At 43.2% G+C, this 144,179-nt stretch overlaps 1 protein-coding gene across 1 annotated transcript; it reads right to left on the bottom strand.

Annotated features, from left to right (window-relative positions):
* Nucleotides 1-53,259: 53,259 nt before the first annotated feature.
* On the bottom strand, nt 53,260-118,497 carry slc2a1b (solute carrier family 2 member 1b). The gene is made up of 10 exons (XM_084317161.1): nt 118,185-118,497; nt 81,257-81,352; nt 78,457-78,617; nt 71,189-71,429; nt 69,467-69,629; nt 68,522-68,709; nt 67,773-67,877; nt 67,172-67,273; nt 57,417-57,629; nt 53,260-56,613 (listed from the first exon to the last, which is right to left on the bottom strand). Exons 1-10 carry the CDS (start codon nt 118,200-118,202, stop codon nt 56,416-56,418), a joined length of 1,485 nt encoding a protein of 494 aa, XP_084173287.1. The 5' UTR covers nt 118,203-118,497; the 3' UTR covers nt 53,260-56,415.
* Nucleotides 118,498-144,179: the final 25,682 nt, after the last annotated feature.

The raw sequence follows: 144,179 nt of genomic DNA, 5'->3' as shown, positions 1-144,179 counted from the left end.
CTCAACAAATAACCTCAGTCTGTTCTCGTTGCAATGCGTTTTTTATTCTTTCTTATAGGAAGGGGGAAGAACGTTAGGTTATGGCTATAACCAAGTGCTGTTAGTTAGGGGCGACGCTTGGCATCACCTTACTGCACTATCTCGCATATGTGCACGCGCACTGAATAAAGACCACAATGTACCTTTAATCCCAATATTCGTCTGACCACACCCCTCATCAGCTTACCTTCATAAGCAGGTGTGTGGTCACCTGCTCTCCTCCTTCCCAAGCTTTCACCACAAGGTGAGGTCAAGGGCTGCAGCGGCCGTCTGATGCCAAGCGTCGCCCCTAACTAACAGAACTTGGTTATAGCCATAACCTAACGTTCTGTTTCGTTAAGGGGCTCAGCTTGGCATCACCTTACTGCACAAGGGGAGGCCAAGCGGAGCCGCTGGCTGACAAATACACCCCGCTGACAGCCCCCCAAAACCATCAGAACAGGGAGGGCCGAGCCCCCCCGACCCCCCCTAATGGAGGGTATCCCCCCTATTAGGGGCTTCACGGGAAGGCGACGGACCCGACCGTGCGAAGAGGCACTCAAGCAACTCAACGCACAGGGTGAGCAGACCGTGGCTTGACCCCACGACTACACACACGCACAACCCGCATGCCACCCGGGAACGAACGGAGGAACAACCTCGTTACTGCCCCCAGAATCACGGGGTCAAGGGCAAACCCAACCCCGTGGCAAGGCCGTAGCAGCGGAGCACGAAGGAAGACCCAGACCCACCAAAAGGACTGGACTCCCTAGAATGGGGGCCCGGAGAAGTCCATGATGCCAGCATCAAGACCCCACCAGGTGGCACGTAGTGCCCCGCCCCCCACATCGCCAGCGTATTCGGACAAAGGCCCCTCAGTTACTGCACCTGGTATTCCCAGGCGGAATCCCATCCAAGTACTAACCAGGCCAGAACCTGCTTAGCTTCCGAGATCGGACGAGATCGGGCGTGTTCAGGTCGGTATGGCCGTAAGCCGAGCGGGCCCTGTCCCCCCAATAGTACACCGCCTGGCACACTGACCCTGCAGAACAGGCAGTCAGCATGGCCGTAAGCACACAAAAAGGTTAACCAACGGAAGCAGGCAGCGCACCGGGGAAAGACCAGGCAACAGGCTGTTAACCCTAGCCTGGAGACTGCGGACGAGACAGGCGCCAGAGGGGACAACTGAACACAGCCGCACCGGCGGAAGGAGCGTAAGCTGGCGGTGTTGCATGACCAAGCCTCCATTTAAAAACCCCCACCCAGAGGGGTCGAGGCAGAGAAGGCTGACACGATTGGCAGACGTCATGAACGTGCAGGGGCACCCTCAACCGGTGAACCCGGGAGTTGACACTGCTCCAACACACCAGGGAATCAACCACCTCGGTGTTACCCAATGCGGTGGTTGTTCCTATAACCCCTCAAGAAAAAACTCCAAAACACACCTGCGGGTATACACCGGCTATACCGCAGTACAAGTGTTTCAGTTTTCAAAAAAGGGTTAACCCAGGCCTACGGGTCGCAAACATCACTTCGGACCGGGCCTGGCGGTACGGGAAGCACAGGGTCACCAGAGGAGGTCAAAAAACCACCCCCACAGGCCCCTCTTCACCATGCGTGAGAGAGGAGCGAAAAACAATGGAGAACCAGCCCCTAAGCACACCGTACTTGGTATTCCCAGGCGGTCTCCCAACCAAGTACTAACCAGGACCAACCTGTGTAGCGGCCGAGATCCGACGAGATCGAGCGTGTACAGAATGGCATGGCTGTAAGCCATTACGACAGTGCTGAGTAAAAACGTACCCAACCAGGGTCTCCATAGCGCTTAACCCTGTGACACCCAGACCGACCTGGCATTTTCCCCCCTGAAAAAAGCCCAAGTCCCTCAGGGTACCAGAACAGCAGATCTGCATCCCCGGCGGACAACGGGTTCAACTGATCTGGACCAGCGTGACCAGAACCAGTCCCGTGCCCTAACCACGCCGACATGCCTACTCCTGGAGAAGGGCAGATATGCGTGTTGATCTTAACATGAAAAGAAGGCGCCACCCAGACGTTCGGGCGAACCGCGCCTGGTGGCCCACCCCAAGGGCGTGAGACCCCTCTACATATGTTCAGATCCATTCCGTCATCATCCCCCAGACATGAACGAGAATCCGTCGAAAAACCAACCCAGGTCATGGGATTTGGTCGTCGGAAGAGGAAAAAACCCCCATCTCAGTTGCTTTATAAAAACGCTGTTTCAACCATAAGCAACCAAGGCGTGCCAGTCAATCGCCTGTTTACAGCGAGCTAGCACTATACGTGCGTCGGGACACACCCCCATCAATGAACAGGCTATTTAGACCTGTCATTGAATCCCCAAGGCGCCCAGGGGAACGACAAGAGGGGTGTGACACTCCCTAACTCCAACACTTCTGGAATAGAAAAGAAGGAAGCATCAACAGTATGTAGTCTACACAGCCGGGGTAAAAAATGTTCACATTTTTACATCCCACCACCCTCCCATAGGAAGGAGACGGGGATCCCCAGAGAGACTTCCCACGCGAGCTGTACAGATTGAAAAGAATATATTGCACCTTGAGCCATGTAAAAAATTGGTTTTAGGGCTCTCCGGGGAAGAGGCACTGAAGCCATACACACTCAATAATAGAATTGAATCGAATACATATACAATAGAATAGGACCCTTCTAGAGGGTCCACTCACTTTGACAATCTGAGGAGGAAGGCTCTGTACTCTGATGGAGGCTCCCTCACATGGAAGAAGGAGTCCGAACTCACAGAAGGCCCGAATAGGCGCTTGGTGAGGAGGAGCCCTGACCACCCCCCCGAAACAGATCCATCACATGGACCTGAACAGCACACGGAAGTCCTACCAACAGAGACGCGCACGGTGACGTACTCTATGGCGGGGGAATTCCTGCGGTACACACGCCCAATATACCAGGCCGTGGGACCAGGAAACTCCCTCCCCCACCCCCCCCCCACCCCCCCCCCGTAACGTGCCGAACCGCCACGTGACGGGAACCTTGAAGGACAGGGGGTGTACCCCTGACCGACAGAAACAAGGGGGAGAGGAAAGGTTACCAGTTCACCCCTTTACGACCCCACACCCATGATACGATGTAATGACAAAAAGAGAATATGAGGAAACAGAGGAACGCCGTTTTTCACAATGAGAGAATACATCATTCTCGATTAGTATCGGCCACAGGCCTTGCTAAGCACACATGACAGCGACCAAACCATTTTTTCTTTTAGGAAAATAAAGTTTCTCCAGCAGATTTAGCACAACCTCAGCAATCAAGCTAAGAGTTACATCGCATCCCTACCACACAAAAGACACAATTAGTGCACAAACATGTCTGATAGGAGGATGAAAAAGTCCCCAGGGAACCGGGGGGAAAACACAATCCTCTTATTTTACCCTCAATACGGCCAGTTAAAACAGGAAAACCTGTTAATATGTGAACACACTGTTCATTGTCATCACAGGCTGAGAAAAGAACATTCTTTTACTCACTTGTCACCAAGCATAGCTTCATAGGTTAGTTACCTTAGTTGTGAGTACACGGTACATATAAACACCATGATGTTTCTCACACAACAACCAGATCATTACATCCCGATTTGCACGGAGAAGCTAACTGCCAGTGACAAAAACAGCTCACACATAACCCGCGCCGTATCCCAAATGCATTGCAGCAACACACGTTTTGGGAAAAACATCGTTATTCACAATACATTTAGAAAAGTAAAACCAGAAAACGTGTTATAAGGTCTGGTCAAACCTGTTCCTACCCGGAACGTAGATCAGCGAAGTGCAGTCACAGACACCGTAGGAACACAGCCGCTCCTGTGTTGTTCGAACTGGGCAGCGTCGCCGCTCCAACCCGCACTACAGTCCTTTGTTGATGCAACCTTGCCGTCCTGGCTCAGGGCAGGGTCGACGAACATCCCCTGTCAAGGATGACGTCGTAGTCAAGAGTGTAAAACATGTTAAAATCAAAGCACGTTCAACAGAATAGCATCAAGCTAACGGCCGCTCCAACCGTTCGGGCGCTAATGCTCATGCACATATCCCCTCGTGAAGGAATACTCTCATTTGGATATGAAAGATGGGGCCTTAACACGGTGACAGAGAGAATCCACTCGTCCAAAACACACAGGGATCACCAGTGTTAATGGTCGCGGCCCACTAGTTAAACTATAATGGTCTTCAGACCAAGGCCTTCTGTCGCCTAGGTGGCTGAACAAAGGACCCTAGCCTGGGGCCGGTTTCCATAAACATTGTCAAGTAGCCCCCATAGCACTAACAGACAAGTGGAGCCTGCCAGCAAAACACTACTCACCCAACCTGGAACGCACCGCTTCTCACAACAGCGGCATGTCCGACAGTTCAACTGTGGCCTGACAGGTTTCACCCCAACAAACACAGCAAGGAACTGCAGTTGAGAAGCATGCAGCGGCGTGCTCCCAATACGAAAACCGGTGGAGGATTTTTAGAATGATCAACATCTTCCAGACACTCCAGTACGAAGACAATATCGCCGTATTTTCTCGAAAATAGTGAGAGAGAAAATAAAGATATGATGTCAACGTATCCTTGTTTCCCAAAGCTGTTCCTAATCCAATTTCTTCCATCATGGTGTCAAGTGTGGGGATCTACCGAGGCACTTATTCCTTGTGGTGAAAGCGAGAAGGAGAAGAGCAGGTGACCACACACCTGCTTATGAAGGTAAGCTGATGAGGGGTGTGGTCAGACGAATATTGGGATTAAAGGTACATTGTGGTCTTTATTCAGTGCGCGTGCACATATGCGAGATAGTGCAGTAAGGTGATGCCAAGCTGAGCCCCTTAACGAAACAGAACACTATATCGTGGGTGTTCATATGACTTGTATTCTGCTTACAGCTTTGGGGTTCCACTTATTACGTTTAACAATGGCAAAGCCTTTTAAATAATCAAAACGTTCCCGTATTTCTGCAATATATGAGCAAAATAATAACGAGTTGAGTTACGCGGAGCACAGTCAGTGCTTATTTCCGCGTTGTAAAAATATTCTACCACCGGCGCCAGCTACGCATGGTTCGACCTGTGCTTAAATATACGCACAAAGTCAAGCACAAGTTCAAATTGATAAATCCCACACTTTGCTTAGAAATGATCGTACGCACGGGTTACGCACATATCTGTGCGTACGCCACGTTGATAAATGAGGGCCTTGCAATAAAAAAAGGTTTTTACTTTTACTTTTTAGTACTTAAGTACTAAAGTGTGTTTTTAGCCAGACTTTTACTTGAGTAAGACTTTGAGACGGTACCCATACTTTCACTTAAGTATAATTTCTGGGTACTTTTTACAACCCTGGATGGGCTATATTTTATGTATATGCCAGGAAAGTAGCTCAGTATCACATCTTTGAGTCACATTACAATAAACCATGTTTTTTTTTTTTTTTTTTTGTACAGTTTAAAATTAGAATGAATCATAAGTAACATGATAAAAGGATGGATGAGGCCTCCAAGAGGTAGTTTGTGCATTTATTCAGGATTTTAAGGGTTTAGGGTTAGGGTTACCCAGATAGAAAAAGATGTTAATTCAATGTTGAGTTATGGTCAAAATGCTTGATTTTTGGTTAAGGTCAACGATTGATGGTGGATCAACCATTAACCGATGAACCAATTGACCAATGTTGAAAACATGTCATTGAATCAATATTGTTTTGTGGTTGAATTTTAATGATTGAAATGCCAAGATCTAATAAATGTTGAATCAACGTATGCTGTTCAACGTATGCTGTTTGTCGTCATTAACCCATTCTTCGCCAGGCATTGTACCCTTCTTATACCATCCTCTGCCAGCTCTATTTGTCTATGGAGATGTTCACCTACTTTGCAGGGCTATAACTTTTTAAATTGTATTGCTAAATTGACATTACTATGGCCCATTCAACATCGATTAGCTATCGTTCAGGATGTAGGAAAGTTTTACTTTTTCATTCACACATTCATACAAAAATACCGTCCAGAGTATAAATATGTTTTTATCGTTTTCTGCAGTATTTCATAGAACGTGAGTTATAGCCATAAATGCATATATTACATCATCAAATGCAATTTGATACCGATTGACGCCATATAAAAAATTTCAACTGTACAAGGTCTCAGACGTTATGACTCATCATGCACGGTTGACCGGAGGGGGGGGGGGGGTCGTTTATAATGCAATGACCGACGTTAAATGAATCATGTAGTATGGGTGATATATTGATCATAGCAGTTTGTATGGATAATAATAATAAAAAATGCTGAAACTCACCGCAGCTTCCTCGTAGCGATGGGGGATGATACTGGAGCAAAAATATCGCTATTATGGGATGTTGATCTATGCGCTCCATTTCCAGGTTGTATAATACTATATACGTCCAAATAATGTTGTTTATCGAGTTATGGCAACGGATCGATTATCCAGTGTGTCCAGATGGAGTCCCGCGAGCGACAGCGAGTGGCGGACGGAATAGGGGTGACACCAAGCACTTCCGGCCCCACTTCCGGTTTGGCAACTCGCCGATCGGCCACCAGGTGGTGGTATTGAAGCGCTGGAGAGTTGAGTGGAGATCTACAGCACCAGTCATGACTCCGTGGGTGAAATGTGAATACCATGACGAAAATTTGAAATATTGATCTCGATGACGGCATAATCCGTCATTGGCAGATTAAGCATGGCGAGGAATGACGTCTTAATCCGCCAATGGCGGAGAATGGGTTAAGTTTGTCATGGAGTGGACCGGTCCGAATGCCCCCCCCAATTTAAACAGATTATGGTACGTCGCAACCACATATCCTTCCACTATCAGATACAGCGATCTCTCGATCGTCAACTGCCAACAGAACAGCTGCCAACTATATCTGGATCCCCCGGATTTGATTCTACTGAGTGCTTTACAGTAAGTTTTGGCCATATTACTTTTATCTTAACTGTGTTCAGTGAAAAATAACGTTATTGTGTGCTTATGCTATGGTGCAGTTTGGTAGGTAAATGTGCTATATACGTCAACTAAGATAAATATTAATAGATTCGTTAGCGTGTACTTAACACTTTAACTGCCGAAAACGCCGGAACTCGTCATTCCCCGCCATGCTCAAGTTGCCGAGGACGCCGTAACTCGTCTTTGATATCAATATTTCAAAAATCTGTGATCGAAATCATATTTCCGTTCCGGAGCCTTGACACACAGTGCTGATCTCCTCTCAACCCTCTAGCGGTTCAAGAGCGCCATCTGGTGGCCGTTCGGCAGATCGAAACCGGATATCAACCTTTAACCCGGCAGGACTCACTCCATATGGGGTCCGGGCACTCGCTAATGTTAGAGAGACTCTGTCTTCACACAGTGAACATCGATCGGTGGAAATAACTCGAAAAAAACAACATGATTTGGACGTATATACTATTATACAACCTGGAAATAGATCGGGCATTTCAACATCCCATAATCGAAAACTCTACTCCACGCTGATCGCCCAACGGCCCGAGGAGACTGGGGTGAGTTTTAGCGTGTAGTATTACCGAGTTCGATATAAACTGCTATGATGAACATATAACCCACATTAGATGAATGGTATAACGTTGCCCACGGAATTATAAACGCCCCCTCGCCCATCCGGTCAACATCAGATGACGTGTAGTAAATTCTAGAAGTACGTCCAGTTGAAATTTTTGATCTCGCACAGATTCCTACCAAACTGTATTTGATCATCAATATAATGCATTTGGGGCTATAAATCACGTTCTGGAGAAAGCTGCAGAAAGAGATGAAAACATACTTATACTTTAGACCATATTTTAGTATGAATATGTGAATGAAAAAGTTTAACGTTGCTACACCATGAACAATACATATAGGACATTGAATGGGCCCTAATAATGGCAATCTAGCAATATAATTTAAAAAGTTATAGCCCTGCAAAGAAGGGGAACTTCTCCATGTTAAATAGAGCTGGCAAGGGATGGTATATCATGAATTTAACCTTGGGCAATGAAAGTGTTAATATAACTCTGGAGAGTGTGCAAGTGGAATCGTACGGTTGTTTAAGACTCCATTATGATTTATTATTTCGATGTAATTTTTCTAGCGCCAAACGAACAGACCAATTGCGTGCTCCAATTGCGTGCTTTGGTACTGAATGACGTTGTGCGAGTCAGCCAGTTGTGGGATATTTGTGGATATCCTGAAGAAGAATGTTCTCAGTCAACCGAGGTTTGGATAATAACAAGGTTTATTAACCAAACAGATAGAATTATAGAGAGAATGGCTGAGGGACTCGCCCCAGGTGATCAGCTGAAATGACCCAGGTAAAGAGACCCTGGATTGATCTCGGGAGGAGACTTATATAGTTAACAAGGGGGGGATGTGGTCCCATTTGATAGGTCAAATGGGGGGGGGGGATACAGGTTTGGGGAGAGGGGCACACGATTGGGGAGAAAGGGGGGGGGGCACAGGATTGGGGAGAAAGGGGAGGGGAATGTCTTATTCCACAGAGAGGGGGGGGCACAGGTAAGGGAACACAGGGGAGGGGAATATCTTTACATGGGGACATTATATTATACCACAATACTCACTTTTCTCTATTATAATGTGGGTGAGATTAATGTATAATATACCAGGATTGTTTGGAACAGGTAAAAGTGAATAGGTATGGTAAAAGAATGGGACCGATGTGATCCATCGGTTATCAGATAATGAATAAAAATAGAAAACAATTAAAATAATGAAAATGTTGGCCAATGTGATCTGTTGGTTGGCATAACAGTTTAAAATAGTATTATTTATATACATGATTCATGACATGATCGACTGGACTGCGTTCTGTGTTATTTTGATATCAGAGATGTGGGAATAGATATCACCCTTTTCTTTTATTAATCTCAAAATACCTATATCAATGATTGGTCCTCAACTCTGATATCAAACAACAAATAACATAATCATTAGAGGCCACAGCTGTGCACATATCTTGGCACACCTTCAGTCGCTCACGTCGTGACTCAGGGGAGCCAACGTCATGGTTGTACATACAGGCATAGTAACAAACCAATTAAATACATGTGAACACTGTCTCTGTGTGGTCAGAGTGCACAGGGTGAAAAAAACAAAAATCGTGTGCATAATTATTAGGAATAGGATTTACACATAAGGCTAATGTGTACAAAAACATTTTAACAACTGTTAACCTAGTGGTTAATAAAACTAACATGATTGATTATGGGAAACTGTTCAAAAATATATATATGCACAATTTATAATGATTCTTGATGAAATTACTTAGGATCCAGTTGTATTTAACCTGAGTTTGAGTGTCACTTTCATCTGTGATTACCTCAGTTTTGTTGGTCTTTACTTAGAATCAGGCAATTTTGTAACTTAAGTAATTCAAATGTGATGTAATGTGATCATGTGACCACTTCTTCCTTCAGCAATACATTTTAGCTCATTATTACTAACCATTGTTAATGCTTTCTCATTGATTTCTTTTCATCACATCCCTAGTTCATCATTTTGCAGATACATACAATTGTGTGGAAAGTTTCCTGCTTGTGAAGGTATTAATCTGAATGATGTTGCGTCGTTGTTGACAAACGTTGTTGTCTGTCGTGTGGCAGGGCCAAACAGTACACATAAAAATTAAATAAATACATAACAATGTGGACAATGTGTGTTCAGACGTCTCTTGGTCCACAGGTCTCTGATGATGTGTCTCTTTTTTACGATGCAGTCGGGAACAGGGTCACCGGTAGCAGTGTGGCGGTCAACTATAGTGGCCTTGCAGACTCTTTTCCTGGAGCCTGCGCTGCTCTCCATCACCACCACACATCCGCCACTGTGCTCACGCTTGGCCCCCATCAGGCCCAGAGACATGGTGGTCAGGGCGTTTTTGAATGTGTTGTGCTGGTTTCGCTGTCCTCTCCTCGTCATTGCGGTACCACTTGATGGAGGGCGGGGGCCCGCCGGTGTAGTGGCTAGTCAGTAGGACGCTCTCTCTCACAGGGATGGTGGAGATACATGGCGTTGGCCTTGGTTTGTCGTAGGCTGTCGGGGTGGCGCAGCATGTCGTCCTTTCTGTCTCTGCTCCCCCTCCTTTGGGGTCGTCTGTGTTGTGTGTGCTGGTGGTTCTCCCACGGTTGTTGTCGTCGTCCTGGTTGCGTCCGCAGCTCCTTGACGGTGTCCTTCGTGGTCCTCTGCTGTTGTTCGTGGTTAAGGTCACGCGTCGTCTCACTCGTCCTGTCCTCTCACCAATATGATCTGAGGATGATAAAATTGCCTTAGAAAACCTCCTCACATAAATGATTCAACGCCTTTCTGCTAAAGAGGAAAATCATTTTGGGATTAATTCAATTCATTGTAAATAAAATCACTTAATTGAAAATAGGAAATGCAAAATTGCATTAGCAGTGATTCCTTATGTCAAGAAGGTCACATTCACTACAATCTTATCAGATCTTGTATCTAACTATATCTTACAGCATTAGGCTTTAAATAAAATTGTAAATGAATGGCCAAAGTCTTGAATCAGATAAAATAGCTCTTTGTCTTCATAGTCTGTTATGTTAAATTGAAGTTGATCTTACCTGTGCGATGGGTGTGCCTCAGGATACTTACCTCGTCACGCCTTCTCTGGCGATCTTCACATCTCAGTGTGGCTCATCATAGCATAGGAAAAAAAAACATAAAACCTAGACAGCCAGTTAATTTTGCATGAAAAACAATCATTCGTTTTGTCATCTAACCCTAACTAACCTTACTGTCATGCACTCGTCCTAATAAAACTACCCTACACTGTGGCACTCAACACTTTGATGAATTGTTGCTCAGCTGATAGAGTTGTGCTCTTCCTGATGTCCTGTCGCACAGAATCTGTGAGTCGCTTTGGATAAAAGTGTCAGCTAAATGATCAATGTACGTGTATACCTTGTACATTTAGATAATTGTGCTCCAATTTTGGTGGTTGATATTTGCAGTCATGGAAAGACTTGAAATTGCAAGGAGTTAGTGGTTGTAAGCAGAGGATAGAAGGAGGAGATTGCAAGTGAAGTTGTTTTCATCATTAATCTTTCATCTCGGGCACTTCTACTTTGTCTGGTTTTATTCAGAATTCATATCTCTAATTCGTGTGCCTCTTGAAAAGAGATGATGAAAACAACTGGTTAGTTATTGTTAGTATGGGAATTAGGTAGACTTTCATGACTGCAACATCATCACCTGTGTCTGATTCATGTTAATTAAGTGGTTCCATCCATTGTTATCCATTGTCAGGTGAGTCCACCAAGCCTGTTGTCAGAGTGCAGGCATTTGCATTGCTTTGTCTCCCTCACGCCATACCCTGTGGGTTTCGAGTGCCCACTCTGAATAGCGTCTGTTATCGTCTTCGTTCCTGTAAAAGAAATTTACATGTGGGTGTTTGGATGCAGATTTGTTTTAAATGGTCAATCGATTGTCTCTCAACTCCACACCATCTTCGGTTGAGTCTCATGGTAACAAAGAGAAAATCTGCATCTAAAGCGATACTTCCTACTATACTAAGTATAGTGGAGATACTAAGTTGAGTCCCTATAGGTGTGGTCAGAGTCCTCTCTAGGCATTTGCATTGTCTTTCAACTCCACATCGTCCTCAGCTGGTTTGAGTGAGTGTTTAAACACTGCTTTGTAATTCAATTTAGAGTTAACTCAGTCTGCCTCTCCTGTAAACACAAAAAACATGTTAATTTTCCCACTCCTCTAAGACCATTTTTGAGTGTGTTCTCTTTGATTTTGAGTTCAAACACACATCATCTAGTCTTCATCTTATACTGGGAGTAAGTGTGTTACTCATAAATTGTGTTGTGTTCAGTTTATGATGTATGATTTTCTATGGTACCCCGTATCAAAAAACTATAGAGACGTGGGGGTTAAAACATATTGTTTTTTAAAATAGAGATGATTTGTTGAATAAACATAGCATGTTTGCCTTATCACTAGCCTTGTGCACATTCTAAGATATAGAAACCTATTTATGATATTTTATACAGAAACCTATACAGATATGTTACAAATCTGAAACAGGCATTGAGGTTAGCTTTATGTGACTTATAACGTGTATAGTAATGAAAAACAATCACTCAAGCGATATGGGATAGCTGTAATTCACAGTAACTGATATTAGATGTGTCATGCATCATCAAGGTTTGTTTCATACTCACCGGACAGCTGCTGTGTTGACGTCGTCCCCATAGCTGTGCTCAGCCATTGAACAACCATATTATACTACCCTATTGCAGCGCCTATCCACACATACAAATAAAACATATACTACACGTGGACCACATATACCCTCGGCCTCGGGCATATTAAATCTTACGTTCGCCCAATGATAATTTCATATCGCACTTTTGTATGACGTCATCAGTCCAAGCGACGCTCACGCGTTCCCATTTATCTCGGAAATAACGCTCTGCAATCCATGCAGTATTTTTCCCACAAGCTCTCAATAGCCTGGAATTCACCTAAACCAGCGTTTTGTTACCGAATGAACGCGCCTGTGCATATGTGAAACGTAAACAAACAGAAACGATAAAACTATATTTCCCAAATGGTCGTTCCCGTGGGCTGGTTTTGTTGGTTCTGGAAATCACTATCTTAGTTTGTCGCGTGAGTTGCACCCCAATGTTATTCTCTATATAACGGTAACTCGTCTCCCAATGCTCGGCGCAATATCAGTCGGCATACTGTGCACATACAAACGAGACTTTAAACAGACAAACAAACAATAATACATATAAGTTAACGTGTTTGTATACCTGATTGTATTGGATGGCTGTTCGTTTAGTCGACCAGCACTCTGCTGCGACAAGGCATTTATACCCTTGATATACCTATACATCGTTATTAAGGCATAACGACCGAACCTGACTTCGAAATTTACCAGCGATATATTAGATTTGAATATACCGTTTAATCACACTCTCGGTCTCTTCAACCCGCGACTAATGTCCCGTTTAATGTAGTATGGCGTACTACACCGGGACATCACGTAATCAGCTTCCCGCTATCTGTATGATTAATTGGTTAATTTAATCTGAATACATCGTTTTCAGGAATGGAAGAGGTTGTGAGCTTAGTTTGAGGTTGAAACTATGAATATATGACGTTACTCTGGTAAATCTAATTATGATTCCATCAGCTTCTCGGTCCTAACTTCCCGCCTCTTTGCAGAGGAATCACAGAACAGTTTCTAAGAGAGTAGCGTTTTCCAATGATATCACATCTAATAAGCTCACGTATCTTCTTTTGTTGCCTATATTTTAGTCTGCATCAGCTAGACTTGGGTTAGCAATCCAACAACCTTTTATTGTGTGCCTTAGCTTTTGGTCGGCTCCAACTCGACCAGGAATAGCACTTCAACCTTTGTGCCTAAACTTTCGGGAATAGCACATATAACCCATCCTCTCAGAACCGCCTGATAAGGACCCAGGTGCACGCGTTGCCCTGGTAACGATTCTCAATACAGATCAGATATATTAATGCACATTATTCTTACTCAGCCATGATCTCAATATTTGACAACATTCTGTAATATTCACCTGGCACAGAGAAAAGCGGGAAGGTTTTAATTCCTTGCCATACATTTTTGGTCGACCAGTCTATTATACTCACTTTTCTCTGTATAGCTGAAACAATACAGCACGCCGGGAGGACGCAAAAAGGTCCGTCACAAGTTCGTAGATGCCAATTGTGGGATATTTGTGGATATCCTGAAGAAGAATGTTCTCAGTCAACCGAGGTCAAGATAATAAGGTTTATTATCCAGACAGATAGAAATATACATGAGTACATAGAGAGAATGGCTGAGGGCTCTCCCCAGGTAGTCAGCTGAAATGACCCAGGTAAAGAGACCCTGGATTGATCTCGGGAGGAGACTTATATAGTTAACAAGGGGGGGATGTGGTCCCATTTGATAGGTCAAATGGGGGGGGGGATACAGGTTTGGGGAGAGGGGCACAGGATTGGGGAGAAAGGGGAGGGGAATGTCTTATTCCACAGAGAGGGGGGGGCACAGGTAAGGGGACACAGGGGAGGGGAATATCTTTACATGGGGACATTATATTATACCACACAGTCAAAAGCATGCTTATTGGGTGAACAGGAAGTAGTCAAGGAAGCACGCGGTAGCTGCCTATAGTAAACATGGAGTGTCAGTAAATGCAACGTTGCCTACCAGACAACAGGACCGCGGTGGTTCTTTTTGTATTGCTCCTGGCTGTTCAAACTAATTTTACCGTGTGAAAGAGAGGAAAGTTGGTTCATTTCCACAAACTACCAGTGAAGAAAACAGTGTTGTTCAATCACCGTCGCGGGGCATTTAGCTACCTGGCTACCTAGCCGCAGCCGGGATTCAAAGCCAACTAGCCGGCTAACCCAGCTCGCTAAATGCTGCATGTAGCTAGTTAGCAGAACTGGAGCTACAGTAGGTAGCCAGGTAGCTAAATGCCCCGCGACGGTGATTGAACATCACCGGTAGTTTGTGGAAATGAACCAACTTTCCTCTCTTTCACACGGTAAAATTTGTTTGAACAGCCAGGAGCAATACAAAAAGAACCATGCGGCCCTGTTGTCTGGTAGGCAACGTTGCATTTACTGACACTCCATGTTTACTAGGCCAGCTACCCAGCAGGAGCCAGACCAAACCAACACGTGACGTCACCAAACAAAATGGCGGTGCCCATGTTGATAAATGCTTCAAAAAAGGACATAACAAATAGTTTTTTCTTAGAAACTGCTTATTTTTATAACGTGATTTTTTCTGTGGCTTATCTAAATACTAATTTGATGCTATGACTATGTTTATATCGCTATATGCTTCATCTCCCCTTTAAGCTTAGGCACTCTTTCGAAGTTGGTTAAGGTTAGAGTTTGTCTTAGAGCATGGCGATAGAACGCCAGGTAGTTTGCAGGCTGTTTGGCGTGCCACTGGTCCTGCTAATGTTGAATGAATGAATGAAAACTTTATTTAACAGATTGCAGAATGGGTACAATACAGTATGGCTCAATACACACAATTGTTAAGGGGATGCAGACCAGGGCCCTGTTTCTCGTACCTGGTTCAACTAAGTCGATCAAGATGTCATTATCCAGATTCAGTTAACCCGATGTTTGAAGCCGGGATTTTCCTGTTCCTCGAAGGTGGATTCAGTCTCGTTAACTCGATTCAGACTTGAGACCCAGGCTAAGTGCGCGCGGCCGCTTCAGGTGAAAAGCCAGCACGTATCGATGGCAGAGATCCTGATTCTCTAACGGCATTGATTGATTAATTGATTTAAAACTTTATTGACAGATTGCAATACGGCTCAATCGCCTCGCCGACAAGTTAAATGCGTTATCTATAGGCTAATTTTAGGTCCCTCATTACCTCAATCAATCAGATTATATTTCTTTAAACTTGCCTGCTGGATTGAATAATCAAATGAGATCTTGCTAGCGAAAATAATTAGTTAAACTGTTATACAGAATTACGATACGGCTCTCTTACCCATTGATTGATGTATAGTCGATCTTTAACTTATCTCCACTGTGGTCTAACGGGTTGTTCTTTTGACTTTCATGCAGACGACCGGGGTTCGAAACCCTAGTCTTTTCCTTCTTTTTGCAATATAGGAATAATTCAATTTGGTGCACGTTGAGAGCTATATAAAGAATGACATCCTCAATGCATGTAGATTTATAATATTTTAACTTAAAACCAGGCTACTTTGGCGTATAATCATTAATATTATATTCAAAAAAATTATATTGGAAACACGGGGTTTCGAACACCGGTCGCTGGGTTGGGAGGCTTGAGCACTACCGCTGCGCCACTGTGCCAGATGGGATAAATTCATTGTTTATACATTAATGAACGAGAGACCCGTGTTTAGAATATTCGTTATTTTGAATGAAGTTTTATTTCTTTATCCTCATTCATTAATGTGACGTCAACGGCTCATTCAATTTCTCAAATCCGTCAAACAGCGCATCTCATCAGACATCTTAATCCCAGTTACAATTAAAATAACCACGTCATAATGTGTACATCGCACCGAGCGAGCGCCACGGTATATATAACGTGCATTATTTAGGACAAAGTGAATTTAGTATCAGCATTTTGGGTCTATTTTACATTTCAAAAGCCCCCTCTGGAAGAATGGAGCACAAAAACGTAATTCAGAATGGTATAATGCAGATCGTAGACTGTGGGAATAATTTCAGGAAACGGGCTGTCACTTTTTTGCGGGGGCGTGGCGATGGTTCAGGCTAACTTGAACTTAAACTCTGCTTTCGACCAGGCTCAAACTTTTGGATCTGTTGTCATGGTGATTTGGAAAATCCAGGTACGGGGAATCGGAAAGTCCGGCTTAAGTCAGATTTACCCGAAAGTTATCCGGCTAACTCAGTTATCCAGGTACGGGGAACGGGGCCCCTGAGAAAGACGTTTTTGTCTTGTTTACATCAGGGTCCCCCATTTTCAATTCATACATTTATGACATACACATGACATCATGACATTTATGGCATAGGGACATACATGACATACAGATAGTATAGTTAGACGTTTGGTTATATGCATGGTATTTTATAATGAACAATATATATAACAATAATATAATAATGAACTCTCTTGATCAAAATGTAGAATTATGCAAGCATTTCACCCTGCACATTGCAATGCAGCACAATAATCAGGACCCTCCCCCCTTTTTCTTTCTTTTTCCAGAATCACGTACCAGTTTCAAGAAGCCGCGCGTTGCAGCAATTGAAGCAAAGACCTGTTCTAGCCAAGTAAATAGCACCATTTATGTACCATTACATTGACTACAGCACCTCATCACTCTAAGATGTCATCTTATTCTCGGGCTAAAAGACGTAGAGTCAACAAATTAGTGAGAGAGACAGAGCAGGCTATCCTCACTGATTCTAAGTTAATTGTTGCTGCTAATTCAAGGACAAACCGTCACTCTTTAGAGAACACAGATCCTGTCACAGCCTCTACTGAGTGCCTGCTAGATTTACCAAAGATATCACACTTGCCACTAGATTTAACAACTACATCAGACTTGCCACTAGATTTATAATGAAGATTTCCTCATGACAAGTTTAAAATATTGGGCAACATCCTATTCAGTCTCTCTGGTTGCACTATCATCTTTGCTGTCCATTTTGAAGATGTTTCACCCCACCCTTCCTAAAGATGGAAGAACATTGCTAGGAACACAAAAACATGTGCCTATCACTAAGATTGAAGGGGGAGAATACTATCATTTTGGTTTAGTCAAAGGGGTGCTTTCACGGTTGGCATGTTTGATTTTACCGGCAACTCTGACAATTCTTAATTTACAGTTTAATATAGATGGTTTACCTTTATTCAAAAGTTCTAAACTTCAGTTTTGGCCTATACTTGGAAGTCTCAAATGTGTGTTGGCATTTATTGTGGTTTAAGCAAGCCAAAGAGTGTTTTTGAGTACCTAGAGCAGTTTGTCAAAGATCTTCAGAATGTACTGTCTAATGGCATTATTTATAATGACAAGCAATTTGATGTACAGATTTCTTCTTTCATTTGTGATGCCCCGGCTAGAGCTTATATTAAGCAGACCAAGGCATTTAATGGCTATTCTGGTTGTGACAAGTGTTTTCAGGAGGGTGTATGGAGAAATAAAATGACATATCCTGAAACAAAAGTCAGACTTAGGACAGACTCCAGTTTCTCAGACATGGTTGATGAGGCACATCACAATGGGACGAGCCCTTTAACAGGTTTAGTTAAGATGGTTTCTATGTTTTCAACTGATTACATGCATCTCTGTTGTCTCGGAGTTACAAGGAAACTGCTTAATATATGGTTAAAGGGGAAGAATTTGGCAACAAGGGTCCCTTCCAAAACTGTACAAGCCATTTCAGGTAAACTGCTAAAGCTACGTTCCTACATGCCTTGTGAATTTAACCGTAAACCAAGGGAACTGTCAGAGTTAGATCGCTGGAAAGCTACTGAGTTGCGATCCTTCATGTTGTATTAGGGTCCTGTTGTTTTGAAGGATTCCCTCCCCAGTGAGCTGTATGACAACTTCATGTTGTTTTCTGTTGGATACTTGTTGCTGTCCCCTAGTATTTCTGAGGAAATGTTGGCCTTTGCGCACAAGTTGATGGTTTCTTTTGTTGAACACTTTGGGACAGTGTATGGAAAAGATGAAATTGTGTACAATGTACACCAGCTTATTCATTTGGCTGAGGAATACAGGAGGTTTGGCACTCTAGATAATATCTCAGGGTTCCCTTTTGAGAACTATCTTGGACAAATTAAGCATCTTCTACGCAAGCCACATCAGCCTCTACAACAGGTAGTGAAAAGGTTGTCTGAAATTCCACATGTTGGATCCCCATGTCCCACCGATGATCCAATTTTGCGTAATATTCACACTGATGGGTCTGTCCCCCCACAGTTTACTTCTTCACAACAGTACAGGAAGGTCTCCACTCATCGGTTTACTTTGTCCACAAAGAAAGGAGACAATTGTATTGAGGTTGGAGATGGATTTGCATTAGTAGAGAATATTCTTAAATCAGAGGAAGAGGTATATATAATTTACAGAAAGTACAGACACAAACAGCCATACTACATGTATCCCTGTGAATCATCATACATTGGTACATACAAGGTCAGTGGCTTGCAAGAAGATATAGGGATAGGTAAACTTGGCTATATCAAGCGCAAATGTCTTCTCTCTCCAGACGGAGATGGTGCCATTGCAATACCACTACTTCATTTAACAGCATAACCATACTGCCCTACAAAGCTAAAGTGCAGTAACTATATTGACACACAGACTCTAACGTCGGATTTCGGGGCATAACTTACCTCATTAATAAATACACAATTAGTACAATATCACATGTACACAGATAACATGTTTGGCTGGCCAATTGAAACGCTTAAAGGAAAACTCCAACATTTTGTGAAATTAGCTTATTTAACATCTTCCCTGGAGTTGGACAAGAAGATACATACCTTTTTTGTCTCTCTGCATGCATTGGGCTTAGAGAACGCCTGGACCGTTAGCCTAGCTTAACTTCATCACTGGAAGTGGGGCAGACATCTAGCCTAGTTCACTACAGTCAGGAAATATACTCCAAATACAACTCCCAAACGTTCCTGTAAACATGTTGTGAGCTGTGTGTTTACCACGTCTCCCAGTCACACAAGTCACACGAGTCTCCCAGTCACATGAGTTTCGTGTGACTGGGAGACTTGTGTGACTTGGAGACTTGTGTGACTTGGAGACTTGTGTGACTGGGAGACTTGTGTGACTGGGAGACTTGTGTGACTTGGAGACTTGTGTGACTTGTGTGACTTGGAGACTTGTGTGACTTGGAGACTTGTGTGACTTGTGTGACTTGGAGACTTGTGTGACTTGGAGACGTGTGTGACTTGTGTGACTTGGAGACTTGTGTGACTTGTGTGACTTGGAGACTTGTGTGACTTGGAGACTTGTGTGACTTGGAGACTTGTGTGACTGGGAGACTTGTGTGACTTGGAGACTCGTGTGACTTGTGTGACTTGGAGACTTGTGTGACTTGGAGACTTGTGTGACTTGGAGACTCGTGTGACTTGTGTGACTTGGAGACTTGTGTGACTTGGAGACTTGTGTGACTGGGAGACTTGTGTGACTGGGAGACTTGTGTGACTTGGAGACTTGTGTGACTTGTGTGACTTGGAGACTTGTGTGATTTGTGTGACTTGGAGACTTGTGTGACTTGTGTGACTTGGAGACTTGTGTGACTGGGAGACTTGTGTGACTGGGAGACTTGTGTGACTTGGAGACTCGTGTGACTTGTGTGACTTGGAGACTTGTGTGACTTGTGTGACTTGGAGACTTGTGTGACTTGGAGACTTGTGTGACTGGGAGACTTGTGTGACTTGGAGACTCGTGTGACTTTTGTGACTGGGAGACTCGTGTGACTGGGAGACTCGTGTGACTTGGAGACTTGTGTGACTGGGAGACTTGTGTGACTTGTGTGACTGGGAGACGTGGTAAATACACAGGTCACAACATGTTTACGGGAACGTTTGGGAGTTGTATTTTGATTGTATTTGGAGTATATTTCCTGACTGTAGTGAACTAGGTTAGATGTCTGCCCCACTTCCAGTGATGAAGCTAAGCTAGGCTAACGGTCCAGGCGTTCCCTAAGCCCAATGCATGCAGAGAGACGAAAAAGGTATGTATCTTCTTATAACTCCAGGGAAGATGTCAAATAAGCTAATTTCACAAAATGTTGGAGTTTTCCTTTAAATGCTTCAAAAATGCAATGTGTGTAGTGCACTTTGGCTTTGTATGACGGTATGGGAATGGCTTGTAAGGAGAGATCATTATGAGTACCATAAATTCTCATTTCAGCCCTTTGAAGATGAATGGTGAGGTAGTGCTGTGGTCAGTTGTACAGTTCCCAAATGGTGGGAGAGCAGTAGTTCTAGAGAGCTGGTTTAATGCTAAAGACCAGACTGTGTTATGGCCCCCTAAGGCAGGGGTTCCCAAACTTTTCAGGCCGGGACCCAGAAAATAAGGCGTCAGAGAGCCACGGCTCAATGCACATCGTCAGGCTTTTTTTTCTTTTTTTTTGCCTGGCGATCGATTTTTTAAGCCAAATATCACTTCAATCCTATTAAGTTAGTTCAAGTTAGTTATTCATTTATATGTGCTATTTATGAGAGGGCTAACTTGTTGCAAAATAATAATGATAATAATAATAGCCTCATTAAAATACTATTGTTGCTTCGGTTGTTTTCAGCGGTTTATGTGCATAATCTGTTATTTAGTTTGAAATGTTCGTTGAAATAAGTAGATTTTTCGTTTTTGTTTATTTATTAAGTTAATATAAAACCATATAGTCACATTTTAGAATACAATAGAATAGAATTTTAGAATACAACTAGAAACACTGTCCTGGCCTGGTTCTAAGTTCAGTGGCCTGACAAAAAAAAAAGAAAAAAAAATTGAAATTTTTTCTTTTCTTTTTTTTCTTCTTTTGAAATCATCTCACGGCCCTCCCGTGGCTGCTCGCGGCCCACCTTTGGGTCGCGACCCCGACTTTGGGAACCACTGCCCTAAGGGACTGCAACCAGATGATAAATGGATCACCTATAAGGATGTACGTGAGCTTACTACGTGTGGTGAGTAATTCGTGCAACACATACACAAAAAGTGAGGACGCAAATTGTGACTGGCCAGAACGAGACGATGCACGATGACGTATGATAAGAGGTGTTCTTTTTTTTTTTGGTTAAACACTGTGTTGAATATAGAGGGTGTATGTATGGTTGTAACTGACTGTAATTGCTCTCTACTGCCCTCATGACTGCATGTATATCTGTGTCCACTGGAGGGCGCTATAGGCGGAGCGTCTACTGTCTACACCAGGTTTGGACTATATAAACATTGGTTCCCTCCTACTGTTCTTTCTTCTCACTTCTGCCCCTCCCGGAGAGGAGATCATATGTGCTGCTGTATTATGAGACAACATGATAAATAAACCGCTGCCAGCAGAGCAAGGCCAACAATAGAATACCATGCCTCTTGTATACATTATTGTCGCCCCATTGCCAAATCTGTTAACAGGTTATGGGCCCAGATCTCGCAGGGGCGAAATAATAAAGGTAGTTAGCTTAGCTGACGTGTAGGCCAGAGCAGCACCGGGAGTACCGCGTGGCTAGATACTAGGCCGACGGAGCTTAAGCTACACCAACCCCCTACCACCTACCAAAGAGGATGGCGACCAAGGGAATAAGCAAGTGGCCCACATTTAACGGGAAAGCGGAAGGATATGAGCTCTGGTAAGAGCGCATGCTACAGACGCAGCGCTCAAAAATCAAACCAATTCTGCTGCTTGTCTGCTGCTTGTTGCTGCTTGTGTGCCACTTAAGTCTACTCAGGTGTTAATTTTCCGGGGGTGTTGGCTGGGGGAACAAAGGGAGGGTAGTTAACTTAAGTGCTTCCCCAGGGAGGGGGTCGGGGGCTACTGCCCTCAGACCCCCAAAATAATTTTTATATGGGCAGTCTGACTTGGGGTACTGACCATATATTAGTGTTGCAATGCATGATAAGTAAACAGTGAAAAAAGCTAAGAAATCTGATGGGGCTGGGACATTTGGGACGAATACAAATTTAAGATGAAAATCTGCCCAGCCTGTGGGAGGAAGTGGAGGTGTGAAATCTGGCCCGGTCAAGAACAATAGAGGAGTGGTAGAGAGTGGTAGAGAGGCATGAGAGGTTTGAGTTTTGAGTGCTGTATCTGTATGTTGCATGCACAGCGCGGGACTCAAGGCGGTGATCCTGGCGGCCCCCGCGGGGCCACTGACGGCGGAGGACCAAGCACAAGACGACAAACTAAACGCGGACGCATACTGTGAGTTGGCGCCGCTGCTCGACGATACGAGCTTGGGACTAATATTCCGCGACACGAAGGACAAAGGCAGAGAAAGCCTGGGAGTGTTGAGGGAGCATTACATCGGACGGGGAAGGCCCCGAGTAGTGTCCCTCTACGTAACGTTAACGGCCCTGAAGAAGGGGCACACAGAGACGATGACAGAATACATCATCCGAGCTGAGCAGATCATGACGGCGCTCAAGAGTGCAGGAGAGGCACCAGGAGAGGGGCTAATGATGGCAATGGTGATAAGAGGACTGCCGGAGTTATACAGTACAGGCCGTTCGCGCTACTGGTTACCCACGGTTCAACGGACATGACATTGGGGCAGTTCAAAGCCAAGCTGCAGAATTTTGAGGCTTCAGAGGATATCTACCCAGACGTCGCGGAAGCGGGGGGGATAGCACTGAAAGCCCGAGCGACACAGAGGGAAAGGGCCAGGCCCACGACGGAGCTGACGTGTTGGCGATGCGGAGAGAACGGGCATCGGAGAGATAACTGCAACAAGACAGTCTGGTGCAACTTCTGCAGATCATCGGGGCACACAGACAAAAAGTGCCGAAAGAAACGAGACCAGAGCGCCTGATACGCACATGGGCAAGATGTCGGCCAGAGACGAGGCGGCGCACATGGACAAGATGGCGGCGACGGACAAGACCGCGACTACAAACAAGATGGCGGCGAGGGACGAGATCGCGGCTGCGGCCAAGATGGCGACTGTGGACGAGATGGCGACTGCAGACAAGATGGCGACAACAGAGATCGTGTGACGGGTCGAGATGACGCACGAAGAGCGGCGGGACGAGAGGATTTTCATTTTCGGGGCGCGGACTTCGATAAATCCTTCGAGCCGGAGGGACACAGCATGGAGCTGGCAGACGGGAAGCGCACCTACGGGTTGGCGCAAGGGAGAGGAGACGCACAGGTACGCCTTATAGACAGTAAGGGATGCCGGTGTACAGTGACATTAAAGAATGCTTTATACATACCCTCGTTCCCACAAGAACTATTCTCAGTCAAATCTGCTACTGCTAACGGCGCCGAAGTGTTCTTCAGTGAAGGTAAAGATGTTCTTGTAGAACGAGATGGTACGCGGTTTAATATCGACGTATATGGGAGAATGTATTACTTACAAATGGAGTGCAATAATAATGACAAATGTAATGTGACTGTTAGCCATGACATCCAGACGTGGCATGAAATTATGGGTCATTGTAATCACGAGGATTTGCTAAAGCTACAAGCAGTGACAGACGGTATGCACATTAAAGGTGAGAGGCACAGACCTGACAAAGAATATGCAGTTTGCATAAGAGGGAAGTTTACCCAAACAAGGAACAGGGGCCCCACGGAGAAAGTAAATAGACCGCTGGAGCTAGTTAACACCGACCTAGCCGGTCCAGTAAGGAACGAGTCCATAGGTGGCTTTAACTACGTACAGTCCTTTACAGATGTGGGTACAGACGTAGTGTTCGTCTATTTCCTTAAAGCAAAGAGTGATGCGCTCCAAGCCACGGAAAAGTTCCTTGCCGATGTAGCCCCCTAAGGGGAAATAGAATGTTTGAGATCAGACAACGGGACCGAGTTTACGAACAGAGAGTTCCAATCACTGCTAAGAAAGAACAGGATCAGACACAAGACGTCATGTCCCTACTCCCCACATCAGAACGGGGTAGCAGAGAGGGAATGGCGCACCCTTTTTTAAATGGCCAGGTGTAAGCTAGACGATAGTAACATACCGAAGAGCCTGTGGCATTATGCGGTACAAGAAGCTGCTTACACCAGAAACAGGTGTTTTAATAAACACACGGGCACCACCCCATATACAGCAATGACTTGGAAAAGATTTAATCTAGCCAGAATGCACACATTCGGATCAGTGTGCTATACTTACCAGCAGGACAGAGGCAAGCTTGAGTCCAGATGTGAAAAAGGGTTCTTTGTAGGACACGACAGAGGGAGCCCAGCACTCCTAGTCTACTATCCCGGTAAAGGGAAGGTGCAAAAGCACAGACTAGTGAAATTTGTCACCAAGACAGCGTGCGAAATCGAGACACAGACAGAGGAGCCATGGCTGGACTCCGGGGTAAGGTATGGGGGGACAGAGACACCCCCGCCTAGCGTACTGTGCACAGGCGTGCAAGCAGACAGCCAGCCACCCCCAGAGGGCGATGACGAGGAGCACCCGAGGGTGACGTCAAGTGCCCCAAGAAGTGGGAGGTATCCCTCAAGGGAACACAAACCCCCAAAATATCTGATAGATTATGCCCGGAGAGGGGGTGACGAGGATGACAGTACACTCACCGATATTGACTACTGCTACAGAGTGGTGTGTGGTGTGCCTCAGTCCTTTAAGGAAGCCATAGTGTCCCCAGAGTCGAGTAAGTGGGAGAGAGCGATGGACGAGGAGATGAGGTCCTTAGAGGACAACCACACTTTTACTCTCACACAATTGCCAGAGGGCAGACAGACAGTGGGAGGAAAATGGGTGTACTCAATCAAGGAAGGGATCGAAGGCCACAAAAAGTACAAAGCGAGATTTGTAGCTAAAGGTTTCAGCCAGAGGGAGGGGATATACTATGGTGAAACATTTTCCCCCACCGCCAACCTGACCAGTGTAAAGGCCCTCCCATAGTCGAGCAGACTGTACACAGAGCAGACTCCGCGGAGGTCCGCGCGGCTCTTTGAGCTTTGATCTCAGCGGACAGCAGACCCACAGGTGCGAAGCTACTATTTTCTGACGCGCGGACATCCGCGCCGCTGACTTGGTGTCACACAAAACGCTGCTCGGCGTTTTGGTTGACATCGAACTGCATTTAATGTGACGCCGATCTGCATTTTACTCTGACCACTCGCTCCGTGCCAAGAGAGATGTTTGAATGGCTTTTCTAAATGAAGTGTGTAAAATTGCCAGTTTTATTTCGAAATATTGGTCTATGTTATCTCCGTTTCCAATATTTTGAAATAAAACTGGTGCTTTTATTTCATGCAATGCGTGTTTGTCATTTCAGCACCAGCGCTGTCCACCTCAAGCCTATACGGTACATTGCATCTCGCTGCCTATATACCTGTTATTCAAGTGCGTAAAACTGCCCATTTTATTATCGAAATATTGGAAACGGAGATAACATACTCTTTATTTTGACATCGGATGACGACGACATGACAGAAGTTGAACAGCATGGGGACAATTGTGTAAACTGGCGCGTGACATGTAGGAAATTGGTCCGGGAGGTCCGCTCGACTATGAAGGCTCAAAGAGTCCAGTGGACCTCCGCGGAGTCTGCTCTGTGTACAGTCTGCTCGACTATGGGAGGGCCTTAAGGGTAGTGGTTCAGAAAGCAGCTGAGGACAATCTGATTCTACATCAGATGGATGTGAAGACAGCCTATCTGCACGCACCCATAGATAGGGAGATATATATGAAAAACCTGAAGGTTATGAAAAGAAAGGGGAAAAGCTAGTGTGCAGGCTAGAAAAATCCATTTACGGCCTGAAACAGTCTGGGCGAAATTGGAACGAGATGCTCCACACATGCCTCATCAAGGATCACTTCCTACAGAATCCAGTAGACCCCTGTGTTTACTCAAGGGAGTCAAAAGAGTCAGGGAAAGTGATAATCGTCATTTGGGTGGATGATTTGATCATCGCAGCAGACAACACCAGGAACCTAGATCAGGTGAAAGGTATGCTCTCCACCAGATTCAAAATGAAAGACCTTGGCAGGTTAAAGCATTTCCTAGGTATGGACTTTGAGCAGTCGGAAAATTGTGTAACAGTATCCCAGAAGAGATATGTGGAAAAGATCCTGAAACGTTTTGACATGCAGGAATGTAGAACAAGGGAAACACCATGTGATCAGAAACTTGATTACCAAGAGGATGCTCAGAAACTGACAGATGTAAAAATGTACAGGGAAGCTGTGGGTAGCCTCATCTACTTAACAACATGTACCCACCCTGACCTGTGTTTTGTAGTGAGTAAGTTGTCACAGCATTTTGCTGATCTCACAGAGGAACACTGGATCACAGTAAAACATGTTTTTCGTTATCTAAAAGGTACAGTAGATAAACCACAGATAGAAGGAGTACAACTGGATACTGTGTTAGTTTAAACACAAACAGCTCACTGGTTTCATGGAAAACAAAGAAGCAGCCCACAGTAGCACTGTCAACTTGTGAAGCCGAGTACATGGCTCTGGCCATGACGATACAGGAGTGTATTTACCTAGAACAACTGCTCGGAGGGATGGATAACTATGTATATAAGAAAACTGTTGTTTATGAGGACAACCAAGGTACTATTGCCATTGCGAGAAACCCTGTGTGCCGACAGAGGTGTAAGCATATGGACATAAAGTACCATTTCATCAGATCTGTCATCAGAGAAGAAAGAATGACACTGATTTATTGTCCAACAGATGACATGGTAGCAGACGCTATGACGAAACCTGCTTCCAAACTGAAATTGAAAAGATTTGCAGAGGTTATGTTTGGTGGGTAAATATTGAATGCCATACTCTTTTTGATGTTCTAAGACTGTGTTATTTCCTTTGTAAATTGTTTTGAAGAGTCCATACAGAATGTTAAGCAACCATAAGTGGGAGTGTTGAATATAGAGGATGTATGTATGGTTGTAACTGACTGTAATTGCTCTCTACTGCCCTCATGACTGCATGTATATCTGTGTCCACTGGAGGGCGCTATAGGCGGAGCGTCTACTGTCTACACCAGGTTTGGACTATATAAACATTGGTTCCCTCCTACTGTTCTTTCTTCTCACTTCTGCCCCTCCCGGAGAGGAGATCATATGTGCTGCTGTATTATGAGACAACGTGATAAATAAACCGCTGCCAGCAGAGCAAGGCCAACAATAGAATACCATGCCTCTTGTATACATTATTGTTGCCCCATTGCCAAATCTGTTAACACACTGGACTGCAGATATGTTAATTGTCATTTTCTCTCTGCTCTTTCCAGAGACCCATGATGAGGCCAAAAAACGAGAGACCAAGTACACCTCAACTATGTGTCCAACCTCTGAAATTGAATCTGACGACGAAGGAGATCTCCGCCAGAAAAGAAGATCCAGGTACAGTGTTCACTTTGTTAAAGGGATAACTCTCCCTAGGGTGTTGTAAATAATTGCACTGCTGTTGTAGTTGCAAACAGTGCTAAAAGGATAACATACAGTGGCCTGAGGGCCTATGTATTCAGACTTTAGCCTTGACTAACAAGCGTAGTATCATAACTACATTTATTACATGTGTGTATATATATATATTTTTTTTAGGTCAAATCAGCAGTATGTGCACTCGGACTCTGATGACCACTCGAGTGGCGACGCCAAAAGTGAGCTATTTGTAGACTAATTAAATCACACTGTCATGTTTTGTGTAAATGTTGCAGCATTTGTTCCCCCCTCTACACTTCTTTATAGGGAACTACCACCAGTTTGATCCAATGCAGTCAAACTATAGTGAAATATATAACTATGATTTTGTTTCTACAGGGATGTCAGGATACAGCTCAGGGCAGTACAACACCCCATCTGGTGTTTCACAGCGTAGACAACATGGTTTGTCCTCACTAAGGAACCCAATTTACTACATACAGTACATTTAAAGTGATCTAGATGAATTAATTCGGAACCGAAGTGACCCAAACTTAAGTCAAGGGAACCAGAGTCAAACTTAGGGTACCCCAGCACACACCGTTTCCCTGGTTCATACAGTACAATGCTTACCCTCATGGACACTGTTCTTCCATGGACAGCATCTACTTGAATGACTTGCTGCTTCAGCCTGTTCTTGCAGTGTTTTTATTTTTTTATTTTTTATTTGAACCTTTATTTACCCAGGGTAGGTTCGCTGAGCACGGATGCTCTTTTTCAGCTACGCCCTGCTTCACATTCACACAGTTCCATTCACACCTGGGAGCTGCCCAGTACAACCACAGTCTGACACTGTTGGCCACTGAGCAACTCCACTGGAGCAGTTGGGGGTTTAGTGCCTTGCTCAAGGGCACTTCAGCGGTTGGTGTTAAGGGTATGGGAGAGAGTTATATGGGAGAGAGTTAAAGAAACATACTTTTCCGGACAGATCATCTGAGCTCCACTGTGTTTAAATCCAAATCCTCTGCCATTGTTATTTAACCCTTGTGTCTGAAAACGAAAGTATTATACTCTTATTAGGGGACTAAATTGGAAAAACTCCATAAAAAGATTATATGTTGAAATAATTTCCCACTTTCTTTTCCATAAATATTTTATTCAACTTCAGCCCTGATCATAACCATTTTTTTTTTGTAATGAAATACTCCCACTTTTCTGAAAAGAGTTGTTAAATATGACAAAAAAACAATATGTGGTGGTTATGATCGGGCTGGAGTTGAATAAACAATTTATGAAAGAGAGTAAAAAGAATCCAAGATAATTAAAAGATTATGCCACATATATTGGCTACAAACATAATCACTGCAAAGTTATCAAACAAATAAGAATCTGATCAGACACAAGGGTTAAGTTGTTGTTCCCTTTCTAATTTCCTCAAAAACATCTAGTCTAGTTAATGTGATCAATATTATTTGACAATTGATGCTTTTTGTTGGAAATTTCAGTCAGTGAGCTCATACTTTGAGCTCATAAATGTATAGTTAAAATGATTGAGACAACGCAATCTTCTGTCTTCGTTGTGCATGCATGCGTGTGCTCACCACACGCGATACATGTGTCACTATTCTGGCAGTGGCTATAGTATTGTTAATGAAAGGTCTGTTATAAGGTCTGTTATTTAATGTTTGTGTAAAAGGTTAACTGGTCATTGATAACTGTGGAAGTATGATATGAGACCCTGTTGAAAGATTTTTTTTTTTATATTAAAGCCATGTTGTCATTTTTGTTCACACATTTTTGAAAATATGGTAATGTAGAGTTTTGAACAACCGCTAATACACCGTCTGCCAATAATAGTGTGTGTTTAACAGCAGGAAAAAAACGTGTAATGTTATGATGTATACATATCAGCAGCAATATTTTAATGTAAAATGTACATTAATCAGTATTGATTCCTTAACTTTACATGTTACAAGTAGATGTACAAGTTACAAATGTACAAGTAGATTACCATTTAGATTATGGTTGAATAAACATTGATGTCTAACATTGATTCAATATAAAATCAACTAAAATGTGCATGTAGATTACCATTTAGATGATGGTTGAATCAACATTGATATAGTATCAGTTATGGTTGAAATCTAACGTTGATTCAACATGTAAGTCATAGACAACGATTTGTATAATTTCAATGTCAGGCTTCAACATAGATTCAATATTTCTGCCTAACCCTATTTCAACGTTGATTCACTAATTTTTTGCTATCTGGGTAGGGTTAGGGTTACCTAATCTTAACACTAACCCTTACCCTAACCCTAACCCTAATTAAAAAAAATTGTTAAAATCCTGAAAATGGGTGCGGCCGGGTAGTGCAGCAGACTAGCGTCTGTCTACCACCACAGAGACAGTGCTTCCGGGTTGGCCGACCGTCCATACTAACACAATTGGCAGTGTTAGCGGGTGGGAAACCCGGCGAGGGTGGGTCCTGGTCGTTGTAAACAGCGACTCCTACAGTTCGGTCGGGGCGCCTTCACAGGGAAGGATCTGGGAGAGGTAGTGTGACCTTCCACACGTTACACTCTCCCAGTGAGAGTCCGCGCTGCCAGGTGAAAAGAAGCGGTGGGCTGGGTACACATGTGTCGGAGGAAGCATGTGATAGTCTCCGCCCTCCCAGACCGATGGTAGGGGGTAGAGTGCGCAACGACCAGGAAGGGGATTGGGAATTGGCATAATGACTAACATTGGGAGGGGAGACAAATGGAAAAAGAAGGGGGGAAAATTAATTTAAAAAAAAATCCTGAAAATGAATAAATATTCTATATGTATGGTGAGGACTGAAGTTAATAATGATATTAATTTCCGTCACTAGGAAGAAAGGTGGGAGTTTTTTTAAGGTTGACTGGAGGGTTCTGTATCATAGTGGATCCGCTCGGCATCACTCATGCACTATCCCCGCATGTGCACGCGCACTGAATAAAATTCCACAATGTACCTTTATCCCAGTATTCGTCTGACCACACCCCTCGTTAGCTTACCTTCATAAGCAGGTGTGTGGTCACCTGCTCTCCTCCTTCTCGCTTTCACCACAAGGAAGTGCCTCGGTAGATCCCCACTTGACGGATGTGATGATAGGAGAAGAATTGGAAAACAAGAGATGCGTTGACATCATATCTTTATTTTCTCTCTCACTATATTCGAGAAAATACGGCGATATTGTCTTCGTACTGGAGTGTCTGGAAGATGATGATCATTCTAAAAATCCTCCACCGGTTTTCGTATTGGGAGCACGCCGCTGCATGCCTCCCAACTGCAGTTCCTTGCTGTGGCTGGTTGCGGTAAAACCTTTCAGCGGCACAGCTGGATTGTAGGACGCGCCGCTGTTGTGAGAAGCGGTACGTTCCAGGTTGGTGAGTGATGTTTTGCTTGCGAGCTCCACTTGTCTGTTAGTGCTATCGGGACTAGCTGACAATGTTTACGAACACCGGCCCCAGATTAGGGTCTTTTGTTCAGCCTCTTAGGCAACGGCGGGAGACCTTGGTCTGAAGCCCATTATAGTTAACTAGTGGGCCACGACCAGTAACACTGGTGATCCCTGTGTTTTCTGGACGAGTGGATGTTTCTCTGTCACCGTGAGGCCCCGTCTTTCATATACAAATGAGAGTATTCCCTCACGAGGAAATATGGGCATGGATGTTCGTTAGCGGAAGATCCATGTTCAAGTCAGCTCCAGCCCAGATGGGAATTGTGCTGGCTCCGTCGGGTGTTGGTAAAATCACTGTTGTAAACTGTGTTAACATCTTGTTTCTCTTTTCTCTTAAAAAGTGAGGAGGGTTTCAGAACGGCGGCCTGTCTGAGTGTCTTGTTGTATCGTTGTGTACGAGTTCCGGTGGTAGCTAATTAGCTTGCGTGCTAGTTGTGGCCTACTGTGTTAGCCAGTCAGCTGTTAGCTGCGGCGCTAGCTCGCTATGTTTATCAAGCCTGTTGTGTCACTAGGCTAGGTAAACGTTAGCTTGCTGCTTTCGGCCGAGAGCGGCCGTTAGCATAATGCTACACTGTTGAAAGTGCTGTGACGGTAACATGTTTTTGACACTCTTGACTACGACGTCATCTTTGACAGAGGATGTTCGTCGAACCTGCCCTGAGCCAGGACGGGAGGACTGCGTCAACAAGGGGGACCGCAGCGGCGGGATGGAGCGGCGACGCTGCCCAGGTCGACTGTGTTTACTACGGTGCCTTGTTAGAGACTGCAGTTTCGCTTGATCTGCGCTCAAGGTAGGCAAGGTCCTGACCAGACCTTGTACACTTCTTCTTGCTTTCCCTTCTAAATGTTTTGTAAATAACGATGTTTTCCAAAACGAGTGTTGCTGCACTACATTTAGGATACGACGCGAGTTATGTGTGAATTGTCTTGTCACTGGTATTTAGCTTCTCCATGCAAATCGGGTTGTTGTTACAGATGTGAAAATTATCTGGTTTGTTGTGTTGAGAAACATCATGTGTGTTTATGTACCGTGTACTCACAACTAAGGGGGTTAAACTAACCTATAAAGCTATGCTTAGTGACATATGAGTAAAGAATGATTCTTTTCTCAGCCTGTAATGACAATGAACAGTGTGTTCACATATTAACAGGTTTTACCTGTTTAACTGGCCGTATTAAGGGTAAAGTAGGAGGGTTGTGTTTCCCCCTGGTTCCCTGGGGACTTCTTCATCCTCCTCTCAGACATGTTGTTACACTATATTGTGTCACTGTGTGGTAGGGGTACGATGTAACCCTTAGCTTGATTGCTGAGGTTGTGCTAAAACTGCTTGAGGAACTTTATTTTCCTAAAAGAAAAGATTGTTTGGTCGCTTTTCGTGTGTGCTTAGCAAGGCCTGTGGCCGATACTAATCGAGGATTATGTATTCTCTCATTATGAAAAACGGCGTTCCTCTGTAGAGTGTTTTTGCCATTTTTTGTAGGTGATGATGGGTTGTGTGTGTCATGTGACCTACAACTGGGTTGGGCTGTCAACCCTCCCGTTTTTCCCGGGATTCTCCTGTATTTCAACCTTCTTCACGCCCTGTTCACGGTTCACGGAATTGGCACGTTTTTGAAAAAAAAATAAAAAATTTAAAAAGTCTGTTGTCTAGAACGCTCAAGGGGAGGAAATGCCTCTGATTTTCACACTTCAGCTAGTTTGGGGGGGGGGGGGGCGTGGACAACTACCCTCACCTGAATGCGTCCATTGTTAACGTTAATGACTCTCTCTGTGTGAATGCCTTTACCTGGCTCAGTTCATCTGAATCCCAACGCGCAGCTCTATTCAGATGCAAAAATACCCCCCCCCCCCCACCTGTACAGAGTACAAACTGTTTCAAAACAGTTTTAAACACAGAATTCTTACAATTAGTTATTATATCTGTTCGCTGTTATACTAAATATGTTCTTCATGTTCTAAGTGGTTGCCTAGTGGAGATTTAGGATTCACTGACTGTACACTGTAAGAAAAAAAGCTGCAAGAAAACTAAATGTCTGGCATCAATGGTTTCCAAATACTGTCAAATTACAGTAAAATCAAATACATTTACAGATTACAACCTTTATTTAATGGTTAATATTTTGATACAAGGTAATTTACTGTATTTTTATAGCATTTACACTTAAAGTAGGAAAACAAAAGTAATCTGTAAAATAATACAGTGAATTTCCTTAATACAGGTTTTGACCAGCAGCAGATGGCAGTGACAAGGCAGCTCCATTGGAAGGGGGCGGGGCCGGGAGGGAGGGGGCGGGGCCGGGTGGGAGGGGGCGGGGCTAAAATGGGCACGTTTTTTCTCCTGCCAATGTTGACAGCTATGTCACAGAAGCACATGTGTAAGTTTGGTACCGGGGCTCTTGGAGAGCCCTCTCTATTCTGTGTTTTTTCCTTAGTAAAAATCAGATAGCAGGTTAGCACATGCGCTGTATGAAGCTGTTAGACGCTTCATGGAGCTGACTATGACTGCGTCATACTCTTTTTGTCATTACATCGTATCATGGGTGTGGGGTCGTAAAGGGGTGAACTGGTAACCTTTCCTCCCCCTTTTTTCTGTTGGTCAGGGGTAAACCCACCTGTCCTTCAAGGTTCCTGTCACGTTGCGGTTCGGCACGTTACAGGGTGAGGGGGGGGGGGGGGGGGGGGGGAGTTTCCTGGTCCCACGCCCTGGAATATTGGGCGTGTGCACCGCAGAAATTCCCCCGCCATAGAGTACGTCACTGTGCGCGTCTCTGTTGGTAGGACTTCCGTGTGCTGTTCAGGTCCATGTGATGGATCTGTTTCGGGGGGTGGTCAGGGCTCCTCCTCACGAAGCTCCTATTCGGGCCTTCTGTGAGTTGGGACTCTCCTTCCATGTGAGGGAGCCTCCTTCAGAGTACAGAGCCTCCTCCTCAGATTGTCAAGGTGAGTGGAACCTCGAGAAGGAGTCCTACTCTATTGTGTGTGTATTCGATTCAATTCGATTATTGAGTGTGTATGGGTTCAGTGCCTCCTCCCCGGAGAGCCCTAAAACCAATTTTTTACATGGCTCAAGGTGCAATATATTCTTTTCAATCTGTACAGCTCGCGTGGGAAGTCTCTCTGGGGATTTCCGTCTCCTTCCTATGGGAGGGTGGTGGGATGTAAAAATTTGAATTTTTTGTACCCCCGGCTGTGTAGACTGGGATACATACCGTTGGTGCTTCCTTCTTTTCTATTAAAAAGAGTTGGAGTTAGGAAGTATCACACCCCTCTTTGAGTCCAGATGTCCCGAATCACGCAATAGAACCGGCAGACCACTTCTTCATCCTCCGCAAGGACCGGACGGCAGAAGAGTCACTAAAGAAGAAAGGAGGCGGCATTGCCTTCATGATAAACAAAGAGTGGTGCGACTTAGGCAACGCAAAGGAACTGTCTAACCACTGCTCCCCAGACCCCAGAGTTTATCATGATAAAATGTCGACCCTTCTTCCTCCCAAGAGAGTTAACGTCCATCATCCTCATCGGAGTGTACATTCCACCACACGCGAACACTGGGGTCGCACTTTCAAAACTTCACGACGAGGTAAACAAACAACAGATAGCTATCGTTGACGCTGCCATTGTGGTTCTGGGTGATTTCAACAGCGCGCGTCTTAAAAAGGTGTTGCCGAATTTCTATCAGCATGTGACCTGTCCCACCAGAGGCGAGAACATATTAGACCATGTATACTCGCAATTTAAGAATGGGTATAAGTCACAGGCTCTTAGTCCATTCGGTAAGTCCGATCACGCCGCCATATTCCTTTTGCCAAAGTATAAACAAAGTCTCAAGCGAACGCCGGTGGTCTCGCGAGAGGTTAAGCGTTGGGCCGTGACGTCAGAGGAGTCACTCAAAGCTGCACTTGAATGCACAGACTGGAGTGTATTCCGTGATAACACAGCCAATATTAACGAATACACTGAAACGGTGCTTGACTATGTCTGTACTCTGGTAGAAGAAACAATCCCCTCCACCACAATTAAAATCTACCCAAATCAAAAGCCCTGGGTAGACAAATCCGTCCGTGAGGCTCTGAAAGTGCGCACATCAGCATACAACACCGGGCTGGAGACAGGCAACATGGAAGAACACAAGATGGCAAGATACAACGTCAGGAGAGCAGTAAAAGAGGCAAAACGGCGTTACAGGGATAAAGTTGAACTTCAGTTCGAACAGGCTGACTCTAGAGGCATGTGGCAGGGCCTCAGAACAATGACAGATTACAAAGGCACCTCCCTCAAACTGAACAATGACATCTCCTTAGCAAATGATCTCAATTCCTTCTATGCAAGGTTTGAGGCTGTGAATAAAAACACCAGCCTACAAACCACGGCAATGGGGGGGGGGGGGTCTGCTGATGGAGACTCAGTGTTCAGGGTAACAGAGCATGAGGTGAGACGGATCTTTAAAAAAGTGAATATCAGGAAGGCAGCAGGACCGGACGGCATCCCCGGCCGCGTCCTAAAAGTCTGTGCCGACCAACTGGCCCCGGTATTCACTGACATCTTCAACCTGTCCTTGGAACAGGCTGTCATCCCCACCTGTCTGAAGAAGTCCACCATCATCCCTGTACCCAAAAAATCTACGCCCGCTTGCCTCAACGACTACCGCTCTGTAGCCCTCACCTCCATAGCCATGAAGTGCTTTGAGAAGCTAGTGAAGGGCTACATCTGTTCCTCCCTCCCCATCAACCTGGACCCTCTGCAATTTGCATATCGCCCCAACAGGTCCACGGAGGACGCCATAGCCCATGTGCTGCACACAGCAGCATCACACCTGGACAAGAGGCAGGGGAACTATGTGAGGATGCTGTTCATCGACTACAGCTCAGCATTCAATACCATAGTCCCCTCCAAACTCATAGCCAAGCTCAGGGACCTGGGCTTGAACTATGACCTCTGCCAGTGGGTCTTGGACTTCCTGACGGGCAGACCCCAGGTGGTAAGAGCAGGCAACTGCACCTCCTCATCCATCACGCTCAACATAGGGGCCCCCCAGGGCTGTGTTCTGAGCCCCCTCCTCTACTCCCTGTACACACATGACTGCGTAGCACAGCGGAACAACAACACCATCATCAAATTTGCTGATGACACAGTAGTGGTGGGCCTGATCTCTGCTAACGACGAAAGTGCCTACCTGGAAGAGGTAGAGAACCTGTCACAGTGGTGTCAGGAGAACTGCCTCTCCCTGAACGTCAGCAAAACAAAAGAGATGATTGTGGACTTCAGGAGGTCGGGGGTCAAGGACTACAGCCCCCTCAGCATCGACGGGGCACCGGTTGAGAGAGTGAACAGTTTCAAGTACCTCGGAGCCCACATATCCGAGGATTTGACATGGACCACACACATTGACAGTGTTGTGAAGAAGGCACGACAACGCCTCTACTTCCTCAGGCGCCTAAGGAAGTTCCAAGTCAGTCAGAAGATCCTTAGGAACTTCTACTCATGTACAATAGAGAGCATCCTGACTGGCAACATCACCTCCTGGTTTGGGAATAGCACTGCACAAGACCGTAGCAGACTACAAAGAGTGACACGTTCAGCCGAACGCACAATTGGAGGGGGGCTTCCCACCCTCCAGAACATTTACAACAAGCGGTGCAAGGGGAAGGCTAAGAGAATTATTAAGGACTCGAGCCACCCAAACAACTGCCTCTTTGAACTGCTGCGGTCAGGCAAGCGATACCGGAGTCTTAAGGCGAGCACAGAAAGACTCAGAAGAAGCTTCTATCTCCAGGCCATCAGGCTGCTAAACGAACTATAAACACTATGCAACAACCATCAAATGCACACAGCACACACACCCACACGCACACTCACTTAAACAAACAACACACTGCAGCACCCACTCTCCACACTTTAGATCACACAAACACACTTTATATTTATTGATAAAGGATTTGCACTACAACTCGTACACCTACTGTAAATTGTACCTAAATTGCACCTCATCCCATTTCTGCCTTGCACTATATAGTATTGTATATTAGTACACTACACAGTATTGTATATTATATGGTAACTCAGTTACGTCTACTCTGCATCGAACATTGTACATATGTCTATACTGAACACTGTGACCTCATTTTTTTACTTCTAATTTACATGCTATACTATGTTTTTATTTCATACTTATCTTGTCTTGCACAGTCTCTGGAGCGTAACAGTAAGAAGCATTTTGTATAAAAGTATTCTGTACTTCTGTATGACAACTATTAAAGAAACTTGAGAAACTTGAAACTTGTCGTTCCCCTGGGCGCCTTGGGGATTCAATGACAGGTCTAAATAGCCTGTTCATTGATGTGGTTGTGTCCCGACGCACGCATAGTGCTAGCTCGGGGTGTTCTGTAATCAGGCGACTGACTGGCACGCCTTGGTTGCTTGGGGTTAAAACGGCGTTTTTATAAAGCAACTGGGATGGAGGTTTTTTCCTCTTCTGACGACCTGTTTTGGTTGTCGACGGATTCTCGTTCATATCTGGGGGATGATGACGGAATGGATCTGAACATATGAAGAGGGGTCTCACGCCCTGGGGGTGGGCCACCGGGCGCGGTTCGCCCCGAACGTCTGAGTGGCGCCTTCTTTTCATGTTTAAGATCAACACGCATATCTGCCCCTTCTCCTGGAGTAGGCATGTCGGCGTGGTTAGGGCACGGGACTGGTTCTGGTCACGCTGGTCCGGATCAGTTAAACCCGTTGTCCGCCGGGGATGCAGATCTGCTGTTCTGGTACCCTGAGGGACTTGGGCTTTTTTCAGGGGGAAAAATGCCAGGTCGGTCCGGGTGTCACAGGGTTAAGCGCTATGGAGACCCTGGTTGGGTACATTTTGTACTCAGCACTGTCGTAATGGCTTACGGCCATGCCAACCTGTACACACTCGATCTCGTCAGATCTCGGCCACTACACAGGTTGGTCCTGGTTAGTACTTGGTTGGGAGACCGCCTGGGAATACCAAGTACGGTGTGCTTGGGGCTGGTTCTCCATTCTTTTCGCTCCTCTCTCACGCATGGCGAAGAGGGGCCTGTTGGGGTGGTCTTTGACCTCCTCGGGGGACCCTGTGCTCCCCGTATCACCGGGCCCGGTCCGAAGTAATGTTTTCGTTGACCCGTAGGCTCGGGATAACACTGTTGGAAACTGGAACACGGGTACTGCGGTAGTGCCGCAGGTACGTTTTTGAGTTTTTTCCTGAGGGGTTATGGGACCAACCACCGCATAGGGTAACGACTAGGTGGTTGGTTCTCTGGTGTGTTGGAGCAGTGTCAACTCCCAGGTTAACCGGTTGAGGGTGCCCCTGCACGTTCATGATGTCTGCCAATCGTGTCAGCCTTCTCTGCCTCAACCCCTCTGGGTGGGTTTTTTTTAAATGGAGGCTTGGTCATGCAACAACGCCAGCATGCGCCCCTTCCACCGGGGCGGCTGTGTTCAGCTGTCCCCTCTGGCGCCTGTCTCGTCCGCAAGTCAAGTCAAGTCAAGAGTTTTATTTGTCACGGCATACGGATATACAATGAAATGCGGGTGGTCTTGCCCGCAACGATGTGCAATTGGTACAACATAAAACATATAATAGAATCCAATACAAAAACTGTGTGCAATAAAATTGTGCAATAACAGGTAGCAGGTAACAATAAATTTGTGCAATGACGGGTAACAGTTGACAGTTAACAGTAGTAGTAATAGTAGTGCAATACACTGTTACTGTTGCTAATACTAATTTAAAGTGGCCTTTCCTTTTGGCAATAAGTGAGGGTGCGTGCGGCCTGAGTGTGTTCCCGCTCATGCTAAAGTGTTACAGTGGTACTCAATGTTCATTGTTCAGGACTCTGATGGCCTGGGGGAAGAAGCTGAGCCTAAGCCGCTCTGTCCTAGTAGCTGGGGTTCGCAGGCGTCTGCCTGACCTCAGCAGCTGGAACAGGCTGTTATTGGGGTGGTGAGGGTCTTTCATTATCCTGCAGGCTCTGGATTTGCACCTCTTGTTGTATAGGACCTGCAGGGGAGGTAGTGCAATACCCGTGGTACGCTCGGCTGAGCGCACCACTCTCTGTAGGGCCTTCTTGTCCTGTGCCGTGCTGTTGCCATACCAGGCAGTGATGTTTCCAGTCAAGATGCTCTCTACAGCTCCGGAGTAGAAGAACTGGAGTATCTTCCCAGATACTCTGAACTTCCTTAACACTATGGCCACCAAGGACGCCTTACCTCGTCATTCCCCGCCATGCTAATTCTGCCAATGACGGCGTAACACGTCATTGAGATCAATATTTCAAAAATCTGTGATCGCAATCATATTTCTCCCGCGGAGACTTGAGATCTACTGTTGATCCCCTCTCAACTCTCCAGCGGTTCAAGAGCGCCATCTGGTGGCCGATTGGCGGATCGCCCAAACCGGAAACCGGAAACTGGTGCTCATCCAAAATCGGTCCGACCACTCGCTATAGGTCCCGGGACTCGGGCTCGACACAATGGATAGCGATCCGTTACCAATAACTCGATAAACAACATGATTTGGACGTATATACTATTATACAACCTGGAGATGGATTGCATATTTCAACATCCCATAATAGGAATATTTTTGCTCCACGCTCATCGCCCAACGGCCCGAGGAGACTGGGGTAAGATTCAGCGTATTTTTTTACCGCGTTCGATACAAACTGCTCTAATGATCATATCACCCACACTAGATGAATCATCTAACGTTGGCCACGGAATTATAAACGACCCCCCCCCCATCCCAAGGCCAGATTAAGACTTCAGAGGCCCCTCGGCCAGATTCTTGTGGAGGCCCCCCCACACACACATACACGTGCATGCACGCACAGTGGCGTTTTTATTTGTCACTTTAAAAAATACATAGAATATTTAGAAGTGGTGGGCTCTGAGGGCCAAGCTAAAAGGACTTTGATCACCCCTGCCCACTTTGACAACCTAGGATGGCTTAGAGTAGACGACAGAGTACAGCAACTTGCAATGGGCCTGGTCTACAAGATACACTACACGACCAAGGTACCCATGTACATGTCAAAATACTTCCCAAAGGTCAGTGAATACCATGATCACAACACAAGAGGGAGCTCCACAAATCATGTTAAACCCAGATTCGGCTCAAACAAGGGACTAAACACGTTTAGCTATTATGCCACATCAATGTGGAACGCCCTACCCAAAGCTGTAAAGGAATGTGAATCACTACCCACTTTCAAAAACACTCTCAAAGAACACCTACGGGAGACTGCAATTCGAAACTGGCCCCTGTAAATGTCCTAACACAACCCCCTCCAATGTACAGTAAATGACAAAGTATGGTTTTGTCAATATTCCAATGTACAGTTTTGCTTGTACAGTTGTACAGTGTCCCCCACCCACCCACCGAACCACCTCCAATGTGCAGTCCCCCCCACGCCCCAACCCCACCCCACCTACCCAACCTCCTCCAATGTACAGTTTCTACGTCAAATGTATATACTCTCTTTTCTGGACTCTTTTCGTATCACAAACAGTACTGTATTTGCAAATCTGGTATGTCATAAATGTATAGATGTAGCAGTACTGTCTATCTGTATGTCATGTATGTCATATATGTTATGATGAATTGAAAATGGGGGACCCTGATGTAAACAAGACGAAAGTCTTTCTCTGGTCTGCATCCCCTTAACAATTATTGAGCTGTACTGTACTGTACCCATTCTACAATCTGTTAATAAAGTTTTCAATCAATCAATCAAGAAGAGAAAAGAAACACATCATGTTTAGATGGGGGGATGGCGCCATCCTCAGGAAGAAAAAAAACATGCACACACTTTGGAGACAAGAATATAATATTAGAATAGTAAGCTTACTTTTACGTGAATGTCAATTTAAATTATAATTAGGGAAGGGAGGGTGTTGAAATGTGTTTTTGTCCTGTGTTACTGTCTGTGAATTAATGAATTAATGAAAATTGTATTTAACAGATTGCAGAATGGGTACAAATAATACAGTACGGCTCAATACACACAATTGTTAAGGGGATGCAGACCAGAGAAAGACGTTTGTCTTGTTTACATCAGGGTCCCCCATTTTCAATTCATAGTGACATGTATGACATGCACAACATATGACATCATGACATTTATGGTATAGGGACATACATGACATACAGGTATATAGTACTGTTACATTTGTGACATATATGATATGCAAATATACAGTACTGTTACCCATAGATCCTGACAGAGAGTATATACATATGATGGGGAGGGGACTGTACATTAGGAGGGGGTGGGTGGGTGGGAGAGAAATATACATACGGTGGGGAGAGAATATATACATTACATACGGTGGGGAGGGGACTGTCTGTATGTATGTATGTATGTATGTATGTATGTATGTATGTATGTATGTATGTATGTATGTATGTATGTATGTATGTATGTATGTATAAAAGAAAAAAAATACAATAGAAATATTGACTGACGTTTCTTAGGCGACTCTTTCGAAGTTGGTTAAGGTTAGAGTATGGAATCAGGGCTGGTGTTCTATCGCCCTTTAACCAACTTCGAAAGAGTGCCTAAGCTTAACCGGTGAAAGAAAGAGGCGTCACACGATTGGCGCTACCAGAAACGTCAGTGGCCAATCAGAGCGCAGAACGCGAACGCGGAACTGGAAATCCGTTGGTAAAAGTATTCAGGCGTCGGGGCTGGGATGTGGAGATGCAAGTTTTGACTTTTTATTGCTGTTTTTACCTCAAACGGAAAACCTCAAACTCTTATGAAGAGGAGAAAAAATACTGCCACTTGCAGACGGCAGGGTGGGACATACTGTATATTTTAGTTGATGAAATATTTTAGTTGATGAAATATGTTTTCATTCAGTGTCACAGTATGACATCGATCTCCAAAAAAAAATTAAGAAATTAAATGTGGGGCCTCTAGTGACGAGGGGCCTCCAAAAGAAAAGAAAATAAAAGTAAAAAAAATAATAATAATTTGGGGCCTCTAGTGACGAGGGGCCTCCAAAAGGCCTCTAGTGACGAGGGGCCTCCAAAAGGCCTCTAGTGACGAGGGGCCTCCAAAAGGCCTCGAGTGACGAGCGGCCCCCAAAAAAAAAAAAAAAAAAAAAAAGTTAAAATTTTTTTTTTAATTATTTGGGGCCTCTTGTGACGAGGGGCCTCCAAAAGGCCTCTAGTGACGAGTGGCCTCAAAAAAAATGTAAAGTTAAAAAAAATAAAAATTGGAGGCCCCTCATCACTAGAGGCCCACGGGCCGCGGCCCGGTCGGCCCGGTCGTTAATCCGGCCCTGCCCCATCCGGTCAACATCAGATGATAAGTAGTAACTTCTAGAAGCACGTCCATTTGAAATGTTTTATCTCGCACCAATCGCTATCAAACTGTATTTGATCATCAATATAATGCATTTAGGGCTATAAATCACGTTCTGCAGAATGCTGCAGAAAACGATAAAAACATATTTATACTTTAGACCGTATTTTAGTATGAATATGTGAATGAAAAAGTATAACGTTGCTACATCCTGAACGATAGATAATTGACGTTGAATGGGCCATAGTAATGTCAATTTAGCAATACAATTTAAAAAGTTATAGCCCTGCAAAGAAGGGGAACTTCTCCATAGACAAATAGAGCTGGCAGAGGATGGTATAATGATGTACATAAGCCTGGCAAAGAAAGTGTTAACTGTCTCAGGTGGTAGAGGCGCTGCTTCGCCTTTTTTAAGACTGAGTCTATGTGTGTTGTCCATGTCAGGTCCTCTGAGATGTGGACCCCAAGGTACTTGAAGCTGCTCACCCTGTCCACGGTAGCCCCGTTTATCCTCAGTGGTGTGTGTGTCTCCTGCTGTCTCCTCCTAAAATCCACGATCAGCTCCTTGGTTTTACCAATGTTCAGGAGCAGGCTGTTGTCCTGGCACCAGCGTTCCAGTACCTCAACCTCCTCCCGGTAGGCCTTCTCGTCGTTGTCCGAGATCAGCCCCACCACCAGGGTCGGGGCTAGGGGGTGGCTACTTGGGCTCAAGCCCCAAATGTTTTCTGAAAAGCCTGAATCTATTTAAAAAAAATAAAAAATAAAAATTATAATTTTTTTTTTTTTTGACAATTCATCATTGTTACATGAAAATATGTTTGCACCAGATTTAGCAGAAGCTAATTTCCATCTGTGGTCTATCCAGCTGCTAACTGTATTTGAGTGAGTTAAGTCTTGGTGTTATGGTAGACTCAGACCTAAGCTTTAAATCACAATCAACAAGTTGACAAAAACTTAATTCTTCCACCTTAGAAACATAGCTAAAGTACGGCCATTTATAAATCAAAAGGACGCTGAAAACCAGATCCATGCCTTTATCTCAAGCCAACTCGACTACTGTAATGCACTCCTTACCGGCCTCCCGAAAAAATACGATGATAACTATTTTATTGCAATGCACTATTGCATTATTTTATTCTATTTTACTAACAATTTTATTGCACTGCACTATTTTACTTTGTATCAGTGAATCATAGACGCCTGGCCATAAGAGCATTCGGAGCATCTCTGCTCTCCCACTATTGAACTCGGGGGAGCAAAGGTATGCTCTTGCTCCACCACTTTTTGATCATATGAAAAATATGATATACCCCCCCCCAATATATAAATCTAACCATAACTACGTTATGGTTAACTGAGTTTTATAGTGAAAAGAGCAGCTTTATTGGTCAAGATTGAAGGCTCTATATTGCAGGAAATTGCATGTACAGGTTAATTAAATTCAAAAAAAATCTGCCGTGGAGGGGGTCATGCCTGACCCCGTCCAAACCACCCCTTGCCTGCCAAAAAATAAAAAATAAAATAAAAATAAAAATAAAAATATAACGCAGGCACCTATCTGGGCTAAGCCCCGGATCTCCTACAATCCTAAATCCGCCCCTGCCCACCACCACTGTGTCGTCCGCAAACTGGAGTTGGAGCTGAACTTGGCCACACAGTCGTGTGTGTGTAGTGAGTACAGCAGGGGATTCAGAACACAGCCCTGGGGGGACCCGATGCTCAGGGTGATGGTGTTGGAGGTCTGACCCCCCACCCTGACCGCCTGGGGCCTTTCGCTCAGAAAGTCCAGTATCCAGGCGCTCAGAGCAGAGCTCAGACCCAGCTCGGTCAGCTTGTCCACCAGTCTGGTGGGGACTATGGTGTTGAACGCTGAGCTGTAGTCAATGAACAACAGTCTCACATAGCCGCCCTTCTGGCGGTCAAGGTGAGAGAGGGTTCTGTGCAGTACTTGGGAGCCCGCGTCGTCAGAGGACCTGTTTGGCCTGTATGCAAATTGCATAGGGTCCATATCACTGGGGAGGGAGGCACAAATGTGATCCTTGACCAGCCTCTCGAAACATTTCATGGCCACAGAGGTGAGTGCCACCGGTCTGTAGTAATTGAGACATGTTGGGGAGGGTTTCTTTGGTACAGGGATGATGGTACTGTAGACATCTTGAAGCAGGCAGGGACCACTGACTCCGCCAGGGATCGATTAAATATGGCGGTGAACACAGGGGCTAGCTGGTTAGCACAGGACTTAAGTATGCGTCCTGTTATTCCATCTGGGCCAGCAGCTTTTCTGGTGTTCACCTGCATAAATGCTCTTCTCACACTGTGTACCAACAATGAGAGAGCCCCCCCCCTCCACAACAGCCGGCGCGCCAGTGACGTCACTAGCCGTTGAGCTAGCGGCACCACTGTCTGCACCAAACCGAGCGTAGAAAGAGTTGAGTTTGTCCGCGAGAGAGGCGTCGTCGCTCCCCATTGAGGGGGCGCTGACTTTGTAGTCAGTTATCGTCCTCAGCCCCCGCCATAAGCCTCTTGTGTCGTTTTGTGCCATTTGTGTCTCTGTTTTACAGCCTTGCGCAGAGTATAGACTGTAGCCTTGTACTCCTCCATGTTTCCTGACTCTCTGCCCAGGTTGTAGGCAGTGGTGCGGGATTTCAGAGCTGCTCTGATAGTACTACCCACGGTTTCTGGTTAGGGAAGACCCGCACCTTTTTAGTAGGGACAATACTATCAGCCAGTGTTGTAATGAAGCATACAACGCTGTCCGCGAACTCGCTGACGTCACTGGCGCTTCCTTGAAACATATCCCAGTCGACGTCCTCGAGAGCGTCCTGAAGCGTGGCCTCTGATTGGTCGGTAAATTTTTTTGTCTCACGTGACGCCGTTGTTTGTAAACGGGATAGAGGAAGATGGCGTCATGATCGGACGTGCTGGTATCCCCCGCCAATACAGCCTTGTAGCCGGCTCTGAACGGGGTGTAGCAATGGTCAAGCGTATTCCCTCCTCTGGTGGAGCAGGCGATGTGCTGAAAGAAGGATGGCATCACTTTTTTCAGATTTGCCTGATTGAAATCGCCAGCTACGATCATGGCTGCGTCCGGGTGCTTAATCTGGTGTTTGTTGAGATTCTCCGCCAGTTCCGCCAGGGCCCTGACGGTGTTTGCTTGGGGAGGGATGTATACTGCGGTCATGATGACCGCTGTAAACTCTCGGGGAAGGTGGAAAGGGCAACTTAGAATGGAGAGATGTTCCATGTCCGGGGAGCATGAACAGGAGAGTACCTTTACCTCCTTGGGGCTAGTCCAGCCATTGTTTGTAATGAGGCAGACTCCCCCGCCGACGCTCTTACCGGAGGCTTCCGTGCGATCCGCACGGAAGACGGTGAAGGAGTCCGAGGGAGAGACGCTGTGATCCGGAGTCGCTGGCTTTAGCCATGTCTCCGTAAAGCACAAGATGTTGACGTCCCTCACTTCTCGTTGGAATCGGACCCTCGCTCTCAAATCGTCCATCCTCCCCTCCAACGAACGTGCATTCGCCAGAAAGATTGATGGAATTGCCGGGCGGTAAGCAGATCTTTTTAACCTCAGTCTGATTCCTCCTCTCTTCCCTCTGTGTTTCTTCTTGCCGGCTCCTTTGTCCTTATCCCGCCTGATCTCCGGTGGCCAATCTAGGCATAAAGTGTCTCTCTAAACTCCTCTTTGAGTCCGGAGTTTAGGTCCATAAGTGACTGGCGGTCGTATGACGTCCCCGCCAGTGATGTTTCCATAAAAAAAGTAGTAAAAACAAACATAATAACTAAAAGTGTGCACAATCGTTGCTGAGCGAAACCGACGGCGACTAACCTGGGTCGCGCCATCTTATGACATTGGGTCTCATTCTCCAACATTTCCCAAAGACTTCTCTTAGGGCAACCATCTTGGGACCGACTAAGATAGAATCGCCGACAAGTTCACTCTGATTCACCAACGCATGGAGAAGCTGTCTTAAGTGGCTCAAACGATCCCAGCTGGGATGCCGGCGATGAGGAATGTCACTCATTGACAAAACATGAAAGCGCATTCCCGTCTAGGTCATTTGCATCAGACACGCCTCAGAGAGCTCCAAAGGCTCTGTGCCATGTGCAAATGAAATCGCAAAAAGTCAAGAGTTAGACACACCTGTCCAGCTCATTATAATGCAGCTGTGTGAAAATGGTGGCCGATATAGGTAGTGGAAGCGCTTTGCGACCGATCAAAATGAGATTAGATTAATTTATTGTCATCATATATACAGGCTACAGCTCGTGGCCACCTGCCGCGCGTGCTCGCAGTACTGTATATTCTACGTGCGTATTGAATGAACTTATATTAGGCTTATATTATTCTAATGACTTGTTTTATTAGGAGATCACAGATACTGCGCTGCCTATAGTAGTACAGTACACCACGCAGTCCGCTGCCCGACTCTGGCGGCCTTAATATGTGTACTGTACTTACTGTATGTATAGGGCAGAGCATATAGTATCTACTAAATCCTAATGAAACAAATAATTAGAATAATATAAGCCTATACCGTTCATTCATTAGACACGTAGGCTATACAGTGTGCATGTGTGTGGTGCACACAACAAGACTTATGGAATATTAATGCAGTCTATTTCCACACGATTAGCTTTAGTTCTTATTTATTTATCCACTGTCACTTGCAGTGTTGGTGTATAGGCTACATAGTGTATTTCAATATCTTTTTTTATTGATTAATGATATATTTGAAAGAATGCAGGTTATAGCTATATAAAACAAATGTCTGTCCCATTGTACCAATCAATTGCATGTTGGCTATAACCTGCATTATTTCAAATGTATAATTAATCAATCAATAAAACAGTTATTTAACAAATAAGAAATACAAATGCCACAGAAGGCATTAAATAATCATTATTTTCAATAATTTCACAATAATTGCATAATTGTGTTTGAATATCTGAGTAATTAAGTAATTATACATTTGTCCAAAATAGCTGGTTCAGATATGGTTAATCCAGCTGCCCTGTGATCAGATGAATCCATATAATAAATGTTTCCGACATCAAATGCGTAATTTTTTATCATACAAATATTGTCATATTTATTTAAATTATGATTAATTAATTCCAAGGAACATGAAGGAATCACTATAATTCCTCCCAAATAAAGGCCTTAAGAACACGGAGCACACCAGTCTGTCAAGTTAAGTCTGTTCCTCAGCGCTCCTAAATCCTGCTCTCAGTCAGGGCCGAATCCAAGACAAGGGACGGTTGGAGAATCCCAAATTCTGCCCGAAATGGTCTCAAATGGCACTAAGAGCTAATCTTTTGTCTTAAGTCCGTTGGTGAATGAGACCCATTGGCAATGTGGTTATGCCAATTCAACCCTTCAACTATAGTAACTCCTAGAAATGTTGTGAATGGCACTTGGAGAATTTCATTTTCATTAATTAATATTTTAGATTCTTCTTTATGGTAGTACTTATTTTTGTTGCAGAAGACCATGAAGTAAAAAAATTTGACATTTAGAGTAAGCTTGTTACATTGAAACCAGTTAGAGACAACTTTATTCAAGGGTACTACGACTATGCGTGCACCTCATGGTAAAGCACCTCAAAGGCGCTTAAAACAAAATTACAAACATCACAAAACAAACTGGTCAGACTACTACTTGACCTTACCCCCAGAACCCACCTCACCCCTGCCCACTTTGACAACCTAGGATGGCTTAGAGTAGACGACAGAGTACAGCAACTTGCAATGGGCCTGGTCTACAAGATACACTATACGACTAAGGTATCCATGTACATGTCAAAATACTTCCCAAAGGTCAGTGAATACCACAACCACTACACCAGAGGAAGCTCAACAAATCATGTTAAACCCAGATTCGGCTCAAACAAGGGACTAAACACGTTTCGCAATTATGCCACATCAATGTGGAAAGCCCTACCCAAAGCTGTAAAGGAATGTGAATCCCTACCCACATTCAAAACCGCTCTTAAAGAGCACCTACGGGAGGCTGCAATTAGAAACTGGCCACCGTAAATGCCCAAAACCCCCACCACCTCCTAATAGACAGTCTCCTCCCCGCCGTATGTATATTTCTCTCCCACCCACCCACCCCCTCCTAATGTACAGTCCCCTCCCCATCATATGTATATACTCTGTCAGGATCTAGGGGTAACAGTACTGTATATTTGAATACCGTTTAAGTCACAAATGTATCAGTACTAAATACCTATATGTCCCTATGCCATAAATGTCATGTATGTTGTGTATGTCATAAATGTCTATATGAATTGAAAATGGGGGACCCTGATGGAAACAAGACAAACGTCTTTCTCAGGTCTGCATCCCCTTAACAATTGTGTGTATTGAGCCGTACTGTATTGTACCCATTCTGCAATCTGTTAAATAAAGTTTTCATTCATTCATTCATTCTAGTTCCTCATTCACGCATACAATCAGGGACTTGAAATCATGATGAGTAGCTATGAGATTGGTGTCATCCGTGAATAATAATGGAGGTAGAGTATTACAAGACGTAGCCAAATCATTAATGTAAATAATAAAATAATAAAGGGCCCAGAATAGAACCCTGTGGAACCCCGAAGAGGATCCTTCTTGAGATCACGTGTAAAAAAATCTAAGGAAAGGAATAAAGGGAAAATGATTAAACAGAAGGTTTTGTAGATACGGTACTGAATTCTGCCATCCGGACACATAATATATATTATTATTAATTAAATATTATTATATAATATCAGGCCTATAAATTACCTTATTATAGCCAACTTGCCAAATCTATGGATTGGGCCAAATCTACTCTTTCTAGTTCAATTTGGATTTAGTATCACCAGGCGTGCAGGAAGAACCGAGAATGAAATCTACTGTATGTACAGTTCCATTCTTATAATGGGTATGGCTCTGCCATTTTGGATCGGACTGCAACGGGATTGTTGCTAAATATTCACAGAAGGTAGACACACTAACTGCGCTCCAATCTATGCCAATAACGTTCAGTTCTGTGGTAGATAATCCCGAGAAATAAGATAAATAAAAAAGAATAATTAGGAAGTAATTTGCTTGCAGGAAGCTGGAATCGGCTGGGAAATGTCGTTTTTCAAATTTCAACACTCCTTGAGAGCTCTGGATGCCCTCTCCTCATATGACTACAAAACTTTTAGTAATGCTAATTAAAAATGGCGGATATTTGCTAAATTATAAAGACATTCCATAAACTAAAATCTCACTAACACTTTAACATATTGGTAAACAAACGTATTGCTGAAAATATACACTATGACTGCTGTTGTGACATGGTTAGGGTATTTACTCTTGGATACATTTAAAAAAGAAAATGCAACATTATGTCATACAGTCTAGAGAGATTGATTTATGACGTCACCGGCGGACCGCACAGGCTAAAGAGCTTGACACAAAGGTAAATTAGCGGATTGTGTTTTGTTATTTGATGATTCGTTGATTGATTAGCTTGATATGTTATTTTGGACAAATGGGGGCCTCTTGACCGCAAATTCCCAGGCTGCTTTTTGTTGCCAGTCCGCCCCTGCAATCATCTGTTGGTTTAGGATACCTTTCTGCTAAATGAATTGTTAGCCTATGTTTAATTAAACCATAGCGTGATAATTTTAATAATTCTTTTAAAAGCATGTTGATTGATTGATTGAAAACTTTATTAACATATTGCAGAATGGGTACAATACAGTACGGCTCAATACAAAACAACTGCTAAGAGGATGCAGACCAGAAAAATACTTTCGCCTTGTTTACATCGGGGTCCCCCATTTTCAATTCATCAGGACATTTATGACATAGCCTACAGATATACAGAACTGTGTAGTAAAAAGAGATCATAAAAAAAATATACATCCGAAGGGGAAGAAACTGTACATTGGTGGGGGGGGGGGGGGTTGGACATTTACAGGGGCCAGTTTCTAATTGCAGCCACCCGTAGGTGTTCTTTGAGAGCGGTTTCTGGGTTGAACATGATTTGTGGAACTCCCTCTGGTGTTGTGGTCGTGGAATTCACTGACCTTTGGGAAGTATTTCGACATGTACATCCCAGTGGTGTAGTGTATCTTGTAGACCAGGCCCATTGCAAGTTGCTGTACTCTGTCGTCTACTCTAAGCCATCCTAGGTGGTCAAAATGGGCAGGGGTGAGGTGGGTTTTATGAGTAGTCTGACCAGTTTGTTTTGTGATGCTTGTAGCCTTGTTTTTACGGCCTTTGAGGTGCTTTGTTACCATGAGGTGCAAGCATAGTCGTAGTACCCTTGAATGAGTGCTCCTGTTAGATTCTCCAAGGTATTCTTGTTTACCAGAGAGGAGATCCGGTACAAGAATCTTGTTCGTTGGTTGACTTGATCTATTTTTACCTTATTTTCTAGCACTTGATTGTATTTAAATATGTTTTAGTTAAGTATTGTGTTATTTTGTGTGAAGGGCGGACTAGCAAAGTAAGATTTTCATTGTATGGCAAACTGTGTTTAACTGTGTACATGACAATAAACAATCTTGAAACTTGAACCTTTTTTTATTACATTGGTTGCCATTTTGTCAGTTTCAAGTACCTCGGAGCCCACATATCCGAGGACTTGACATGGACCACACACATTGACAGTGTTGTGAAGAAGGCACGACAACGCCTCTACTTCCTCAGGCGCCTAAGGAAGTTCCAAGTCAGTCAGAAGATCCTTAGGAATTTCTACTCATGTACAATAGAGAGCATCCTGACCGGCAACATCACCTCCTGGTTTGGGAATAGCACTGCACAAGACCGTAGCAGACTACAAAGAGTGACACGTTCAGCCGAACGCACAATTGGAGGGGGGCTTCCCACCCTCCAGAACATTTACAACAAGCGGTGCAAGGGGAAGGCTAAGAGAATTATTAAGGACTCGAGCCACCCGAACAACTGCCTCTTTGAACTGCTGCGGTCAGGCAAGCGATACCGGAGTCTTAAGGCGAGCACAGAAAGACTCAGAAGAAGCTTCTATCCCCAGGCCATCAGGCTGCTAAACGAACAATAATCACTATGCAACAACCATCAAATGCACACAGCACACACACCCACACGCACACACTCACTCAAACAAACAACACACTGCAGCACCCACTCTCCACACTTTAGATCACACAAACACACTTACACTTTATATTTATTGATAAAGGATTTGCACTACAACTCGTACACCTACTGTGAATTGTACCTAAATTGCACCTCGTCCCATTTCTCCATTTCTGCCTTGCACTATATAGTATTGTATATTAGTACACTGCACAGTATTGTATATTGTATGGTAACTACGTCTATTCTGCATCGAACATTGTACATATGTCTAAACTGAACACTGTGACCTCATTTTTTTTACTTCTAATTTTACTATGTTATTTTATTTCATACTTATCTTGTCTTGCACAGTCTCTGGAGCGCAACAGTAAGAAGCATTTTGTATAAAAGTATTCTGTACTTCTGTATGACAACTATTAAAGAAACTTGAAACTTTGTCACAGGAAAGATTTACCTCTAGGATGGAACCGAGGTATGTAATTTCATCTTTCCTTGTGACAATATTGTCACCCACTGTAACAGAGAAGCCGTCGGTCTTGCCGAGTTTGCTATTTGATCCAAATAGAATAGTATGTTTTACCCAGGTGTAATGATAGTTTGTAATCAGCGAGCCAGGTGCAGATTCTGCAGAGTTCAGAGCTGAGGGCTTTTTCAACCTGCAACTTGTCCCTGTTGATATCAGTCTGTCAGCTACTTTAAAATCAGCAGTAGCCTACGGTCTTGAGTGTAATGCTTGTTTAATACTAATTGTTTTACCATTTTAATTACATTTAAATCTTAATAATTACCCCACAATGCCTGTTATCAGCCAGTCTCTTGTTATTTTGTAATGTTGGATGAGACATTTGTGCATTTTTAATAGTCTGTTATTATGTAGGCCTAATTCTGACACAGATTAAGCTCAATCCAAGATTCAAAATATCGTTTGGTCCAGTACTACCAATTTATGTCTGAAATTATTTCAAAATGTTCAATTTGACCAATTGCATATAACATAGAAGGGAGATCCTTGAAAAGATGCATCACATGTGTTGCCTGTTCTGTCAACATCTAGAGAGTAAAACTGAACTATTAAACCATTCCTCATTTTTGTTGGGGAAGACCTGTAACCCCTCCAAGGACCCCTGGGGGAGTTTCAGACCCCACTCTGAGAACCACTACTATCAGCCCAATATTCCAAATGAGAGGGCAAGCTGGCACCAAAATCAATTGATCCATCTCAAGCCCAACCTCTTTTCTTGATCCTCCAATCACAACTGTTGCTTCCGAGGTCAATCGGGTCCTCTCAGATCAGTTATGTTAGCTTATGGTTGTGTGGTTGACTGACAAGATGGCGATGGTTGAATTCAAAGGGAAGGCTGGTCAGGAAGGGGAAGACTCGGTGTACTCCGTCATCGCACAATCAGACCGTGGCTCTCGACTTTGCCATCTTACAAGCCTCCTTTTGAAGCCAGGGAATCACTTCTGGCCACTTAAGACCCGACAGTGAAATACACACAACTGTGTGAATCCGTGCACCGACACACAAACACACTCTTTGTTTACCTGGTAACTGCTTGCAGGCACTCAGAAGTCAATATATGTTCGCTTTTATTTGGAAGTAGTGTATCTGGCTTTCCCCCCCTAATTGAATTCTATCTCTGCCAGTTGATTAAGGATGTCTAGAGGACCTTTGCACTAAGAAATGTGTGCCGTTGTCATTCGATCAAAGGATCGAGGGAACAGAGAGCAAACACAGCGTTCCCGTATGCATGTTTTATTCCAACATCCAGACACGTATCTTACAAAAGACAGAAAACAAAAATGTCATGACACAGTATCTCTCTTTATGCGTATCTCAGGAGACTCACATTCTCCCAAACATCACAGGCACGTTATGACAAACTGCTTTAATATATACTGTGCACTATAAAGACACTAATGAACTAATAAATAATATGTATATCCTTCCATGTTTCGTGTAAGAGCTGAAAAGATTGTGTTAGTTCTCTCTTACATTATAAATGTCGGTATCAAATCGAGAGAGAATATAAAAAGGCAGGTGTCAATACTATGTCCATACAGAGATGTACAACTGTTGGTGCTAATTATATTAATTTATCAAGTTGCTTCTAAGAGTAATATTTTTCATGAATGTCTATCATCTATATTTACATCACAGGGGCCTGTTTTTAAAACAGTGGATCTGATGTGACAAGTGAATTTTGGAGGTTGCATGCTGCTTCTTCATGCTAATAGGCTACATGTGGTTACAATTAAATGCCCAAACCTAATATACATGAAGTAAAATGTTGCTATTTGCACTGTAATTCAGTCTACTCTCGTCTCCAAGTGCATCTTTTTTTGCCCTCCCGTCAGGTGCCATACAGTGATCCTACTACTGAAAGACGTATAGGTAACCATTGTTGATATCACACAGTATAGGTAACCATTGTTGATATCACACAGTGGGCAACTATTGTTGATATCACACAGTATAGGTAACCATTGTTGATATCACACAGTATAGGTAACCATTGTTGATATCACACAGTATAGGTAACCATTGTTGATATCACACAGTATAGGTAACCATTGTTGATATCACACAGTAGGTAACTATTGTTGATATCACACAGTATAGGTAACCATTGTTGATATTACACAGTATACTGAAGGCAACTAGTGTCGATATCACACAAAGAATGGATGCTGCAGTGCTTTTCCTAGATTGGGTGGAAAAGATGCATACAATTTCAGAGACACATACTAAACGCAAGACGTCACAACTCGCCATGGAATGATTACAATGAATTTTGATCACCGGGTTCCATCTGGATCAATAAACCCATTTAGACCATAAATATAACCATAGGATTGGCCTGCATATAACAAACAGTATCAGACAATTGATTGCCTTGTGATACGATCTTACAGAATGTCTAAATGATATTTAACCTGTAGATATGAACTAACCATACAGCTCAAACTCAAAGCGGCTATCATCAAGTAATCCATGAGCAGTACTTCAGTCTTCAGCAACAAATGTTTCATACGGTGTTTATATACTTATATACCTTTTTTTTTTTTTTTAAGTACTGAAACATGCTCAAGGATTTTTTTCTTTCTTCTTTTCAGTGACGAACGACTAACATTGTGGATGTTAAAGTGCTGCTAAAAAGACAACCTTCCTCCAACGATATTTAAAGAAAACATCTTGGAGTAGCACAGCAGTCATAGACAGTAATTAATGACATATTAAAATTAAATGAAAAAAAAAAAAAAAAAAAAGCTCAACCTGCTCTACAGTTCCAACAACCAGCTACCAAGAATAACAGACAGCCCGACAAAAGAAAATCCTAGACAGTGACCTAGCTTAGTGACCACACACACACACCTATCAAACTACTTCTAAATCACACACTATGGACATTGCAGAGTGCTAGGTACAGGGGGAGTTTGACACGGATGGGTAAAAAAGCACTTTCAGGAGAATAAAAGATGTTGCAAAGGACTGAAAGCCACATTCATTTTGGTCCCCGTTTGTTTGAAGAGGCTTTCCGTTCCTTGGGAAAACACCAAAGAACAGAGTGCTGCTGCTTACATAAAAAAATAAAACTTGACAGGCTTCAGGCCAATTGACCAGACTTTGGCCACATCACGAATAATGGGGGGAAACAAAACACTCAGTTGAGATTGTCCATTCAAAGTAGCGTTTAGTCTAGCTGGGGTAAATCTTGACTTGAAACCAGTTCCCATGTGAATAAGGCTATGACAATAAGGCTGTGAAAGTGACTATACAGGATGCTTGATCATTTGGGAGGCAAGGAAGTGAGTGAAGATTTGGTTTGTGTTCAAAATAAGCCTGCAGTCAGATTGGGGCAGATTCTGACTGCATATCAATCTCATAGAGTATGACGTAAGAGGATAAGTTATCTGATTTTTGTTTATCTCGCAGAGACTGAACTGAGCAAATATTGATCTCATACAGTCCCATGGTTCTATTGCCATGTAAGATAAGCTTATTGCTAAAAAGGGAATGGAATAAAAATAAGAAATATATTCTGATGTTAAAAATGATTCAAATCTCATCTCGTCTGACAGGAATAAAGAGGTAAAAAACATTTACATATATTTACATGACATGCATTGCGCTGAGGGTCGGTTTCAGTAACGATCTTCAAGGAAATAAAACAGTTCCTCAATGCAATGCACATCTTACAGCCCATACAATAACTCTCTCTAGAGAGTAGCAGACCCATTCCTTATGACTGGAGCAAAGGGCTCCCTTTGAGGGCACTGCGCCCTCTGCTGGAGAGAAACGAGGACGAGTTCATAGCCCAAGTCTAGCGTTGCAGATTCTGGAGTGCTACAGCAATACATCTGTTTTTGCTCTATAAAACAAAAGGAAAAACAAAACAAAGTAAAACACAAAAGCTTTCACTAAATTTGTTTTTTTGGGGGAAGTTTGCTTTGTGCAGTGCTGCCAACAAAAGGAACAAACTTCTAACTGAAGCAGGCCATTACAGTGAACTTCATCCCCAGGGCTATGAAAATGGATGAAAAAGAAAGTATATCATAACAGGCAATATAGTCAAGTTATGGAGCAAGTAACGTGTTCTATAATAACAAAAAAATAAATTTAAAGATAGAAAGCAACAACCCTTCCCCAATCCTCCTCAACCCCCCCCCCCTCCTGCTCCATACCTGCCACAGGTCCTAGTGCCCGCCAAGTTTGTGTTACTGTGACTTATAGGGAGGGGAGCAGGTAACGTCTAAATCAGTACACCCCCCCCCCCCCACCACTGGGTTTGAGAGAGTTTGCAGGGCTCAGGGGTCTCATCAGGGGCCGTCAGGACCAAGGGCTTGGGGAGACGTTGGGGGGGTTAGGGGGAGACACTGAGGGGGTTAGATCTCTCAGAGCTGAGAGTCGGCTCCCAAGCTGTTGAGCTCCTCCGGCAAGTGCTTCTCCCCAGAGGCGGCCGACTGGCGGAAGCCGGCGGAAATGTCGTCAAACGTCCGGCCTCTGGTCTCCGGCACCTTGAAGTAGGTGAACCCGAAGAAGACGAGCAGCAGGATGGTGAAGATGATGAAGACGTAGGGGCCACATAGGTCCTGGGAGCAGAGGGAGGTAGAGACAAGAAAGAAAGGAGAGAAGGAATCGTTCACTTTACATGTTGTCTATGCAAATAAGGCAATGCTGTTGCTGTATCACAACAGCCTCTCCCTGTTCAACCCTATCACAACAGTCTCTCCCTGTTCAACCCTATCACAACAGTCTCTCCCTGTTCAACCCTATCACAACAGTCTCTCCCTGTTCAACCCTATCACAACAGCCTCTCCCTGTTCAACCCTATCACAACAGCCTCTCCCTGTTCAACCCTATCACAACAGCCTCTCCCTGTTCAACCCTATCACAAAAGCCTCTCCCTGTTCAACCCTATCACAACAGCCTCTTCCTCATACTATGGTCAACCTGCTGAAGACCTCCTAGGCTGACTTGCATCAGCTTTATGACATAGCCAATCTAATAAAGGCTTTATTCAGAAAAGTCCACCACGTTTTCTATTCAGGAGACAACACTCATTTAAGATTGAATGGTGATTGAGAACACATTACTGCCACTTGGTGAAAAAAGTGAAGTGGATCAGTATAATTTAGAGCCTCTAGGTGGGGGTATACATTTGAGAACAGTCAATTTCCCCTACACACATTGTAGAAGAACATCTTGACTCAAATGGCACTTTGCCATGAAGTAACAGGATACTTCTATAAAGTGCACACTCTATGCATGTCTATGCTTTATACCTTTCCTATGAGAGACTGGGTGCCTGGTCTTGTAGCACCCGTCTGATTATCACAAATCCAAGCAGCACCGCTCTTGTTATCTGCACCTCCTGGGTCCTGAATGTACTCACCGCTACATACTGGAAGCCCATGCCCACTATGAAGTTGGCCGTCCAGTTGCAGAAGCCGGCCACAGCGAAGGCGGAGGGCCTGGGGCCCTGAGAGAACAGCTCTGCCACTATGAACCAGGGGATGGGCCCCGGCCCGATCTCAAAGAACGCCACGAAGGAGAAGATGGCCACGATGCTGATGTAGGACATCCACTTCACATCCGGATAGTTTTCCTGAGAGTGAGAGTTTGTACTTTTGTTATTCATTTAATCAATCTGTATGAAACCACTGCGTAATCCACTAGCAGTATTAAGAAACATTGGCATAATCCTTGTTCTTTGTATAAGGCTGGTGGACAGGGCTTCACAGGCCCACAAAAGGCAGAGCACCCCCTAGCTTAACCCCCCAAAGAGATAAGGAAAAGGGAAGAAAGCTTAGATTCAATGAGATTCCCCCAATTAGGATGACCAGATGTGCAATAGGTGTGGAAGTAGGCAACAATTTATACAATAAGGTAGTAATAATAGTGATAATAATGATAATAAACAAAACAATGAAAATCATAGAAAGGCATAATGGGTAAGCAGAGACAACAGGGCATAACAATTCATCTTCTATGGATTCTGCACCCAAAGTGGTAGGTGTACTCCTGGCTGGTCGAGCATGGACTCTTGAAACAGTACTGTATATTTGTATATCTTGTATGTCATAAATGTCTGCATGCAACAGTACTGTATATCTGTATGTTGTGTATGTCATAAATGTTATGAAAAATGGGGGACAGGAAAATAGCGTTGGTAGCGGTATACGCCCCAAATTTGTATGAAGAGGATTTCTTCACTACACTAACCAATGCAATGTTAGACATTCCCGATTACTCATTTATAATAGGTGCGGATTTTAATGCCATCTGGAACCCAAGGATGGACAAATCTTACCTCGCCTTTTCCAGCGAACAAAAGAATTAATCTAAGGCATTAAAGGATTGGTCGAAGATTACAGGTGTAAATGACTTATGGCGATTACTTAATCCCACGACCCGAAAGTACTCTTGTCGATCTGCAAGACATAACACATTATCCAGAATAGATTATGTCTTTGCATCACAGAGACTATTTGATAATTATGAAGTGGAAATGATACCCAACGCACTATCAGATCACTGTTATTTACTCCTTAAAGGAACATTTGGTATACTATCCTCCCGAGCCCCAAGATGGCGATTTAACTCGATGCTGCTTAATAACAAGGAATTCATTACACAACTCAAAGAAGCTCTTATAGTATTCCAACGGGAGAATGCAAACTCGGTGCAAGACCCCAGAATAATATGGATGTCGGTAAAGGGAATGATCAAAGATTTCACTGATAGCTTTTCCTCCAAAATGCGCAAGAATCAATGCACAAAACTGGCTGAGCTGGAAACGCTTTACTCAACGTTATTTAATTCTCTAAAATACAACAACTCAACTCGACTAGAGAATCAAGTTAACGTACTAAAAATAGAGATCAATGCCATATACAGACAACAATCGGAAATACAAATACGCAGCACAAGACAACAGCAGTACTCCCAAGGTTCTAAACCTAGTCACCTATTAGCCATGCGATTAAGAATTAATGCAAAATTTGCAGATATAACTACCATTAGAGCACAACAAGTACTTGAAACAGACCCTGTAAAAATAAACGATACATTCAAAGAATTCTACTCCGACTTATATAAATCAGAAACGACCTTCGATCAAAACAAAATGGACACATATCTTAATCAAATTATTCTCCCTAAACTTTCAGAGGATGACGCTAAACAGTTAGAAACACCGATCACACTAGAGGAACTCAAGAAGGCCATATCCGAAATGCAAAGTGGTAAGGCTCCTGGAAGAGACGGTATCCCATCAGAAATGTACCTTTCTTGTTGGGACATAATTGGACCCTTATTACTAGATATGATCTTATACTCAGTCAAGGAGGGGAACTTCCATAAGAATGACAATATTGCACTCATAACAGTCCTCCTTAAAAAAGACAAAGACCCCAACGAGTGCGGTAGTTATAGACCTTTAAGCCTCCTCGGAACCGATATCAAACTGTACTCTAAGGTATTAGCCATCAGATTACAAAAGCATATGACGTCTTTAGTTCACCCGGACCAAACTGGCTTCATAAGAGGCCGCCTGATCACTGATAACATAAGACGAATACTGCACGTACTAGATGCCGACAAGGATGACACCATACCTAAGGCGATGCTGTCCCTGGATGCTATGAAAGCCTTTGACAGGCTGGAATGGTCGTATCTATGGGCAGTATTAGAAAGGATGGGGTTAGGAAAAGGATTCATCGATATGATTAAAGTATTATACAAAGACCCATCGGCCATGATTACAACAGGTACAATCATCTCCAAAATCTTTCCAGTATCACGCTCAGCCAGACAGGGTTGCCCTCTTAGTCCCGGACTATTCAATCTATCATTAGAGCCTTTAGCACAATATATAAGACAATCCCAATCCATAGAACCAATCGTAATCAAGGGCACACAACATAAAATTTGTTTATATGCGGACAACGTAATATTGTTCATGCAAAACCCCAACACCACATTGCCTCATCTGCTCAAGTTGATTGAGAACTTTGGTGATTTATCGGGATTTAAGATAAATTGGCCGAAGTCGGCTTTCCTTCCACTTAACACCCCTGCAAAAAAAGATATAACCCTCCCAGGAGAGATACCTATGGTAAAACATTTTAGATGCTTGGGAGTGGAAATATTCCCCACCATAAGACAAACGGTGAAGCACAATTACACAAAAATCCAAAACAAAATCAAAGACGACCTTGATAGGTGGGCAAAACTTAAAAACACAGTACAAGCACGGATATCAATAGTTAAGATGGATGTACTACCTAGAATCAACTTCTTCAGTTCAATGCTACCGTTACCCCCTCCAGAGGGTTACTGGAAAAGATTACACTCCTCCACATACAAATTTATTTGGAATAACAAACCACCACGTATAAAAAGATCCACCGCACAGAGAAATAAAGCAGATGGTGGCATGGCATTTCCAGATTTTTTCCAATATTTTAAGGCGTACACATTAAGACCATTGACAACATGGTTTGACCCCCAAGCATTAGTATCCTGGAGAAAATTAGAAGAAAACATAGTAGCCCCACATAGACTGAAGGACATAGCATACACTAAATTACCAATCAAGCACTGTGAACGGAAATTTGGCCCCATAATTACTCATGCGATCCGGATATGGCGTGAAACACACAAAAAAAATCCTAACCCACATAAATGGCACAATCATACTCCCTTATTCAATAACAATGCACTCTTAATTGAAAAACGACCTATAAGATTCCCTATATGGGAAGAGCAAGGCATACACTCATTAGGGGATGTTTTTAACAAACAGGGTTTTTGTAGTTATCGAGAAATATGCAAAAAATGTAATCTCACCAAGTCCACATGGCTTTTTTACATACAGTTACAGCTATGTTTGAAGTCTCACAGTGTTCCATTAGACATACCAATTGAACACCACAGATACCACAAATTCTTCTATGAAAGAGAGACATCGAGAGGTTGTTTCAGATTTTTATCATCAATTACTAACGTCCTCGTATGAAACCCTCCAACTAGACTCTGCCTGGAGGAGGGATATACCAGACCTGGAAAATGACTTTGATTGGCAAGGAGCCTGGGCAAATGTCCGACTTACATCAAGGAACCCGGACCATCAACAAATCAATCTTAACTATATTCACAGGACATACTTGACTCCTATAAGACTGAGCAGAATGGGTCTAAAACAAGACTCCAAATGCTCCCAATGTACAAATGGGGACGAAGGGACATTTATGCACATGTATTGGGACTGCCCACCAGTTAAGACATTCTGGAAAGATGTGACCCAACAATTATCAAAACTCGTATCTTGGAATATACCTGTACACCCCTCGGTATTACTATTGAATGATGTTTTTGAGTTTGCAGTAAATCCACAGCTAAAGAGATTGGTTTTATCGGGTATCACAGTAGCTAAAAAGCTGATCGCATCACGCTGGTTTCAACCGGAAAAAATGTGCCGGAAAGTTTGGTTTCTTACATATCTCGATGTGATTTATCAAGAAATATCTACAGCAAGAATTCTGGGTCTCAATGAATCCAAAATGTTAATGTGGTTAGAAGTGGTGGAGAGAATAAAAGCTAGCTTATAATGGTAGTGTCTGGTTAGGTGCGAGGGATAATGGAGGTACTACCCAAGGTGGGGTCCGGGAGGGGGGGGTTTGAGCTGGAGCATATGTGTGTAGGTTTTTAGATAACAGGTATTAGGGGTATATCTTACATAAGACAATTAACTAAAATGTGATTTCATTGGATGTGCTCTGACAACTAATGCTTGTATATCTTATCGTATGTTGTCATGTTTGTTTATGTGTTTGTTTTAAAAAAAGAAAAAAAAAAAAAAAAATGGGGGACCCTGATGTAAACAAGACAAAAGTCTTTCTCTGGTCTGCATCCCCTTAACCTGTACCGAGCTCATCACCCCCTACGCAGCACCCAGGTCACTAAGATCCTCCAACCAGGCTCGGCTGGTCCCCCCCGCACCAGACTAAAAAAGAGAGGCGATCGCTCCTTCAAGGCCGTAGACCCCAAACTATGGAACCAGCTTCCCCTGGAGATTCGATCTGCCCCTACGCTGGAGACATTTAAGGCCTGTTTAAAAACCCACTTTTATTCCCTAGCCTTCGATTAATCCTGATTCTCCCACACACTCCCATGCAATTTTATCCTGCCCCCTCCCTCTTGTATCTCTTCTTGTGCTCCTCTGTCCTTGGTGTGCTATACTGTACTTTGTGCTCCCCTATCCGCTTGTCCTATTTTTTGAATGTCCTGTCCTGTTGTGCCGTTTTGTATTTGTGTATTTTATAGGACATTGATTTTATGCTTGGACTGTACTGTACAGCACTTTGGTTGGCTCTCGAGCTTTTAAATGTGCTCTATAAATAAAGTACTTGACTGTTCCACACGATGTGAAAATCCGCCTAAAATATATACCTAGGTAAATGGAATATTGCTCCACTTCTACAAGGGCTATTTGCATCTTGGTATCTAGGTACATCTATGGACCTCAGGGAATGTATTCACAGTGTCAGAAATATTGTGTCTATTACTAGGCTTGCTTAAATTGTGATGAAACAAAGGAGAATATGAATTATGATTTTTCTTTGCATCTTTGACAGTGAATAACACCATGATAATAATGACCAAACTTAAGAGACTGCCACTGATCTCGTTCAGTACCCTCTTGAGATCATGTGTACAAAAGATCTAAGGAAATTAATAAAGGGAAGATGATTAAACCGAAGGTTCTGTAGATACAGTACTGAATTCTCCCATCCGGACCAATGCAATTTGAAATATTATTATAGAATATAGAATATGATGCTTATACATTACCTTATTATAGCCAATTCGCACATTTATATATATATACATATATTATATTTATGACGGACTACAAAGGCACCTCCCTCAAACTGAACAGTGACATCTCCTTAGCAAATGACCTCAATACCTTCTATGCGAGGTTTGATGCTGGTAATAACAACACCAGCCCACAAGCCACGGCAATGGGGGGGGGGGGGTCTGCTGCTGATGGAGACTCAGTGTTCAGGGTAACAGAGCATGAGGTGAGGCGGACCTTTAAAAAAGTGAATATCAGGAAGGCAGCAGGACCGGACGGCATCCCCGGCCGCGTCCTAAAAGTCTATGCCGACCAACTTGCCCCGGTATTCACTGACATATTTAACCTGTCCTTAGAACAGGCGGTCATCCCCACCTGCCTGAAGAAGTCCACTATTATCCCTGTACCCAAGAAATCCAAGCCTGCTTGCCTCAACGACTACCGCCCTGTAGCTCTCACCTCCATAGCCATGAAGTGCTTTGAGAAGCTAGTAAAGGGCTACATCTGCTCCTCCCTCCCCATCAACATGGACCCCCTGCAATTTGCATACCGCCCCAACAGGTCCACGGAGGACGCCATAGCCCATGTGCTGCACACAGCAGCATCACACCTGGACAAGAGGAAGGGGAACTATGTGAGAATGCTATTCATCGACTACAGCTCGGCATTCAATACCATAGTCCCCTCCAAACTCATAGCCAAGCTCAGGGACCTGGGCCTGAACTATGACCTCTGCCAGTGGGTCTTGGACTTCCTGACGGGCAGACCCTCAACATAGGGGCCCCCCAGGGCTGTGTTCTGAGTCCCCTCCTCTACTCCCTGTACACACACGACTGTGTGGCTCAGCGGAGTAGCAACACAATCATCAAATTTGCTGACGACACAGTGGTGGTGGGCCTGATCTCTGCAAACGATGAGAGGGCCTACCTGGATGAGGTCAAGGTCCTGGCGGGATGGTGCCAGGAAAACAGCCTCTCCCTGAACGTCAGCAAAACAAAGGAGATGATTGTGGACTTCAGAAGGTCGGGGGTCAAGGACTACAGCCCCCTCAGCATCGACGGGGCACCGGTTGAGAGAGTGAACAGCTTTAAGTACCTCGGAGCCTACATATCCGAGGACTTGACATGGATCACACACATTGACAGTGTTGTGAAGAAGGCACGACAACGCCTCTACTTCCTCAGGCGCCTAAGGAAGTTCCAAGTCAGTCAGAAGATCCTTAAGAACTTCTACTCATGTACAATAGAGAGCATCCTGACTGGCAACATCACCTCCTGATTTGGGAATAGCACTGCACAAGACCGAAGCAGACTACAAAGAGTGACGCGTTCAGCCGAATGCACAATTGGAGGGGGGCTCCCCACCCTCCAGAACATTTACAACAAGCGGTGCAGGGGCAAGGCTAAGAGAATCATTAAGGACTCCAGTCACCCGAACAACTGCCTCTTTGAACTGCTGCGGTCAGGCAAGCGATACCGGAGTCTCAAGGCGAGCACAGAAAGACTCAGAAGAAGCTTCTATCCCCAGGCCATCAGGCTGCTCAACGAACAATGAACACTACACAACAACCATCAAACGCACATAGCACACACATCCACACGCACACACTCACTTTAAACAAACACACTGTAGCACCCACTCCCCACACTTTATAGCACACACTCACTTTAAACAAACACACTGTAGCACCCACTCCCCACACTTTATATTTATTGATAAAGGATTGCACTACAACTCGTACACCTTACTGTAAATTGTACCTAAATTGTACCTCATCCCATTTCTGCTTTGCACTATATAGTATTGTATATTAGTACACTGCATAGTATTGTATATTATATGGTAACTCAGTTACGTCTATTCTGCATCGAACATTGTACATATGTCTATACTGAACACTGTGACCTCATTTTCTACTTCTAATTTACATGCTATACTATGTTATTGATACTTATCTTGTCTAGCACAGTCTCTGGAGCGTAACAGTAAGAAGCATTTTGTATAAAAGTATTCTGTACTTCTGTATGACAACTATTAAAGAAACTTGAAACTTGAATTTGGATTTAGTATCACCAGGCGTGCATAAGAACAGATAATGAAATCTACTGTAATCTAGTGTACTTTTTAATTTCCCCCACAGTGCAACCGTTTTGAAACTAATTTCAGATTGAATTGTTCCTACATGCTAACAATAGGGAGGAGAAACTAACTGTGTTTCAATATTTGTCAAAAACGTTACCTTTTCTGGCTTATTATCACGAATCATAACAGTTATTGATATGATTCATTCAGAACGCTGAACTTTGAACCCCCACAGTATCTGACAGGAAGTGTAGTTCGGAAAAATTCCAACGCTGGTCGACAGCTATGAGACCACTGCACTTCCGAATCGGGGAGGAGATTGCGGGGGGAGCAAATGAATGAATGTGGATGAGAGCCGTGATGTAAGTGGTTGCAGCTACGGCTGTGGGGGTGCTAGAGACATGATCGAATAGACTTATGCGCCTGAGTTTCCTTAACACGGCGCAACCCATTCCTAATCGATCAGAACTAAATTGGCAGAGAAAAAGCCCATTTTTAAGCACCTATTCCCCATGCACATGCGCAGATTGTCAACGGAGTCTGGACGACGCGAGATGACGAACGAATTAATCTGGACTGTTCCATCAGAGGGGGGAGCTTCGGTGGCCAGTGGCCTTTCAGCCGAACAGGATAATGAAACAATGATCCCACTAAATGGCCAGACGCGTCTTATGGCGACATCTACAATTACCTCATTGAGTCTCCAGGTAGACTAATGTTTATATTTAAGTGCAGTGGTCTGTCGCCACTCACACTACCACCGAAGCTCCCCCCTCTGATGGAACAGTCCACATTCATTCGTGCGTCATCTCGCGTCGTCCAGACTCCGTTGACAATCTGCGCATGTGTATGGGGAGTAGGTGCTGGAAAAGGGACTTGATCTCGGCCGATTTAGTTCTGATCGATTAGGAATGGGTCGCGCCGTGTTCAGGAGATTCAGGCGCATACAAGTCTATTCGATCATGTCTCTAGCACCCCCACAGCCGTAGCTGCAACCGCTTACATCACGGCTCTCATCCACATTCATTCATATGCTCCCCCCGCTATCTCCTCCCCAATTTCAGAATCCCGGAAGTGTTGCAGTAGTCTATGTCCTCTACAAAATGGCCGCAAAATGGCCGTAGCAGACTACAAAGAGTGACACGTTCAGCCGAACGCACAATTGGAGGGGGGCTTCCCACCCTCCAGAACATTTACAACAAGCGGTGCAGGGGGAAGGCTAAGAGAATCATCAAGGACTCCAGCCACCCGAACAACTGCCTCTTTGAACTGCTGCGGTCAGGCAAGCGATACCGGAGTCTTAAGGCGAGCACAGAAAGACTCAGAAGAAGCTTCTATCCCCAGGCCATCAGGCTGCTAAACGAACAATAAACACTATGCAACAACCATCAAATGCACACAGCACACACACACTCACTTAAACAAACAACACACTGCAGCACCCACTCTCCACACTTTAGATCACACAAACACACTTTATATTTATTGATAAAGGATTTGCACTACAACTCGTACACCTACTGTAAATTGTACCTAAATTGCACCTCATCCCATTTCTGCCTTGCACTATATAGTATTGTATATTAGTACACTGCATAGTATATTGTATATTATATGGTAACTCAGTTACGTCTATTCTGCATCGAACATATGTCTATACTGAACACTGTGACCTAATTTTTTTACTTCTAATTTACATGCTATACTATGTTATTTTATTTCATACTTATCTTGTCTTGCACAGTCTCTGGAGCGTAACAGTAAGAAGCATTTTGTATAAAAGTATTCTGTACTTCTGTATGACAACTATTAAAGAAACTTGAAAAAAAAACTACAATTACCATGGTTCAAAATTTCCATTTCCGTTTCAGTCTTGGAATAGACTGCATAAAATCGAATCTAATGGCACTTTTAACCTATTGCTAAATTAACGTATTGATGATAATATACATTCTACATGCTTTTGTGACATGTTAGTGATGTTAATACTTGAAAATGTTTGACAAATCGCAACTTATATGCAATATTTAAAAAAAATATGGATTTATGACCAGATGTCATTTTTTGGGTCGGTACCGACTCCGTGGGGTGGAACAGGTACAATTGTGTGTATTGAGCCGTACTGTATTGTACCCATTCTGCAATCTGTTAATAAAATGTTCAATCAATCAATCCATCAATGAACTAGCGTGTGTGAAACCTACTAGTACGGCGAGGGCAATGGTCATCAGGACTGCAGAGGCGGCCATTCCAAGCAGCCCCAGCAGGTGGAGAGATCTCCGTCCAGCACGTTCCACTACAAACAGCTGAGGCCAAGGAGGACAGGAGGGGTAAGTTCTACATACCACTACGATGAACCGCAAGCAAATCAACAATAAACAAGACCAAATGTGTTTTGCGGTTAAAGGAACACGCCAACATTTTGGGAAAGAGACAAGAAGATAGATACCAGTTTCCTCTCTGTGCGTTCAGTAGAAGGCTATCTGGCTGCATGTTAGCCTAGCTTAGCACAATGAATGGAAGCGGACATGGCCGGTTAGACTTCAGGAGAGGTGTTAGTTGGACAATGCCTAGGCTAATCGGCCATGTCCGCTTCCATTCATTGTGCTAAGCTAGGCTAACATCCAGCCAGATAGCCTTCTACTAAACGCACAGAGAGGAAACTGGTATCCATCTTCTTGTCTCTCTCTGGAGAAGACGATGAGCTAATTTTCCCAAAATGTTGGCGTGTTCCTTTAAGCTCTGGAAATCCCTGCTGGGCGTGAGGTCAGTCAAAATGAAAAAGGCTCTTTGTACTGTACTCACCGAGACCACGGTGAAAGCGGTGTTGACCACACCGGCTCCGATAGTGGCGTAGACGGGCTGCTCTACACCAGCCTTCTCGAAGATACTGGTCGAGTAGTAGAAGACCTGCAGGAGGGAGTGAACACAATGACCAGCTCAGCCGTTTGGCCCAGACATGGATTGTGTGTTTTACTTTAATCATAAAAAGCTAAACGATGCAGTAAAATTCCAGTTGCATGTATTCCACAACCCCAGATGAAGACTACCCGAGCCAAAAGTTTTTTTGTTTGTTTTTTTCGTAAACGTTTATTTTCCTAATATTCTGCAAAAGTGATTTTTTTATTACCTAAAGTACATTGCAGTACAGCATGTCGATGCGCTCGAAAGATAATGTGTGAACATACTGCATGAAGCACCTTTACATTATATACATCTATGTTTGTCTAGCAATAGTTTGGATTTTTGGAACCGTAGCCAGATTTCCAATTTACCAGCGGTGATGTTGATAGGTAGAGTCCTTTCTCATTACAACCCATGCAATTCCTCATCCCAGCTGGCCACAAACCAAGGCACAAATCAATGGTCTGTACAAGCCGACTGAAGGTAACTGAAATCTACTTTATGTGCACCGTGTAGTAGATTTCAGTTACCCTCAGCTTGACCCCGTTGCTGGAGCTAGTGTGAGGAACAGCATGTGCTGAGAAAGGGACTAGAGAATCCACCAACATCACTGGTGAGTGAATGGGGGAACAGTGTCTGCGTGGACTCACAGCGTTGATGCCAGACAGCTGCTGGGACAGCTGCAGGATGATGGCCACGATGATTGGCTGGCGGTAGAGCGGCGAGCGGAACAGCTCCAGGATGGTCACCTTCTTTTCCCTCATCATCTGCCTGCTCTCCTCCTTCATCTCCTGCATGTCTGCGCTCACATCGGTGGTGCCACGCAGCTTCTTCAGCACTGAGGAGGGGGAGGTCATTAATACTGTGGTATTGAGTGGATATTGATTATAAAGTAGGTAACAGTCATCTGATGTCAATGTGTTTTTAAAAATAAAAACCTGAAAACTTTACCGGAAATGGCGAACCGCAAACTATTGGAGATTATTATGAAGAGGACAAAACGATCACACTTATGGATGATAAGGTGTGTGTTCACCAGACTATGTTAGATTCTAGTATATTCAAACAGGCTGTTTGGATGTAACGTTACCTGGATGTAACGTTACCCTGGTGCTGCTAACGGGCCAACTAACGTTATATTTATTGATCCTGTTCTGACCCAAGACACTTGGCACAAGAGTGGACAGGGTTTTGGTGGACCTGGCCTGCTGACAAGGTAACGTCTATTTTACCGAACCCAATCATAAAACATGCCTTTGTAATGATCCCAGCATCGGAAAATGTTTAGCATGGGATAGCGCACGAATGAAGGCATGTAGAAATAAACGTTTTTTCCCCTGTTGGGAGTATAAATAGTGCCTGTCAAATGAGCCATAATATTGTCTCCATAGCTATAATATAGAATATACAATGGGTCTGCAAACATCGTGAAAATGGTCAAAAAAGCTGGCTCCAGGGAGTAAAGATGGAAAAACAGCGTGGCAGTCAAAGAGTTAAATAATTTACATGAGCTTCGCAGAGCATCAAATACATTGTACAGAGGGTGGCCTTCAAAAGATAGAATAGGCTTTCTGTCCATTTGTCACTGAACTCACCCATCTTGGCCTTGTTCTCCTCGTTCCTGTTGATGAGCAGGAAGCGGGGGCTCTCGGGACAGAAGGGCAGCAGGACACACTGCACCAGGGCAGGGATGAAGGTGAAACCCAGGAGGAAGGGCCACAGTCTGGCGTTGCCCAAGATGGACTCCATACCGAACACCTGCACAACACACACACCACAACAGTTTATACAACCATACCAAACACCTACACAATAGACACACAATACGTGTATACAACCATACCAAACACTTGCACAACACACACATATCATGCTGCATATATAAATGGTAAATGGCTGCATTTATATAGCGCTTTTATTCAAAGCGCTTTACAATTTGTTCCTCACATTTTACCCATTCACTTACACACCAATGCAGAGGCAACCATGCAAGGTGCCAACCTGCTCATCCGGAGCAATTAGGGGTTAAGTGTCTTGCTCAAGGACACGCTGCCCAGGAGGAGTGGGAATCTAACCGGAACCTCCGGATTACCAGATGACTGCTCTACCTCCTGAGCCACTGTCGCCCAGCATATTATGATGTTTCAGAGCAACAGTTTTTGATTCCAGCGGGTTAAAAGTTATTTAACAAGGACTCTGGCTTGTAGTCATTTGTTTGGTTTTACAACTAGTTATTACAAAATGGTACAGTAGTACTCAGGGTGAATAGTATGTAAAAATGATGAGGTATATCAAGGAACTGAACACAGCATTAAAGAGGAACTATCTTATACATGGCTTTTTCCAGTGGTTTGCATTGTTTTCTAGCAATGTGGGGTTGTACCAACACTGACTAGATATGAAATCTCTAGCTAGTCCCGTTTCTTCAGTTCAGCTCAGACAAGAACCTCCCCCACTGAACCAAGCCCGTCTCTCCCCCTGGATTTACACACACACACGAGTCATGAGTCGAGCCGCTCACACACGCGTGCGCTCTCGGCGCAATCTCTCCTCTCTCTCCCTCTTTCTCTCTCTCGTAGCATCAGCACTCACCGCATCACGTCAACCTGTTGCAAAATATCATAGCGCACGCTCCCACGTGTATTCGAATCCGTGCAATAATATTCACGGGGGTATATATTGTCATTTGAAACAAGTTACCAATGCATTGTCCCGTGGGATTATGCCTCCCCGCGGCGAAATTAATTAGTCCCTCTCTATCTCCCCCAAAAGGTATCTGCCAGTGCATTGCAGTGCAGTGGGTGACTGTCACTCAAAGCGTATTGCGAGTATGGGCGGAGCCCAGCCAAAAACAGCTTGGAATCTTGAAGGGCAGAAACTGCTGCTCTACAGTAATTAGGGATGTCCGATATTATCGGCCGACCGATATTATCGGCCGATAGGCAGTAAAATGTGATATCGGAAAATATCGGTATCGGTTTAAAAAAAGAAAAAAACAATAACAATATTTGTTATATATATATATCCAGTTAAATGATTAGTTACCTGAAATTATTCCGTTTTTTGGGGTGGGAAACCCTGCATATATCGGTATCGGTTGATATCGGTATCGGAAATTAAGAGTTGGACAATATCGGAATATCGGTATCGGTAAAAAAGCCAATATCGAGCATCCCTAACAGTAATTGATAAGAAATACAAAACAATGAATAAAAAAAAAAAGACTCGCAGGAATTGTGTAAAATTGCCCAAATAGTGAAAGAAATAGTAAGACAGTTCCCCTTTAAAGGCTTCCCCGTATCTCTGCGTTTACCGACCTGTGCCATGAGGATGCCTATGACGATGCCCAGCTGGTGAAGGGTGCCCAGGGCTCCGCGGAGGGCTGTGGGGGCAACCTCGCCCACATACATGGGCACGAAGCCTGTGGAGAGGCCGGAGTACAGCCCCACCACGAAGCGGCCGATGATCAGCATCTCCCAGGAGCTGCCCATCTTAGAGAACCCCATCAGAGCAGCAGAGATGAAGGCCAGGATGTTGGCCATCAGCATGGAGTTCCTCCTAAACAACACAAGCAGGATTACGAGTTAAACCATCAGCATGGAGTTCCTCCTAAACAACACAAGCAGGATTACGAGTTAAACCATCAGCATGGAGTTCCTCCTAAACAACACAAGCAGGATTAAAGTGGTCCGCACACAGCGGGCGATTTTTGCCAGGCGACCGTTTTTTTAAGTGAGGCGACCGACAGAATTCTATCGCCACCATTGTTATGAATGAGACAGCCCACACGGCAGGAGATTTTGAAGCGACTGTCGCGCAGCTATTTCTGTCGCATGGCTAAATATCGCCTCTATCCTATTTTTTGAGGCGACGGCAGGCAATGAGGAAATAACATGACAGTAGAAGTAGTACAGAAGTTCTACTGGTGTATCATTTGTACACCATTAATTGATCAATAACCTACGTATTATTACCATGCTACTTATGTTCATTATTATTAACAGGAACAATTTAAATAAATAACGTTAGGTGGAGAAGCTATAGTGGCCGCTTGTCATTAACTAATAAATGAACAATGCACTAGGACTAGTGTTTTTATACTCGGGTAACAAAAGAAGTTGTGGATGTTGACGGAGTTTAATGTCCAGGCTGCAGCTGATGTAGTTTATAAGGTTTATTGTCCAAAGAAATGATGGTTGAGAACAAAACAGTTTGCGTCTTCAGTGAAAAAACATTCTCTCGGCTGTATTGTCAGGCATGCAGTAATGTCAGGACGAATGAGGAGGTTGTATTCGTATAGGTGGTTTAATTCCAGCTCAATATGAGTTTTACGGGTTAATATTCCCTCGCAATGCACAACACAGCTACCTGCTAATACAACCTAACGTCCGGTCCCGGCGGTCCGTCCTCCTATATCTTCTGGGGGGAAACACCCCCAGCTAACTTAAGACAGAGCGACACATACTGTAGCTTATTATACCTGTGAACGGTCGCCTCTGGTGTGGGGGGCCAAGCGATTGTCGCCAGGCGATCGCATCGCCAGTGTGCGGACCACTGAGTTAAACCATCATGTAGGGATGGGTACCGAATTCTGTACTTTTGAGGTACCGAACAGAAACACGTCGGTACTACCGAGTATCGATTCAAGTGAGATACAGAATTTTGTATTTTTATTTTTTTTACCTTTTTTCTTTTCATGTCAACGTTCAAATGCACAATATATGCTTATCTAGGATTTGACTTGATTCAACAACAAAGCAGTCGGAGCAATGGCAAGCCGAAACCTAAAATCCTTGCTGTAGATATTTCTAGATAAATCACATCGAGATATGTAAGAATCCAAACCTTCCTACACATTTTTTCCGGTTGAAACCATCGTGATGCTATCAGCTTTTTAGCCGCTGTGATACCAGATAAAACTAATCTCTTTAGCTGTATAGGGACTGCAAACTCAAATACATCATTCAACAGCAATACAGAGGGGTGTACAGGTATATTCAGAATTAAGAAATTTGATAATTGCTGGGACACTTCTTTCCAGAATATCTTAACTGGTGGGCAATCCCAGTACATGTGCATAAATGTACCCTCATCCCCATTTGTACATAAGGAGCATCTGGAGTCTTGTTGAAGTCCCATTCTGTTCAATCTTATACTCAGATTCAGATTCAGATTCAGATTCCTTTATTGAGCCATTTGTGTAAAACACATTGGTAATTGTTGCAGCAATACAGTGTATGCATTTTTTCTTTTTTCACAGTAAACAAACACCAACACAGACAAGAAACGAAAACAGTGCAGTGGGGGATTAATCAATAAATAAAATACATATATATATAAAGTGAAGTGTGCAGAGATCCAGTACGGACTAGTGCAGTGCAGTCAGTCATTTAGCCAGTGTCACTTGGGGGCAGAGGGGGGGGGGGGGGGGGGGGGTACCGAGGGGGGGGGGGGGGCCTGAGGCATTGATCAGCCTGGCGGCTGAGGGGAAGAAGCTCAGTCTGTGTCGAGCTTTCACAGCCTTTGGGATCCTCAGCCTTCTCCCAGAGGGGAGCAGGGTGAAGAGGCTGTGACCGGGGTGGGATGGGTCGGCCATGATCTTTCTCGCCCTCTTCAGCGCCCTGGAGTCGTGCAGGGACCTGAGGGAGGGCAGGGGACAGCCGATCACCCTCTCCGCGGAGCGAATCACCCGCTGCAGCTTGGCAAGATCTTTTGCCGCTGCAGCAGGGAACCAGGAGATGATGGAGTGGGTGAGGATGGACTCAATGATGGCCGTGTAGAATTGGGCCATCATGGTCCTCGGCAGTTTATACTTCTTCAACTGCCGGAGGAAGAACATCCTCCCCTGGGCCTTCTTGAGCAGGCCCGTGATGTTAAGCTCCCACTTCAAATCCCGGGAGATGGTCATGCCGAGGAATCGGCATGACTCCACGGAGGTCACCTGAGTGCCTCCCAGTATGATGGGAGGGGGCAGGGCTGCTTTCTTCCTGAAATCCACTACCATCTCCACTGTCTTTTGAGCGTTGAGCTCCAGGTTGTTGCAGCTGCACCAGCTCTGCAGCCTCTCGATCTCCCTCCTGTAGGCTGACTCATCCCCCCTGGAGATGAGACCCACCAGGGTGGTGTCGTCAGCGAATTTCAGGAGTTTGACCGAGGGGTGTAGAGAGGCACAGCTGTTTGTGTACAGGGAGAACAGTAGTGGGGATAGAACGCAGCCCTGCGGGGAACCGGTGCTGGTAGACCTAGAGCTGGAAATGCTCTTCCCCAGCCTCACCCGCTGAGACCTGTTGGACAGGAAGTCGGTAATCCACCTGCGAGTGGAGGCCGGCACCTGCAGCAGGGATAGCTGGTGCTCCAGGATAGGAGTCAGGTATGTCCTATGAATATAGTTAAGATTGATTTGTTGATGGTCCGGGTTACGTGACGCAAGTCGAACGTTTGCCCAGGCTTCTTGCCAATCAATTTATTTCCAGGTCTGGTATATCCCTCCTCCAGACTGAGTCTAGGGGGAGGATTCCATACGAGGACGTTAGTAATTGATGATAAAAATCTGATACAAAACCTCTCAATGTCTCTCTTTCATAGAAGAATTTGTGGTATCTGTGGTGTTCAATTGGTATCCTTAATGGGACTCCCATGAGCCTTCAAACATACCAATAACTGTGCGTAAAAATAGTATGTGGATCTGGTGAGATAAATTTTTTTTATGTATTTCTTCATATCTACAAAAACCCTGTTTGTTGAAAACATCTCCTAATGTGTATATGCCCTGCTTTTCCCATTTAGGGTATCTTATAGGTCGTTTTCCAATCAGGAGTGCATTGTCATTGAATAGGGGAGTATGACTGCCATTTATGTGAGTTAGAATATTTTTTTTTGTGTTTCACGCCATATCCGGATCGCATGAGTAATAATGGGGCCAAATTTCAATTCGCATTGCTTAATTGATCATTTGGTGTATACTATGTCCTGCAGTCTATGTGGTGCTACTATATTTACTTCTAAATTTCTCCAGGATACTGATGCTTGGGAATCAAACCAGGTTGTCAGTGGTCTTAAAGTGTACGCCTTAAAATAATGGTAGAAATCTGGAAATGCCATACCTCCGTCGGCTTTGTTTCTCTGTGCGGTGGATCTTTTTATACATGGAGGTTTGTTATTCCAAATAAATTTGTATGCGGTAGAGTGTAATTTTTTCCAGTAACCATCTGGAGGGGGTAACGGTAGCATTGAGCTAATGAAGTTGATTCTAGGTAGGACATCCATCTTAACTATTGATACCAGTGCATGTACTGAGTTTTTAAGTTTTGACCACCTGTCAAAGTCGTATTTGATCTTATCTTGGATTTTTATGTAATTGTTTGGCTTATAGTAGGGAATACTTCAACTCCCAAACATCTGAAGTGTTTAACCATTGGTATTTCTTCTGGAAGGAATGTATTTTTTGCAGGGGCATTAACACTTTGAGTGCCACGCCGGGTTTTCCTTTTACCCCCTTGATGCCACCATCCACTTCAATGTTAACGTTAATATCGCCTAATCTATGTTTTAAATTATGGCTATGTGTCTAATCTGCCCGTCGCTTATCAAAGACTATTTTCCAGTCAGTGCTGTCAAGGCAGATTGGTTTTTTATCACTTCATTTCCGTTTCAGAGCATTTAGAAAAGCACCCGTTTTGAGATAAAAAACGGTTCATTCTGGACCATTCTATGAAAATCGTCTTTTACTGGAATATTCCACAACGTTGATATTCGTCGGCCTATTTATGAATCGTTTTCAAATAAACGCTAGATGATCAATATTATACGTGCACGCAAGCACATTCGGGCCGCGCACGGATAATCGCCGCGTTGATTTCCTCTTGGACTTTTACAGTGAAACCGAAAGAGCCCATTTCACAAAACAGCTTATAACTTCATCAAAATTAGTCTGATTATCCTAACACTGATAACATAGATTCCTTACCTGACATCAGATGGTATCCAACTGGTATATTCCAATTCCTGATCACCATTTGAAAAAATCGATAAGTGTATGGATCCAACGTGATACAGTAGTACACATGATTCCGTGGGGCTGAGAGGCTCCAGAATTAACTGTGGTAACCCCGGCTGGATCAGTGGACTGGAAAATGTGGAGTACCGGATTTTTTCCCCCATCCATTTTCATTGAGTCCATTCCAAAATCCCTTATGTCATCTGGGAGACGATAGGGGCGCTTTTTTCCACATATGATCGCCGGCGGTGCTCGGGTAGGCTCGCGTGATGCAATATGATTTCAGATCGCAAAAAATAAAAAAAATCTCGTGAGTGGCTTTCAACCACATATTAATAAACCCGAGATATCTCATGTGTGGCAGTTAAAGTGTTAAGTGGAAGGAAAGCCGACTTTGGCCAATTTATCCTAAATCCTGATAAATTGCCAAATTCATCAATCAACTTGAGAAGATGAGGCATTGAGGTGTTAGGGTTTTGCATGAACAGTATTACGTCATCCGCATATAAACTAATTGTATGTTGTGTGCCCTTGATTGCGATTGGTTCTATGGATTGGGATTGTCTTATATATTGTGCTAAAGGCTCTAATGATAAATAGAATAGTCCGGGACTAAGAGGGCACCCCTGTCTAGAAGAGCGTGATACCGGAAAGATTTCGGAGGTGATTATACCTGTTGTAATCATGGCAGATGGGTCTTTGTATAATACTTTAATCATATTAATGAATCCTTTTCCTAACCCCATCCTTTCTAATACTGCCCATAGATAAGACCATTCCAACCTATCAAAAGCTTTCATCGCATCCAGGGACAGCATCGCCTTAGGTGTGGTGTCATCCTTGCTGGCGTCTAGTACATGTAGTAACCGTCTTATATTATCCATGATCAAGCGGCCTCTTATGAAGCCAGTCTGATCAGGATGAACTAAAGACGTCATATGTTTTTGAAGTCTGATGGCTAATACCTTGGAGTACAGCTTGATATCGGTTCCGAGGAGGCTTAAGGGTCTAACTACCGCAATCGGTGGGGTCTTTGTCTTTTTTAAGGAGGACTGTTATGAGTGCAATATTGTCATTCTTATGGAAGTTCCCCTCCTTGATTGAATATAAAATCATATTAACTAATAGGGGTCCAATTACGTCCCAACATGATACATTTCTGGTGGGATACCGTCTCTTCCAGGGGCCCTGCCACTTTGCATTTCAGATATGGCCTCCTCAAGTTCATCTAGTGTGATGGGTGTTTCTAACTGTTTAGCGTCATCCTCTGATAGTTTAGGGAAGTTAATTTGATTAAGATATGTCTCAATTTTTTTTGATCAAAGGTCGTTTCTGATTTATACAAGTTGGAGTAGAACTCTTTGAATGTCTCGTTGATTTTTTTAGGGTCTGTAACAAGTCCTTGTTGTGCTTTAATGGTAGTTATATCTGCAAATTTTGCGTTGACTCTTAACCGCATAGCTAGTAGGTGACTTGGTTTAGAACCTTGAGAGTAGTGCTGTTGTCTTGTGCTACGTATTTGTACTTCAGATTGTTGTTTATAAATGGCATTAAACAGCGCATTCCTTTATAATGCTCATAACCCCTAGTGTGCATGTCCCTTTATAATGCTCATAACCCCTAGTGTGCATGTCCCTTTATAATGCTCATAACCCCTAGTGTGCATGTCCCTTTATAATGCTCATAACCCCTAGTGTGCATGTCCCTTTATAATGCTCATAACCCCTAGTGTGCATGTCCCTTTATAATGCTCATAACCCCTAGTGTACATGTCCCTTTATAATGCTCATAACCCCTAGTGTACATGTCCCTTTATAATGCTCATAACCCCTAGTGTACATGTCCCTTTATAATGCTCATAACCCCTAGTGTGCATGTCCCTTTATATTGCTCATAACCCCTAGTGTACATGTCCTTTTATAATGCTCATAACCCCTAGTGTACATGTCCCTTTATAATGCTCATAACCCCTAGTGTACATGTCCTTTTATAATGCTCATAACCCCTAGTGTACATGTCCTTTTATAATGCTCATAACCCCTAGTGTGCATGTCCCTTTATAATGCTCATAACCCCTAGTGTACATGTCCCTTTATAATGCTCATAACCCCTAGTGTACATGTCCCTTTTTAATGCTATAATGATCCCCTCCCCCCTCATTCCAACCCCCCTCCCACTCTTTATTATTCCGCTCCACACCTCTACAATCTGTCTACCCCCCCATTCATCCACCTTTTGTCTCTCACCTTCAACCCTCTCCAGCCTCCCCCAACCCATGTTTTCCTGTTTCCCCCCCTCCTCCTCCTCCTAACTCACCCCCCCTCCCCCCTCTCTTTGACTCCTCCAATCCAATCGTCCCTCTCACCTGGGAACAGCCCATCTTCTCGGACTACATAGATCAGCGCAGCCCCTTATGAGACCGACCCCCCCACCCCCCAGTTTTACCGGGCCTCTCAAGCCAATTCTACTGGGTTTGTAAGCTAAATAAACTACGTCTACATTTTGTCTGAGTACATCTTTGATCTGGGTAAATTCCCCGATACATCTCTCGCACGCAGCAGTGGCTGGCGACGTGCGTTTACGCCTTACCTTCCGAAGCGGTTGACGAACAGGCCCACGGAGAAGGAGCCGAAGATCCCGCCCACAGAGAAGATGGCCACGGAGACGGACCAGAGGGTGGTGAGGGACGCCTTGGTGATGGGCTCCTGGTAGCGCTCAATCCACGTGTCGTTGAGGAACTGCTCGATGGTCTGTTACAGGAGTGGAGGTCAAGGACATGCAGCGTCAAAGGACGTGAAGCGCTCTCACACGGACCCAACTGGTCTTACACAAAGTGACATGCCTGCAAGTCACCACTAGGGGCAGAGTGGCTCACAGTGAGTGAGTGAGTGACATGTCGGGTCTATGAGGTGCTTCATATCTAATAAACGTGCATCTGTTTCAGTTTATTATTATGAGCGGTTTAAGTGCATTTTGTCCTCTCTTCACTCACATTAGTTTGTTTTTGTTTCTTATTTACCGTTTAGCCAGCAGATGGCAGTAGTATGAAGATATCAGTTCCTGAAGCAACAAGGAAGTTAATCCGGCTCAACCAATAGAACTCTGAGCCTGACAGTGTCAAATTTCAGCCCCTTCTCACATCCACGGAGGATGACTATGTTTACAAACACACACCCAGCCAAGCTAGTGACAGCCAGGGTTAAGTAGCAGACTGTTTGTGTGGTTAGGAATTTGAACATCCCCCCCCCCCCCCCGCCCAGCCCCGGAACAGACCGACTCTACAGGCATCCCCCCCCCCCCCCCCCCCCCAGCCCCTAGCTTCAGTCATCTGCCCTGGTGATAATATAACATCACCCCTCTCTTATGGAACACTTTGCGATTAGCCCAATATAGAATATCTTGAAAAGTCCTTAAGCTAAAGGCCGGCATGTTATGAGATCTATATATGGCAAAGGGTACAATTTAAGGCCTCTGATATGATATGAATACCCTGGCCTTTCACCACAATGGTCTCATTGATGACAACCTGACATATGCGGGAGAGCAGTATAAAATAACACCTTGACCGTGTGACATACTGTAACCCAGAGAGGAAATCTAATGACCCTGCTACTGATAAACTATCTCATCAGTTACTTCTCTCTTCCTAGTCAGTGTAGTCCCAAACCACCAGCTGGGCTGCATCCACAATGAAACCAACTGTCCATTCATGCTTGGAGGTGGGCTGACTGGACTCCATTAAGGTGTTACTGTCTGTGTGTGTGTGTGTGTGTGTGTGTGTGTGTGTGTGTGTACTGAGTTGGTTGGCGTCTGGCTGGTCAAGGTGCCCACACAGCCCAGAGCGCTGGAGGAGGGCAGGACAGGACAAGGCCCTTGAAGGACCATATCTAATCAGAGCCTCAACAGTGGGTGGCCTGTGTCACAGGCAGCATCACTCCAGTCCTTATCACAGACTGAAGAGAGGGGGGGCAGGGTGTGTGTGTGTGTGGGGGGGGGGTAATCAAAAGGCTCCATATAAAGTATTGTTGTTAAGTTGTATTTTTTATATTTCAGCTTATTACCAGTCATTTACTAGAGAAATATGACAAGACGGAGAAGTTTCCACACTGCATTAAATACCGTGAAACACCATTCAGGCCCATTCTTTTAACTAATAGTCTCGGTAACGCCAGACAGCGGGAGGTATCATGAATTGAAAATGGGGGACCCTGATGTAAACAAGACGAAACGAAAGTCTTTCTCTGGTCTGCATCCCCTTAACAATTGTGTGTATTGAGCTGTATTGTACCCATTCTTCAATCTGTTAATAACATTTTCAATCAATCAAGTCGTCTTTCATAACCCTTCAGGAGGTAGCCGATGACAGCAACCATCCTCTGGAAGGATTCCAAGCGACATCAAAGCCAGCAATAGCTCTGATAGTTTAGATAGATAAGAGAGAGGCTCCCACCTGAACTTCTGGTTCAGGTGTGTGTATGTGTATACAGTATGTGTTATGTAGCAATAAGAGGCTGTCTTGACAGAGAGGCACCTCAGTGCACCGACAGCTGCTGCTGTAGATCACCATGACAGAGGGAGTCCGTCATCAGCGCAGGTGAAGAACAGCCAGACTGTATGTCAAAAGTTAAAGGGCGGGCGGGCCTCAGGTTGCCTAGCAACCCACCTGTAACCCTGGCGAGGAGAAGGATCGTTGGCTAGCCACAGGGTGTGTTCAAACAAAGACTACTGCTGCTACACGTGACATAGTTTAAACCTTTACCTGGGGTGGGTGATTGTTACCCATTACCACGTGATAGTGTGTAGTGTAGTGTGGTGGACATCCCATCCCGCAGGATATGACACACTTTGTTGAGCATGTTTACCTGTTAAGAAGTCATCCTGATTTAGTTACAAGGGTTCTTAAGGGAATGAGATCTTGCATTAGCCTTATGTGGTCATAAAACTAGTTTGATTACAATTTGTCCTTCTGTCGGACTTACAGCGAACAAAATAAACCTTGTTTCCGTGTCTAGCCTCTTCCGCGTCTGCAGAGTGCCAAGCCCTGGCCCTTTTTAGGAGCATGGAAACACTGCTTTTGCCAGGAATGACTGAGCCTTTTAATAGAGATGTCCTCGGACCAGATAACCCTAAACACAACTATTATTAGCCCACGCCGACTCCCCTCCTCACAGGGAACATCTCGACCAGCACTGGGTCCAGGAGGAAGGGAGGGGGAATGACCCGACTCATGTGTAGTGATACAAAACATGCATGTATATACATTATATATATATATATATATATAGGCTTGACCCAGATACGTCTACACCTCACAGCACCTCTCTTTTTCCTAGCTATACATATACCACCCCCCCCTCCCCCTCCAGACACAGATCCCCACTGGGCTCACCTTTTGAGGAGCATTGATGACACCCGTGTTGTAGCCAAACTGGAGGGAACCTATCACAGCTGCTCCCACCGCCAGCATCAGCTGGAACGTCACTTGCTGCAAGAGGAAAGATCAGAGATTGGGGGGGAAAGGGTTAGAGTTACAAGGGGACAATGCCTTTTGTACAACTTCCTTCAATCTGTTGAACATGTTTGTTGCATTCTTTTCGCAAGAAACTATTCTAACAATTTTTTTTTATGTTCGTTCTTGCTTCCCTCGTATTGAACGCGTGTTGTTGATGGGTGCAGTGCACAACAGAACCATTTCCTTCCACACTGAAGAATAAAAACACAAATTGATTAGTTAAGATAAGATAAGATATTCCTTTATTGATCCCCTTGGGGAAATGCAGGCATCATAGCAGCATGGGGGAAGGGGGGGGGGGGGGGTACAGGTAGTAAAAACAGGTAGTTAAAGCCTGTTTTCCATTTTCCATAATATGACCCCTTTAAGATGATGACCATTCACCATATTTCAGCCTCTAGACCACAGACTGTAGCAAACAGCTCCAGACTGCTGACATGGGAGGGCAAAACTGTTTGGAGACAGTTGTATCACTTTTTCGCCTGGACAATAGCTGCTTCCTAATGATTAATGTTACAAAATCTGGACGCTTATCTGTTTACACAAACAAAGTGGTGAAAGTTACAAAACAGGACAGTGACTATCCAGCTTTATCGCCAACGTCAGAGATTCTCTCGTCCTCTCGCCGCCTTCGAGGAGGACGATACCGAGCAGCCCTGGAGATTATCCACAGACTAAATGTCCTCGTTTGTCTACAGTCCAACTGTATGGATCTCCGGGACTTGTTTTGACTGCAGTGCATATCAGCAGAATTGAACGTTAATGCTGCACATTTATTGTAGAAGACGCACCGGGGCCTCAGCTCATGTTGCTACATAATGCAATAGTAGTGCCAGTACACAAACACTGTACAAAGAGGTAAGTCTAATGTGGGCTACATAATGCAATAGTAGTACCAGTACACAAACATACTGTACAAAGAGGTAAGTCTAATGTGGGCTACATAATGCAATAGTAGTACCAGTACACAAACATACTGTACAAAGAGGTAAGTCTAATGTGGGCTACATAATGCAATAGTAGTGCCAGTACACAAACATACTGTACAAAGAGGTAAGTCTAATGTGGGCTACATAATGCAATAGTAGTGCCAGTACACAAACATACTGTACAAAGAGGTAAGTCTCGTAAACTAACAGAGAGGAGGGGAGAACGTCTCCCAGAGGGTGCCATCGACCACAGTGCATTAGGACCGCACGGCTAACAGCAAACTCTCTTGGGAGTTACTCCCCTTATTGTCCATGTGTTCCTGAACTTCCTGTTATTACAGAATTCATTTGATGGGCCTGATCGTAGCCGAGAGATTCTTCTCATACCTTGACGCTAACAAACCAGCGCAGACTATTTGTCACGCACGCACACACAGACAGCTTCTCAGATCAACACAAAAGTGTAGTAGTAGTAGGCATCAGGCAATTGTAGTACTACTAGGCATATTTAGGGTGGTATTTAGAGGTAGTGTTTCCGGGCGTTTCCCCACACCATCTGGGATTTTCCTGTTGTGTGTTTTGTTAATGACACTGTTCTGACGTTAGCGCCCCTGGTCGCCTCAGTGATTCACACCAGTCTCTCATATTATGGCCACACAAACCAGAGAGAGGACAGCTCAGATGAAGACATGAGCTCAGATTCTAAAGTTTCCATTTAAGCTTCTAAACAGGAAGATAAACAATACAATCAGTGCAATCTAGTATCATCACAGGGACTATCCTTTGGAAACTCAGTGAAAGGCTTGTGTGCACTCCCTTTCTAGAATATCACAAAAGCTGCTCTGGGCTATGTCTGAACAGAGGGATCTTGGTGAGAGAGACAGGCTAGGCCACTTGAGGATATTACATACACACAGGGTTCGAAATTAACGGGGGCTCGGGGCAAAATGCCCTTGAAAATGGACAAAATGCCCCCGAATATCAGTTAAGGGGGGCAGAAAATGCCCCCGACAGTTTACTAATTATATATATAATTATATATATGATCTACAGTGCGAGCATTTCCCTTGTATTTGGCCCTAATAATATGTGTGTGTGCGCCACCCGGAAAAATCATTTACTCGAGACGAGTGACGATTACAAAACAGCTCCGCTGTTATAATAGTCCCACATTACACAAGGCGCATAAACGTCCAATCACAGTAGCGCCCGAAAACAAAGTCACGGTACCGGCTTAGGCAAGTTATACATTCAGAATCAGACAACGCAAAAAAATCAGCCAGCCATGAAGCCCATTCATTTTTATTTTGAGCAAAAGATAGACGAGGAGAAAGAGAGGAATCCGGCTGACATGGCTTTTGAAGTGATATTCGCACGTGTTTTTGCGGGTCCAGTCCCCACGGTATGTTGACAGAATTCGCAAAACACCTTATCGACTGAAGCATAAAAGTCATTAGGATACTGCTCTGCTCTGAATTTAGGGCTTAGTGGGGAATTTCTTCCGACGTTAACGTTAACGACGCACCGAAGCAGCTAGACCATTTCTCCGTGTTGTGTGTAACACGCAGCGGTCCCCGCCTCCTCCCTCCTTGCAACAAACGTTCCACCCAAAAACGGAATTTCTATTTCATAATGAATTAAATAATTGTATAAAGAATTTTCAATGTTCTGTCATCTAATAATATATTCCATTACCTTTCCTATCTGTATCAAAGTCAAAATGTTGGTATCATAACAACACTACAACATACAAAAGCAGCTTGACAACCGATATCCTTTGCGTTTGATTGATTGAAAACTTTATTAACAGATTGCAGAATGGGTACAATACAGTACAGCTCAATACACACAAGTTAAGGGGATGCAGACCAGAGAAAGACTTTCGTCTTGTTTACATCAGGGTCCCCCATTTTCAATTCATAGTGTGCACACGCACAGTATAATAATGCATGAGATAAATAGTTAATAAACTCTGTGTTACTTGAACAATTTTCACTGTGCTCCTAAATTTCTTTGTGTGCTCCTAAATTTTTATTTAGATTTTATTTATTAACATTTTATTTAGGAGCACATGTGCTCCTTGGGAAAAAGGTTAGCGTAGAGCCCTATATATGGAGACATTAACATTACATTATCAAACATAGGGACGAAGACTGTAAAAAAAAGTGTCAACAATGTTTTATAATCCTTATGTTAATTTTCATCATAAAAATTCAGTGCCCCCGAAATACAAAAAAAAGCCCCCGAAAAGCAATTAAGGGGGGCAAAAAAAGCCCTTGAAAAAAAATGTTAATTTCTAACCCTGCATACACATGAATTCTAGAATTCCTCATGACTAGGAGGAACAAGAGCTAGAAAGTATAGTGCTTGTTTTGGATAGTCAGCCACTGCAGCATGCGCTCTGTGACACTCACTTGTTGAGAGCAAAAACTCAAGAACCCGCCCTATAGTAACATCTGAGCCAATAAGAACTCTCGTAGTGATGAGTCATTGGGGGTCAACGAGTACATGACAGGACTGTTTGTGTAAACGTACACACACACACACAGAGTCCTGGGCAAGGCTCTTAAGTTAAAGGGACCACGCTTAATTTGCAAAAACTTACCAGTAAGTGATCACTAGCATGATCATCCTACGCCTAGATTCTAATGATCTCCCTCCTACTGCTAAGTTCTCATAAAGACATAAGTCTATTCACTCTGAAAAATTACTCCTGTTCGAATGAGTCTAGAGCCCTTTAAAAAAAAATGGGCTGGGCAGATATTCCCTCAAGTTATTTTGAACCCAGTAGGTCCAGACAGGGAGTGTTTTGAGAAGGAATGAACAACTTCTCTGTCACAACTTTCTCTACCTTTAACCTATATACCAGCAGCCCACCCCATCCTCCCCGTCTTCCTGTGGAGACTTAAATATCACTTACGCTACACCAGAGGTTAAGAGTCAGTTCACTTTTCATACAGGCTAATCCAGTTACTGAGTGGATATGTTATTTTTAGTCTGTTGTAATTTGTACCGTTTCAAGTTAGCCTACATTTAGTGTTGATTCATTTAGAGGCGAATTGATACAGCAAGATGGACAGAGACAAACAGTAAAATAATAATAAACATGACCCCCCCCCCCCCCATCTCTATTTCATCTCTTGGATGATAATGACCTACACTGAGTTTGTGCAGAAGGAGCAAAGCAACAGTGAACAGCAAGAAACATGATACCACAGTACCTGTTTAATATTACAGTGTTTCTTACCCTGGTGGTTATTGTACCCAGGTTATGATGTGTAGAGGTGTCATCCCGAAACCACGTTACTTGAGTAGCCAGGTTAAGGACATAATTCTATGACTGTCAGTGTGCATATAAACAGGTTAGGCGCACCCAGTGTTGCGATGCTCATATCAACACTGGTTGCACGCACGCTAATGATGCCACATGCACACACGCTCCCAGGCGCGTGCTCCCGCGCATGCGCATAAATGTTCCCTCACATAAGGACAGACTAAAAACAGTGCCTAATTGCCTCTACGAATGGAATGTAACACCTGACGACCGGCGCTATTGATATGCAAAGTAGCCAGGTGGGTACTGCGAGTTGAGGCATCAGTCGAGTGCAGCGCATTCCTGTGTGCACATCCGTGCGTGTGCATGCACGCGCTTCTGCTCACAAAACTTTGGTTGCCGTCCCATGAGCAACGCATCACTGGGCGCACCATGCCAATTGAAACCACACCCTGTAGCTCCATCTTTTCATTGCTCAGTTACAACCCTAAAGGATCTCTCGCTAAAACATCAAGCCTACTCTCGCTACTGGCCCAGGACAATTCCTGATAGGAAATTGACCCCACAGCTCTGTTTTAGAGAGAACACTGGACGGCCATTTACAGGGAGAGGGATTGATGACAGTAATTATATTCCCATTAATTTCATTTGTTCATTCAATGTTTATTTAAATTCTCAGGAATACAATTGAGGGTAGCCCTCATTTCCAATGATGCAGAGAGAACAGGCAGCAATAAATAAATAAATAAATAAATAAAATAAATAAATAAATAAATAAATAAATAAATAAATAAATAAATAAATAAAATAAAAACAATAAAATACAGACTAAATCAATTAACAGAGTTACACATTGAGGCAGGGAGGTTTGGGATCATGATTTTTAAAATATGCTATAGATAACATGCAGCCACTAGATGTCGCACTAGAGCACCAGCATGTCAATAACAGGGGTAATTGGGTGTAGAGCCATATGAAATCAGTTTTATTTTTTTCCAAATTCCATTAAATTTTTTTCCAAATTCAGTTTTAATATTTCTGAATTCTGTATTTTGCTTTGTACGCTCATTTTACCATCAGAAATAGTGTCTAATAAGTGGGAATGAATAAATGTCCACAATTTAATAAGATATATCCATTTAATGTTTTTAAGTGCTGCAACTCAGAAATAGTTAAATTTTACACAATATTTTTTCATTTGCATTAAACAAATAGATGGGTGCACCAGATTTAGCAAGAAGCTATAATTTCTAGTCCTGTGTACTTTATGTACTGCAACGTTACATAGCTATTTCATCACAATAGTGTCAGTGATTAGCCTCGCCCTCTAGCTGTATCTATTGTGATCACCAGGGATCATCGTTAGAGAGCTGGTGTGTATGGGGTTGCGGCACTGCAGATATACCCTACTCTGTTTTGAAGCACAGTGTTTTTCCGTGTTCCTGACATGGCTGGGCTGCGGCACTGCAGATATACCCTACTCTGTTTTGAAGCACAGTGTTTTTCCGTGTTTCTGACATGGCTTTTGGAGAGTGATCTTCGCACGTGTTTTGCGAGTCCAGTCCACGGCATGTTGACAGAATCTGCAAAACACCTCATCGCCGGTCATATACAAATTAGGATACTGCGCTGCTCTGAATTTAGGGCTTAGTGTGGAATTTCTTCCAACGTTAACGTTAACACCGAAGCAGCTAGACGCTTGGAAATTGCTGCGTGTTGCTGTAGCGTCCCCGGTCATGTTTGCGTTGCACCAAACGTTCCATGTTCTCCCGAACACGGAATTTCAGTCCAGATTAGGGCAAATTCTGCAATATTCCACGTTTACAGTTGATTCCGTTTTTATTGCTCAATTCCGCGATTCCGTCCGCGATTCCGTGAACGCAGATTTCATATGGCTCTAGAAGTAGGGATACATGTAAACAACAGCATTGATTTTGGACCAGCCAAAAAAATTCTTATAAAAATGGCATCTACCTTTAAATTGTCCATACGTTAGTAGAGAATAGATTTTGTAGTGTGTGTTGAAGACCATTCCAAGAGTCTGGGGTAGGGCTGGGCGATAAAACGATAACGATAAATATCGCGATAAATTATTTCCTCGAAATAAACATGAAACGTGGTCGCAAAGTTTCGATATATCGATTTTCCAAGTTTGGCTCCGTTCAGCCTCGGCTCAGCTCACTCACTAACAACCAACGTTACGTGATGACGTCCTTACGCACCACAGCTCAGGACTCAAGGCTGCTAGGATACTTAGCTTGCACGGCGCTATTTAATATATTTACGTGCCGAGTATGTGTGTGGCGAGAATTCTGATGCCACGGTTATAGTAGTGTGTGATATACGGTGGACGTCGTTGCAATGTATTGTGGCGGAACAGAGTATTTTAGGGATATTTACTAGTACATTGTCATGGAATACATCGCTTGTAAACGAAGCTGGCTAGGTTAACTAGCTTGCACGGCGCTGTTTTTATATATTTACATGCCGAGTATGTGTGTGGCGAGAATTCTGATGCCACGGTTATAGTAGTGTGTGATATACGGTGGACGTCGTTGCAATGTATTGTGGCGGAACAGAGTATTTTAGGGATATTTACTAGTACATTGTCATGGGATACACAGTACTGCTCGCTCTGGCTAACGTGCGCGGACTGATGACGACATCAACTCGAGACATTCACAGCAGAAAAATAAGTCTATTAATAGCCCGTCCATCGGCGCCGGGCATAAAAAGTTAATTAAACTTGACAGACATTATATCGACGATAATTATCGATATAGAGTTATATGAAAATAATTTTATAATTTTATCACGATAACGTTTTTAGTCATATCGCCCAGCCCTAGTCTGGGGCATTAAAGCAAAAGGCTGACTTTCAAGTTCAGACCGTGCAAGTTAGATCTAGTTCCAATCCAGCAATGGCCTTAACTCATTGCCGCCAAACCCGAGATAAGTCGGGTTTCGCCGCCAGCGGTTGAGCGTCATACCCGAGATTTCTCTGGGTTTGGTCCCCGTTCCAGACACTCGACCGGAGCTCCCTGGGTCTCCCTGGCACATCTGCGATCGTTACAATTGCAATGGCGATCAAATCCTGCCAGGTGGCAGTAACGCCTACTTTTTGAACTGGGATAGTTTAGTGTGGGGACACTTATTTCTTTTTTGCAAGAACTCCTCCCCCTGATGAGGACAGAGCGACAGAGCAATCGCTCTGAGATTTTATCGCCTCAAACCTATTTCCCGTATACACGAGTAATCGCAATGACGATGGGATCATTCTTTTTGGATAATTATTTTTTCTATGAAAAAAATACTGGATTATTTTGGAAAGGGGCGATGTTTAGCGTGCAATAGTGCACAAACTACAGTATGTAGAAATTAACTGGTTAGTCAGTGATGGACTATGAACAATGCCTGTCAAATGAGCCATACTATTGTCTCCATAGCTATAATACAGAACACACGATGGGTTTTGCAAACATAGCTAAAATGGTCAATAACGCTGGCGCCATTGAGTAAAGATGGGAAAAGAGCGTGGCGGTCAATGAGTTAACGATAAACAGATACCAATGTTAATTTTACCTATCTGCCAGAGAAGACCAACCCACTTTATCATACAGGATGTAGGCCTAATTGTGAGTACCATATCCATCACTAGTAATACATCTGAGAGCAGAATGATAGACCATGTCTAGGGGTGGAAGTAGCATAATTTCTATAAATCACATCTCCATAATCCAAAACGTCAACAATCCTTTTCCTACTAATCATTAGGGAAGCTGGTTCTGTTTCAGTAAAAAATAAAAAATATAATTGTCGCAATTTGCTGGCAAGATTGTCCATGTGGTATTTTAAATGTACATTTCTCATCAAGCCAGATGCCAAGATATTTATATTCAGTGACTCCCTCAATGCTAGATCCAGTTACAGGGGATATGCAAACCATTATAACCAGTATATATCTGGCTCTGGATTTAGTTTTATTTGCATAATCTTACCAATGTATGATTCATAAGAGAGTTAAGTAAGATAAGTTGTCTTGGCCAGTACAGAGTCATCAATACAATACACATCAGCATGAGGATGGACTTGGACAAAAAGGGCAGCACTGTATTTATTTTGTGTCTAATGATTCCAGGATTTATGCTAAGCAGGGTCGTTTGGAGACTGGATGGTAATTATTTACATCATCTCTATCATCTCCTTTATGTAAAGGAATCACATGGGCTGATTTACGAACACGTTAATTGCTCTGTGATAATTGGAACGGACAGTTTTAGAAAAATAGTAATAAAATGTATCCTCCTCTCCAGTTGAACTCCTGGTATCAATGGCTTGCAATGCTGCAAGTACACCATTAGGAGAGAAGGGTTGAAAGGGGAACTGATAAACATGGTTCATGCAGTCATCACCAATCTGCGGTTGTTAAGTCTGACGCGTGACGTATATTCATGTCTGGGGCCAAACACTCCACTTCAGACAGTGGGAGATACTAGGAACACACGCCCCAAACCAATTCTTTATGACTCAGAAAAACGACAAGGGACACAGCACTGAGGCATGTTGAGAAGACGTGAGAATCAGCCAGCGCAGGAAGCTTGTTTATTGAAAGGTGGATATGTCACAACCAAATAAGAAAGGGCCCTGTGTATTTAGATGCAGTGTTTCCCCTACCATTGCCTTGGCGGGGTGGCCTACATAAATCGGTTTTCATATAAATCAATCTTCACTAACACTTTAAAACGGTGGTGCGGCACGGTGTACAGAGACACAGAAAAAAGCTACCAAATCCATTCCGAGACAACTCCGAGACTGACTAGCATCGCGTGTAACAACAAGTATCAGTCTCTCTCTCTCTCTCCTTCAAGTAGCCAAACGTTACACTATAAAAACAAACTGGATAGTTGATATATGAACTGGATTTTGCGAATGCATAAACTATATCTTAAATTATGGCTATGTGTCTAATATGGCCGTCGCAATGACTTGTTTTGTTTACATCAGGGTGAACGCTGTTGTATTCGCAAATATGAGAGCCAGCAATACGCAGCTCCAGTTAACCTAATTTATACCGTAATGAACATTAAAAAAATATACCGTTAACTGGAATATGTTGTTTCTTTACACATATGTTGGATTATGTAATTGGTTTGTCATGACAAAACAATAAAAATCGCTACTTTACATCAGGGTGAAGTGAACGCTGTTACGCTGCCACCACCCACTTCAATGACAGAGCTCTCATATTTGCGAATGCATAAACTATATCTTAAATTATGGCTATGTGTCTAATATGGCTGTCGCGAAGTCATTGATAAGCGACAGCCATATTAGACACATAGCCATAATTTAAGATATAGTTTATGCATTCGCAAAATATGAGAGCTCCCGTCATTGAAAGGGCTTCTACAACGGAAGACGGCCGCTGCTGCTGGACCGAGTCAAGCCGGCGGCGGCGCACGGAAGCCGGGGAGAAACCACCGCATCGCCCCGCTCGCGCTTCACAATGTGCAGTTTCTAGTTAATCAGTCAGCACTCAGCAGCCTCGCGAAATAACATTATATAACGTTACAATGTACAGTTTCTAGTTAATCAGTCAGCAGCCTCCACAGCCTCCAGCCTCGCGAAATAACATTATACATTATATAACGTTACAATGTACAGTTTCTAGTTAGTCAGCAGCCTCCACAGCCTCCAGCCTCGCGAAATATTATATAACGTTACAATGTACAGTTTCTAGTTAATCAGTCAGCAGCCTCCACAGCCTCCAGCCTCGCGAAATATTATATAACGTTACAATGTACAGTTTCTAGTTAATCAGTCAGCAGCCTCCACAGCCTCCACTGACGAGTGAAGCGTGTAGTTGTTTTGATAAATGCGTTGTGTATTCGCGCGATTCGGACAAAGATTACAGCTCCACGCTTCATTAATTTCATTTGGGACCTCTGCCGCTCGTCTGCCGCGCTCGCGGCAAAAGGGGGCGGGGGGGTCGTGGCCAATCAGAGAAAAGCTGAACACAAGTTGGTTGCCTTTAATGTTCACGCGTCCCAACTCTGGTCTTTGGAAAGTTTGATAGTATTTACTATTTACTGAGGATGGCCAGATAATGTTGATATAATACTTAAAAAAGTATTATACAGAGAAGCTTCAGCAAGTACAAAATGCTGCTGACCGACAAAAGAGAATCCCTCACTGAGGAAACCATATCACAATGGTGATGTCAGCCAGAGATGGGGAGAAGCGTGAACCTTTAAAGGACATCTATTTGAAATAAATTACATTTTACAGTTTTTTGAACTGCATTGAACTGAACTGGAAAAAATAACCTCATAACCTAACTGGCACTGAACATTGAACTACACTGGCACTGTTTGCAGATGTACTGTTAGTTAAAAACATAATTTTGTATTGGTTTTTTTGGTTAAATCCAAAAGGAAAAAAATAAAATCAGAGAAATCCGGAAACGGGAAAATTTAAAAACAGAAATCCGAAAAATTCATATCCAAAAACAGGAAAAGATAATAGATTTAATAGGGACCGAGTTAATAAATTCACTCTGAAAATCTGCTCCGCTCTGATAAACTGACTCTTTGGTCAGAGCGTCCAGTGTGCACTCTGAGCCCTCAGAATTTCCAAACAACTTGAGTGCGCTCGCTCTGACACTGGTTGTAAATAGTTATGAATGTTGTATGTGCCTCCCTGTATTGTAGATAGTTCATATGTGTTGTCACTACTGTATGTAGTTTATGTGTTGTAAATAAATATTGTTAATATTTATTTACCTAATTTATGTGCAATAGTTTCATTTCAGCTCAGTGTAGAGAAATGCACAGATACTAACAACCACCTTACTGCGCGCGCGTAATAGGCTTTTCTCACAACTGAAGTACATTTATTTCCAAGTTGTCTAAATCAGGGGTTCCCAAACTTTTCAGGCCAGGACCCAGAAAATAAGGCGTCAGAGAGCCGCGGCCCAATGCACATAGTCAGGCTTTTTTTTTTTTTTTTTTGCCAGGCGACCGATTTTTTAAGCCAAATATCACTTCAATCCTATTAAGTTAGTTCAAGTTAGTTATTCATTTATATGTGCTATTTATGAGAGGGCTAACTTGTTGCAAAATAATAATGATAATAATAATAGCCTCATTAAAATACTATTGTTGCTTTGGTTGTTTTCAGCGTTTTATGTGCATAATCTGTTATTTAGTTTGAAATGTTCGTTGAAATAAGTAGATTTTTTTGTTTTTGTTTATTTATTAAGTTAATATAAAACCATATAGTCACATTTTAGAATACAATAGAATAGAATACAACTAGAAACACTGTCCTGGCCTGCTTCTAAGTTCAGTGGCCTGACAAAATAAAAAATAAAATAAAAAAGAAATAATTTTTTTTTTTTTGGAAATCATCTTGCGGCCCACCCGTGGCTGCTCGCGGCCCACCTTTGGGAACCACTGGTCTAAATGATAGCCAGTTTAAAAGATCTCCTGAGTGTCTGGCATGAGACCAATCACTGTTCCAACTTCCTTTCTTTAAGCAAAGCTGACAACTCCAAAAAGAGGGTATATTACTGTATTTAATTTTTTTTGAATGGTGCATGTTTATCAATAACTGAAATAAAAGGTTTTTATGAAAAAGTCCAGCCAGTTCCAGTGCCAGTTGCACATCTGGAATCTCAAGTTGTAGAGTATAAGTCGCTAAGGAAAACGTCAGTTAAAAATACATGGTCATTAAAATGCCTAAGATTTCACTTTATAACCAACTGAGATTTTGTCTACTTTAAATCACGTATTTCTGATACAATCAATAAGGCAGAGATCACTAATTCCTAGCTCAAAGACACCACAGGCAGGGGGCGAAATTAACTTTTTGACTCACCAGCCAGTGGCGGGTAGATGGGAAGAATCTACCCGCCAAGCATATTTCTTACCTGCCAACTTTTTTGATTAAAAAAATAATAATAATAATTTTATATAAAAACTTTTTTTAAATAAAATATATATATTATATAATCATACTTGTAGTTGTATTATCTGAGAGACATCGCCACCTCGCTGTCTGCAAACAGCTCCACTGTGTGTATACTCGAGTGGCCTCCAGCTCCAGCAAGGATTCTTCGGCGCTGCAGCTGGGCCCTAAACTCTACATTCAGCATGAAAGGATTCTCCTGCGCTGCAGCTGGACCCTATTCAGCAGCCCTCATGCGATGTAAGCCAGGGGCTCGAATACGCATGTTGTAGGACATTGATGTCAGGAGCTATCTGTAGCTACTGCTGGATGGCGTTGGGACAACGCCTCTGAACTATTTAGTTTACTGGGACATTTCGTAGTGACTAGTGAGCTAACGTGGGCTAACATGAGCTACCTAGCCAACGGAGGTATTATGCACTGGACACTTGCTGGAGCAGTTGTTGATGTCGGGAGCTATCAGTAGCTAGCCGGCTGGATAACGTTATACAATGCCTCATGTATTAAACTAAAAGTGAATAGTTGACTGGGTCATTTTGTAACAGTAGCTAACATTAGCTCACGGAGGTCCCTCTGACTAGACTAACGTCACGGTGACTGTCCTCTGTTTACATGCAGCATACAGAAACCGGTGCGGGAGGGGTAGGAGGAGCAGTGCACGGTGCGCTGCATGTCTGTGCTGAGACAGCGAGTGAGAACTCCGCTCAGAATTGGATCATGATTTTCGGTTTTCACATGACTATTTGATTGCCCGCCACACGGCGGGCAGACCTCTCAGTGGGAGTCGCCAAACGTAAAAACTGATCGCCAATGGCGCTTGGCGGGCTCTAGTTTCGCCCCCTGACCACAGGCAATCATTTTGTAAGCCCTATTGGGAACTAAGATCAATTAAATTAGACTTAGAACAATCTTTAAAATGTTGTCTACAGGGGTTCTCAACCTTTCTGCTGCCAAGGCACCCCTGTGTTCAATAAAATACTCCAGGGCACCCCTACATATACGATAAAGACTTTTCCGATCCTGTCTTTTTTGCTACAATGATGACAAAAGTGCTTGCTTTCAAAATAATGTTTATTTAAGAAACCGGGAAACACATTTGTGTATATTGCCTATATAATGCATTATTAACAGGTGTTTCAGGTCTAAATGGCTTAGTACTGTTGACATTACACTGCTTGTAGTAGTAAATCAAATAGCATATTTCTTTAAATAAAATTACAAAAAATTATCACTAAAGTACTATCTGTTGCAGCTGCACACTTTTCCATAAAAATAGCACATTTGGATAAGTGTGACCATTTCTCAAAAACAGAAAATCATGTATTTTTTTTAAATACAGAAAAGGATCACAAAGTTACCATTTCTCAAAAAATATAAATAAATACAGAAAATAAGCACTCGTTCACTCAGTGGACATTGATGTCGGGAGCTATCAGTAGCTAGCCGGCTGGATAACGTTATACAATGCCTCATGTATTAAACTAAAAGTGAATAGTTGACTGGGTCATTTTGTAACAGTAGCTAACATTAGCTCACGGAGGTCCCTCTGACTAGACTAACGTCACGGTGACTGTCCTCTGTTTACATGCAGCATACAGAAACCGGTGCGGGAGGGGTAAGAGGAGCAGTGCACGGTGCGCTGCATGTCTGTGCTGAGACAGCGAGTGAGAACTCCGCTCAGAATTGGATCATGATTTTCGGTTTTCACATGACTATTTGATTGCCCGCCACACGGCGGGCAGACCTCTCAGTGGGAGTCGCCAAACGTAAAAACTGATCGCCAATGGCGCTTGGCGGGCTCTAGTTTCGCCCCCTGACCACAGGCAATCATTTTGTAAGCCCTATTGGGAACTAAGATCAATTAAATTAGACTTAGAACAATCTTTAAAATGTTGTCTACAGGGGTTCTCAACCTTTCTGCTGCCAAGGCACCCCTGTGTTCAATAAAATACTCCAGGGCACCCCTACATATACGATAAAGACTTTTCCGATCCTGTCTTTTTTGCTACAATGATGACAAAAGTGCTTGCTTTCAAAATAATGTTTATTTAAGAAACCGGGAAACACATTTGTGTATATTGCCTATATAATGCATTATTAACAGGTGTTTCAGGTCTAAATGGCTTAGTACTGTTGACATTACACTGCTTGTAGTAGTAAATCAAATAGCATATTTCTTTAAATAAAATTACAAAAAATTATCACTAAAGTACTATCTGTTGCAGCTGCACACTTTTCCATAAAAATAGCACATTTGGATAAGTGTGACCATTTCTCAAAAACAGAAAATCATGTATTTTTTTTAAATACAGAAAAGGATCACAAAGTTACCATTTCTCAAAAAATATAAATAAATACAGAAAATAAGCACTCGTTCACTCAGTGGACATTTCTAGCTCAATGCGAGGTCTGCTGCTGCTGGCTAATAATACGGTCAATAGGTGGGGAGATCTTTGACAAGGCAACACGCATGTCATCCTCAAGGCTCAACTTGGCCCTATATTTTGTTTTCAGAGCTGTCATGGATGAAAAAGCCAGCTTCTGGTGCTGAATAGGGGTGGGAATCACCAGTTTCATCACGATACGATATCGATTCTTTGGACAACGATACGATATTATCCGATATCACAGTCTGCCACGATACGATTCGATTCAGGTGCCTGCGATCGATATGAGACGATATTATACAGTAGCATTTAAATCAACAAAAAAAAGGCAATGGAAATATCATTTGACATTTTTATTTTTGAGCTCTTCCAGACATTTAAATGAAAAACAATATTGTTTTTAATACAAATAGACCTCCTGTTCACGGTTTTTGGTTAGTTTTTCTTTTTTTTCCGATATTAATATCCTATTCACTGTCAGAGCTGTATTAAGGTGCAGTACCGGCCAGATCCTGTTAGTGGGGCTATCCCGAGAATGCACCCTCCTTCCCAATCCCCACTTCTCTCTGCCTATGGCTCTGGGTTAGCTTGTTAGCTTACGCTAACGTAACGTTATCTTCGATCTTTAACGCGACGTGGGCATAATGGAGTGGCGAGGATTGCAAAGCAGGTTAGATGCATTGGACCCGTTGCAGAATAAAACAGCAGGGACATGTTTTGGGTCACAGAATAGGCACACTAGTCTTGCTCTAGTGACGCTCTAGACGCTACTGCTGTGTGCTGTTGATGTTAAACGGAGTTTCACAACACTGGGCGTGGGGCGATGACGTCGCCGGATTTTCAAAATAAGAGTATCGCAATATGAATCGATCTTTTTACGTTGCATCGATCCTATTTGATTATTGATAATAGATCGATATATCGATCTGGATCGATGTATTGTCCCACCCCTAGTGCTGAATGGTATCAACACCTTAACTGCTACATCATGAGATACTTGGTACTCAGCACCACACTCTAGCTAGCTCTCCAGGTGGTATCAGATGAGATTTCAATGAGTTCTTCCAAGAGTTTGGATGGAGATGTGTCAGGAAGCTTTGTCTCAATGTTGTCTGTAAAGGTTTTTTTTATCCAGAGTAACTTGGTGATCCTTTTCCGTGTTTTATTAAATAATGATTTTCAGATTTTGAGAAATGATCAAACTTATCCAAATATGGTATTTTCATGGAAAACAGTGCAGCTGAAACAGATAGCACTTTAGTGATCATTTTCTGTAATCCAAAAAGAATACATTTTATTTTAAAAATGTTTTATCTCAAGGCACCCCTGGCAGCTCTCTGCGGCACCCCCTGTTGAGTAAGGGTGCCCCCGAAGCCTGTTTGTGATTCGAACTTCCGTCAGGGTTTGAATGAATATAACTCAGTTTATCTTACTATAATATTAGTGTAGCCTAATCTTTATCTGCAACTGTGAAGAAAAACCCCATTGGTTTAAAGGAAAACTCCAACATTTTGGGAAATTAGCTTATTTGCCATCTACCCTGACAAGAAGATGCATACCTTTTCCTTCTCTGTGCATGCAGTAGGAGTAGGAAGACGTTTGGAACTAGGCTAACGGTGCATGTCTTCTTACTCCTACTGCATGCACAGAGAAGAAAAAAGGGTATGTATCTTCTTGTCTAGCTCCAGGGTAGATGCCTAATAAGCTAATTTCCCAAAATGTTGGCGTTTTCCTTTAAACAGAATGGAAAAAAAATATATATATATAAAAAATTAAAAATTTGAATGTCGATTTAGAATTTTAATGCCAACGTAACGAACGAACGTTCGGTCTCAGCCCTAGTATTGAGCCACTGTATTGTACCCATTCTACAATCCGTTAATAAAATGTTCAATCAATCATGAGGCAGGCCCCAACTGAACCCTCAGTGCAAGAAATGTAAAACAAATGGCCTGGTGGTGACAGCATCTTCTAGAACACTCAGAGAAACCCAATCCAACATAAATAACTACCCCTCCTCCTCTCCCAACTCAAGTTGTAGCGCAGTAGAGCTATGTCCAGTAGAGCTATGTCCAGTAGAGCTATGTCCAGTATGTCCCGCCATAGTCCTAACAGACCTTGACTACACGGACGACATCAGCCTGCTCTCTGACCAGGTGGAGCAGGCACAGGAACTCCTGTGCAGAGTGGAGACAGAGTGCGCCAAGGTTGGCCTTAGGCTAAATGCCAAGAAAACCAAGGTCATAATGTATAACATCCTCCTGGATCATCCACCTCTAAGGACAACAGGAGGCTCTGCTCTAAAGGAAGTCAGTGATTTCAAGTACCTGGGCTCGTGGGTCAACTCGTCCGAGCAAGACCTTAAAGTGAGGAAGGCACTTGCGTGGAGGGCTCTGAACGGCATGACCAGTGTGTGGAAATCCAACCTCCCCAGTCAAATCAAGCTCAACTTCTTTCATGCAACAGTTGAGTCTGTCCTTTTGTATGGCAGTGAATGCTGGACCTTGAACTTGAAGCCCACCCTGCAGAAGTCCTTGGATGGGTGCTACACCAGAATGATGCGTGTGGTGCTCAACATCAACAGGGATGAGCATGTCACTAATGCAAACTTGTATGGGGGGGTGCTAAAGGTGAGCGATAAAGTGGCAGTCAGGAGAATGAGGCTGGCAGGTCACTGCCAGAGACACCATGAGATGCCAACCAGCAAACTTGTGCTGTGGGAACCAACACACGGGCATCGATCACGAGGACGTCCCACGTTAACCTACGTGGACGTACTCAGGAGAGATGCGGGAACAGAAAGCACCGATTGAGCTAGCCAGATGCATGCAAGCTAGCCAGATGCATGGAGGATCGGGATGACTGGAAGCACCGATTGAGGGCCCGTCCGAGGACGACCTAGATAGTAGAGCTATGTCCGAGTCAGCCAAGATTGATTCAAGACCAGGACATCTGTAGAACTTTATTCTAAATTGATATCTCATTTCGGAAGTATAAGCTTCTAATATTTAAAATCTTAAATAATCTGGTATATACAGTACGGTATAATAAATCGGATTATTAAATCTGGGTAAAGCAAATTCAGATAATTGTTTCCAAACACATAAATAATGTTGACATAAAGGTAGCCTTACATTATGTCAAAAGAAACTGAACTGTGTACTGAATTGTGGGGTTTTCTGTTAGTTTTTGCTGAAACAAAAACTTGCTGAAACAGTTTCACTATTTTTGTCTTCAGGATTTTTGGGGCAGGCCTGAAATCATGGCTCGATGACACACTGAAGCCATCGTTAGCATAACCCTTCCCCTAACACTATAAAAACGAGAGCACAATACTTGTATTATCCCAAGGGAAATTTGACACTGCAAATCGCTCAACATTAAACATTTAACATTAAACACACAGAACAAGTCACGAATAAGAATAACAAAACAATCCTGGTTCTCAGAGTTTATCGTAGCCCAAAAGTGTAGCAAAGCTTGTGGTGTGACAAACTCGGAACACATATTTATTTTCACTTTACCCAGACTTTAAATTAGGCATGACAAAGTGCCATTCTACGATTCTCCGGCTCATTATTAATTTAATTAATCCAATCCACTTTATTTATAGAGCACATTTAAAAACAATAAAGTTGACCAAAGTGCTGTACAAGTCCCACAAAATAATAAAAAAAAATATATTTTTTTTATTTTTAATCTCGAAGCTTCGAATTAAAATCGAATCTCGGCCCCGAAGCTTCGAAGGCAAAAAAAAAGCTTTGAAGGTCAGCCCTACCCTATTTAGTTAGTTTTATATGACTCCTGGCATATGTTTCCCTTTACATCAATACGAGTGCAACTAAGCTCCATGCAAATGCCTCCTTTGTAGTGACAGGGGTGAGTGGATTACAGCCTAGTCAGTCACTGTGATAAGGCCACAATACCACTTGTTGACAGTGGCTTCGCCCGCATCACAGCCTCTCTGTCGGGACCGAGCACCATTGGCCAACCCTGACAGCGTTGTTAGTTATGCAAATATTGATATTCTTTTCAAATTTCCAGTGAACAGATACAATTCTGTAATCTGCTAATATTTCCAGTCCTGGCCACAGTCTACTGTTCAACTTCCTGGTCACGTAGTATAGCCCGGACACTTTTACTGGATTAATTAAGTACGCTTAGTACATGCACACCGACATCCTATATTCAGTGTACTTAAGCATTCCGTTTTGGAGTTTGCTCATGTAAAACATCATATATAAAGATTAGCCTATGCAAAATCTGAATGAGATGGGCCTACTTGGGGTATAGAACTTGGGATCTGTCTATACAGTATGTTATCCTGTTTAATGCTGGCTCTCACAACACATGTGAGCTTAGTTTCCATGGTAAATATTCAGGAGTTTGTTCATTCATGTATTTAGGGTTGGGTACCGAAAAGCGGTTCCAAATTGGAACAGTTTCCAAAAATTGTATTCCGAAGGATTTCAGGGCTCGAAATTAACATTTTTAATTGGTAGCACTGGTGCTCCCAACTTCAAAAAGTTGGGAGCACCAGCAAAAATGTAGGAGCACCCACCAAAATGTAAGGAGCACCAACAATATGTAATATATTTGTTTTATTGATAAAAAAAATTACAATATAACAGTACTGTAATGCAGTAAAACAGTGAAAGTAGCCTTAAACTATAGTATAGTGTAGAAGACCTAGTAGTGTAGCCTATTGTGTAACTAGGCATGTGCCGGTATGACATTTTGAGGGTACGATAACCTTGGGCAAAAATACCAGTTTCACGGTATTCGGTACACAAAATCCCCCATTGAACAAAACCTATTACAGTGCACAATAAGCTTTTCTGTAAGTGTTATTTATGAATGCGTGAAGACTGTCTGTATTACACACAGAGGGAACTGTCTGCATTTTAAAACTAAGTACAGAATATAAAATACTTCCAAATAAACTTTCATGATTATGAATATGTAGGCTACATGTCAAAAGGGCATTTTGCTAATGTAATCTACTTGCAAATATGCGTTATAATATAGCATATAGTAATGTCCAAAGCAAATGCCTTGTATAGTGAAAAGTATACTTGGCAATAAAGACCTGATTCCGATTCTGGACCACAAGCAGCAGTGCTCAAGACTTTATTTTGTTCTGAGAAATGTCTGAAAAGTGCAACACCTGTGCCAAACGTATTTCGTGCAACACCTTGGTTTGGTGTACAAATCAACAAGTGTACATTACCGTATTTGACTCGTTGAGCTGGTTAAGTGAAAATTAAATAATGTTAGTCTTATTCTCAACAGCAAGTTAAACCTGACTGAAATGCTAAAAACTGTGTGTCGAATGCAAATACTGCAATGTATTATTTCGTAGATGAACGTCCACAGATTGCCAGTAATATTAGTAGCCAGCCTACTGCTAAACCAGTGACCCTATGATGTCACACTAGAGGCAAAGGAAAGATGTCAGTGGAGAAAGTTGGAGAGTTACAGATTATCTAAACAAACGGTGAAGCCTCTTCACATTGAGGGTGATCCAAGAGAAGAACCTAAGCTTACGCCAACATCTAAAGTGATCATCATTCCCTAACCCGGAGTTTATACAGCACCAAGTTATTGACTATAACTGGTTGTTAAGCAAATTATACGGTACATATTACATACACGGCTCTACCAGGAAACAGCCAGGCAGACACAGCAAACACTAGTAATGAGGAAATGGGTTGGAGTGAGAGGACAAAGAATTAAGAATGGTATGCAAAGTATTGACAACCTTTATAAAGCTGAGGTTGCCGTTATAAGAAATGGAAATGTGAATAAATTGAAAGTTGTTTTTAGATACAACATATTATCATATTACTTACCTACAGTATACCCTTCAGATTTGTGGTTGTTCAGAGGTTATCATCGACCACAGGATGGTTTGTCAGTAATACTAGATGACTTCTTCTTAAGGTGCGGTTACAGGTTACCACACAGTTCAAATGTAGTTAAGCTGCCACCACCACACCTGTACTCTTGAGAAAAATGTATTACAAAAGAAAAACCTTGACGAAATAAGTTTCAAAAGTTGACACTTTTGCTACCTGGCCTCATAGACTACAGCACTAGGGCTATCCCTCCCGATTACCATAAATGTGCGCTTCAAAAAGGTATAAGGCTGTACCTAATGTAATTTTTTTTTTACATTCGAAGCTTCTATTGAAGTTTTCGAATTAAGCTTCGAATGTCTGTCGTTATATTTTATGACGTAATCATAAAACATTTAAAAAAAATTAAATCCTCAAACAAAATCCTCAATTTGAATAAAGTGATTAAATTAGTAATTTTTTTTATTAAATCAACTTTCTTTAATGAATATGACTAGTCAGTTTGTCAACAAATAATCCAATAAGGTCACGGTTGGTACGAAAGTGATGGGGACGTCTTGATGGAGCGCCGAGCGTCAAGCGGATGCAGCTAGGCTACATCATTTATGAGAAATGTTTTATAAAAAAAATTATGACGAGTCATATACTATAATATTAGTGTAGCCTAATCTTTATCTACAACTGTGAAGAAAAACCCCATAAACAGCTTCGAACTATTCTGTACAGCCCTACTAAAGTAGTAATTATCATTGAATAATCAAAGCTTGGTTCTTCCCACACAAAGGTTACAGTGCGGTGGGGAACTATGGGCTATAGGATTTAGGTTTTCTGAAAGGTCCTATGCGAAGAAGCATTTGAATATTGATTTTGTCATTGATATCTATGGCAGCGATTGAAGCTTTGAAGCATTCGAGTCAGTCCTATACAGTACTATTCATACTATTCTAAACACATGGGCTACGTGCGAGTCGACATACTGATTCATCCACACGAGGGCCACTTCCTAGTACCTTCTTGTTATGGGTATAACCATATGTGGTCTATATGAATCAGTGAGGATTCCCTCTGAATGGTCACTAGGGTAGGGGTGGACGGACGGTATAAACGGTATGAATTTGCGCTACGGTATGGATTTTGACTATACCTTGTGACCGGTAGACTAGTGCAGCTAGTCACAGCAGTAGCAATGACGTTAACGTTACTTGACGATTCACTCGACGTTTGCAGTGGTCGTTGCATAGTGTTTAATTGTACTTGCATAGTGTTTAATTGTACTGAGTTTTTCTCCACTTGCTCACGGACCTTGCCATATAGTTTTGGAATTTCAATTTGACTAAGGAGGCTGAGAGGAGACTTGCTTTAGCATAGCAACGGGCTAACATTAGCCACTAAGCTAACGTGACTCCACGGCACCAGTTCCATTAGTGAGGAAAGGGGGGGGGGGGGTATATTGACGAGGCTTGACAGAGGTTCAACGATAACATCACATTTATTCGCTATTCGTTTCTTTATATCGCGTTATCCATCGGGCTGCTCCCGTTTCCAACTCTGTGTGTTGACAATGACATCCTGGTGTGACATCATCAACAGCAACTTAGGACGCTCAAAACTCAAACCTATTACATCACGCTCTCTCTATCTCCCTCTCTCTCTACGTTGTCAAACATGTACACTAAAGTTAAGTTATGTGGAGTTTTATTGTGTTAGAGTTGTTTGAGGGAAAGAAACCTCCTGTAGTTTTTATTTTCACTTTGTGCCGCTTGACTTTATTGTATTTCATGAAAAAAGTGTTTTTCAGAGATGGAACTTGTAACTTGAGAAAAGTTTTTGCATTTTTCTATTGCAGTTTTGCACAATAAATGTTCTTAAAATACCTCTGTACTATGTGAAATATGTCCTAGTAATACAAGAGTAGTACAGTAATAGCTGCCATACCAGTGTTTTACCCCTTCAGAAGCATTTATATAGACATTTTAAGATAAATGAATATACCGTTACAGTCTATGCTTCAAATTATAACGTGATGTAAATTTTAGACCATACCGTCCAGCCCTACACTAGGGGATGGGTCAATGACGTGACGCCTATTTTTTCTGTCCCACTGAATTTCTTACCTTAAAAAAAACATTAAAATTCATAAAAAGATTACATGTATCTCTAATACCTTCCCCAAATACAGACCCACTCTAACTCCTCCAAACATTTGAGTTATTGGTAATTTTTCTGCTATCTGAAGTGTCAAATGTCCATGTGGGGCGACCGTCCAGCATTGACTTCTATTTGGACAACCAGCAGTTAAAATCACTTTAAATCTATTTAAATATTTCCCTTGCCCTATTTGGCATAATTTCAAACATGTTTTGCATTCATTGACAATTACAACATTATGAAGCATTTGCACATATACTTCCATCATAATATACAAACGAATGTTGTCCGCATATGTTAATTTTATGAAATATCATCTGGGGCGACCATCAAGAAAACACAATTGTGGGACTTTTATTTTGAAACCACCTCAAGGACAGGATGTTGAATCAGCCAGTCACATGTGAGGGACCCAGAGAAACAACTAGCAGGTTAGTAAGTCTTTCATATTGGCAAATAAATCTCTTTTTTAACTGCTGTAATGTACTTGCCACTTTTGGATGTCTTGTGGGACGACCGCCCCAAAACTGTGAATAATACGTTTTATCTGAAAATCTATATTTTGATGATGAATTTGATAGGGACATGTGGTAAGAGCTAGCTAGCTTTCTGTAGCTAATGGTTAGCCTGTAATATTTGACTGACCTTAAAAACATCATCTGGGCGACCGAGTATCATGTGGGGCGACCACTGCTGAGTGTTTTAGATGATAGATATATGTCCTGTATTTGTAGTTTGTATATTTTATTCATGTTTTATATACATAAGTTCTTTGTTTTAGCATAACTCTTTGTATACTTTAACATATATTTTTCAACATTTGTAATTTTTCATTCCTATTTAGGAATTAACGTTTCTTTTTGAGTATTGTACCATCTTATGAGAACATTTTTTAAACGGTATAGCATGACATTCCATTTAGGTAATTGTACATGTATTAGTCATGTTTAACTAGTTTAACCTATTTTCTAGATGGCACAAACAAGCAAACGGAAGACTGCTCACTACAGACAGCGGGTCAATGCAGACTATCTTGCCAGGAAAAGAGAGAGGTAAAAAAAACTATAGGTAACATGCAGTTATCTTTCTCTGGTGTATTTCAAACTGTCATGTTAGTAGGATTAGGAATGACCTTTTCTGTAATATCTTGAACTTAAGTTTGTATGTAATTTAGCCCACCAGAATTAGTATCACATTATACACTATTGTTTCAGCGAGAAGAAAACAACAGGGCAAGATTCCATGTGAAGTCAGATGAGCTATCGGAGGGAGAAGGTAGAGCCATATGAAATCCGCGATCACGGAATCGCGGACGGAATCGCGGAATTGAGCAATAAAAATGGAATCGACTGTACATTTTTTTTTTTTTTTTTTTATGTTGTGGGACTTGTACAGCACTTTGTTCAACTTTGTCAGTGCTGTAAAGTTTAAACCTTTTTAAATCTTAGACAAACAAAACACTTTGCTTTCATGAAATATTGTAAGCCGTCATTTGAGGCTTTATAAAAGCAGCACAATTAACACAAATCTGTCAGTGCCGAGTCCAACCTCATCTTAAATAACAAACAGCATTGCTTGTTGTAATTAACAAAGAGAGGCAGAGTTGATTTTGCAAAAGAAATATATATATATCATTTATATTTTTATATTTTTTAATAATCAAATTTTATTTTCATATTCGAATCCCATGCCCATCGAACGAAGCTTCGAAGTATTTAAGACAGCCCTATTAAATGGACTGTTATATCTTATTAAATTGTGGACATTTATTTATTCCCACTTATTAGACACTATTTCTGATGCTAAAATGAGCGTACAAAGCAAAATACAGAATTCTGAAATATTAAAACGGAAAAAATGGAATTGGGAAAAAATTAAATGGAATTTGGAAAAAAATAAAACGGATTTCATATGGCTCTAGGAGAAGGCTGCATCCAGAGGTTACAGGGAGAAGGAAAAAGATGGAAAAGGCGATGCTGGACCTGACACCACCATCCATGGAGAACACTCCACCAGTTCTGGCTGGTGTAGAAGTAGAGAAGAGCAGCAGGGCAAGCTGTGGTGGATCCCCTACCTCTAAATGAGGATTTGAATCAATAACATTTACTTTGATTCTACAGTAGGTTTAACATCCCTTGAAACCATAGGTTATATATCCAGCTCATGATCAACAGTGACATATTTCAACAATAAATGTTCAGTGGATTGCACTGTGCAACATCTCCATTATAATCTGATCAGTTTGTTTCGTGTTTGATATATCTTTGGGGAATGTTGACTGTAGGAGACAAAGCTATATTGTATTGTATGAATGTTTATATGTTTATTTTTATAACCTTACATTGAAACGGCATTAGGAATATTGATTGGATTTAGATAGTCATTGAACCGTCTTATGTCATAATAGAACATTCTAGAACATTTGTGATGTCACAGTATGATGGCATGACCAAACGTTCTAGAACATTTGTGATGTCACAGTATGCTGGCATGACCAAACGTTCTAGAACATGTGTGATGTCACAGTATGATGTCATGATCGAACGTTCTGGAACATGTGTGATGTCACGGTATTGCCATGACCAAACGTTCTAGAAAATTTCTGATGTCACAGTATGATGTCATGATCGAACGTTCTGGACATTTCTGATGTCACCGTATGATGTCATAACCGAACGTTAATTTAACTAAATGTAAAAAATATCAGTGTTTTGTTTTTTGGTGTGCTTCTTATTCTAGGTGTTCAGGTTGCCTGATTTGTTAAAACATGCACATGTACCTCAATTTGAAATGCCTGCAGTATGAGATAATATAAAAGGAACTAGGGATGGCACCAATCCGATACTCAGTATCGGTATTGGTCCGATACTGGCCAAATTCACAGGATTGGATATCGGAAAAACAGGAAGTATTTTCCGATCCGATACAGGCCGTAAAGCATGCCATCACGTGAACAGTAGTAGCGTGACAACAACGTTAGCATTAGCTAAACATAAGTCAACTTGTTAGCAGCGCGCCGCTCATGTCAACTGCGTGGAGTTATTTTAAGCTCAAAGAAGAAAAAGGCAAAACAGCCTGTGGTGTTATGCTAATGTATGTGCATTAATACGACACAGAGTACAGGCCACCGTACTGGGGTCACAGACAGGTACGCCGGGCAGAGTAGACTAAGAGCGGAGCTAACAATATACTCGTTATCACCATACATAACGCTCGCTTATATTGAAACACGTTGAGATTAGGGCCGTTCTTTCAACCTGAAAGTGCACTTTCTTCAACCTCGAAGTAAACAAATCACAGAACGGTAGCCACTGCCGGCACCATCCATGCATCAACGTGAGCTAACGGTAGCTAGTTAGCCGGCACCATCCAGGTATCAACGTGAGGTAACGGTAGCTAGTTAGCCGGCACCATCCAGGTATCAACGTGAGCTAACTGTAGCTAGTTAGCTGGCACCATCCAGGTATCAACGTGAGCCAGTTGCATTAGGATAAAAAAATGTCAACACTCACTCACCCCGTTTTATATTACATTCCCAAAGAAGTGCCTCTGTCTCTCGTTGTGCTGGATGAAGTCACTGGCGAGTCGACTCGTGGCGAGGGTTTTGCTTAAATCCGAACAGAGTCCTTTAATTGTCCAAATGAGACAGTGTGTGCAGAAAAGTTTAGCTCTTGTTTGACATGCTGCCGCCATCTTGCTCAGCTCAGCTCTGTGCGGGAAAGACGGACTGCCTCCCCTGCCCTCTGCTGGCGCGTGCTGTGTGTGTGCACTACAACCAATGCCGTCCCTGTCGAAACTCCGTTTCAGTGTAATAGAAACCGAAACCCAATGCCGTCCCTGTTGAAACTCTGTTTCAGTGTAATAGAAACTGAAACCCAACTGTGATTTTGACGGTATTGATTTTCAATACCGTGGTATACCGTAATAGTCATACCGCCCAAGCCTAATGACGAGTTCATATGTGCAACGAATGCCAAGAGGAAAAGTTTTGTCGCAGCAGCTAACATAGCTGGAAACCATTCAGAAGAGAGAAACTCCCTGCAGACAGTAACAAAGCAAAGCTGAAGAAAACCGAGAAAATAACCACATTTATTGTGCTGGACGACCAGCCCCTTTCTGTTGTTGAAAATGTAGGTTTCCGATGCTTAGCCTCACTTCATGTTGCCAAACCGTCATTAGCTCTGACAGGGCTATCTCAAATAAGTACAATGTTGTGTTTCTTTTTCAAATGTAGCCAAGAGTAAAGACCCTAACCCTATCAAAACAGCAGTCAAAGTGTATATTTTCAGCACTATGTTTGTTTACCAATGATTAGAAACTCTCCACGCATTGTACCGGTAAACAGACGTTTTAGACCCGAGGACAGGAAGCCATCATGAAATCGCTGTCGTCTTATTAACGTATTAACTAAATAATTTGAACTAAATAAAAAGCAGCAGCACTATTGCATAACTGAGTCATGTGTGGTATGTATTTCTTCCTTTAGGAGTTTTTGATGTTTTATAGATGGCTAGGTTAAACACAGGTTTTTGTTTTTTTAAGAGAGTATCGGATGGGTATCGGTATTGGCAGATACTCAAGCAGGGTTCCCACGCTTGCCTTGACATTTTTTTCCATGCAACCTCCTGATTTTCCAGGTACCATATTAAGTGATGATCTATAGGCCCCTGAAGCTTTCCGCCCCCATCCGTGCCCCCCTCCCCTCACACACACACAACCCCCTAGGACACCTGACTACTTACTTGATTTAAAAGATGTGCCAGTCAAGTCTACATTGTAAATGCTTAGAGATTATGTCTTATTGATAATATCAATGCATGAAATAATGCAACAAGCTGTAGATGAAAAACTATTTATTGAACTGGAACTTTGAAACACATGAGCACTGGGATTGATATAAGTTCTCTCTTCCACTCCTCTCCTATCTCATCCTGTCCTCTTCTCTCCACACCTCCCCTCTTGTGTCTGCTCCTGTCTTTTCTTCCTACTCTTCTCAGCTCCTCTCCACTCCCTTTTCCTCTGTCATCCTCTACTCTCTTCTCCTCCTCTTTCATCTTCGCCCCTCTTCTCTTCCTCCTCCCTCTTTCCTTTATTTATTAGTCTTATTTATGAGTCTTACGTAGAAGGGTAGTATGCCTACTCGTCTTTTGTAAATCAAACTAATGAACCTAAAGGGGAAAACATAAGGCTGGTTCCCCTGTGGTTCCTCAGTACAGCAACCCCACTAGTAAGTTTAGCTTAACAGTATAGATGTATAGAATCAGTCTAGGCATGATCAATGATTTTTCAAAAATGTCTCACCCCAAATGTTCCTATTTAGTAGTATAATTTTTTTTAAGAAGAAAAACGAAAAATCACAAAATAGCTAAAAGTAGATATAAGAATGAATGTTACAAAATGTATCAAGACTAGACTATTCATGTCAACTAGTATAGAAGTAATGTCACAGCGTAATGTGAAAATGTATTGGTAGTTAGCTAGCAATGCAAGCTAGCCAACACTAGCTAGTAGCTAGTTAGTTAGCAAACTGAATGTTGGCTAGCAAGATTGCGCTCCATGTCATACCTGTGTAAACCGTTCCGTTTTTCCGGGATTCTCCCATATTTCAACCTTCTCTCCCGCCGTCCTCCCATTAAAATATTTTCCCGTATTTTCCCCCATTTCTTTTTATTTATACAAAATGGCTGCAATTCCCCTCTGTGACGATAGGTGGCAGCAGTGTAGATTAGACCTTTAGCAGAGGATGTCAGACCGGAAGACGGTTGCCGAGAAAATGTCGGGCAAAGTGGGGTTGTTCCCGGAGAGCTCACTCTCGGCCGTGGTTTCTCAGTGTATAATGTATGGTGCTCTTCCTCAACATGCGAGTAGGGTGAGACAACACCATTCTGTAGTCCAAATAATACCCTACTTTATACTATATTATTGTCATTCGTTTAATGTAAAGTCAGTCTTACATTGGCACTGCTTTAACGTTGCATTTACCCATAATCCATTGCTGTATTAGACCCATGTGCCAGTATAACTTTTGTAAAGTAATGAAGCGCAAATGTAAAGTTAATCAATACACAATGAAACAATATCTTTATCTATATCACATGTCAAAACTATTTTAATAAAACAAGATTTCCGTTTCTACTCATTCATCCAAAACAAGACAGACTGTAGATGTCAAGGCTCCCGTGTTGGCTGGGAAATGCATGTATTTGAGCCTTCTATTGAGATCGCGAGTAACGTTATTATTCCTGAAGTCCACCAATCCGAAACTATACTTTTAAAGTCAATATCACCAAGTTGCCTGCATCAAATTCCAACATACCATATCAGGCCTGTACACTGCGATGATATGATCGCGAATTGCCCCTTTAATTGGCCGTTGCGATTGGTAAATATTATCTGGGGGCGGGCTTGCGAGTAGTGCTTTCAAGCCTTGCATTCGCATTTCACTCCTAAATTATCCAAGGCGTGTGATGACGCCACTCACGCGAGCTGTCAGTGCGACACAATGTCGTGGTGCTATGAAAGAATCTGTCGGCAATGAATGAACTTACTGCGATCACCGATAGCCTGAGTGAAAAAAAAGATTTGCGTGTGGAGTGAATCTAGGTCACGCTATATACTTGGTACTTGTAGTCTATCGTGCGATTAAAGACCATGTCCCTATCTGCGTAGTCTATACATCCAACACCAAATCCCATAATTCCTAGCAAAACGAAACTGAATGTGGCCTCTCTTCCTTTCAATATGGACTATTGCATCGCCAAAGAAGCACCTCATTTCAATACATTTAAGATACAAATTTTGCTCTGCAAGAACAACGGAGTGGATATCAGTCCATCTTATGACAACCACGTCCGATGTGGAGAGATGATAAGATGATGATGATTGACGTGATGATGTGATGATTGATTGACGGGGACACGGACACTTCTAACGTTCAGGTTCAGCCATGCATTAGGTGAGTAGTAGTAGCCCACTATTAGGACGTGAAATACTGTCTACTTAAATTTATAAAATATCAACCTATCTATCTATCTAATAATGAGACAATATGCAAATAAGATAATACTAATAATTGTCACGGTGTCCCCGTATATGAAATGAAAGTGGCTTGCAACTTTACTGGCTGTCACAAACTGTTTATTTCTCGTTTAGCATAGTATTACATTCCACTTCTATAAACAATCAAAGTCCTACCGTAAGAGCCTCATACGGGTCAATTAAACCTTTTTGATTAGTCTTTCCTTCGAGCTAAGTTGGACTGAACATTTCACTGTCAAAAGCGCAAATGTAAATAAGGTTGCGTCGCAACACGGTTTTCAAAATAAAGGTCACATATACAAATACCTCTCAATTCTTACTAAAAAAAGTCCTGGATATACATAAACATTAATTGGCATAGATCTCTATAAACGGCCCAACACATTGATCACTTTAGGCACACACTGAAACCAGTAACATCACAAATATGAAGCAGGTAATTACCCATACAAATAATAAACCTTTCATGGGGTTATTTACAATAATAATTCATTTGATTTCTAAAGCACTTTTCATTGTGAAACAAATGTATGCAGAGTTTCTTGTCCTCCTGATTAATGCAATGGTGTGTGTGTGTTGTGGTGATCTCATTCAAGGAGCACTACACAAGCGCGCGCACACACACACACACACACACACAGTTTGTTGTTTTTGTTCTATTAGTGATTTACACACTTTCTCGGTTGGTTCATTATAAAAGATACAAACCTGAAAACAAACGCACTTAAATGTTAAATAAAAGGACCACAGTAATGAGGCAGGAGGAACATATTTTTTTTAATAATGGTAAAATTGTTATTTAAAAATATTTTTTGCCCCTAAATGTCTCATTTAGGGGCAAGTGTGCCCCTAGTGAAAAAGCTTAGCGTACAGCCCTGCATATAGGATGCCAAGAGGGTTTTTATAAACTCATCTTAATTTTGTGCTCAATAGTTTCATTTTATTACTATTTTACACATCATACAATACAATTGTCCAGGACAACTGTTTCTATTTCCATGTAAGTGTTCACTTTTGCTCAGTTTCCATGACTTTTCCATACCTGGAAAATGAACAAATTATTTCCAGGTTTCTTACATATCTCGATGTGATATATCAAGAAATATCTACAGCAAGAATTCTGGGGCTCAATGAATCCAAAATGTCAATGTGGTTAGAAGTGGTGGAGAGAATAAAAGCTAGCTTATAATGGTAGTGTCTGGTTAGGAGTGAGGGATAATGGAGGTACTATCCAAGAGGGGGTCCGGGAGGGGGGGGTTTGAGCTGGAGCATATGTGTGTAGGGTTTTAGAAAATAGGTATTAGGGGTATATTATATACTAACATTTATATAATTGTAATTTCGCTGGATATACACTGTATACGGTTAAAATGTTATTATAGACTATTTTTGTTTTATCCTGTTTCTGTACTTGCATATATTTTAACCACCTTTACTGAAAGTTTCATTATGCATTGTGTGTTAAGTACTGACTTTTAATAATTTTTTGTTTTGCAATAATAAAAAAAATATAAAAAAAAAAATGTATTCCATGTTTTCCATGTTTTCCAGGTACCGTGGGAACCCTGTCAAGGCTGTGATATCAGTATCGGACATGAATAAGTGGTATCGTTCCATCCCTAAAAGGAACTGATACAACTGTGTTGTAGTTGTTTAGCGTTGATTTCATCCATGCAACTATGTTGGTGGTTATTCATTTATTGACTCTATAGAACTGTGTTGGTGTTTAATTTTTATTCCATACATACAACTCTGTTTACCTTTTATTATCGACTTAAATTGTTAATCCCTGTCCAATGTGACTACCATCACAAAAGTGATGCTACTTAACCCACCTTCTCGCTCTCATACATTGACAAAACAAATGATGATATGAGGACATGAAAATGGACATTTGTGAAATGTTCAAGTTCCTGAAGCATGTAATGTGTATTGCACTTGTAACTTTTTGAATGTTTAATGTTTTTAACATTTGTGATATTTGAATGTTCGGGGCGGCTAGGTGGTGTAGTGGGCAAGGCACTCGCCACCAGTGTGGAGACGCTAGGATTCGCGTGTTCGAATCCAGCTCTCCACATTGTTTTTCAGTTTGGCTGGTCGTCCGCAGTAATACACATTGGCCGTATTACGGGGAGGGAAAACTGAAGGGTGGGGATCGAACGTTGTGAACAAGCGACTCCTACAAGTCGGTTGGTGCGCCTGCGCAGTAGAATCAGGAAGTGTCGGGGGCAGCGTGAGCCTCCCACGCGTTACTCCTCGACACTGAGAGATCGAGCTGCGCAGGTGAAAAGATGCGACTGCTGTTACCTCAAGTACCGGAGGGGACTTGTGCTATGTATGACTTAGTCCACATTGCAGCCGGCTTGTGGGAGGCAAGAAACAGCGTTCGTGACAGGGGAGGGTTGAATTGGATGATACGAAATTGGGATGGGAGAAAATATGGAAAAATGGGAGAAAAAGTGGATAAAAAAAAAGTGATATTTGAATGTTCCTGACGAAGCTTGTAACCTACCGTGCCAAATGATTGACGGAGCTAGAGCCCCGGGAGTCGGTGTTGTATTTGTACAACACTGTGTACTTCGGCGCACACCTCACTAGGGATGGGTATCGTTAGGATTTTATCGATACTACTACTCTTATCGATACTGCTTAACGGTTCGGTACTTTATCGATACTCTTATCGGTTCTTTTTGGTTCTTTTTTTGCAAGAAAAAAAGACAATTAATTAAGAACAGAATCAACATTGCTTTATTATTTATAAATACAACTTTATAAATAAGTATTATAAATAAATATAATTTCTTCAGCAACAGCAGCAGCAATGTTCTTTTATATAACTTTATAAATAAATATAATAAATTAATATAATTTCTTCAGCAACAGCAGCAACAATGTTTTAAATGTGTCTGACTCTGAATTATAGACTTTTTATAATAAACAACAAATGCAAAAGGCTAACAGAACTGTGACACTGGTTCACCCTATCCTCTGTCATCCTTCCTCTAGCTGCTAGGGATAAAGGACTTTGGGTGGTGGAGGGAGGTAGAGGGAGGATGTGGTGGCCCTGGGCTCACTGGCCTGGGACATAGTGGCTGACGCCTCAGCTTGACGATCTATAAAAAGTTTAGATTGTAGTATTTGTAGCTAAACAATTGTTTTGTTTATTAGCCTATTTGTAATAATTCGTTATTAGCCTAGGCAACTCCGTATCTTGGCTTACGGTTACGGCTGCAGTGGATGCAGATGGAACACTGCGCGCAAGGCAGTCGAATACGCGCATTTCTGCACACTAATATCATGTTTTGCCAACAGATGTTTTGATAAATTGATTTGCTCGTATTGCCACCCTTACTGGCAAATGTTTTGTTGCACTTGTGGCAACGTGCATTGTCGGCATTGACCCTTGTAAAGTATATCCATACTTTAGAACGCTTCGCTCTATCCGCCATGATCACGACTCAGTGCATGCAGAGCTGCTGTCTGTGTGCAGAGCGCTATAGCACGGGGCGTCGGGGACTTTCATTAAGGAGTACCCGTATGTAGTACCCGGATGTCTATGTGTAGCACTAGCGAGCGACTCGCGAGGAGTGTGTGTAATAATTGACTCGCTGGCTGCGGCTCGCTTCTCGTGCAGAGACAGAGAGGATCGTTCGCAACTTTTAAATAATAATAATAATAATTTCTCTAGAGTATCGATAGCAGTACCGAGGACGTCAGAGCTTATAAATACTCCGGTATTTTCTAATATAGTACCGGTTCCCGTTTAAAACCGGGGTCCGGGGGGCATCCCTACACCTCACATATCGGCATGTAACTCGAGAAGCGCTGAACGGATTGTGTCACCTGAAATGGCTATCGACAGGCAACAAATATGGATTTAATTCGATATATATATTGTATTAAAATGCACACCCGAGCCGGTAGAGGTCGCCAAAGTGCAGGTGGGAAAATGTTCCTCAAGAGGGCCCACATGTGGGCCCTCGCATGTTAACATGTTTTACTTTTGTGATATTTGAATGAATTGAAAAATATTTGTCGACTACTTGAAAAGATTGTAATAAAAACATTGTTCAGTTTTCTTTTGTCTGAACTGCATTGCGTAACATTTTAAATAGACTTTTAACTACTCTCATCATTGTTCCCAAAGCAGAAGCCTCTAACATCCTCTTAGCTCAAGTCAGTTCCTCCCTGCCACTGACAGTGACTGCCATGCTGTCTGATGTAGCCAGCATCACGCCCCTCACCGTCACCAGTGACTCAGATTACACACACACAGTCTGTCCTCATCCTCTCCCCACCTCCCAGACAGGCTCGCAACAGGCCAACACTCTGGGATGAGAAAACAAACAAGTCAATGGTTCATTTGATTTCAGAGATGTTAATCAAATGTACATTAGGCGAGCGGAGATGGTCAGACACAACAAGCTCTAGACGTCCGACATCGGGATGTCTAACATTCCACGACAGGACCGTCTGACTCATTAAACCAAAAGGCAAGCCCCAAATTTAACGTGACGAGAAGTCAAAATGGCGATCAAACACCAAACAGGAGAACTGGACTAGGGTCCTGTAGCTCTGCAGCTGAAAACACGTTCCCCCAACCTTTACCTCTACATGAATAGCCATTAGCGAGGGGATCAGTACAGTCAGTGAGCAAAGTGCCAACCGGTTTCTCAAGACAACTTTGTCGAGGCTCTCTCCAGTCCGTTTCAATTAATGCTTTCCTAGATCTCTTAATCCCATCTTTGATAGGAGCGTCTCGTTAGGGCTCATTAGAAGAGGGCACTGCAGCATACTGGAGGGGGAGTCACGCAGTGTCACTACTGGAGTGGACCGTCATGAGGAGGGCAGTGAGTGGATGGAGAGGAATTAAGCCTGAACAAGACGGTCTGGAGCCTGGTGTTTGGCTTTGAGCCCCATTCAAAAGACCTGGACTGTCAAGCCTGTCAAGAATCATGCCTTTGCCATCCAAGGAAGCAGTTTCATTCACCACAGAGCAGGTCAACTGTATGCTTGACCCCAATTACCATTTATTTTCCTTCTCTGAGGGAAATTAGGATGGATGGAGTTGTGCTCTAGCGCCTCCTCAACAAAGCCTATTGTTCAGAGTGAAGCCCTTTAAAGGCAGGCTCACAATGTCGGCTTAGATGTTTCAGCGTCAATGTTTTGATGCCGAGGCTTGTGTGATTAGGGGCCAGGGGCGAAAATAACTGTGCTTTTATTATTGCATAACAACATAGGTGAGAGGATTATGTGTGGAAGAGACAGGTTCAACCAACTGGGCAACACCTTGCTCAAACAATGATGGCCATGGCAAGGTTTCAGACTAGTATTATTAAATCCATCTACCACCTGAAAAGCACTGCACCTCTATACGCCAACATGGTGTGCTTGAAGGTGAACAAGAAAATAAATAGTGTGACAGCATGTCATTTCAGGGTTCAGCTCAAGCAGTGGGTTTACTTGGATTTCGATTTCAAATATTAAAAACTTTTGGAACAAAAGGCAAGAAATGTCCCTATCCAACCTATAACAAAATGAGAAGCAATATTCTGCCAAAAGCAAATAAGACTCCCATTTTTGTTTCCAACTATTTTTGATGGGCCAAACCGAAAGTGAAATGATCCCCAATCCCATGTCATTAACACGCCAAGGCATCACCAACACTTCAGGAATGCTAATCCCAACCACGAGCTGGTAAAGTGTTTCCATCATCGAGTGGACTATGCTCGGAAAAGAGCATTTAGCCCTGACGCACGCTCACAGCTCAACGCTGCTGGAAGCAGCAAAGCACTGATGATGTGAATATTATTAGCTGTTGATAAGGAAGGGGTCAAGGCTTTGACCGCCCTCTGGCCTGGGTCTGGGCTATACTGCTTACTCCCCAGACGATCTCCCAGCCCCGTCTGGAGATCTGCGGTGCAGTAGAGAGCCACAGTGGGGATGGGGAGGACAGATTCCCATCACGTCCTCAAGTATCCTCCCAGCTGAAGGCCAATAAGGAGGGGGGAAAGGACGGACAAATAACTAAATTTACTAAAGCTATCTGCTGGCCCACCACATTGGAACATGGAGAACATGGACGTCTGTATGTGTGTGGCATTGCAAGGCAGACAGCCATGTCAAACACCAGACTAGTCACGTTTACTCTCTCAACATAAATAGCAGCATGGTTTTGACAGAAGGGTCATGTTATGCAAAGATGGTGTGTAAAGCACTTTGGATATGCTGCTATTCATCAGTTATTAATTAATTATACAAATATATGTATGGTCCATCTATAGTATGAATAGGCATAGTCTAGATGTATGTCAGCAAACTGTCTATATGTCATATGTATGTCATTATATGTCATGATGAATTGAAAATGGGGGACCCTGATGTAAACAAGACGAAAGTCTCTCTCTGGTCTGCATCCCCTTAATTCTGTGTATTGAGCTGTACTGTATTGTACCCATTCTGCAATCTGTTAAAGTTTTCAATCAATCAATGTGTAGTTGTATTATGAGTTCATGTGTTGGTGGATTTAGAATAATCCTATAAATTGTAGCCTATAGTAAAAAGAAAATAATCTGGAATATATAACAGAAACTCAACAGTGGGGAGGAACTGGGTTTAGTTTAGTTTAGTTTGACAATTATTAAAATGCATTACATGTTGTTACAACAAGTCATGCATCCTAAAATTATCAAGGATAGCGCAAAAAAGTCACAGACTTATTTCCATTGTGGTCATTGGTCTCTCAGCAGCACAGTATTTACATAAAATAAATGTAAATAAAGTGTCTAGTGGCAATTAATTATATCATTTCTCGTGGATATGAATAGTGCATCTGGTTCTGGTCTGTCAGATCTAGAGTGGGGGCCAAGCCACGCACGTACGCCACAACAACCAGATACAGCTCGGGTCGAAGCTCGAACCCCCAACACAAGGCGCGCAAAACATGACAAAGCGAGTTTACCCCTCAGGATCATGACAGAACAGAGACCCACATGTGCAAGTAAGCCTAGTGCCCCCCTCCATTTAGGCCCACATAGATGAACCCGCTGAACTCGCAGATGTGACGGATAGTCGAGAGAGAAACATGTGGTCGGCAGGATAAGATCATACATTGGCAGGTTAAACTAAACTCGCTTGGCAGGATTAAATTAAAGCGTTCGTTAGTGTGCTGTGTCAAAATAATGTGTCACTGCGTAAACCTACCTTACCCCCCGAATCCATTGCGGTAGCCTACGGGTTGTTTTGACGTTTTTTTCTTTTTTGTAATGTCAATAGGCGTCTTTTTTCGTCTTTCTCTTCAAGTTGAACAGAGTTGAAGAACTTCCTTGGCCCGTTTCTCACTCAGAAACCGTTCATTTTAATAGTCTCCTTTCAGCTAAATGACGACAACTTCAGCGCAAGTCTTGTTGTTAAATGGTTTCAGATGTCCTCCGGTGTTTTCTTCCCTGAACTCAAACTGTACAATCCTTGCCGCAGTGCTCCAATGGTTTCTCGGATGAAGATGTTCAGTTCGCCCTCTTCTCTTCGGGGTTTGACGTGAAGTAAACCGGGTATATATTTCGTTCAGCCCAGCCGTGATGATTGGCTGACGCAATATTTGGGGGGTGTGTGCGTGCCGGGAGGCCCGTACCTTCTTTAGCCAATAGGAGCCCTATTACAAGTGTGGCCCATGGATATCATTGGTCTGTATGTAAATATAGAAAAGCCACGTTTCCCCTGATCCAATAATGTAGTAATTTACTACTCGGTCATGTTATTTTTTGTTTCAGATCAAAAGGTTTGCTGATATTCAGTTGACAAATACATTTCTCATTATTCATAATAGTTCAATATGAATTGAAAATGGGGGACCCTGATGTAAATAAGACAAACGTCTTTCTCTGGTCTGAAGAACCCCTTAACAATTGTGTGTATTGAGCCGTACTGTATTGTACCCATTCTGCAATCTGTTAAATAAAGTTGTCATTCATTCATTAATTCCATACTCCATAGCCACTAATTTCAGCCATTTTTAACTAGATACACTACCACCAGTAAAGATAAATCTAACTTGTTTTACGAGCCAGTAATCTGATTACAGTTACGTTTGCAAGTGGCTGTGAGTTACTATTTAGTTACTATCTTATGGAAGCAAATGAGTGCCAGAAGTATTTGAATTTAATCAGACACCGCATTTATAGCATTGAAAATAATAACTTTGAAAACATGTATCTGAATTTGAAAACATGTATCTGAATTTTTTCAGACACCGCATTTTTGTATCTGAATTATTTCAGACACTGCATTTATAGTTTCAGACACCGAATTTATAGCATTGCAAATAAATACTTTGAAAATCATGTATCTGAATTTCTTTGCTCCAAATTTACCTATGCGAAATAAAAATGCAGTGTTAATAAAACAATTCGAATGCATAATAAAATTCAATTCAACGCCAAAAAAAATAAATTCAATGCATAATTGCGGTGTATATAATTCGATGTAAAAAATTCAATGCATAATTGCGGTGTATGGAATTCGATGTAAAAAACCAACACCCGGGTATCCAGCTGCAGAACCACAGAACCACCACAGCAGCAGCAGGCTGAGGCCCCTCGCTTCCATTGGCTGATTTGGGTCACGTGATTTGGGTCATGTGACCGTCCCACCCAATGGCTGAATTGGAGTATTGCACTGCAGGCATTGGCTGATGCACTGCGGGATTGATTGATTGATTTATTGATTGATTGATTGATTGATTGATTGATTGATTGATTGATTGATTGATTGATTGAAAACTTTATTAACAGATTGCAGAATGGGTACACGTGACCGCCACAGGCCCTGATTGATTGATTGAAAACTTTATTAACAGATTGTAGAATGGGTACAGTGACCGATTGATTGATTGATTGATTGATTGATTGATTGATTGAAAACTTTATTAACAGATTGCAGAATGGGTACAGTGACGTCACAGGCCCGGATTGATTGATTGATTGATTGATCTGATTGATTGATTGAAAACTTTATTAACAGATTGTAGAATGGGTACAGTGACCGATTGATTGATTGATTGAGTGATTGATTGATTGATTGATTGATTGAAAACTTTATTAACAGATTGCAGAATGGGTACAGTGACGTCACAGGCCCGGATTGATTGATTGATTGATTGATTGAAAACTTTATTAACAGATTGCAGAATGGGTACAGTGACGTCACAGGCCCGGATTGATTGATTGATTGATTGAAAACTTTATTAACAGATTGCAGAATGGGTATAGAGGTGTGAGAGGTGTGATAGGTGTGATAGGTGGGATCGGTGTGATAGGTGTGATAGGTGTGATAGGTGTGAGAGGTGTGATAGGTGTGAGAGGTGTGATAGGTGTGATAGGTGGGATAGGTGTTGTTACAAAGGATCAGATTAAACCGAATATATATATTTATTTATTGATATATATTGCATAGTATTTGTATATCGTTTGATATCTCCTGTATATTCCTTGTACATATACACGGAATATCCCTTTAGCCCAGACCATAATAGTTCATTCTCCTATTGGACAGCGGTCCACCGGCGCCAGGGACCGGCCTCCGGAGTCAGGTTCAAAGTCACCGTCAAGACGTGTCTGGACATGCCCGGCCTTGCCCAGGGATACGCGACAGAAATGAGATTGGTACTAGTTTGTTCACCGTGCGTATAAATACGGCGCAGGTGAATATAGAAGCCCCTTAGCCTTCTTAGCCTTAGTATGTTACCCAATAAGTTGAAGCCTCACCCACGATACAACGTGCGGTGAAGTATGGCCTGTTTGGCCCCAGAATAGAGCATTGAGACCGCGTGCGAATTAATAACTGAATTGTCAGAGTTTGGCGCTATACCGTCGAGTGCGACATATTTCTATTAAGTCATTAATAGTCTATTTGTGTATAGTGTATCGTGCGGTTAAAGTTCTACAGTGACCAGCATCTCCAACGCTTCCTCGTATTAGCTAGAGTTCTTATCCAGGCTGGGCTGACCACATGGCGCTTTCCCCCGAGGAGACCTAGACGAGAACCGTATGGACATGTACACTGGATTAATCTACCCGACGACTACATAGCCCTTTGCGGCTGGAATATATTTGCTTTGGTCCTGTGATTTATGGAGCGGATAATCGCCGACGCCTGCACGTGTTGGATTTACCCCGCAAGGAGTCAAGTCGAGTCGGCGCCTCAGAGAGCCTGAGGCCGACTAGCTTTCTTCACTGTGGAGCTACAGTCTACGGAGAACAGCTGTATTCATCTGTGGATCAAGAGGCTACTGCACCGGCTCCTGTACCTGGAGTCTCCTTAGTCATCGTTGACCAGACGTCCTACTACCGACAGATCTTCTACCCCAGCTGGTTTACAACCAGGGGGAACCCCTTCCAGTATCTCCCGCTATATTACTAGTGTACCATAGATATAATTCCCTAAGATTCAGGTTGTATAATTACCTCCTGCGTAACCAGAGAATGGACATTCGTTGTTGATTTGCCTACGCACATTCCTTTGCCTTACAAGTGCATTCAAAGAATAATGTAAAGTATCCTATGTACCTTTTGCTCCATTAAATACTTGATTATACCTTTGTTTGGAACCGATTTCATTGTGGGAAGTGTTCATCATATTCATATATCGTGTACTGTATGGCCAGTAATTAAAGTACATAAAGCGGTAGTGGTTTAATGATACCATACTTATCAATACAGTCAGGGAATTGTACCCCTCAGTTACAATTGGTCCTTCGAGCCGGAGGGTAACTAGTGTAATATTAATATAGCGGTATTAATATTGACATGGCCTATGATGAACACTCCACAAAACGGTTCTCCTAAAGTAGATCGCCCGCAGCGTAGACGGCAGACACCTCAGTACTTAGAGGATTACGTTGCCAATATACTACCTAGCCTTCTACAGACGGTAAACGCGGAAAAAGTAGATAGTAAAATTATGTCCGACCCTATCGCCCAGGCTACCCCGCCAATAGAGGCCCTAGTGGGTTCTAACGTAACTGACCAAGCTCACGGTAGGGATCAGGAGGGACCTGACACGACTTTACCCCCCGCCAAGACCGAAGAAGTAGTCCCCGGAGAGCTCCAGGATAAAGACAGCTCTCCAGGGATGGAACTCTACCCGCTACAAGAAGAGGAGAGCACCCCGGAGATGGATCTCCAGGACTCGCCACAGGAGAACAGATCTCCAACGAGTACTGCCAGGAGCGGATCACCTCAACCAGCGTCTTCCCCCAGCGAGGGGGACAAGATGCTGGCACAGGCATTCCTCGCCAGCCTAGCAGCCTCAACAGAGCGCGATCGACTCCAAGCACTGACGCTTAGTGAGCGCGAACATTCTTCCATGGAAAGAGAACGCCTTCAGGCGCAGCAACGGAGCGACGAAGATCGTATACGTCTAGAGATTAGACGCCTTCAGACGGAAGAGAATATGGCAAGGGACCGGGCCGACGCCCAGCGCGCCGCTGCCGGTGCCCAAAGAGAAGCCGAGCGCGACCGATTACAAGCGCAGATAATGGAGCAGCTGATCACCAGGGCAACACCCCCTCCCTCCGCACGGGGTTCCAGGGCCTCGTCAAGACACGGGTCAAGGGCACCCTCCCCTACCCGATCAAGCGACCCTGAGCCCGACCACCAGAGAGAGCCTATACCCCCCTCTGAACTCCTTCCCCGACCGGTCCACGCGAGGACCAGCTACAAGGAAGAAACGGTCTACACCGCGGAGAGGCTAAATAGACGACTACAGGATCTAGAGGACCTGCCAGAGCAAGAAGAAGAGGGAGAGGAGGAGAGTCAAGCCCGACAGCAGCACAGTACTCCACAGGACCAGGAGGTCCAGTACAGCCCAGGCTCTACCCCCGCGGCTCTGCGCTACAGACCCCCGACTCAATTCACGGGTGAGCTTGACGCACGACCAGCCCCGAGGAATAGCACCTGGATACGCGGGCCATGGTACCCAGCAGGTACCAGCCCACCAAGAGGCGTAAGAGGAGACTCGCCTAGGAGGCCTCTCTTCCAACGCTCACCGATGTGCCAGCCATCCATGGCATCATACATTGGCACACCAACGTTTCCGGACTTCACCCACGAGAACAGAGCACAGTACACGGAGCTACGAATGTGCTTAGAGACAATGATGTCCGATGTAGCTGACGAACCGTACAAGTATGCTATCCTACTGAAGCACCTCAAGGTGCCCCGAGCGCACAATATAGCGCTGGCCTATGCCACCTCTACTACCCCATACACAGCGGCTCTAGCAGCACTCGACCAAAGATATGGACGCATATGGGACTACGTAATACAAGAGATAAGGCATATTGACCGCCTACCCCCAGCCACAGACAATCGCTCACTAGATGACCTGTCTATCAAGGTACAATCCCTGGTAGGGATGCTGGGGGCGCAAAGAGAAAAGGGTATGCACGAACTGTACGCGAACTCTAATGTCGAGAGGATTTTAGAGAAGCTTCCGCCCGCCCGACAAGAGCGCTTCAGGCGGCAAAGAGACCACCGTGATCCTAACGGTCCCGAGCCATCCCTCCTAGACCTAGCCGACTTCCTGGCGAGAGAAGTCAACAGCCTACGGTTGGATACGTTCATGCGGAGCACCCCAAGCTCCAGAGAGGGACCTAGGAGAGCAAACGATGGCCGAAGATTGGTGACCGTCATGCACCAATCAGAATCAGTACCGAGCAGCAAGAACCACAGTACCCCCTCGATGAAAGAGAAGTGGAAGATGGTGTGCCCGTACTGCGAAAAAGAACACTGGTTGTCACAATGTGACACGTTCAAGAAGATGACCGCCGACGAGGTGGGTCAATGGATAAAGTCCAACCGACGCTGTTACCGATGTGCGCGCAGTCACATGGCAGCCGACTGCCGCTTAAAGAAGAGGTGTAGTCGGTGTGACGGAGCCCACCTAGATGTCCTACACGACAGTAACAGAAGAAAGCCTGCACCCTCAAGCAGCACAAAGGCAAGTGTTATGTACATTGACCCCGCCAGCAGCGGGGGCGCCCGGGTGCTCTTAAAAGTGGTCCGCGTAACACTGAGTTACCAAGACAAGGTCATGGACACTTACGCCGTCCTTGACGATGGGTCAGAGAAGACCCTTCTCCTCGCATCCGCTGCGGCCCAGCTGGGGCTGCGGGGGAGCGAAAACCAGATGACGATTCGGACAATAAGAAGAGATCTAAAGACGATAAAGGGCGAGAATGTCTCCTTCACTATCGCAGCAAGCGGGCAGCCAGAGAGACGTATAGGATTACTAACGCTTTCACCAGCCAAGAAATAGGCCTGTCGCAGTACACCTACCCCATCGCCAAGCTGATGGATAAATATGTGCACCTGCGTCAACTACCTATCCCGCTCATAGACGGTGCCACCCCGACCCTGCTGATAGGCTCCGACCATGCAGACCTCATAGTCCCGATAGACCGGGTCCACACAGGGCCCAGAGGCTGTCCTGCAGCAGTCGAGACCCGCCTAGGATGGACATTACAAGGCCCCCTCGCTAAGTCTCTTAACCGAACAGCAGCCACTAACTGCCTCCACTCCAGAGTGACAGAAGAAGACACCACCCTCCTACAGCATGTCGAGAGGCTATGGACACTAGAGACAATGCCCTTTAAGAACGAAAAGAAAGACATTCGTTCCAAGGAAGACATTTACGCTATAGCACTCCTCGAGCAGGGGACAAAGAGAGTCAAAGTCAACGGAGTGATGAGATACGCAACTCCACTCCTGAGGCGAGAGGGTATGCCCACCTTCCACGCCCCAAAAGAAGCGACGGAGCGGTATCTATTGAACACAGAGCGGCGCCTAGCCAGAGACCCCGCTCAAGAGACTGTGTACCGCGCTGAGATTAACAAGCTAATCACAGCGGGACACATAAAGAAAATTGACATTAAAGAGGCCGATCAGACGACCGAATCATGGTACGTGCCGCACCACAAAGTCCACCACAACGGCAAGGATCGTATTGTGTTCAACTGCAGCTACCAGATCGGATCACAAAATCTGAATAAAGAGCTCTTGCCCGGCCCAACACTCGGCCCCTCCCTACTAGGCGTGTTACTACGTTTCCGCCAGGACAAGGTGGCCATCAGCGGCGACATCAAAGGGATGTTCCTGCAGGTGAGACTAGTGGAGGAGGACAAGCCCCTGCTGCGGTTCCTATGGAGAGAGAGGATCGGGGATGAGCAACCAGCCATCTATCAATGGGAAGTCCTCCCTTTCGGAACCACATGCAGCCCATGCTGTGCTACGTTTGCACTGCAAAAACACGTCGCAGAGGACCCAGCAGCTGATGAAGAGGTCCGAAAAAGTGTAGAAAATAGTTTCTACGTGGACAACTGTCTGCAAAGCGTCTCGACGCCAGAAGAAGCCGAGGCCCTTCTACTCAAGCTCCGCGCCTCCCTGATCAAAGGCGGCTTTGATCTCAGGCAGTGGGCCAGCAGCGACCCGCAAGTATTGCGCAGCCTCTCCCCCGAGGACAAGGCAGCAAGCAGCGAGACCTGGATGGCGACCATCCCAGGAGAAGCCCAAGAAATGACATTAGGACTAGTCTGGCGCTTCAAAACAGACTCGCTCCATTATAAACACACACCCCTGACCAAGGAGCAGGGAAGGTCGACTGCACTACCGACCACCAGACGGAGTGTATACAGAACACTCGCCAGACAATATGACCCGTTGGGATGTATTCTACCTTACACCACCAGGGCAAAGATGATTGTAAGAGCGTTATGGGACAAGGACCAGGGCTGGGACGACCCCATACCCGAACACCTTGCATCCACATGGAGAGAGTGGGAGACGGAACTCAGCTCACTCCCAGGTGTTAACATACGCCGAAGCTACTTCCCACCCACAGTGAGGCCGGAGACGTGCCAGATGGACCTGCACGTCTTCAGCGACGCCTCCGAAGTAGCCTACGGTTCGGTGGCCTACTTGCGTGCCCGAGAGGAGGGAGGAGAAATACATACTGCTTTCATCCTGGCCCGCTCAAGAATAGCCCCACGAAAGCAACAATCTATCCCGCGTCTAGAGCTCTGCGCAGCCCTAGCAGGAGCGCAACTCGCCACGTTAATCCAACGTGAACTCACCATTCCGGTGCAAAGAACAATCTTGTGGTCAGACTCCACGACAGTACTCACATGGATCCGGTCTGATTCGTGCAGATATAAGGTCTTCGTGGGAGTCAGAGTCACAGAGATTCAAGATTTAACAGAAGTAGCAAACTGGAGGTATGTGGACACAAAACACAACCCAGCTGACGTCATCACCCGGGGAATGTCCCTGGATGACCTCACCCGTCACAACCTATACAGTGACGGACCAGAGTTCCTCAAGCTCCCGGAAGAAGAGTGGCCTACACCCACCCCACGGGAAGCGAGTAAAGAGGAGGCAGAAAACAAGAAATCTATGTTCTGTGGATTGAACACACTCGTCTCCACAGACCCCGACATAGACGATTGCCTCACCCTAGAGAGTGCGCAGCTAAAGACATTCCTGTGGCACCACCCAGAGGTTCAGCTCACTACTGACATTACTGCAGCTGACTACGAAGAAGCGGAACTTCTTCTACTACAACGAGCCCAGAGAGACTCGTTCCCCAATGAGCTAGACTGTCTACAGGGAGCAAAGCCCGTCCCATCAGACAGCAGACTGCTCCACCTAGCCCCCGAGAGCGACGCCCATGGTCTCATCAGAGTGGGTGGTCGTCTGCGGAGAGCTCCAGACTTACCGGATGACGTCAAGTACCCGATAGTCTTAAACAGCCGACACAAGGTCACAGAGCTGATCATAAAGAAATACGACGAGGATGTGCATCACGCCGGGGCAGAGAGAGTCTTCGCGGAGATCAGACGTCGTTATTGGATACTGCAAGGGAGAGAAGCAGTGCGGCGCTTCCAGCGAACCTGTCTAGACTGTCGTAAGTGGCGAGCGCAGCCCAGTATACCCCGGATGGCTGACCTACCTCCCTGTCGCCTCCGACTCGGCGACAAGCCTTTTCACTCCACCGGTATGGACTGTTTCGGCCCGCTGTATATAAAGAAAGGAAGAGGAACCGAGAAGCGGTGGGGTATTGTATTCAAATGCATGACCACCCGAGCGATGCATATAGAACTCCTTCCAACCATGAGCACAGACTCATTCCTTATGGCCTTCCGAAGATTCACATCGCGGAAAGGCAAACCGTCTATATTATTGTCTGATCACGGGACAAACTTCAAAGGCGGAGAAAGAGAGCTGAGAGAGAGCTTCCAAGCTATGGGCCCAGAACTTAAGACCCACCTCGCTCCATCCCAGATTGACTTCCAGTTTAATCCCCCGAATGCACCTCACTTCGGTGGAACTTGGGAACGAGAAGTACGTTCAATAAAGACAGCCCTGTACGCCGTGCTTGGGGCCCAGACCGTGGCGGAAGAAGTCCTAATGACAGTCCTCACGGAGATCGAGGGAGTATTGAACTCAAAGCCCCTCGTGATGTAGCAGATGTCGACCCAGTCACCCCCAACACACTCTTGATGGGGCGGCTGGACCCCGCGCTACCACAGACAATGTACAGGCCTGAAGAAGCGAACGGCCGAAGAATGTGGAGGTACAGTCAAGTATTGGCTGACAAGTTTTGGAACAGCTTCCTACTCCACTATCTACCGTCTCTACAGACCCGCCAGAAATGGGTGAAAGAGAGAGACAATTTGACAGAAGGAACAGTCGTCATGATTATCGACCAGTCACTACCCCGAGCTATGTGGCCGGCTGGCCGCGTAAGCAAAGTGATCACCGGTGCCGACGGAAAGGTCCGAGCAGCCGAAGTGCTCGTCCAAGGGCGGATCTACACCCGACCCGTGGCGAGGCTAATAGAACTGCCAAGGCTCCCCGATACCATCGATGACGACCATGACCCCATGACTTTGTGAACTGACCGACCCCTCACAACGGACATTGAGTAGTGGACAGTGCGGTTAATCTGTCTCTGCTTAGCTAATTAGGTGGGACTAATTAGGGGGCGGCTGTTACAAAGGATCAGATTAAACCGAATATATATATTTATTTATTGATATATATTGCATAGTATTTGTATATCGTTTGATATCCCCTGTATATTCCTTGTACATATACACGGAATATCCCTTTAGCCCAGACCATAATAGTTCATTCTCCTATTGGACAGCGGTCCACCGGCGCCAGGGACCGGCCTCCGGAGTCAGGTTCAAAGTCACCGTCAAGACGTGTCTGGACATGCCCGGCCTTGCCCAGGGATACGCGACAGAAATGAGATTGGTACTAGTTTGTTCACCGTGCGTATAAATACGGCGCAGGTGAATATAGAAGCCCCTTAGCCTTCTTAGCCTTAGTATGTTACCCAATAAGTTGAAGCCTCACCCACGATACAACGTGCAGTGAAGTATGGCCTGTTTGGCCCCAGAATAGAGCATTGAGACCGCGTGCGAATTAATAACTGAATTGTCAGAGTTTGGCGCTATACCGTCGAGTGCGACATATTTCTATTAAGTCATTAATAGTCTATTTGTGTATAGTGTATCGTGCGGTTAAAGTTCTACAGTGACCAGCATCTCCAACGCTTCCTCGTATTAGCTAGAGTTCTTATCCAGGCTGGGCTGACCACATGGCGCTTTCACCCGAGGAGACCTAGACGAGAACCGTATGGACATGTACACTGGATTAATCTACCCGACGACTACATAGCCCTTTGCGGCTGGAATATATTTGCTTTGGTCCTGTGATTTATGGAGCGGATAATCGCCGACGCCTGCACGTGTTGGATTTACCCCGCGAGGAGTCAAGTCGAGTCGGCGCCTCAGAGAGCCTGAGGCCGACTAGCTTTCTTCACTGTGGAGCTACAGTCTACGGAGAACAGCTGTATTCGTCTGTGGATCAAGAGGCTACTGCACCGGCTCCTGTACCTGGAGTCTCCTTAGTCATCGTTGACCAGACGTCCTACTACCGACAGATCTTCTACCCCAGCTGGCTTACAACCAGGGGGAACCCCTTCCAGTATCTCTCGCTATATTACTAGTGTACCATAGATATAATTCCCTAAGATTCAGGTTGTATAATTACCTCCTGCGTAACCAGAGAATGGACATTCGTTGTTGATTTGCCTACGCACATTCCTTTGCCTTACAAGTGCATTCAAAGAATAATGTAAAGTATCCTATGTACCTTTTGCTCCATTAAATACTTGATTATACCTTTGTTTGGAACCGATTTCATTGTGGGAAGTGTTCATCATATTCATATATCGTGTACTGTATGGCCAGTAATTAAAGTACATAAAGCGGTAGTGGTTTAATGATACCATACTTATCAATACAGTCAGGGAATTGTACCCCTCAGTTACAGGTGTGATAGGTGTGAGAGGTGGGATCTGTGTGAGAGGTGTGATAGGTGTGATAGGTGTGAGAGGTGTGATAGGTGTGATAGGTGTGAGAGGTGTGATAGGTGTGATAGGTGGGATCGGTGTGATAGGTGTGATAGGTGTGAGAGGTGTGATAGGTGTGAGAGGTGTGATAGGTGGGATCGGTGTGATAGGTGTGATAGGTGTGAGAGGTGTGATAGGTGTGATAGGTGGGATCGGTGGGATAGGTGTGAGAGGTGTGAGAGGTGTGATAGGTGTGAGAGGTGTGATAGGTGGGATCGGTGTGCTAGGTGGGATCGGTGTGAGAGGTGTGATAGGTGTGATCGGTCGATCACACCTATCACACCTCTCACACCTATCACACCGATCCCACCTATCGGCTGCGCCTCGGGCCTAACAACCACCCCTAGGCATGCTCTAATTCTTATAACACACTCCTGCGCGTGATGTAATGCTTAATTATATGCACTGTCCCTGATGTTCAAATGAATCATCATGGTATTGCTGTGTTTGTATCAGAGCGGGTGGGTGGTTTAGTCTAGTGGTTAGTGAATATGCCCCTGACCGCAATTATTGTTAATTAGACTCCCAGTCATGCTGTTTGTTTTGGACATTCGCCAATACGAAATGTAAATATATTACTTATGGCTATAACATTATGTACCTTATATCTGTGGTTGATTAGTACTTTATTTACATTTTCTGATGAGACCATGTTATATGTTTATAGGTCCATTGAGAAGTTTGGGTGAAAAGATATCTATTTCAGTTCGATATCTATACTTGCATATGTAATTGAATGTGACCTTTTCTTTCATTACGTACCGTGTTTCACCCTCATTGGATTTGAAACAAAAACATCTATTCAGACATTCATTGGTTTCTCTGCCTTCTACAGTAAGTTACTCAAAAATCTAACATTCACAGACGATCTAATGATCTGTCACAAATACGTTGATGTGACACCCTCCCCTTCAACCCCCTAAACTGTGATCTGTAATATTTGTTATCAATGGTGTCTAAAAACAAACATTTAAATGAAAACTCTGCTCTACCTTTTGTTTAAGATAGTGGGGAGGTGTCCGGTCTGTGTGAATGTAAAAAAAAAATTAAGAGGAAAATAAGCAAGTGTACCAAAAGGGAAATGCATGTGTTTGCACAGCACATGGAAACAGCAGGGCCGCGGTGGGGGAGGGGCAGAAGTTGTAAAAATTTGTTCCCTGTTCATTTCATCTATTCTCTTTGAAACCCTGGGAAAACAAGAACAGGCAAATATTGAGGCAAAGTGTGTGTGTGTGTGTGTGTGTGTGTGTGTGTGTGTGTGTGTGTGTGTGTGTGTGTGTGTGTGTGTGTGTGTGTGTGTGTGTGTGTGTGTGTGTGTGTGTGTGTGTGTGTGTGTGTGTGTGTGTGTGTGTGTGTGTGTGTGTGTGTGTGTGTGTGTGTGTTCAAGAACAGTGCCTGAGGTGTTCAAGAAATGTTCACTGTTCCAACTTCCAAGAAACGCGTGAGACAAGTGGGCCGATGTCCAGAGACTGTCTGAGCAGTATGTTGGCATCATTTACATACTCAATTAATTATCCGATTATCCCAATAGGCTACTGCAAGATTCCTAAGGATCCGTGCAATTCATTACATTGCTAATGAATAAAGTGCCCCCCCGCCCGGGAGATGTGGTGGTAGCGGTCAAATCTGACTTTAAACTGTATGTGAAGAAGAGAGAGGAGTATCACCTTTAAGGCAGTTTATTTGTAGCCATTACATGTTCACACAGGGACAATAGGCTCCTGATTAGGGATGGGGTTTGGATCTACATTAATAGCTATAGCATTACAGGTTCATCATAATGCATTGATCTTCACTGTGATTCGGTTAACACACAGGACAAATAACAAAGAGAATCAAATAAAGGCGTGTCGAAACAAACAAAAAAAAATAGTGTTTCTTCCCTTGTTCTCTCCACCTCTAAGACCACACCACCCACGCACAGGAGGAGGAGGAGGAGGGTGGTGAGAAGGAGGTGACGATGCTCCTACCTTTTGTTAGGAGGCGGGTAGTGGAGGAGGCATCCGTTGGGAGCACAATAATGAAATGGAAGAAAAATAACCAAAATGGCAGAGGAGGAAGAACGCCTGCATTCACACAATAAGAGTGAGGGGGGGGAGTGCAGAGAGACTTACGCACTGCAGAACGGTGTGCTGTTCTGTCTTCTTTAGCATGAGGAATCCTTTGAAATCTTGTGAAAACAATAACAGTCCTTTTTTTTTACTGAAACAAAGACTTGGACGGATGTCCTAAAGGGCAGTATTGTGCACTAAATCAAACAGTCAGGATGCCAGCCACAAGAAAGTCCCAGTTTCCTCTCGGTAATGTGACGTTGAGTCTAGAACTTCACAGTCTAAACTAAAGAAACAAGTCCTCTGATGGAGCTGAGCTGTTGAGCTGTTGCCTGGCGATAAATTCCCGTGGTCAGAAAAGCATCCTATGTGATCTACTAGCCATCGGGCATGAAACCAAAAGCACCTTCAAAGGGAAGACCAGTGACAGGTTTAAAATGCTCATAGTGTCAGTGTTGTGTATATAAGCATTATTATATTGCTTCTGTAATGGTCTACCCTATATATTGATTTGTTACCCTGCTCTTTTTGTGACGTGTCCCAGGATCTTGGCCTGTTTAACTTGAACTCACAGGCACCCTAGTAAACCGCAGGGGTAATTTGCAGCTTAACTGCCTCTATTCACACTGAGGCCTGTGAGCCTGGCACAGAATATGTGTGCTCGTACACTCACCCGCTCCATTCTGCAAAGTCACTGTCTGTCCATCACCATCTTTTGTCATGCTAACGATCTTCCCAGCGAGTATCTTCTTTGGTTGTGAACTCATTTTGACCTCGGGGCGCTCTCTTCATCATCTCCTTTAATGAGAAGTAAACACGTACTTGTCGTGGCCACGGTCGGTTACCACTATCAGTGTGATAATGATGGGCAGTGTAGGAACCTCTTGACGGACGCCTCCATTCATGTGCTGTTTAGAAATTCTGACTGGCTATTAAAGGGGACACAAAATCAGTATCTATCCATCCAGATCGCTTTGGTGTGATTTGCTTAGTTTTGGAGATGTCTGCCATAGAGATGTCTGCCATAGAGATGTCTGCCATAGAGATGTCTGCCATAGAGATGTCTGCCATAGAGATATCTAGAGATGTCTGCCATAGAGATGTCTGCCATAGAGATGTCTACCATAGAGATATCTGCCATGGAGATATCTGCCATAGAAATATCTGCCATAGAGATATCTGCCATAGAGATGTCTGCCATAGAGATATCTGCCATAGAGATATCTGCCATATAGATGTCTGCCATAGAGATATCTGCCATAGAGATATCTGCCATAGAGATGTCTACTATAGAGATATCTGCCATAGGGATATCTGCCATAGAGATATCTGCCGTCACTCCAATACAATTAATAAATCATGACCTGGTTAAACAGGATAAACATAGACCTTGTTGTGAGCAGTCTCATGTAGGAACTATTGAAATACACGCTCATTCATTATTATTGGAGTAACGGGAAATACCTCTACAGCAGATATCTCTAAAACTAAGTGAATCACACAGAAACTATCTGGATGGATAGATATTACTCTGAGTAATGGGCAAAATATGTTTTTATTTTTACTTTTTATTTTGGGTGAACTGCCCTTTAATCTTTGGTAATAGATTAATATACCTGTGGAGTCACGTGATTGTTTTAAGACTCAACTGGTTCCAGACAAATTTTTTTATATGGTCTTTTATCATTTATCATCAAGTTTATCAAGGTTTATATAGTTCCACTTATTCAGTTGGTCTGACATTTGACGGTAGCAGAGTTGAGCATATTTAAATGAGATCTATGTTTTTACATTTGACAAAGACAAGAAAAAAAGTAATGGATACAAGACTGTGTACCTAATCCTAATGCAATTGAATCTTTACTTGTTTCCATGGAAACTACTACAGTAGCTATACATATGCCTCTTATTTGAAGACCAGTCGCGAATGAACGCTGTGGAGCTGAGAGGATGACGTTACAAAACCAAAATAGTCAAAACAGCAGACAGAATACACTATTGGAATTATATACTCATACTCAGTTTGTTTTTATACACCATAGCTTTCATGGTTTGAACGTTTTATTCATAGCTACAATCAAAACCAAGATTGGTCGAAGTTTGCAGAGGCATGCCGAGGCATATGGGTACTGTAATAGTTACAAAGGAAACAAGTAAAGATTACGCTAAGGTAAAGTTAAAACATTTACCTTTATTGGTTGTAACAGTATAAGAACTAAATAACGTATATCTCAGTCAAAGATTATGAACTTACACAATACGGTTACACACACACACACACACACACACACACACACACACACACACACACACACACACACACACACACACACACACACACACACACACACACACACACACACACACACACACACACACACACACACACACACACACACACACACACATGTGCACACAAACACACACCCATTTGATCCTTTAAAGATGAAAATGAACATGACAGTATTTGCTTTCAATGACCTAAATGACACATAAAGGAGTGCTTCTGTTCTAAATAAAGCTCTGCCTGGGCTGTGCACACGAGAGAGCACTTGAGGGCCTATCAGGGCACTTTTAAAATGGCAAATGTCAAATATTTACAGTATGTCGAGAACGTCCGAGGAGCACTCGCCCGTCCATGTAATTCTCCACAGGTATGTGACTGTTGTGCTGCACATATATGTGTGTAGTGCAGTGTTGTGTAGTCGAGTCACTAAATCTCGAGTCCGAGTCGAGTCTCGAGTCCCCAGTGTTCGAGTTCGAGTCACCAAAAAAGAGCCCGAGTCGAGTCCGAGTCGAGTCCCCATTACCCTAGTCCGAGTCCGATTGAGTCACCTCCACTCTGGCAGAAAACATTAAAAAAAATAAAAAATGTAATTTAAAAAGGTCTACATTAAACATAAATGACACCGATCACCACCTAAATTAAATAATGTTACGCTATTAATATAGCCATCAATAATGTATACGTCTTTATTTGTCTTCAGATTAACACACACACACACATGTGATGGGCGACACACAAGAACACACACACACACACACACACACACACACACACACACACACACACACACATGCACTGAGTTGCTGACGAAATGTTCTCTGCACTTCCCATCCCGTCGTCCTTCCCCCCAAGGGCAGCTAGGAGCAGACGAGGGCTGCGGCGAGCGCCGCGTCCAGGGACCAATCCAAGTACTCCTGTCCGTCTTCGTCAGGGACGTTAGCGATCTGTTGTGCATGTTTTTCCATTGGGTTTATCTTATCGGGAGGGGAAACCCTTGCGAGCACGGGGAGAACATGCAAACTCCACACAGAAAGGCCGGGGAGATACCCCACCTGGGTAACTGGCAACACGGCAACCTTGTCCCCAAGCGGGAATCGAACCCACAACCTTCTATCTGTGAGGCGACAGTGTTAACCACTACACCACCTTGCCGCTCTGCGGCATAATCATCTTATGCCAAATGATTAGGGCCAATTAAAAACTAGTTTTTTTAATAAAAATAACTGTATTTATCAATTAACAAGTCTGAGTCCTCTTCTGCACGTTCCAAGTCCGAATGCAGTCAATGCTCGAGTCCAAGTCCAAGTCAGAGTCATCAGTGCTCAAGTCCAAGTCGAGTCACAAGTCCTGGACTCGAGTACTACAACACTGGTGTTGTGTTAGTCTCTGTTGTAATCAGGATGATGGTGGTAGTAGTGTCAAAATTACAGGTAGGATAGGGATAGGGTAAGTGAGAAATATAAACAGTAAATTCATGTACCTAGCATGCTTTTATGATGCGAGAGGAAACTGGAGTACCTGGGGGAAACCACATGTGCTGGGGAGCAACAGTGGTCTATTTGAACTATGAATTACTAATAATATTGTAATAGTAATATGGTAATACTGGGTAAGAAGCAAGTCATGACACCTTCCATCTCTTTCAGTCTTTGAGAGATCAGTTATCTACTTATCTGCCTTTACTTTGACTAATTACCTCTGTCAAGGGGTACCTCTGTTTTCGTCTCAGTTTGTCTGCTTATTTAGTTTTTTGTCTTTATTTCTTAAGATATTTCAAAAGTAATGGCCAGGTTGCCATACGATTTTTGCTGTGAGCATTCATGACTCTTAGTGACACTCTTAGTGACACTTAGTGATTTAGGTGACCCCATGACCTTTTCTCTAACACCACCATCAGGCCAAACTTTACATTTTTAAATTAGTGTATATCCTGAGTCCTGACCAATGAACTACTCGTCCTGGGCTGTTCACCCGATTCTCATTAAATGTGTTGCATGGTGTCTATTAATGGATTTGGGTCACCAAATCCATATGATCCAAATGCAGAATAGCATGCCAATTTTGCGGGACATTTGTGGGACTGTAAAGTAAAATTGAATACTTATGTATATATACTGTATATATATATACTATATATATATATTATGTTTACATAATGTATAAAGCATTTGATCTAAATATAACCATAACTGCAGACCACAATAGAAATGCCAGTGACTGACAGACCTCAGTATCTTTGGTATTTCAGTGCACACTGGAAGTAGGCTACCTGACAGGCGAGATCCAACCATTCTTCTCTGCTCTGTCAACGTGGCAGTAAAATGCTCAGCCTAATAGCCAAATAGTGATGAAATAACTTCTACATTAGGCTATAGCCGATTTAATTATTCTGTTTGGGATTTGATATTTTTTATGGTTGGACGTTTAGATTTTGGCAAATGTGTCTCATGCGATTTAATCAACTATAATCATAGGGCGATGGGTCAAAGCAGCAGAAACACTGTAGAACAGAAAATAAATTGTAGGCTGATAATTGATGTCTTCCTAGTTGTTATTGGGTGCCTTAATATTAAGCCTACCTCTCCCAAAAACATAATTGAGACAAAGGTTTCAGCACTGTGGAGAGTGCAGTTTGACTTGACTCTTGCTCTTCACAAGCTCCACACTCACTGTATCAATCTCTCTGGTCCGTCCATGCATCGGTCTTACACCAGGCTGTAGGCTGCTCAAACTGTCTGTGACAACACAACTCACAGCAGCCAGCAGTGTGTCTCTCTGTCCCAGCGAGACAAGGCACTGGCAAGTAGGGAGATGCTGGTGTAGGCTTGGCTACTTGTGGGGCATGGGTGCATGGCTGGTGGTGAATAACTAGGCAAAACAATAAGAACATCTTACATAGCTGATAGTCCAAACTGTTGTTTTGACCGTCGATTTGCACCACGTTTGTCCTGCTACAGCGAGGACCACTGTGAGGTTTTGAGTCATGGCAACGCTATTTTCACAACAAAAAATTAAAACATCAATTTACAGCTTATGCGATCATGATGACATTTGAAATGTGATGTCCCTTTGTGATATCCAATTGATGGTATCAATATGTAGTATTATTTTAGATATATTATCCAGATCCAATAACATTTGGGAACAAGCATACACAGTGTAGAATAGATACATTCATAGATGTGAAGCATTCTCACATAGATTAAACTAGTTTTACACAAAGTGCCACGCCTGTGAGCCACTAGGGGCAGAGTGGCTCAGTGTTGGTGAATTACTGATGGATGAATGAATGAGTGAGTGAGTGAGTGAGTGAGTGAGTGAGTGAGTGAGTGAGTGAGTGAGTGAGTGAGTGAGTGAGTGAGTGAGTGAGTGAGTGAGTGAGTGAGTGAGTGAGTAACATTGCCAGTAATAGAGTTGCTTCACATCTAGAAATGCATGGCGAACAGGAAGTGATGTGCTACTTGTGAACACGTTGTCTGCTTTGCATCAACCTTGACAAACTTATTTTCATTATCGCAGTGTGATCAGAGGCAGTATCACCATTGTTGATACATAAAACATGACTTTACAGCCTGGGTCTGTTGAGACTGGCAATAATAGGCAACTCTCATTTCTAGTCATCTATCCAGTAAAAGTTGAGGATGAAAGCAATGGCAAACTGAGGACATGGTTGATCCTTGGTGGAGGTTTTCACTTTAATGAGCCCATTCTTCTCCTACTGTTTTTGTAGGAGTATACTCTGCTATTTTAAGGGCTTACTCGTGTAAACAAGTTCACTTGAGGAGCGCCACAGTGACCCGGTTCTGATATCGAACAAGGATAAGGGATTCAATGTATGAACGGAAATGCGACAATAGGAAGCGTCTTACGCCATCGACCTGTGAGGGACACTTTGCATCTTTGGCGGAGCTTTTCCTCCAACTGCTCAAACACGCAGGCACAGAACAGAGACTCCCAGTCAAACACGCAGGCACAGAACAGAGACTCCCAGGAGCTTGGGCTTGGGCCTCACACAAACGCATCAAAGGACATCTTTCATAATTGAGCTGCAGTGCGTCACTGGTGCAGGAGGTTCCTCTCTAACCTCCCCAGGTGTCTGCATGTGAGGTAAGCTGCACTCAAGATCTGGCCTGAGGAGGTTTAGGTCACAGAATCCATATCCAGGGCCGGACTGGGAAAAATCACTCAGGCCGGTTGTGGGCCGTATGGCCGTGTCACTGTGTGCCAGCGCTGTAATGAATGGGGATACATGCCAGTGTTTGCAGGGCTAAAACTATATTAAATATCATAGCTATGGATATAAAACGATTGCCCATTTTACATCGAGTATCTATCGTTCAATTTGTGAAAAAGAAAGAATTTTTTCATCCATACATTCCCGTTTTATATCGTGGTGAATATGAGTATAGTTTTAGAGTAATTCTGTGTAATCCCATTGAACGCCACTAAGCAGCGTTTAGTGCATTCACTAGAAATCGTGCCATTCCTCGCGTGGATCAACAATCAATCTGAAATCAACGCTATATTATCGGTATTATGTTTCATCATGCATGCATGAAAGGGTGGGGGTGGGGGGGTTTCTATTCTTCGATCGTCACCAACAGAATACGTTACACAGTACATTACAGACACACGCTCCGATCGCGGGGAAGTAATTATTGGATCAACGCAAGATTGATACCATATAGTATTATTATTGGTAAATGGTAAATGGCTGCTTTTTTATATAGCGCTTTTATCCAAAGCGCTTTACAATTTGTTAATCACATTGTACCCATTCACTCACACATTCACACACCGACGGCGGAGGCAACCATGCAAGGGGCCAACCTGCTCATCGGGAGCAATTAGGGGTTAAGTGTCTTGTTCAAGGACACATCGACATGCTGCCCGGGAGGAGCGGGAATTGAACCGGGAACCAGACGACTGCTCTACCTCCCGAGCCACTATTATTATTATTATTATTATTATTATTATTATTATTATTATTATTATTATTATTATTATTATTATTATTATTATTATTATTATTATTATTATTATTATTATTATTATTATTATTATTATTATTATTTTATTATTTTATTATTATTATTATTATTATTATTATTATTATTATTATTATTATTATTATTATTATTATTATTATTATTATTATTATTATTATTATTATTATTATTATTATTATTATTATTATTATTATTATTATTATTATTATTATTATTATTATTATTATTATTATTATTATTATTATTATTATTATTATTATTATTATTATTATTATTATTATTATTATTATTATTATTATTATTTATTATTATTATTATTATTATATTATTATTATTATTATTATTATTATTATTATTATTATTATTATTATTATTATTATTATTATTATTATTGTTATTATTATTATTATTATTATTATTATTATTATTATTATTATTATTATTATTATTATTATTATTATTATTATTATTATTATTATTATTATTATTATTATTATTATTATTATTATTATTATTATTATTATTATTATTATTATTATTATTATTATTATTATTATTATTATTACTATTACTATTATTATTATTATTATTATTATTATTATTATTATTATTATTATTATTATTATTATTATTATTATTATTATTATTATTATTATTATTATTATTATTATTATTATTATTATTATTATTATTATTATTATTATTATTATTATTATTGTTATTATTATGTGACCGTATTGACAGTGGTGGAAACTAACTAAGTAAAGTTTGAAATATTTTAGTTAAGTACAATTTTGAGGTACTTACTTGAGTGTTTTAATTTCAGGGAAATTAAGGGTACTTTTCACTCCACTCATCTGAACCCACCATTTACTAGTTACCTTGAATAAAAAGATTTTGCATAGAAAACATGGCAAAAGTGTACAAGGATTATGTACTTTAAAATCTGAAGCCTGCCAACTTCAAGAGGACATAATCAGAGCAGCATAACTGGACCACATACCACTTTAACAGAACCTTTAGACGTCAGTGATTTGAGGATGGAACGCTCCCAAGGACTGGAATGCACCAATGTCATATAGAATGCATTTAGCTTTTGATACTTAAGTTCATGCAATATCAAATACGTCTCTACTTTTACTTGAGTATCATTTTGAATGGAGGACTTTTACCAGAGTACTCTTTTACCTGGGTATTTCTCTACTTTTACCTAAGTAAAGGAGCTGTGTGCTTCTTCCACCACTGTTGGGAACAAACTGGCCCACCTATTATTCAGTTCAGCTGAAGGCAACAGTAGGTTACTGTCCCTGGGATGAAATGGTGGCCTTTCATTATGCCACCAGCCGCCATGGTGGGACATTATCCAGACTCCTGTGAGCCCAGAAACCCTTTAGAGCCACGCCAACATGTCTAAAATGTGGACAACTACGTGACCGGTTACTTTTGGGCCAAGCCTACCAGTGGAGGTTATTCAATGACAACACCTGAGGCAGAAATTCACTCATAATTATTATTAATTTACTTTATATATATAATAATTATTATTATTTTTTTTTAGAAATTCTTTCCTCTGTAAAAAAAAATGTCAGTGTGTTGAGATCAGAGGCTCTGTATAGGATTGTTAGTAACTGTCTAACTGTGCAATATGACTGTTTACACTGGTAACTGTTTACCTGCATATGTGATTGTCTCCACCAGTGATGGTCTGGTTGTATATATATATCTGCTCCCACCAGAGGGCGCTCTAGGCGGAGCCACCCAGGTACCCTACCTTATGGTAACTATAAAAGGAAAGGTATCCACCCCTTTCGTTCTCTCCTCCAACGTCTCTCAGAGAGAGAAGAGTTGTACTACTGCTGCTTACATGTGAATAAAAGAAGCCACGCGAGTTCAGGCACAAGATAGAAACCATGCCTCTTGACCACATTATTGTCGCCCTAAGTTGAGTTCTGTTAACAAAATTATTTTTTTCTTAAAAAATTGCCAAGTGACAGCTCTGAGCTCTCTGATCAGGCCTGCAGTGCTCACATAACTACAGTAATGCGAGCTGTCAATCACTCAAGTGCAACTTTCCTGCACGGGTTGATCTTTTTATTCTATTATCCAATCAAAATAGACTATTTGAGTAATCTAAGCCCCGCCCGTGCAGATGTGCGCGCTACTCACGAACACGGGTTGAATGATTGACCGCCCTCAACGGTCTGACACTCAATCAGAGAGGAGCTGCGCGACATGGCATAGACTACTGCACTTCCGCGCCGTTACATGGAGCTCGTGAGGATGAGGGGGGCGGGGGGACGAGAGCGCGAGGGAATCAAATTAATGCGCTGCCTTCCCCCCCGAACCTCCCATGAGCTCAAAATACCGGAAGTGGTGCGGTGGTCAATTGTTTTTTTTTTATCCACGTTTTCTCCCATCCCTCCATATTTTCTCCCAACCCAACTTCGTATCATCCAACCCAACCCTCCCCTGTCACGGACGCTGTTTCTTGCCTCCCACAAGCCGGCTGCAATGTGGACTAAGTCATACATAGCACAAGTCCCCTCCGGTACTTGAGGTAACAGCAGTCGCATCTTTTCACCTGCGCAGCTCGATCTCTCAGTGGCGAGGAGTAACACGTGGGAGGCTCACGCTGCCCCCGACACTTCCTGATTCTACTGCGCAGGCGCACCAACCGACCTGTAGGAGTCGCTGTCCACAACGCCCGATCCCCACCCATCAGTTTCCCACCCCCTAATACGGCCAATGTGTATTAGTACGGACGACCAGCTAAACTGAAAGCAAATGTGGAGCGCTGGGCTCGAACAGGCAAGCCCAGCGTCTCCAGCATTTCGTGGCGAGCACCTTGCCCACTACGCCACGTAGCCGCCCTCATGCGGTGGTTAATTGTTTACACTTTCCATGGGATAAAATAATGTGTCTCGAGTCGGACTTGTCACGATGGAGAAGCTGCAATATTCAACGGAAGATGAGATCGGTCACTGCTTTGGCTGTTGTGTGGTGAGTGGATTTAAAATATATATATATATTTTAGTAGCTGTGTGTTGATTATGAATTAATTGGCCCGCTGTGGCCTTGCGTGTGTAATACACACACACACACCCGCTGTGTCCAGTGTGTCAGTGACGTGTGTGTGGCTGAAATGCGTGCGTTTATTTTCCAATTACCCACGTACGGGTCACCAACACGGTTCCCGCGGGCACCAGGTAGCCCCCAAGGACCACATGAGTCGCCCGCGGCAAGCCTTGCGTTTCTAATCAAATATTAATATCGCCGCGGGGAGGGGGGGGGGGGGGGGGGGGGCATAATCCCACGGAACAATGCATTGGGAACTTGTGTCCCCAACTCCTCCTCTCCTCTCCTCTCCTCTCCTCTCCTCTCCTCTCCTCTCCTCTCCTCTCCTCTCCTCTCCTCTCCTCTCCTCTCCTCTCCTCTCCCTCTCCCTCTCCCTCTCCCTCTCCTCTCCTCTCCTCTCCTCTCCTCTCCTCTCCTCTCCTCTCCTCTCCTCTCCTCTCTTAGGTATGAATTGAAAATGGAGGACCCTGATGTAAACAAGACAAACTCTCTTTCTCTAGTCTGCATCCCCTTAACAATTGTGTGTATTGAGCCATACTGTATTGTACCCATTCTGCAATCTGTTAAATAAAGTTTTCATTCATTCATTCATTCATTGTCCTTGTGTTACATAAAACCCATCTGTGGCCTCGTGCAGAGGAAGGTGGTAAATACATGTTAGATATTCCAATGTACAGTTTTGCTTGTACAGTTGTACAAGCATGTACCATTGACTCAGAATGGCCTGTTTTATTGAAATCGTCACAGCAGTATAGTTTGTTTATACTTCAGAAGTATGATATTTAAACATGGTCCCCAAAATGAATGGAAGCGAATGAGGAGCCTGACACCTGGGAGGAATGGGGGTGTTGCAGCCTTGGGGATGTTTTAAAAATATAATTTAATATATAATATAATATAATAATTTGTGCTTCACCAAGAAATTTGGTCAGCAGCCGCCACTGAATGAACTCTCTAATGAACTCTCCCAACCTTTATTGAATAAGGGCACAGATTGTCCCTTAATGCTCCCTGTAGGAACGTCCTGTACCTAGAATAAAGAATTGTACTTGGAATTTTGCCCATGTCACATACCTTTAGTGGATTTCTTGTGCTGAACAAATATATACAAATATTCTCTGTAAGGAATAACCCAGTCGGTCCCTCCTGTCTGAGCTGTTGCCTTTTTATTTATTTATAATTTTCTATGATAAATAGGATATTTTAAAGGCTCAATCTGTGATCTAAATGTAAACAAACCAACACCAAAATAGATATGGAGACATATTTTCATTCTCTAGTTGACTGACTCAGCACTTCATACAAGGACAACAGATAGATATGAGTTTTAAATTGTATTTGCTGTATTTATTACAAAAAATGTTCACACTTCTATTATTTACTATTGTCTCTTCCAGTTCAACTTCATGTGTTGCAGTTTGGACAGGTTACAATGACATTGACATGGCATGCTAATCTACATCCCTCTGACCTGCTTACAACTGTGCTGCCCTACAAAGGTCACATGTAGAGAGGTACAGATATAGTGGTATAAATACACATGTAGAGAGGTACAGATATAGTGGTATAAATACACATGTAGAGAGGTACAGATATAGTGGTATAAATACACATGTAGAGAGGTACAGATAATATAGTGGTATAAATACACATGTAGAGGGGTACAGATATAGAGAATATATTGGTGTGAATACACATGTAGAGGGGTACATATATAGTGAATATAGTGGTATAAATACACATGTAGAGAGGTACAGATATAGTGGTATAAATACACATGTAGAGAGGTACAGATATAGTGGTATACATACACATGTAGATGGGTACAGATATAGTGGTATAAATACACATGTAGAGAGGTACAGATATAGTGGTATAAATACACATGTAGAGAGGTACAGATATAGTGGTATAAATACACATGTAGAGAGGTACAGATAATATAGTGGTATAAATACACATGTAGAGGGGTACAGATATAGAGAATATATTGGTGTGAATACACATGTAGAGGGGTACATATATAGTGAATATAGTGGTATAAATACACATGTAGAGAGGTACAGATATAGTGGTATAAATACACATGTAGAGAGGTACAGATATAGTGGTATAAATACACATGTAGAGAGGTACAGATATAGTGGTATACATACACATGTAGATGGGTACAGATATAGTGGTATAAATACACATGTAGAGGGGTACAGATATAGAGAATATATTGGTGTGAATACACATGTAGAGGGGTACATATATAGTGAATATAGTGGTATAAATACACATGTAGAGGGGTACAGAT

The sequence above is a fragment of the Notolepis coatsorum genome (assembly GCF_963971535.1).
Source record: "Notolepis coatsorum genome assembly, chromosome: 6".
NCBI lineage: Eukaryota > Metazoa > Chordata > Actinopteri > Aulopiformes > Paralepididae > Notolepis > Notolepis coatsorum.
The sequence above is the reverse complement of the archived record's forward strand: the minus strand, read 5'-3'. Positions and strand labels throughout refer to the sequence as shown.

Coding starts and splice junctions, on each gene's coding strand:
- slc2a1b (XM_084317161.1), bottom strand. Junction 78,618..81,256: donor TCATCAATGCTCCTCAAAAG/GTGAGCCCAGTG, acceptor CTCCTGTAACAG/ACCATCGAGCAGTTCCTCAA. Junction 67,274..67,772: donor CCGCTTTCACCGTGGTCTCG/GTGAGTACAGTA, acceptor CCTTGGCCTCAG/CTGTTTGTAGTGGAACGTGC.